At 42.3% G+C, this 144,179-nt stretch overlaps 5 protein-coding genes across 49 annotated transcripts in view; 3 read left to right on the forward strand and 2 right to left on the reverse strand.

The window, feature by feature from the left end:
- Positions 1-27,130: 27,130 nt before the first annotated feature.
- plekha4 (pleckstrin homology domain containing A4) lies at positions 27,131-46,902 on the forward strand. Of its 36 annotated transcripts, none has more exons than XM_036946518.2 (24): positions 27,131-27,483; positions 30,065-30,137; positions 30,295-30,393; positions 30,568-30,640; positions 30,757-30,857; positions 30,988-31,106; positions 31,295-31,492; positions 31,647-31,962; positions 32,207-32,266; positions 33,881-34,030; positions 35,139-35,210; positions 35,543-35,623; positions 35,855-36,007; positions 36,187-36,285; positions 37,591-37,699; positions 37,883-37,968; positions 38,187-38,291; positions 38,422-38,512; positions 38,957-39,003; positions 39,872-40,006; positions 42,472-43,053; positions 43,565-43,677; positions 44,284-44,408; positions 44,673-46,902. In XM_036946518.2, exons 1-24 carry the CDS (start codon positions 27,443-27,445, stop codon positions 45,977-45,979), a joined length of 4,335 nt encoding a protein of 1,444 aa, XP_036802413.2. In that variant the 5' UTR covers positions 27,131-27,442; the 3' UTR covers positions 45,980-46,902. The 36 variants fall into 36 exon arrangements, 35 of the variants coding, with proteins under 35 accessions (XP_036802413.2, XP_036802422.2, XP_036802419.2 ...); XM_036946527.2 differs by having other exon boundaries at positions 44,289-44,408; XM_036946524.2 differs by having other exon boundaries at positions 42,472-42,981.
- A 753-nt stretch (positions 46,903-47,655) lies between these two features.
- LOC110491647 (liprin-alpha-3) lies at positions 47,656-94,320 on the forward strand. Of its 8 annotated transcripts, none has more exons than XM_090202292.1 (31): positions 47,656-48,032; positions 55,162-56,070; positions 58,252-58,353; positions 58,811-58,975; positions 59,142-59,216; positions 59,328-59,387; positions 59,597-59,725; positions 60,371-60,463; positions 61,350-61,402; positions 61,801-61,894; positions 62,197-62,331; positions 62,610-62,693; positions 62,983-63,114; positions 63,257-63,319; positions 66,148-66,251; positions 66,680-66,866; positions 67,381-67,574; positions 70,402-70,648; positions 78,029-78,168; positions 79,413-79,534; positions 83,696-83,874; positions 84,083-84,283; positions 84,462-84,524; positions 85,043-85,069; positions 89,908-90,083; positions 90,455-90,552; positions 91,158-91,333; positions 91,586-91,654; positions 92,139-92,301; positions 92,450-92,517; positions 92,969-94,320. In XM_090202292.1, the coding sequence occupies exons 2-30, from the start codon at positions 55,738-55,740 to the stop codon at positions 92,500-92,502; spliced, it is 3,717 nt and encodes a 1,238-aa protein (XP_090058418.1). In that variant the 5' UTR covers positions 47,656-48,032; positions 55,162-55,737; the 3' UTR covers positions 92,503-92,517; positions 92,969-94,320. The 8 variants fall into 8 exon arrangements, with proteins under 8 accessions (XP_090058418.1, XP_090058419.1, XP_090058421.1 ...); XM_090202293.1 differs by having other exon boundaries at positions 47,816-48,032; positions 93,180-94,320; XM_090202295.1 differs by having other exon boundaries at positions 47,816-48,032; positions 79,416-79,534.
- Positions 94,321-96,143: 1,823 nt separating this feature from the next.
- Positions 96,144-100,697, forward strand: fgf21 (fibroblast growth factor 21). Its single transcript, XM_021565252.3, has 4 exons — positions 96,144-96,429; positions 96,625-96,702; positions 98,414-98,517; positions 98,625-100,697. Exons 1-4 carry the CDS (start codon positions 96,291-96,293, stop codon positions 98,922-98,924), a joined length of 621 nt encoding a protein of 206 aa, XP_021420927.2. The 5' UTR covers positions 96,144-96,290; the 3' UTR covers positions 98,925-100,697.
- Positions 100,698-104,043: 3,346 nt separating this feature from the next.
- LOC110491649 (potassium voltage-gated channel subfamily A member 1) lies at positions 104,044-109,726 on the reverse strand. Its single transcript, XM_021565253.3, has 3 exons — positions 109,395-109,726; positions 108,211-108,975; positions 104,044-105,910 (listed from the first exon to the last, which is right to left on the reverse strand). Exons 2-3 carry the CDS (start codon positions 108,886-108,888, stop codon positions 105,005-105,007), a joined length of 1,584 nt encoding a protein of 527 aa, XP_021420928.2. The 5' UTR covers positions 108,889-108,975; positions 109,395-109,726; the 3' UTR covers positions 104,044-105,004.
- A 13,307-nt stretch (positions 109,727-123,033) lies between these two features.
- kcnc3b (potassium voltage-gated channel subfamily C member 3b) overlaps positions 123,034-144,179 on the reverse strand; it is a 73,552-nt gene continuing 52,406 nt past the window's right edge. Inside the window, exon 5 of one of the 3 annotated variants that reach the window (XM_090202303.1) lies at positions 123,034-124,401. In XM_090202303.1, coding sequence (XP_090058429.1) covers positions 124,388-124,401 — 14 coding nt within the window. In that variant the 3' untranslated portion in view covers positions 123,034-124,387. Of the gene's footprint in view, positions 124,402-131,303; positions 134,126-144,179 lie in introns of those variants that run through there. The other 2 variants (XM_090202302.1, XM_021565255.3) reach the window with 2 other exon arrangements.

A 144,179-nucleotide genomic window follows, 5' to 3' on the forward strand; every position in this document is an offset into this window, starting at 1 on the left:
ACCGCCTATAGGGAGGAGGTCAGAGACCTGGCTGGGTGGTGCCAGAATAACAAACTGTCCCTCAACGTAACCAAGACTAAGGAGATGATTGTGGACTACAGGAAAAGGAGGACCGAGCACGCCCCCATTCTCATCGATGGGGCTGTAGTGGAGCAGGTTGAGAGCTTCAAGTGTCTTGGTGTCCACATCACCAACAAACTAGAATGGTCCAAACACACCAAGACATTCGTAAAGAGGACACGACAAAGCCTATTCCCAAAGCCTTTGGCATGGGTCCTGAGATCCTCAAAAGGCTCAACAGTTGCAACATCGAGAGCATCCTGACTGGTTGCATCACTGCCTGGTACGAGGGTAGTGGGTACGGCCCAGTACATCACTGGGGCTAAGCTGCCTGTCATCCAGGACCTCTACACCAGGCGATGTCAGATGAAGGCCCTAAAAATTGTCAAAGACTCCAGCCACCCCAGTCATAGACTGTTATCTCTACTACCGCATGGCAAGTGGTACCGGAGTGCCAAGTCTAAGACAAAAAGGATTCTCAACCGTTTTTACCCCCAAGCCATAAGACTCCTGAACAGGTAATCAAATGGCTACCCGGACAATTTGCATTGTGTTCCCCCCCAACCCCTCTTGTACGCTGCTGCTACTCTCTGTTTATCATAAATGCATAGTCACTTTAACTATACACGCATGTACATACTACCTCAATTGGCCCGATCAACCAGTGCTCCCGCACGTTGGCTACCTGGCTATCTGCATTATGTCCCTGTTCATCATATAAGCATAGTCACTTTAACCATATCTACATGTACATACTACCTCAATCAGCCTGACTAACCGCTGTCTGTATGTAGCCTCGCTACTTTTATAGCCTCGCTACTATATATACTGTATATAGCCTGTCTTTTTACTGGTGTTTTTATTTCTTTACTGACCTATTGTTCACCTAACACCTTTTTTTGCACTGTTGGTTAGAGCCTGTAAGTAAGCATTTCACTGTAGGGTCTACTACACCTGTTGTATTCGGCGCACGTGACAAATCAACTTTGATTTGATTTGACATCGAAAAAGGTTGAAGGGATAATGAAGGGCATGGGGAGAGCACTATGACGTACCACTGTGCTTACTGCGCTAAATTGTCCGTGTTTCTGACCATGACATAGCTCATTAGCTGCTGCTAAACAACAGGTCCGCAGCTGACCTTGATAATGCACTCTCTTATTTATGAGGCCGTGCATGCACTCTATAGTAGCCAAGTGTGCCCAATGTTATACCCAAGGTTATTCGATCCGCCGTCAAAAATGTATGTTGTCAGTTGACTAAAACTTACACGGGAATGATTCCAGGGCAGCGTTGTAAATTCCGTAGTTCTTACCACGGTTTATTCTGTTTTCCAAGAAGCACTTACTAGCTCATTACAAGGTAACACATGTTAATGGTAGTTACACTGGCACAGGCTTAGCGATGTAAAATGTGCTCTCCTGTTGTGCCTATGGCCCGTTGGGACTAGGTTGGACAATAGCCTAATGTCCACTCACTCTCACCACACCCAGTTCATTTACTCTTCTACATTTTTTTAGCCAGGTAAGTTGACTGACAGCAAATTCTCATTTACAGCAACAACCCGGGGAATAGTTACAGGGGAGAGGAGAGGGGGTGAATGAGCCAATTGGAAGCTGGGGATGATTAGGTGGCCATGATGGTATGACAGCCAGATTGGTAATTTCACCAGGACACCGGGGCTAACAACCCTACTCTTACGATATGTGCCATGAGATCTTTAGTGACCACAGAGAGTCAGGACACCTGTTTAACATCCCACCTGAAAGATGGCACCTTACACAGGGCAATGTTTTTTGGGGGGGACCAAAGGAAAGACTGCCTCCTACAGGCCCTCCAACACCACTTCCAGTAGCATCTGGTCTCTCATCCAGGACCAATCCTGCTTAGCTTCAGAGGCAAGCCAGCTGTGGGATGCAGGGTGGTATGCTGCTGGCATAATATGCACCCCTTTAGCTATGTAAACAGGTAAGTACTAGCTAAGTAAACAGATAAGTACTAGCTATGTAAACAGATAAGTACTAGCTATGTAAACAGATAAGTACTAGCTATGTAAACAGATAAGTACTAGCTATGTAAACAGATAAGTACTAGCTATGTAAACAGATAAGTACTAGCTATGTAAACAGGTAAGTACTAGCTATGTAAACAGGCAAGTACTAGCTATGTAAACAGGCAAGTACTAGCTATGTAAACAGGCTGTCACGCCCTGGTCTTAGTATTTTGTGTTTTCTTTATTATTTTGGTCAGGCCAGGGTGTGACATGGGTTATTTATGTGGTGTGTTTTGTCTTGGGGTTTTGGTAGGTATTGGGATTGTGGTATAGTGGGGTTGTTTAGAAAAGTCTATGGTTGCCTGAAGTGGTTCTCAATCAGAGGCAGGTGTTTATCGTTGTCTCTGATTGGGAACCATATTTAGGCAGCCATATTCTTTGAGTGTTTTGTGGGTGATTGTTCCTGTCTCTGTGTTTGTTTGCACCAGAGAGGCTGTTTAGGTTTTTTCACGGTTATTGGTTTTGTTAGTCTATTCATGTATAGTTTCTTCATTAAAGAACCATGAATAGAAACCACGCTGCATTTTGGTCCGCCTCTCCTTCACCTCAAGAAAACCGTAACACAGGCAAGTACTAGCTATGTAAACAGGCAAGTACTAGCTATGTAAACAGGCAAGTACTAGCTATGTAAACAGGCAAGTACTAGCTAAAAATGTGTACCTACACTGTGTACAAATGCGTACCTACACTGTAATTACTCTACACCTGACTCCCTATCTACTGAGCAAGAGCAATGTTACATAGTTGGTGTTGTATGGACATTGGCTTTCCAATCCTCTGTCAAGACAACAGCCTCATCTACTGTTAAGACGATGTATAACAACTTTGCAGGACAAGGATTATATCATTAGGCTGGGTGCTGGATCGGGTCTTCATATCAGGGGAATGGCTCCTTTTGCTGGTCTATGGTTTTCCGTAAATGGACCCCAGGTTCACCTCCAATCAAAAAGGAACGCATAGCTGAATGTCACATGTGATTCTTCTTCCTCCTCAGCCACTGCTGCTAATCAAAGGGAAATTCAATAAATGGATTTAGTCTTTTACCTTTAAAGTTCTCCCGAGTGGCACAGCGGTCTAAGACATGGCATCTCAATGCTAGAGGCGTCACTACAGACCTGGTTTGATTCCAGGCTGTATCAAAACCGTCCGTGAATGGGAGTCCCATAGGGCGGCGCACAATTGGTCCAGCGTCTTCTGGGTTAGGCCTTGGCCAGGACAGGCCGTCATTGTAAATAAGAATTTGCTCTTAACTGACTTGCCGAGTTAAATAAAGCTTAAATAAAAATGTTTATCTGATATTTTTTAGCATGTATCAAACCCAAAGCTTTTAATCCATAGCAGAGTGCTAAAGCATTTTAAATTGTAAATCTGAACGAATTCTCTAGAATCCATACCCCCGAATGGGTAGAGGTGAGCAATGTAACTTTGGGACATCATTCTTTTGGGCATTGATGTCCAGTATTATGCAAGGTATTCCAAACATACACTACCGTTCAAAAGTTTGGGGTCACTTAGAAATGTCTTTGTTTTTGAAAGAAAAGCACATTTTTAATCTATTAAAATAACATCAAATTGATCAGAAATACAGTGTAGACATTATTCATGTTGTAAATGACTATTGTAGCTGGAAACTGATTATTTTTAATGGAATATCTACGTAGACGTACTGAGGCCCATTATCAGCAACCATCACTCCTGTGTTCCAATGGCACGTTGTGTTAGCTAATCCAAGTTTATCATTTTAAAAGGCTAATTGATCATTAGAAGACCCTTTTGCAATTACCTTAGCACAGCTGAAAACTGTTGTCCTGATGATGGAAGCAATAAAACTGGTCTTCTTTAGACTAGTTGAGTATCTGGAGCATCAGCATTTGTGGGTTCGATTACAGGCTCAAAATGGCCAGAAACAAATAACTTTCTTCTGAAACTCGTCAGTCTATTCTTGTTCTGAGAAATTAAGGTTGTTCAATGCGAGAAATTGCCAAGAAACTGAAGATCTCGTACAACGCTGTGTACTACTCCCTTCACAGAACAGCGTAAACTGTCTCTAACCAGAATAGAAAGAGGAGTGGGAGGCCCTTGTGCACAACTGAGCAAGAGGACAAGTACATTAGTGTCTAGTTTGAGAAACAGACACCTCACAAGTCCTCAACTGGCAGCATCATGAAATAGTACCCGCAAAACACCAGTCTCAACGTCAACAGTGAAGAGGCGACTCGGGGATGCTGGCCTTCTAGGCAGAGTTGCGAAGAAAAAGCCATATCTCAGACTGGCCAATAAAAAGAAAAGATTAAGATGGGCAAAAGAACAGACACTGGACAGAGGAACTCTGCCTAGAAGGCCAGCATCCCAACATTTCTAAGTGACCCCAAACTTTTCAACGGTAGTGCTTGTGTCCTCCCGACTATTTGAAATATTGCAGTTGTTTGTGGTAAGATTTCCTGACATTATCACTACGTGCACGTACAGTAAACATTTGCGAACTATAGGGATTATCACAGAAGTCTACTTTTCCCCTTTCTGCTACAGGCAACTGTTTAGGGACATTACATGGGTAACAGGACACTGACTATAAGTAGTTAAGCAGCTATCCATCAAAGAGACTGATTTGGATGGTGATGTACTGTCTAGTTGTACAATGTTAAAAGGGAAGGATTGCAAATGGCAGGAAGAGGACTGATTGCCTTCCTTTGCTTTGGTCACTATGGATATCTCGGGGCTCTTGAGGGGCACAGTGGTATAAGGCACAGCATCTCAGTACTAGAAGCGTCACTACTGTCATGCCCTGACCTGAGTATTCTTTGTTTTCTTTATATATTTTGGTTAGGTCAGGGTGTGACATGGGTGATGTATGTGTTTGTACTGTCTAGGGGTTTTGTAGGTTTATGGGGTTGTTTACCATCTAGGTGTTTATGTATGTCTATGGTTGCCTAGATTGGTTCTCAATTAGAGGCAGCTGTTTATCGTTGTCTCTGATTAGGAACCAAATTTAGGCAGCCATGTTCTTTGGGTATTTCGTGGGTTATTATCTATGTCTAGTTGCCTGTGTCTGCACATTTAGATGATATAGTGTCACGTTCGTTTGTTGTTTTGTAAGTTTGTTTCAGTGTTCTTTCTTCATTAAATATGGAACATGTATTCATATCACGCTGCGCATTGGTCTCCTCACTACGATGATCGTGACAACTACAGACACTCTGGTTCGATTCCTGGCTGTATTACAACCTTTCATTGATTGAGAGTCCTATAGGGCGGTACACAATTGTAAGTAAGAATTTGTTTTTAATAAATCTTCTTATGGCTGGGGGCAGTATTGAGTAGCTTAGATGAATAAGGTGCCCAGATGAAACTGCCTGCTACTCAGGCCCAGTTGCTAATATATGCATAGTAGATATTAGTAGATTTGGATAGAAAACACTCTGAAGTTTCTAAAACTGTTTGAATGATGTCTGTGAGTATAACAGGCAGGCAAAAACCTGAGAAAAAAATCCAACCAAGAAGTGGGAAATCTGAGGTTTGTAGTTTTTCAACTCTTTGCCTATCGAATATACAGTGTCTATGGGGTCACATTGCACTTCCTAAGGCTTCCACTAGATGTCAACAGTCTTTAAAACCTTGTTTGATGCTTCTACTGTGAAGGAGGGGGGAATGGGAGCTGAATGAGTCAGAGGACTGCCAGAGTGCCATGAGCTGACCACGCGCGTTCACATGAGTTAGATTGCGTTCCATTGCATTTCTGAAGACAAAGGAATTATCCGGTTGGAACATTATTGAAGATTTATGTTTTTTTTTTAAATCCTAAAGATTGATTCTATACATCATGTTTCTACGGACTGTAACGGAACTTTTTGACTTTTCGTCTGGACCTAGTGATCGCGCCTCATGAATTTGGATTATTGGGCTAAACGCGCTAACAAAAAGGAGGTATTTGGACATAAATTATGGACTTTATCAAACAAATCAAACATTGATTGTGGAACTGGGATTCCTGGGAGTGCATTCTGATGAAGATCATCAAAGGTTAGTGATTCATTTTATCTCTATTTCTGCTTTTTGTGACTCCTCTCTTTGGCTGGAAAAATGCCTGTGTTTTTCTGTGACTAGGTACTCGCCTAACATAATCGTTTGGTGTGCTTTTGTCGTAAAGCCTTTTTGAAATCGGAGATCGGTTTATCTTTAAGGAATTTAGGAATTTTAATTCCAGATTTCTGTTGTTTTGAATTTGATGCCCTGCACTTTCACTGACTGTTGTCATATCGATCCCGTTAGCGGGATCTAAGCCATAAGAAGTTTTTAACTGACTTGCCTAGTTAAATAAAGATTCATTAAAAAAAATCTGTAGACATCTGGGGTAATGACTCTGAGGTCAAAGGGCACTAACTGTTGGATGCTAAACAAAGCAGCAGTTTGTATATCAGGATTTTTTGTGTTGCACTGGGCTTGCAAAATTGACCAATCCACACACTATTTATTGCGTTAATAAAGACACCCTCCGGTCTCCTTTTCACCTCATTTAACACCTACTTAACAAAAGGCACATCTCAATAGGCGGTTCTCTATTATTCCATCAGCAAGTGGGAGGCCGATGACATCACATCAGACCTACTCCTTGATTGCCCTAAGCCTTGAATGCCCTACTCCTTGATTGCCCTACTCCTTGAATTCCCCACTCCAAAACTGTGTAAGCCAACTGAGCTAAATCCTGAGCATTTGCTTGGGGAGCTAATGCAAGTCAGGTTACTCATCCTTCGTGTATGGTCCGTTCCCCGAACCACCTCCGTCAGACCAGGCAAGCAGCCAGACACTGTCTGTTCACTAGGAGGAATATTAGATTTGGTAAGTGTTCCTGTTTTTTCTCCTCTTATCGTGGCCTAAAAATACACTCCCTGTTCATGTGTTATTGTATGATAATACCACTGTTCCGGCAGCATCAGTAGTGGTCAGGCTGAAAGGCTCCACTCTTGCTCATTTGACCCTCCCTTCCCTGTCTTGGTCATGATGTCAAGGCTGCAGGTAGCCTAGTGGTTAGAGTGTAGGGCCAGTTACCAAGAGGTTGCTAGATCAAATCCCTGAGCTGAGAAGGTAAACATCTGTCGTTCTACCCCTGAACAAGGCAGCTAACCCACTGTTCCTAGGCTGTCTTTGTAAATAAGAATTTGTTCTTTAACTCACTTTTTTTAAAACCACACACTTTTTCTCACAACTGAAAGCAAAATAATAGTGTCATATTCCCTTGTTTTAACTCTCTTAAACATCAATTTCCCCGGGTGCCCTTTATTACAATGTATTATAATAGAAGGCTCTGGACTCTCCTATGCCTCTCACTAACCTCTCTCTGGAAGGAAATTCTACTTGATAGTATGGGAACCATGAAGTCTAAACTGGATGTTGAGACAGCATTCATTGTATAATGGAACAGTGCAGTAAAACACCAACTCGATACAATGACAGTGATATTACAAGCGTAACAAGGGTCAACCAAGTGCACGGTTAAACTAGAAAGACTCAAAACACCATTGTGTAGTGAAACCATGAAAAGTAGTTCACCTAAGCTGAGATCTGTGGTTTGGAGGGTGTTTGAACATAAACCCAATGTTTACTGAACTAAAATATAAACTCAACGATTTTACTAAGTTACAGTTCATAAAAGGAAATCAGTCAATTAAAATAAATTCATTAGGCCCTAATCTATGGATTTCACATGACTGGGCAGGGGTGCAGCCATGGGTGGGAGGGAATAAATCCATCCACTGGAGGGACAGGCCCACCCGCTGGGGTGTCAGAACCTGCCAGTCAGAGTTTTTCCTCACAAAAGGGCTTTATTACAGACAGAAATACTCCTCAGTTTCATCAGTCCAGGTGGCTGGTCTCAGACGATCCCGCAGGTGAAGAAGCCGAATGTAGTGGTCCTGGACTGGTGTGGTTACACGTGGTCTGCGGTTGTGAGGGCGGTTGGACGTACTGCCAAATTCTCCAAACATGACGGTAGAGAAATTAACATTTTAATTATCTCGCAACACTTCTTGTGGACATTCCTGCAGTCAGCATGCCAATTGCAAGCTCCCTCAACTTGAGACATCTGTGGCATTGTGTTGTGTGAAAACTGCACATTTTAGAGTGGCCTTTGATTGTCCCCAGCACAAGGTTCACCTGTGTAATGATCATGCTGTTTAATCAGCTTCTTGATATGCCACACCTGTCAGGTGGATGGATTATCTTGGCAAATTAGAAATGTTTACTAACAGGGATGAAAACCCATTTGTGAATAACATTTGAGAGAAATAAGCTTTTTGTGCGTATGGAACAATTCGGGGATATTTTATTTCAGCTCATGAAACATGACACCAACATGTTTGCGTTTTATATTTTTGTTCAGTGTACATTAGTGTTAGGATACACAGAATGTACACTGCTCAAAAAAATAAAGGGAACACTTAAACAACACAATGTAACTCCAAGTCAATCACACTTCTGTGAAATCAAACTGTCCACTTAGGAAGCAACACTGATTGACAATACATTTCACATGCTGTTGTACAAATGGAATAGACAACAGGTGGAAATTATAGGCAATTAGCAAGACACCCCCGATAAAGGAATGGTTCTGCAGGTGGTGACCACAGACCACTTCTCAGTTCCTATGCTTCCTGGCTGATGTTTTGGTAACTTTTGAATGCTGGCGGTGCTTTCACTCTAGTGGTAGCATGAGACGGAGTCTACAACCCACACAAGTGGCTCAGGTAGTGCAGCTCATCCGGGATGGCACATCAATGCGAGCTGTGGCAAGAAGGTTTGCTTTGTCTGTCATCGTAGTGTCCAGAGCATGGAGGCGCTACCAGGAGACAGGCCAGTACATCAGGAGACGTGGAGGAGGCCGTAGGAGGGCAACAACTCAGCAGCAGGACCGCTACCTCCGCCTATGTGCAAGGAGGAGCAGGAGGAGCACTGCCAGAGCCCTGCAAAATGACCTCCAGCAGGCCACAAATGTGCATGTGTCTGCTCAAACGGTCAGAAACAGACTCCATGAGGGTGGTATGAGGGCCCGACGTCCACAGGTGGGGGTTGTGCTTACAGCCCAACACCGTGCAGGACGTTTGGCATTTGCCAGAGAACACCAAGATTGGCAAATTCGCCACTGGCGCCCTGTGCTCTTCACAGATGAAAGCAGGTTCACACTGAGCACATGTGACAGAGTCTGGAGACGCCGTGGAGAACGTTCTGCTGCCTGCAACATCCTCCAGCATGACCGGTTTGGCGGTGGGTCAGTCATGGTGTGGGGTGGCATTTCTTTCCATGTGCTCGCCAGAGGTAGCCTGACTGCCATTAGGTCCCGAGATGAGATCCTCAGACCCCTTGTGAGAACATATGCTGGTGCGGTTGGCCCTGGGTTCCTCCTAATGCAAGACAATGCTAGACCTCATGTGGCTGGAGTGTGTCAGCAGTTCCTGCAAGAGGAAGGCATTGATGCTATGGACTGGCCCGCCCGTTCCCCAGACCTGAATCCAATTGAGCACATCTGGGACATCATGTCTCGCTCCATCCACCAACGCCACGTTGCACCACAGACTGTCCAGGAGTTGGCGGATGCTTTAGTCCAGGTCTGGGAGGAGATCCCTCAGGAGACCATCCGCCACCTCATCAGGAGCATGCCCAGGCGTTATAGGGAGGTCATACAGGCGCGTGGAGGCCACACACACTACTGAGCCTCATTTAGACTTGTTTTAAGGACATGACATCAAAGTTGGATCAGCCTGTAGTGTGGTTTTCCACTTTAATTTTGAGTGTGACTCCAAATCCAGACCTCCATGGGTTGATAAATTTGATATCCATTGATAATTTTTGTGTGGTTTTTGTTGTCAGCACATTCAACTATGTAAAGAAAAAAGTATTTAATAAGAATATTTAAATCATTCAGATCTAGGATGTGTTATTTTAGTGTTCCCTTTATTTTTTTTGAGCAGTGTATTTCAAAACACTATGGGAGTACTCTGAAATATCGGAAGAGGTTCTTAATCGTAATACTGGTGTTTTAAAGAGAATCTTGTGAAAACCATTTGTTTCAGTGGATGTATAAGGCAGGATCAAAACATGAAAAACTCATTCAGATATGTCTTAATTTCTTGTTCTTTTTTTTACACTTTTGGATTTTGTGTGTATTGTTATTGTATTGCTGGATATGGCTGCACTGATGGGGCTTGACACATAATCCTGTGTTAACATCTGTACAACTGTGTACACAACCGCTAAACCTTGATTTGATGTTTTGGCAGACTGTGTCTCATACAATCAAATGGTTTTGAAATGCCAATGGTTATAACGTAAATATTGATTTATGATGATTTTTGTACTTTTCCTAGGGTAGACAATGGTATTTATTATAGGCTACAGTTGCCAGGCCCATTGTGAGATGATAAATTATGTTACAATCAAAATGTTTAGGGCTACTGTATATGTATATACATATATGTATATGTAAGTTATAACAGGGGTAACAAGTATAAAAGTTGGCTGGGATGTGTGAAGGTGCGTGCGAACCTGGGTCTCCTGCTTGCCAAAACACTGATTTAGTCCACCTAGCCAATCTTCAGGATGAAATTACTGTGCTGAACAATCCTTGTTGCATTCAGCGCATTAGGCCCGATTCAGACTTGAGATAAGTAGACTTAACATGGGTTCAATAAAACATGGATTTAAATGGGAATGGAAACGCTTTAGCAAGTAAATCTAAGCAAACAGATCTATTCAATCCTAACACTAAACATCTCTATACTTAGTATTTTGATCATCGACAAGGTTTAAGTTGGACTCCCAAGTGGTGCAGCGGTCTAAGGCACTGCATCTCAGTGCTAGAGGCGTCACTACAGACCCTGGTTTGATTCCTGGCTGTATCACAACCGGCTGGTGATTGGGAGTCCCATAGGACGGCGCACAATTGGCCCAGCGTTGTTAGGGTTTGGCCGGGTTAGGCTGTCATTGTAAATGAATTTGTTCTTAACTGACGTGCCTGGTTAAATATATAAAAGAATAATTTGAGCAATTCATTTTGCCATAGTAATGACTGATGCCAGTGCGTCACTGGCAGGAATCATCCAATTGTCTGTGGTATGGAGTTTTCGCGCGGAGAGTGAATCGAAGTAAGTGAGGTTAGGTACTGGACAACGAAGATAGCACCAGGCTGTATGAATTGTCTCCGAAAAAATCCCCTGGTAAGCTACCATCGGCTGCCCAAGGACCCACCACAACTTGTGGCTCCATGTCCTGAAGAGGAAGGATGTGCCAGCTCGAGCTACAGGATGTGCAGACAGCACTTTGCGGAGGCAGACTTCGCGATGAAGGGCACTTTTGATGTGGCAACCGGGAGTTTCCTTATGGAAAAGAGTCATAGGCCTACATTGAAGCCCTCTGCTTGCACATCCATTTTACATTTTGAGGGTTATAGTGTAGGGGTTACCGACCAACCATCATCAACATCGCTGACTTCCGAGTCAAGCAAAACGGATAAAGGCGGCTGATAAATGGCATATATTATTAAAAGTCTACGTTTGACTCTGCCAACTAGCTGTCCAGTGTAGTTACCATTCCTTTCCAATAGATGGAAGCCAAAGCTAATTGAAGTCACTACTCTAGTGACAGGGACACAGGATTAGTGCAGGTTGAAAGTAGTTTTATCTTCAAAGCAAGATTATCTGGTTACACTTGAACCTGTTGTTATAGTGGACAAGCTAACTAATACTATTTTTACATAAGGCGCAGGCATTAGGTCTATGTCTTGAGAAAAAGTACAGCAGGCTAGATTTACTAAATTAACTGGTTTTATTCAAACTCAAACCCTATGAAAAAGCCTTTGCGTCTGGGTGTGCGCGCCTTATGGAAGAAATGACAAACGCAGGGATGAGACGCCACACACCTTGTCCAATTCTCCCTTGTGCCCATAGGGCAAACTGATAAACTGCCAGGCTACAGTATATGCTCTGCAAACAAAATCATAAGAAAAGTTAGTCTGATACCGAAAATAAATCACTATGTATTTATAACGAGCACGCCCCATTATTGGTTAGAATGAGATTTCATGAATCATGACGCTGTCTGCGATTCAAACTCCAGTCGTCTAATCTAAAGGTAATTGTGTTACCATCACGCCAAATAGAGCTGTTGATAAACATCATTAAAGGATACTGATTATGTATATTGAGCTCCTACCCACTACTGATATTAACCTTAAACGATTTATAATCAAGCAAAAGGTCACAAATATTTGAACTGGCATATCGGCTGCTGATTGGTCGAGTAAGCTCCTCTGCCAGGAAGTCCTTCATAAGGATTAGTGACACGTCCAATAAATAAATTGCCATCTAGACAGATTGACAGGAACCTCTGACTGGATGTAATACAGCCACCATCTGCCGGGATTTTGTGCTGTATCACCACCATCTCTCTAAAACACACACTCATACTCTAGCCATTATCTGGCATTACTCCCACACCAATTTGTGTTTGGCTAGGCCGACCCTCTAGCTGATGTGTTTCTGTGTTGTTACTCCTATGAGAATAAAACTCTTTGATCTGGGGAATTGATCGGCTCAAACATGAACGACTTCAGTAGGTTTATTGGCTCCCCAACTCACAGGATTTCATTCTCTGTAATAAACTCATTCTCAGACTCGGAGCTACTCTGTAAATTCAGCAGTTTTTGGGAGTTCAAAAATGTTCTCTCCTGCCAGTGATGCAAATATAGCAATTTACAGTTACAGTTAGCTGCCTAGTGTTTCTATTCCTCTTTAAGGTTACATTTTTAAAAAAAATCCATGTTAAATCATCTCAAATCTCATCTTAATTTTTTTCGGACAGATTAGAAGCAGGAGAAAGTGGGAAATAAAGAAGCAGGAATTAAACCTAGGGCTGTTACGGTGACCATATTACGACACCGCCGGTCACGAGTCATGATGGCAGTCAAATTCCATGTGACCGACTAGTCACGGTAATTAGGCTTCTCCAAGCTCTGATGCTGATGATGGTCATTAGTAGCCTACCAAACTTGCTAACTGCCTGGTACTCTGCACTCTATTGTCCCTCTAATCACTCTGACATCAATGCAAATGTATTCAAAAATCGAATCAAACACTTGAGCTCATGTTGCACAACATTTCTATAGGCTATACAATTGAGTGAGAAAAAAGAGTGATGGCCTTGTCATGACTCTATCTCCTGGGTGAGGATCATGGGTGCCAGATTAGCCCAAACCCCTCTCTCCCATAGGAGAGGGGGAAGTTGGTCCGGTTTTATGACTTAACAACCGGATCGTAAATACCTTGCAGAAACTCTCCCTTTGGCTCTGCAGTATGGAGTAAAACATCCTTTGCGTGTAGAGAGAGACTCTTGCTAAAAACTCCAACATCAAATTATTGGACTTTGGAACATTAGTTTTGAAATCCAAACATTTGGATTTGTCAGGGGGTATTTAAAGAACAATCCTGTCAAACGTTTATTATTTTGTAATATCAATAACTAAATAACTACATGTATCTCTGAATCTCACATTCTAGTTATCAGGTTTGCATCTAATTGTTGTATGAAATAATTTATTAGGTATAAGAATACATTTGAAAATATAACAATGTGATTTTAGCCTTCTGAATGAGAATTGTTTTTCATATAGACTTTTGCTCTGTCAGTAACCACGCCCAAGTGGGCACAGAAATTGAGTCACTGTGATGGAACTGCCCTCCAAGGCGAGTGTTTTTAAAAGGAATCGCTGAAGACTGAACATTAGACCAAAACATGCCGGGTTGCTGCCGGTGTGTAAAGTGTTCCTAGCTGTACCCTGAATAATCAACCATTGAGACCAGTCTACGTGACAAATGGTTTAAAACTACAAGACCAAAAATGGTAAGACCCTCAACTCTCAACGAGTGAAGAAGTTGAAGACAAGACTACACATTCACAGTCTGCAGCTGTATATGTAAAATAATCTAGGAAACTTGACCAGACATTGTGACCTCTGGTGGACAAACCAGAGTCTTACATCCCTCAAACTAATCGACAAAGACAGATGAGTGGTTTCAACAGAGAGACGACAGAGAAAGACATCTAAGTGTAAATGTATGTTGCATTTCTAAATCCGAATGAGCGGTTGTTAGGGTGCTAAATATCCATATTTATGATGAGCGTATTTTCCAAATGAATGTATGATAAGTCCACTCTCTTTGTCTCTCCCGCTCTTTCTTTCCCCCACCCCGTTCATTGTGTAATCAAACTGTCATGTTTTTGTTGTCCACTAGGGACTTCTCATTGCCCTATGTTAGTAATCAATAATCTATACAGTGTGTGTGTGTGTGTTTATTTACTAAGTTAGTAAATAAATAATTAAGCCAATCTGTGTATCTCTGTATTATTACTTAGGCTAGTGTTTCTGCAGATTCACAAAGTCCACAACATGAAGCTGATGAGGTAATAACACATTAATAAGTGACTTATCTATAGATATGAATATATCTAATAAGAGTTTAATTCGGGAGATAGTAACTTGTTAAATAAATTTTCCCGTGGTGCCCCAAGTTACTAATGAGTTAATTGTGACACGATTAATTGAATCATGTGATAATTAAACACAGTTAATTGATTTGATAAAATAACAGTCCTCACATTAATGATAGTCACGTCTAGGCAGCCTCTATTAAAAAAAGGATGATCTCATCAGCTTTCTATAGACTATGCCTACTATTTTTATTTATCAACCTTCCTAATATTAAGTACATTCATTATAGCCTACCTGGCTGGCATGAAAATGAACCACGGGAAAGGCGTCCTCCATTCACAATTTAAGTGCATAGATGACATGTTTTTTCATGCTGCCCGTTCTGAGATGGGTGCATGATAATGGTCCATTCCAAATCAAAACAAATTTCACAAATTTATTATTTAGTATATGTAAAGACAAGATTAAATCATGAATATTGTGATAGTTGACAATATTAGCCTGAATGATATGTTTACGTTTAAGGCAAACAGTGCATGCTTTTTTGGGGGGGGGGACTTTTTCAAATCATAGTTACACAGCTCATGTAACCTACCCCATAGGCCTATATGTTTTGATAAGGTTTGTATCACAACTAAAGTGTCCAAATAACTTCTTAAAATGAAGCACATCCATCCACTTTACAAGGGGTTTAGAGCCCAACTGACAATATATACCCAGCGCTGTTAAGTTCAAGTTTAGGGAAGATCCTTTTCACCATAAAAATGCAGCTTTGTAATAAAAGCATTACATGCATAATCACATTTGTGGTCACTTTTGAGAATGGTGTTTCACTGCTAATGGAACATTTGCGCTTCTAGCCTACTGCCGTGTGCACATTGCTGTGCCTATAATGGGAAGAAATAGCCTACAGTAATAGTTTATCAATATTTTAAGCTAAACATTCTCATCTGTTGTGTCAGGCTCATTGCTTTAAAAAGGTTTATTGATGCCAGTGGTTGTATTAACTTGGGATCTATCGTATCCCACAACTGTCCCAGACTATGTTAGGAATATTTAATTCTCGCACAGAATACGTCAACTTTTGCACTATGGGGGATAGTAAATTGACATAGGCTTGTGCTTTTGGTGTTTATTAGGGCTACTCATCTTGTTGGCTGACGAAAAGTAAACGTGGACAGTTCGAATGGTGTAAAGTACTTAAGTAAAAATACTTAGTTGTTTTTTTAGGGGTTTTGTACTTTATTATTTACACTTTTGACAACTTTTACTTTACTACATTCCTAAAGAAAATAATGTACATTTTACTACATACATTTCCCCTGACACCCAAAAGTAATCGTTACATTTTGAATGCTTAGCAAACAAGAGCATGGTCCAATTCATGCACATATCAAGAGAACATCCCTGGTCATCCCTACTACCTCTGATCTGGCTGACTCACAAAAACACAAATGCTTTGTTTGTAAATTATATCTGCATGTTGTACTGTGACCCTGGCAATCCATAATTTAAAAAACAAGAACATTGTGACATCTGGTTTATTTAATATAAGCTATTTGAAATTATTCATACTTATACTTTTGATACTTAAGTATATTTTTGCAGTTACATTTACTTTTGATACTTAAGTATATTTAAAACTAAATACTTTCACTCAAGCAGTATTTTACTGGGTGACTTTCACTTTTACTTGAGTCATTTCTATTAAGGTATCTTTACTTTTACTCAAGTATGGCAACTGGGTACTTTTTCCACCACTAGACAGTTCTTCCAATATCTTCAGTATGCACCTCGGAATTAGATAAGGACACGTGCAGTTGCGTCCCCCGATGTCTCTGTCTTCACTTGTAGCCTTGAGAAACACTCAATCACGTGACTGAGAGACATGGGAGTGAGAGGCAAGGAGTGGGGAGAAAGGAATTATAATGATAAAATTCAGCCCAAGGGCATTACGGCTACTTGTCGCAAAAGGAATGTTTTTTTTAGAGGGATTATTTGGCCTCATAAAGGATATGCAGCCTGGAAATTCGAGGCATTTTCAAGTGCTTGTCAATAATATAAATTAATGCCATGGAATTCGAAGCAAATCTTGTTTGCTAAATTAACTAGTGTAGCCCACAGCCATCAGGGCCTAACATAAGGATAACTCAGAGTACGCGATTCTGTTCTTCTGAAATAGACTACATTTTCTTCATGTTTTTTAGACCTGTCAAAAACAAATAATGGATTTATTGTGATGGTGTAGAATATTTTACATGGATCTATTAGACTTTTTAAAATAATGTTCCCAAGGTCTGCGTCAGTGGCTTGTAGGCTATGCGTGGTAGACAGGAGACGCTAAATGTGATTATGTAAATTCAGCCGTGAGACTGGCAGTTATTTGCTTGACAATCGCCACCTAACAAAATTTCATGACCACCACAGCCATAATTTAACTCCCAACTTTTGGGGCAGTAAGATGGCAAATTTATTTAGAAATGTACTTACTCAACCACACAGCCATGTGAGGAATTTGGGCCCCATATCAGAAGACAAATATGAGATTAAAGGATAAATGTGACTTTCAAACATTTTGCTGCCATATTGTTCAGAATTCCCCCAGTCTGGGCATGGAGGTGGAAAAAGGGCATTGGTATCAGGTGTGCCCTCTTGCAAACTCTATAGTCAAGAATAAAAACAGGCACGTTTGCGGGCGACTCCCCTGTATTTAGGTCCTTCACCAACTAAGACAGGAAAGAGCTCATCAAACACCCAAGTGAAACTCTAAAGCCAAAAAGTTTGTGTCAATAACAATGTAAATACAAATTGCCATTACATTGAAGAAGGAAACAGAAGAGGAATTTAGTCGACAAGAACGTTTGTTTTGTGTAACATTTTGGCTGATCATGGTCAATGATAATCCAAATCAAACAGCCATTTTGAATAATTGATCAATTTTCTTGATGTTACATGTAGTTGTAAATTGGCACAATGTCAATGTTTGCACCTTTCGTGCACTTGTTTTTTATGCAAATGAAGGCCTGTTTTTCAGTTCATACTGCTGGTTTGTTAGCCTTCTAGTTTTATGAGCTTGATATAGTGTTCAATGATTGCCCCACATACTAGAGTCCATGACCAAAAGTATGTGGACACCCGCTTGTTGAATATCTCATTCCAAAATCATGGGCATTAATATGGAGTTGGTCCCCCCTTTGCGGCTACAACAGCTTCCACTCTTCTGGGAAGGCTTTCCACTAAATGTAGGAACATTGCTGCAGGGACATGCTTCCATTCAGCCACAGTCTGCATTCCAATTCATCCCAAAGGTGTTTGAGGGGGTTGAGGTCAGGGCTCTGTGCAGGCCAGTCAAGTTCTTCCACACCGACCTAGACAAACCATATCTGTATGGACCTCACTTTGTGCACAGGGGTATTATCATGCTGAAACAGGGCCTTACCCAAACTGTTGCCACAAAGTTGGAAGCACAGACTCGTCAAAAAAATTTCATTGCATGCTGTACCGTTAAGATTTCCCTTCACTGGAACTAAGGGGCCTAGCCTGAACCATGAAACGCTACCTGCCCCAATGCACTATGCAGCGTTCTCCTGGCATCCACCAAACCCAGATTCGTCCGTCGGACTGCCAGATGGTGAAGTGTGATTCATCACGCCAGAGAACGTGTTTCCACTGCTCCAGAGTCCAATGGTGGTGAGCTTTACACCACTCCAGCTGACGCTTGGCATTGCACATGGTGATATTAGGCTTGTGTGCAGCTGCTCGGCCATGGAAACTAATTTAATGATGCTGCCGACAAACAGTTCTTGTGCTGACGTTGCTTCCAGAGGCAGTTTGGAACTCGGTAGGGAGTGTTGCAACTGAGGACAGACAATGTTTACACGCTGCGCGTTTCAGCACTCGACGATCCCATTCTGTGAGCTTGTGTTGCCTATCACTTCGCGTCTGAGCCGTTGTTGCTCCTAGACGTTTCCCCTTCACAATAACAGCACTTACAGTTGACCGGGGCAGCTCTAGCAGGGCTTTTTCCACATTTTGTGGATTTAATGGATTCAATGGATTCAATAAAAATGTTTCCTCATCTCCACACAATACCCCATAATGACAAAGCAAAAACAGGTTTTTAGAAACACCTTATTTACATAAGTATTCAGACCCTTTGCTCTGAGACTCGAAATTGAGCTCAGATGCATCCTGTTTCCATTGACCATCCTTGAGATGTTTCTACAACTTGATTGGAGTCCACCTGTGGTAAATTAAATTGATTGGACAGGATTTGGAAAGGCACACACCTGTCTATAGAAGGTCCCACAGTTGACACTGCATGTCAGAGCAAAAACCACGCCATCAGGTCAAAGGAATTGTCCGTAGAGCTCCGACAGAATTGTGACGAGGCACAGATCTGGGGAAGGGTCATTGAAGGTCCCCAAGAACACAGTGGCCTCCATCATACTTAAATGGGAAAATGTTGGAACCACCAAGACTCTTCTTAGTCCTTTGACTCATACAATCACGTATTTGTGATCATTGTTGAGTGGTCCCTGCAGCGTATGATCTCAAATACGTGATTGGAACAGTATCAACAGAACGTACGACACAACAAACGGGTCTAAACACCATCGTTTTCTGAACAGCATCTAAATATTTTTTGTGTACTGATGGAAAATAAAGGTCTTAAACTTTATTCCTCAATTTGACCTTTTATTGTAAAATAAAAGGTCAAAGATAAATGCAAACTTCATCATCCAAGCTTCACACGGAACACATCCACAGCCAAACTCATTCCATAAACCAGTCTAAATAATAGGTTGCGCTGACAACAAACAAAACATAAGTTAGCAATGTAACAGCTAGACTAGTTCACAATGTACCACATCTGGTGAGCACAAGAGACTAATGTAATGCTGTTTAGAAAATAAACGAGTGTCAGCTAAGCTAACAGCAGCTAAATTCTTTATAACGGCAGCCATGGTGGTTTACATTTGACAAGCAAAAACTCCCTAATCCCAGAATGCAATTCACTATAAAAACAGATGACTGCGCTCATTGCCTGAAAAATATTAACTTAATTTAGCCACTTTCCAGCATATTACAAATCATTGATGTACTTGTTACAGTGTATACAAAAACCGGAGCACATGACTTGACAAGTCGTTTACCGTTTTTGACAATCACAAAGCAAATAAAATGTTTTCACCTCACAGATCATCATATCAAATACAAGCCTTCTCTTGTTCTTTTGTATTTTGAATTCATTAAATCATTATGGATACATACCACGCTGCATTTTGGGCCAATCCTTGCTACTCCTTGTCAGAAGAGGAGGACGAAAACCCTTACAGAAACACCCAACACCAAAGGACCAAGCAGGGTGGTAACGGGCACCAGCAGCGATCTCTGGACTCCTGGTCATGGGAGGAGATTCTGGACGGTAAGGGACCCTGGGCACAGGCTGGGGAATATCACCGCCCCTAGGCAGAGCTGGAGGCAGCTAAAGCTGAGAGGCGGTGGTATGAGGAGGCAGCACTGCAGCACGGCTGGAAGCCCGAGAGGCAGCCCCAAAAATGTATTGGAGGAGGCACACGGGGATAGTTGGGAAGTCATGTAGGAGACCTGCGCCAACTCCCCATGCTTACAGTGGAGAGAGAGGGACCGGGCAGGCACAGTGTTATGCCGTGAGGCGCACGGTGTCCCCGGTGCGCGTACATAGCTCGGCCGGGCTAGAGTGGGCATCGAGCCAAGTGCCATGAAGCCGGCTCAGCGCATCTGGTTTCCAGTGCGTCTCCTCGGGCCGGGGTACATGGCACCAGCCTTACGCATGGTGTCCCCGGTTCGCCAGCACAGCCCAGTGCGGGCTATTCCAACTCGCCGCACTGGCCTGGCTACGGGGAGCATTCAACAAGGTAAGGTTGGGCAGGCTCGGTGCTCGCACCAGCCCTCCGGTGGCAGCCCCCCGCACCAGGCTGTCTCTCCGTCTCCTCCCTACAGGTGCTCCCGCCTGTCCAGTGCTGCAAGAGCCTTCCTCCTGCCCAGTGCTGCCGGAGTCTCCCGCCTGTCCGGCGCTGTCGGAGCATCCCGCCTGTCCGGCACTGCGGTAGACGCTGCCGGAGTCTCCCACCTGTCCGGCGCTGCCGGAGTCTCCCGCCACTCTGGCGCTGCCGGAGTCGTCCTTCACTCCACCGCTGCCGGAGTCGTCCTTCACGCCGGCGCTGCCGGAGTCTCCCGCCTTTCCGCTGCTGCCGGAGTCTCCCGCCTGTCTGGCACTGCCGGAATCTCCTGTCCATTCGGGACCCATTGCTAGGGTCCCCAGTCCGAGGTCGGCGGCGAGGGTTGCCGCTCGAAAGAGGCCACGGAGGCGGTTGAGGAGGCAGACAAAGACTATGGTGGAGTGGGGTCCACGTCCAGCGCCAGAGCCGCCACCGCGGACAGACACCCACCCAGACCCTCCCCTATAGGTTCCGGTTTTGCGGCCAGAGTCTGCACCATTGGTGGGGGTACTGTCACGTTCTGACCTTAGTTCCTTTGTTATGTCTTTGTTTTAGTATGGTCAGGGCGTGAGTTGGGTGGGTTGTCTATGTTCCGTTTTCTATGTTGTGTTTTTGCGTTTGGCCTGGTATGGTTCTCAATCAGAGGCAGGTGTCGTTAGTTGTCTCTGATTGAGAATCATACTTAGGTAGCCTTTTCCCACTTGTGTTTCGTGGGTGTTTATTTTTCCGTTTCACCATTCGAGACTGCTTCGGTTTACATTTTTGATTCTCTTGTTCTTTTGTATTTTGTATTCATTAAATCATTAAATCATTATGGATACATACCACGCTGCATTTTGGTCCGATCCTTGCTACTCCTCGTCAGAAGAGGAGGACGAAAACCCTTACAAACGCGATATACAGAAAATAAGCCACTTACTTTGATAGGAACGCACACATGTCCAAAGTCCAATTTGTAAGTCAAACAACCACGAAGGCAATGCGAGCGCCAGCCAGAAAATGTGCTGTCAGAAAACGTTTGTGCAAGGCCTGTTCTGACCAGAGATGCACAATGTCTTCATCCTTGATCTGGGGAAACACTTGGGAAGTGCTTGGGCTCACATTGAAGAGAGAAGTTTGTCCGCTCAGTAAAGCCCCAAACACACAAGAGTGAAATGGGCTACGTCATATGCAAATTAACGAGGAGGTGGAACACACCTCAATCCAAACTGTTGTTAGAAAATAAAACTAGTTAGAAAATAATTAGAAATTGACAGGTTGAAACAGCCTATTGATAATTTGCAGGCAGCGCGCCTTGGTTTGAGGGCTGCGCAGATAACTGTCGTGTTAAGTAACAATCACATTTTGGAACAGTGAGAGCTTTCCGACGTCACGCGCATGAGAAAACTCACGCAGGGGCAATGGTTAGAGATATTTGAAACTCGCACGTGAAAAGGCTAGAGCTGGCCGCCCAGCCAAACTGAGCAATCGGGGGAGAAGGGCCTTGGTCAGCAAGGTGACCAAGAACCCGATGATCACTCTGATAGAGCTCCAGAGTTCCTCTGTGGAGATGGGAGAAACTTCCAGAAGGACAACCATCTCTGTAGCACTCCACAAATCAGGCCTTTATGGTAGAGTGGCCAGACGGAAGCCAATCCTCAGTAAAAGGCACATGACAGCCCGCCTGGAGTGTTCTGATGAAACCAAGATTGAACTCTTTGGCCTGAATGCCAATCGTCACGTCTGGAGGAAACCTGGCATCATCCCTACAGTGAAGCATGGTGGTAGCAGCATCATGCTGTGGGGATGTTTTTCAGAAGCAGGCACTGTGACACTAGTCAGGATCAAGGGAAAGCAGTACGGATCAAAGTACAGAGAGATCCTTTATGAAAATCTGTTTCAGAGTGCTCAGGACCTCAGACTGGGGAGAAGGTTCACCTTCCAACGGGACAACGACCCTAAGAACATAGCCAAGACAACGCAGGAGTGGCTTCGGGACAAGTCTCTGAATGTTGTTGAGTGGCCCAGTCAGAGCACAAACTTTAACCCGATCAAACATCTCTGGAGAGACCTGAAAATAGCTGACAGAGCAAGAGAGGATCTGTAGAGAATAATGGGAGAAACTCTCCAAATACAGGTGTGCCAAGCTTGTAGCGTCATACCCAAGAAGATTCTAGGCTGTAATCGCTGCCAAAGGTGCTTCATCAAAGTACTGAGTAAAGGGTCTGAATACTTCCACGTATGTAAATGTGATTTTTCAGTTGTAAATTTATTTTTGACATCTAAAAAAACTTTTTTTTTGCGTTGTCATTATGGGGTATGGTGTGTAGATTGACGAGGGGAAAAAACAATTTAATCCATTTTAGAATAAGGCTGTAACGTAACAAAATGTGGAAAAAGTCAAGGGGTCTGAATACTTTCTGAATGCACTGTATAGTGTATATGTTACAGCAAATAGCCACTGGCAATTTAGTCTGCTCTAGCCTACCACACCACATGTTATTGAATTGCACTTTTGACATTCATGCATATGCATTTGTCATACTGCTATTGATATATTTAATTATTGTACATATTCATATGGCAATTTATTAATATTAAAGCAGCTCATAACTTAATTATATAATAATAGTCATTTTTGTCTCCCTTCAGAAAAACATAGATGCTAATTAACCCACATGCTGGCCAATCCTAACCAAAGATAATCAAGACAAGGATGACAGACTAATGCCAACTGAACTGTCAACTGTAAATCATATCATTGAACTGTACTGTGATTCAATCAATCATCAGTCAATCAAATGCATTTATTTATAAAGCCCTTTTTACACCAGCCGATGTCACAAAGTGCTGTACAGAAACCCAGCCTAAAACCCCAAACAGCAAGCAATGCGGATGTAGAAGCATGGTGGCTAGGAAAAACTCCCTAGAAAGGTAGGAACCTAGGAAGAAACCTAGAGAGGAACCAGGCTCTGAGGGGTGGCCAGTGTAACCAGGAGGAGAGGCCTCATTTTGGGCTCCTGAGTGGTGCAGCGGTCTAAGGCACTGCATCTCAGTACTAGAGGCATCACTACATACCGTGGTTCAATTCCAGGCTGTATCGCAACAGGCCGTGATTGGCAGTCCCATACGGCGGCGCACAATTGGCCCAGCGTTGTCCGGGTTAGGGTTTGGCCGGTGTAGGCCATCATTGTAAATAAGAATTTATTCTTAACTGACTTGCCTAGTTAAATAAATAAAAGTTTAGAAAAGAAAATGTAAAGCAGTAAATTCATCAGGCTTAAGCCATGTTTCAGTCAGGCCAATCACATCAAGATTATGATCAGTTCATTGACTATAACTGCCTTGGAAGTGAGCGATCTAACATTAAGTAGCCCTATTTTGAGATGTGAGATATCACAATCTCTTTCAATAATGACAGGAATGGAGGAGGTCTTTATTCCAGTGAGATTGCTAAAGCGAGCGCCGCCATGTTTAGTTTTGCCCAACCTAGATCGAGGCACAGACAATGTCTCAATGGGGGATAGCTGAGCTGACTCCACTAAACTGGCAGAACAGCCTGCTGCCTGGCCTGCACCCTATCTCATTGTGGAGCTAGAGGAGTAAGAGCCCTGTCTATGTTCATAGATAAGATGAGAGCACCCCTCCAGCTAGGAATTAGTCCGTCACTCATCAGCAGGCCAGGCTGGGTCCTGTTTGTGGGTGAGTCTCAGAAAGCGGGCCAGTTATCTACAAATTCTATCTTTGGGATGGACAGAAAACAGTTTTCAACCAGCGATTGAGTTGTGAGACTGCTGTATAGCTCATCACTCCCCCTAACTGGGAGGGGGTCAGAGACAATTACTCGATGCCGACACATCTTTGTAGCTGATTTATAAGCTGAAGCTATGTTGCGCTTGGTGACCTCTGACTGTTTCATCCTAACATCGTTGGTGCCGACGTGGATAACAATATCCCTATACTCTCTACACTCGCCAGTTTTAGCCTCAGCCAGCAGCATCTTCAGATTAGCCTTTATGTAGGTAGCCCTGACCCTGGTAAACAGTGTATGATCGCTGGATGATTCGTTTTAAGTCTAATACTGCAGGTAATGGAGTCGCCAATGACTAGGGTTTTCAATTTGCCAGAGCTAATGGTGGAAGGCTTCGGCGCTCAGACCCCGTAATGGGAGTAACGGGAGGAGTAGAGACAAGAGAAGACTTGGCTTCTAACTACGACTTGTTGCTTAATGGGGAGAACCTGTTGAAAGTTTCTATCGGTTGAATGAGCGAGCATTCCTACAGCATTTCCCTCCCGAAGCCATGAGAAAGTTGTCCGGCTGCGGGGACCGTGTGAGGGGATTTATACTACTATCCGTACTTACTGGTGGCACAGACGCTGTTCCATCCTTTCCTACACTTACATTACCCTTGCCTAACGATTGCGTCTGAAGCTGGGCTTGCAGCGCGGCTGTCCTCACCATTAGGCGATAGTCCTGTATATTATGAGTACAGCGACGGCAATTAGAAGGCATCATGTTCATGTTACTACTTAGCTTCGGCTGGTGGAGGTCCTGACGAACCACGTCCAGATAAAGCATCATGTTCATGTTACTACTTAGCTTCGGCTGGTGGAGGTCCTGACGAACAACGTCCAGATAAAGCATCATGTTCATGTTACTACTTAGCTTCGGCTGGTGGAGGTCCTGACGAACCACGTCCAGATAAAGCATCATGTTCATGTTACTACTTAGCTTCGGCTGTTGGAGGTCCTGTAGAACCACGTCCAGATAAAGCATCATGTTCATGTTACTACTTAGCTTCGGCTGGTGGAGGTCCTGTAGAACCACGTCCAGATAAAGCATCATGTTCATGTTACTACTTAGCTTCGGCTGGTGGAGGTCCTGTAGAACCACGTCCAGATAAAGCATCATGTTCATGTTACTACTTAGCTTCGGCTGGTGGAGGTCCTGACGAACAACGTCCAGATAAAGCATCATGTTCATGTTACTACTTAGCTTCGGCTGGTGGAGGTCCTGTAGAACCACGTCCAGATAAAGCATCATGTTCATGTTACTACTTAGCTTCGGCTGGTGGAGGTCCTGACGAACCACGTCCAGATAAAGCATCATGTTCATGTTACTACTTAGCTTCGGCTGGTGGAGGTCCTGACGAACCACGTCCAGATAAAGCGCCAAGGGTGAAAAAGTTGAATGAAAAAAAGTAGAGTGAGGGAAAAACTAAAATATAAAACGACTATTAAAAATGTAAAAGTAAAAAAACGTCAAGTTGGCAAAGTAGCAACAAACCGCACGGAAACAAGTCCGGAAGTTGTGCATCTGAACAACATCTGAACAACATCTGAACAACCTTCCGGGCTGAATGTTTGTACACGTTTTTTAAGAGTGCTACTGCTAACATTAGCAGTCATTGCCTGTATTTTTTCCCCCCAATGAATGTGAAATGTAATGCCATATTAAGGGTGGCAGGTAGCCTAGCAGTTAGGAGCCGGCTAGGTGAAACATCTGTGTATGTGCCCTTGAGCAAGGCACGCAACCCTAATTTCTCCAGGGTCGCTGTCAATAATGGTTGATCCCTGGCCATGAACCCACTCTCCGGGGGTGTCTCAGGGGGAAGTGGGATATGCAACAAAAAAATGTCAAATTCACGCTTGTACAAGTGTGAAATAGGACAAATGTAAGCACCCACCTAATTATTATTATGTGCCTAGATTTTGAATAATATGAATATGATAAATGCCTTACAGATTTTTGAACCGTCTGACTTTATCAATATAAAAATGGGAAAGCCCAGTTACTCTTTTGTTGTCATTTGATCATTTGCAAAGAAAATATAAAGTATTTGAAAAAGTCATGTCTTGAAAAAGTGATTTTGTATTCATTCATTATTATGCTGGACAAAGGTATAATTTGTGTTTTTACAAAACTATATTTTCTCGTATCCTTTGTTTGAACATAATATTGTACATTTGAGCTTCTGTAATGACCAATGAGAAGTTTAACAGCACACAATATAAGAGCTTACAGTATTTACAGTATTTGCTTACAGTATTACTATACTTACAGTATTTACAGTATTTGCTTACAGTATTACTATACTTACAGTATTTACAGTATTTGCTTACAGTATTACAATACTTACAGTATTTGCAAACTCCAGAAGAAGGAGGTAAAAGGTAAAAATCTGTCCTTCTGCCCCTGAACAAGGCTATTAACCCACTGTTCCCTGGTAGGCCATCATTGTAAATAAGAATGTGTTCTTTATTAACTTGCCTAGTTAAAATAAAGGTTAAATCAAATGTTTTAAAAAATAGTGGTGTTACAACACACCATGTCATGTTTCAGAACACCTTGGTGGCAGCTCAGTTGCCACTAGTTTTACTGTTACAAAACACTTCATTGTAACAGTGTGCACATCAGTGTCCCCAGTTCCTTAGCACAAACCTAGATTCTGATCAACTGGGGAATAGCAATAAAATGTCACTGAGGGCAGAGAGGAAGAAAGAGAGAGAACAGCTGTTTAAAAAAAATGCCTAAGTCACAATCCCACACTCAGCGAAAGAGAGAGACTGCCAAGGGCAGGGAGGGAGGGAGGAAAGGAAGGAGGGAGGGAGGAAGAGGGAGCACACAGAGAGCCCACTGTTAGAAGGAAGAAAGGCAGATTGAGTGTCAATGGACAGCGTAGGTAGATTGCCGAACAAATTGTGCAGATAAACCCAGCACAGAAGAACATTTGGGATAGAGATAGAAAGAGAGATTACCACATGAGGATATTGAAGTACAGTAGAGTAGGATAGTGTTGTGACTGAAGGGGCAACAGGCGATTGTGATAGCCAGGACAGAGCAGCCAACCCTGGGAAGATGCTGTGAGGACTCAGGACTAGAGCCAAGTAATGGAGGTTGAGACAGCCAGCAGGCAGACACGATTGGTCAGGTACAGCAATATGGCATCTTTATGATTCATTGAGAAATTAATATGAGATGGTATGTTGAGAACTCTTTTGAGTCTTAATTTGACCAACAATCAAAAAAACCAGACTGGTCATATTTAATTCGGTTCAATTTCAAAAGCAGTTGTACGATGTTTCTTTACTATAAAAAAACAACTAAATTACAAACTTAAAATGTACCCAAATGAACTTTTATTATTATTAATTAACATATTGATATTTTGATCAAAAGCCACAGTGCACAATTCATTGTGGGAAATGAGTAGTTGTGATATCGATAGATAAATGACAAACAGTCGATTTAGACAGATAACACCTGTCCTTATTTATAGTGTTGACGAAACAGGTCCTCGGGATTTTTACCATTTTCTCAGTAAATCAAGGGATTGTTATGTTATGTTATATTCTGGTTGATCTACAATGCCCTTATTGTATTGATATTGTGTTACAATACGTCTCCTACTTGTATTTTCATAAAGTAACTCATACTCTGTATGAATTCCAAGTAAGGTCATCTGCGTTTTGAAATGTTATGTTCTGTTTATGACCCATTGTTTGTGGTTGAAATTTGTGACCATGGTGCCAAACTTATTTTGAGCTAAGCTGAAAAACACTTTATATGTAACAATTGTGTTTAGCCATAAACTAGTTTGTTTGATAGGCTTCAGAGTCATACTACGTTATGCTGCCGTCCAAAGCCATTTGTTCCCCACCCCCCTCTCATTACCGGTAATAAGGTCATTATAAGATCTTCATAAGTCAAGAGGGTCATCACTAGTGTGTTGAGTGTTGAAGGTCACGATTTTCAGACTTTGGTGAACACTGTCAGCATACAAGTGTCTCCGTTAGTGAGATATTGTGTTTAGATGGGAAAGAGATGATTTCCTTGTGTGATTTATTCAACATAATCGTTGTCGGCATTCTCATGATGCTCCCGGCTCCTTGAGCGCAAGGCCCACAAAGCCCACTCTGTGTGGCACACAAACACTCTGTTTGTCTTCGCTAGCGCTCTTTAGCATTTTCCGTTTCTGTTCCCCAAGCTAGCAAGCGACCCCCACCAGGTCAGAAGGAGATTCTCCAAATATTTCACCACACCCACATAAACCCTGGTTGGCAAGGGCCAACATCCCCTGACAATGGCTTCTTGTTGTCTTCTCTCACTCTACGTCTCGCTTATTTTCCAGTTTGTTGATAGTCGCGTAGATGAATAATGTTACCGTTCGGAATAACTGGGGTCTCCCACGACTGCGGCTATGGAACTTTCTAGCTAGGAACAGGATTCAGTAACAGTGACATAACAAAACGTACACAAAACGGACGGATTTCCAATGACTTCCTGCTTCCTTGTCTTCAACATGTTACCCCATCCCCCATGTCCACCCTTTTCTTATATTCCCCTTTCCTGTCCTCCTCAGCAGTGCAGTCTAGTGCTGCCGTCTTGCGCTCCCCCCGCATGTCTCGCATACCATCTTTGCTTTCTGCGCCATATTGATTTTCACACACTACCCAGAACCCCACCTGCTACCATGGCTAAGCAGCTGTCACCTGTCAGTTTCGCCATGGGGCGGCAGGGCCTGTGAGGGCTCAGAATAGAACCCTGTGAGAGAGAGTTGGGGGAAAGGGTTGGGCAAGTACACTACGGTACCCCCCCCATAAGGAACGGATAGCGGATAACAGTTCGGGTATGGATATGTGCTTGTTACATGTCACATTTTGTACTTGGTAGCAAATTACATTGTTTTTTTGATGGGAATTCATTTGTGGGAGTAACACTCTGTTTGGTTTGTATAGTTGTTTAGTTGTATGCAGTAGTGTGTTGGTTGTGTCTGGTGAGGCAAGGCCTGTTGAGTACACTCGTTGTTATTGAGAATCAAGTTTAGGCCTACTTATCGCCATTGACTGTTGCTGTTGATTTGATACTTACCAGTGTTTGTGCTTGCTTGGTGTCTTCTGGTTGGTATTGCCACTGTCAGTTCTTCATAGAAAAGCTGTGTAGTACAAACCATTATGGGCCTCTTCCTGTTATGATCACAGTTTGCCTTTTTTTAGGTAGTGAAGAGAACCACATGTACATGTATTGACTATGTAAAATTAGGCATCAACCGTATCATTCTTTCATGGCAAATCTTTCATACGGACACTGAAGTGCATAAAATTGTTAATCAGTGTTTACCTTCCTAATCTCCTCTCCTGTCCCTCATCTCCTATTCCTTTTTTCTTCTCCTTCTCTCTCTCTCTCTCTCTCTCTCTCTCTCTGTCTCTCTCTCTCTATCTGTCTTTCTCTCTTTGTCTCTCACTCTCTCTCTCTCTCTCTCTCTCTCTCTCTCTGTGTCTCTCTCTGTGTCTCTTTCTCTCTATCTCTCTGTCTCTATCTATCTCTCTGTCTCTATCTGTCTCTGTCTCTCTCATTCTCTGTCTCTGGCTCTCTTTGTCTCTCTGTCTGTCCCTGGCTCTCTCTGTCTCTCTCTCTCTCTCTGTCTCTCTCTCTGTCTCTGTCTCTCTCTCTCTGTGTCTCTCTCTCTCTCTCTCTCTCTGTATCGCTCTCTCTCTGTATCTCTCTCACAGAATGGAGGACCAGGACAGAATGAGCCATGCCTCAAGTGTGGTCACAATCTCCTCTTTTCCTGTCAGAAGCAAGGTTTGTCTCTCCTGTCCTGAACCACCTCTACCTTTGCTTAGTTTTTGTTTCAACAAGCTCAACGCTCATTGACGCCACCGAACGCCACGAAGATCAACATTTACTGAGGTTATTTCGTCAGCACAGTTATCACTGGTTCTCTCTCAAACTCTTACAGGACGGCGATGACAGGGTGCAAACGTTTGGGAAGAGATGTCGGGCGGCGAAGAGAGACCCCAACTGCCCCGTGGTGATAAGAGGTTGGCTCAATAAGAAGGTACTGTTCAGTAAACAGAACATCCATGATCATGTGTTGATCACTGCAAGGTAGCAATTAAACAGGCATTGTATTGAATTGTTAATGTTTAGTCACGCTCACAGCTGCGTCGGAATGTGTTTCTGCTTGTCATTGTAAATCGTATAATTCTTATAAATGTTTTGTCCCATGTAGGACAGCTCTGGGCTGAAACTGTGGAAGAGAAGATGGTTTGTCCTGTCTAACTACTGTTTATTCTACTACAAAGGCAAGCAAAGAATACTGTTGTCGTGTGTGTACCTGACATAAATAGTGCCGTTTTCGTCCAGCTTTTTTCTCCAGCTTCTCTCATCTCTTTTTCTCTCTCAACTCGTTCTCTTCCAGACAGCAGAGAAGAATCTGTTTTGGGTAGCATCCCACTACCCAGCTACAACATTCTCTTCTGCACACCGCGAGAATGCAAGAACAGAAAAAACACTTTCAAAGTAAGTAACCCCGTATACATTCCACTTTCCACTCTGTCGACTGTAGGTTCAGTATCTGTGTGTGCTTATACTGTATACACAGTATATGTGTGTGTGTACACTGTAAAATAATGTATTAATATGACATTAGGTGGTGCACCAGGGAATGCGCTCCTACTTCTTCAGTGCAGACACTCAGGAGGACATGCTGGGCTGGGTCAGAGCACTCAGTCAGTCCGCCTGTATGGAAGCAGACAGCTCCATCAACAGGTACCTGTATAGAGCTCTATTGGACACTTCTTCATCTTTGGATTTCCTTAAATAAAACCTTTATGTAATAATAACACAGGACTCAGTTAGAACTGTATTGTATTTCATTATAAAGAGGATATAATCCGATCATAATTTTTAATTTTTTTAAATAAATGTATTATCCTTCCTTTTCTGCGTTCTCTCAGGCGTTGCTCGAGTTATCAGGACTTCACGCAGATAGGTGGCAGCAGTGAGTCTGTGGATCTCCCTCATTCCCCCTCTCTCAGTGGTCCCCGTAATGCTGCGCACACCAACACATCACAGAGGAATCCAAGTCAGGTCACCAGGGGGAGAATAGGGGCACCCCATTCGGAGCCAAGAGGGAGGCGGAGCGTGCGACGAAGGTAGAACGGGAGGATTTGCAAGCAGCCTCAGTGTCTAGACACCTGTCACCTGCCACTGTCTCTGTCACCAAGCACATTTAGAAAGTCGCACGGTTATTCTGGGGGAATTGTCTGAGGGGGGGGTGGTGACTTCTGTGCTATTTTGTGTACTTAGCCCATCGCCCAGAACACCCAGTCCAACAGAGTTTAGCAGCAGAAGGAGAGACCGGACAGATGAGGATTCCCTCCCCTTCCATTCTGGTCCTAACACACCACCCAAGCCCACAGAATTCATGGGGACAGGTTCTTTGACCCCCAGAGGTCAATTGGGATCGCGACCCCACACACCAGTCGGGCGAGTTGACATTCGACCCCAGGAGGATCCTCCCATGACGCCACAGACCCTGTGTTACACCCCTGCGTCTCCCAAGATGGAGTTTAAATCCGCCCCCCACACTCCAGGGACTGACAGATGGCACACAATCAACAGGGTGAGGAGGACACGATTCGTTGATTTGTGGTGTTATTCTACACCTGAAAAGGTTTAGATGCCGGGCAGAGACTCAAATAATAGAAGGATTCAATGAGCACGTGGCGTGTTATTGTGACAAGGTAAAGCTAAAGCGTAGACAAGACTACATAATTAAAGAAGAAGTTAGTTAAGGTTGGGATTAAGGATGGGTTTTTCATTATTTAATTATCTCATTCTCCATGTTGACTTTTTTTCCCCCCTAGCCCACGCCTGTATATTCCTCCCTCCACCATACTCCAAGTGGACGAAGAGCTTTCAGAAAGGTACAAAACAGTGTGAATATACACAGAGCGTGCACAACAGATCTCCTTATGTACAGTTCACAGTGCATTTGAGAACGTATTCAAACCCCTTGACTTTTCCCACATGTTGTTACGTTACAGCCTTATTCTAAAATGGATTGAATCAAAAAATAAAATCCTCACCAGTCTACACACAATACCCCATAATGGCAAAGCAAAAACAGATTTTTAGAAATGTTTGCAAATGTAATTAAAAATGTAAAACAGAAATACCTACGGAAGTCTTCAGACCCTTTGCTATGAGACTCGACATTGAGCTCAGGTGCATCCTGTTTCCATTGATCATCCTTGAGATGTTTCTACAACTTGATTGAAGTCCACCTGTAGTAAATTCAATTGATTGGACATGATGTGAAAAGGCACACACTTGTCTATATTACGTCCCACAGTTGACTACCATGAGGTTGAAGGAATTGTCTGTAGAGCACCGAGACAGGATTGTGTTGAGGCACAGATCTGGGGAAGTGTACCAAAACATTTCTACACCATTGAAGGTCCCCAAGAACCCAGTGGCCTCAATCATTCTTAAATGGAAGAAGTTTGGAACCACCAAGACTCTTCCTAGAGCGGGCCGCCCAGCAAAAATGAGAAATCAGGGGAGAAGGGCCTTGGTCAGGGAGGTGACCAAGAACCCGATGGTCACTCTGACAGAGCTCCAGAGTTCCACTGTGGAGATGGGATAATCTTTCAGAAGGACAACCATCTCTGCAGCACTCCACCAAGCAGACCTTTGTGGTAGAGTGGCCAGACGGAAGCCAATCCTCAGTAAAAGGCACATGACAGCCCGCTTGGAAACAAGATTCTCTAGTCTGATGAAACCAAGATCGAACTCTTTGGCCTGAATGCCAAGCATCACGTCTGGCACCATCCCTATGGTGAAGCATGGTGGTGGCAGTGTCATGCTGTGGGGATGTTTTTCGGGGGCAGGGACTGGGAGACTAGTCAGGGTCGAGGGAAAGATGAATTGGAACAAAGTACTGAGAGATCCTTAATGAAAACCTGCTCCAGGGCGCTCAGGACCTCATACTGGAGAGAAGGTTCACCTTCCAACAGGACAATGACCCTAAGCACACAGTCAAGACAATGCAGGAGTGACTTCGGGAATACTTATGTAAATGTTGTATTTCAGTTTTTAACATTTTGAATACACTTGCAAAAAATGTCTAAAACATGTTTTTCCTTTGTCATTATGGCGTATTGTGTGTACATTGATGAGAAATCAATTGTATTTAATCCATTTTAGAATAAGGCTGTAACGTAACAAAATTTGGAAAAAGTCAAGGGTTCAGAATACTTTCCCGAATGCGCTGTACATCAACAAAGAATACACACTGTCTGTACACAGAGAGTTAATACATACCTACAGTATGTAATTGTAATAACATTATAATTCATCGTACTGCATTTATAGGTAAATCATTGTATAACTTGATTGTAAAACTTATTTTGTATAACCATCCATATTAGCATGTAGACATTGTATAATAAGCCATGTTATTGTATATTGCCTGTATACCTCTATATTCTTAATTACGTATTGTATTGTATATATTTTTGCCCTGTTTCTCTATTCAGAGCTACTCCACAGGGGGGGAAACAGACTTATTGCCCCCTTTGCCCCCATCTTCAAGAGTTCCCCATGCTCCTCACCCCCCACACCACCACCATCACCACCACCATCACCATCGCAGCCATATGTCTGTCTGTCTGCTACCGCCACCTATGGTACAACCCGTCTGTCTGTGGTCTGTTTGTCTGTGGTCTGTGTTTGACTAGCTTTTTATGTTGTTACTTGTTAATGTTGTGTTTTGTCTGTAACACTTTAGATGACAATATACCATAGACTTGTAATTTAGTACCTGCACTGCTGATAGGTTATACCAATAATGACACTTGGCTTGCACGCATTTAGGGGAACACTTTCATGTTCAGTACTATTCAAGAGATAGTTATATATCCTCCTAGAGTCAGATGAACTAGTGGATACCATTTCTGCGCAGTTGCTAGTTTACGTGAAATGACTGGAGGTCTATGGAACAGCCAGCGTCCTAGAGAGATGTTTGCCGTCTGTCCGCCCTGTCGTTGTCTAGCTACTGGCGAGTGAGTCCAATAACCGTAAAACTGTCTTGTCTAGTGATATCCTTTGTGTTCGGTATTTGTCTTTTTTTTTTCAATCTCTGTTCGTCACATACGTATTATGTGTTTTCTGTTCGTGCCACATGCTAGCTGCAGTTTTGGCAAAACGAGGCTGTCATAGCTTCAGTGTGTTCAGATCAATGTGCTGTTGGTGATTGTGAAATGAATTGCCTACTACACTCTGTTGAGGTCGAAGGTTATGTTTCAACACCATTGCATTTCTGCAAAGGAGAATAATGGCAGTAGCCATACAGCCTGTTTTGTCATGCACTATAAAGCATGTGTCAACGACTGTAGAGTTCATGGGCAAACTCATTTCATAATAATTGAACTTAGAGACATACTATATCTGAACGTATATCTTGTCTCAAAAAATATTTCGATGTTTTGTGTAGCATTACGAGACGATGGCTCTACAAAACACAAAAAGAAAACACTCACTCAAGCAAACTTGATTCAAACCCAAACATGTACACACAAACAAGGATATTCTTTACCCAAGGTTCCCTTTTATTCAAGCTGGGAGTAAGGGCATTTAGGGGTACACTTTCTAATGGTACACACATACATTCCATTATTCACAAGGAAGTCATACGTGATACCTTGTGTGATTTGGGATTTCATTCGAGTTATAGGAGGAAGTGTGTCAATCAGTCTGAAAAACGAATTGGTTAGGTCATGAACTCTCTGCTTACAGTCTTCCAAGTCCGAGCTGTTCAAAGAGAAAGAGACGCCGCCGCCCGTCAGGCCTCTTGAGAGTGAAACAGACGTAAGAATATTTGTATATGTGCCCTTTAATGAAATGGAGTCAATATATCCTTCTTATTGTTTCAATGATTTCTATATTGTAGTTTTTCACTAATTGAACCATGGCCTCAGGGAGTAGAGGTGCTGACAAATCTTTAAACAATTCCTTTTTTTTAAATGGATGTCCGCAAAATGTGTAAACTAGGCCTTTATTACTCCTGTATTAGTGGAGAAAAATACTCGTCAGCACCTCCACCTCCCGTTGTAAAAAAAATATTCCTCAGCACTCCCCCCCTCCATATTGAACTGTGTTTGATTGATGAACTGTTTTTTTTTTTTTTTTGATTGTGTTAGGCTGTGCTGACTAGACTGTGTGGGTGTGACAAGCTTCTCCAGTCTCTCTCTCTAGAGCTGGCCCATCTACAAGTTGACAAGGTCAGTACCTTCAGCTTACAGTTTCCTTTTCATGGCCCACACAATTGTTCTCACTTTCCTACGATATGACAATAGTGCATATTGTTGTTATTCACTCGACACTTCACACACACTTTGTCTTGACTTGACTTTGACTTGACTGTGTAGTCGATGGTTTCATCTAGTGACATTTTCCATTGTAGCGCCTGTTGTCGCACTTTTTCACCCTTCCCATCTCTCCCTCTCTTCTAGGACAGTGTCCAGTGCGCCTTAGAGATGACCAGGCTGCAACTGGACGAGTGGAGGAACCAAGGACTCCGAGGACAGGAAGGAGCACTCACCCAGAAGGCTTTGCTCCAGGAAGAACTGGTCACTATCCGAGCAAGGATGTGCGACGTCTCATTGGTGATGGAACTGATACCTTTAAAAAAAAAAATTAAAAAAGGAATTGTTTATGATTTTTATAATGTACCAGCGTTGAAGAAAAATGTTCATTGATATCCACATCAGCAAGATCATATTATGAACCTAAACTTGATTTCTTAACCCCGAATTGAAGTACATTTGTTTACTTTTTGGTACAGGAAATGGATAGAGTGTGGAGCCAGTATGAGAGGATGGAGAGCGAGCTGTCTGTGTTCCGATCACACCTGCAGCACGTCTGCAATTTCGGGATGCCACAAGTATAGACTCCTCAGTTTTGTCACACTTTACAGATTCTCTCGTTCTCTTATAACATTCATATTATTGCAATGTTCTTGAATTGGATTTACAGTATGTACACTGCAACTCATAAAATGTTTCCCATACCCACAATGGTCGGTTTCACCCACATAAGGTATATATTCCTGACGGGTCCCCGCGACATTCTGAAATTCTATTTTTGTCCCCGTCCAGTTTTATTATTTCACAGTAATACAAAAAGCACCGCCAGCATGCTTTTTAAACCAAACATTTTGGGAAAGATGAAATACACAATGATTGCCTGAGGATCCCCCCCCCCCCCCTTCCCCCCGATGTGTCCTAAAATAGACAATAGTGTGACGGTCCATGTTATCACCATCATAAAAACAAATATGTGCTAATATGGTACTAACATACTACAGAAAATGCGTAGTATTCAGAGGAATGTACTGTACTGCAGCATTGGAAAGATCTGCCACATCTGGCTCTCACCATCCCTTGAAGGTTGTTATCAATCAAAGCCCTAATAAAGGTGCTCGTTGAACCTGATAGACCGACGTCATCACAAAATGCAGGCTAAATCACATGAATCAGCCAAGAACTCCTCCTTCTGAGCACATTATTTGATGATATGCTGAGGGTGTGAAACTAGCCTAAAATGTTGTTCCAGGGATAAGGTGTTTCAATGGGTGTTTTTTATTTATTTGACCTTTATTTAACTAGGCAAGTCGGTTAAGAACAAATTCTTATTTTCAATGACGGCCTAGGAACAGTGGGTGTTTTTGAAGGGACCAAATAAAATGTCATTGTCACTTTTTTGTGGTTGAAACTTCATGTACCCTGAAAGAAAAGGCCAGAAAAGAAGTCTATGGGGCCATCCACCAAAGACTTGGTTTGAAGTTACTTGGAATTGAGTTGGCCTTTGAATTACCTTTGACCTAGTTCGGTCTTTCGTCGATCAACAACATTGTTAATATTATCAAATTTCAATCAACCAAATGTATTTTATTTATGAAGCCCTTTTTACATCAGCCGATGTCACAAAGTGCTGTACAGAAACTCAGCCTAAAACCCCAAACAGAAAGCAATGCAGGTGTAGAAGCACAGTGGCTAGGAAAAACTCCCTAGAAAGGCCAGAACCTCGGAAGAAACCTTAATTATTATAAACATGTTTAATAATTATATCTTACCCAGCTTGATGAATGTGGCCATTTTTGTTTATTTATGTTGTTCTAAAAAGAACTGGTTAGAAGGGCCATGTTACATTTTTTAGAATAACCAAAGTTCCTCTCACCCCTCCTCAGGAGCAGTCCCAGGCCCAGAGAGAGCTGTGGATGATGGATGACATCCTCTCTGGACTCAGGGTCAACAGGGATAACTTCCGGGTCCTGCTGGGCTTCCAGAGGCACACAGGTAACTGTCAGAAACACACCTACTTTGTCTGAACAATTCCTCATATTGCTCATGCTTAGGAACGAATAGGGTATGTACACATTGGAAGAGGGAGCAATCAGATGCAGGTATGTAGAGATACAGTGTACAGTATGGCTCTTGATTCAACTTATTCTCTTCACCTTGTGTGTGTCTTTTTCTCAGTTCCCACAGGAGTATTCCAGAAGTCATCCTCCCACCCGGGGACTCCTGGATCTCCAACAGAGAGGATGCCGAGTGGACTGCCAACGGTACAGTACGACTACCATACCACCCTACCAGTGCCCTAGTAGGTTACTATAGTGCTGTGGAATGATACCAAGTCAGAGTGGGGTCTCTGCACTCTGTCAATATATCCAAAGGAATATTGGATAAGGTATATGATTCAATGTTCTTATAAGGGCGCTGTTGGTGTAATGATACCAAACAATGAGCTTTGATTGGTTAATGATGTTTATGATTTTGTCAGGGGGTGGAATCAGAGCCTCCGGCCCGCCCCCCTTTACCCCAGGAGCTCCAAGACACCAATCAGGGAAGAGACCAGGGGCATGTGTGGGTGAATCCGAACTACGAGGTGAGTATAGAGAGAGACATAGGTTGCATCCTGATTTTCTACCCTTGTCCCAAATTGGGAACTTGCACTCCATTTTGTAGATCTAGCAATAGTGGAAACTCCCTCCGTGATCTCTGTGTATGTACTCCAGGGCATTTACGGTGGCCCAGGAGATCCATTGGACAGAAGAGGAAACAGCCAATCTGATCTCCATGGTGACAGGACACAGAGAGAGACATCAGGTAGCTAGTATGATATGGGGTTTATGACTATGTCTATGACTATCAAGTACTTGAACTACCTATCTACACTCTTAGGGGAAAAACGGGTGCCATCTTGAACCTAAAAAGGGTTCTTCGGCTGCCCCCAATAGGAGAACACCTTTGAAGAACCCTTTTTTGATTCCATGTAGAACCCTTTTCGGTTCTATGTAGAACCATTTCCACAGAGGGGTGCTACCTGGAACCAAAAAGGACTAGCCGAAGAACACTTTTTTTATCGTTATGGTATAACTATGGCAAACAGCAGCATAGACTTAATGGTTATTTAATTGCCTTGGAGACAATCGTCCCTTCTGATGGTGGTACATTGTACTGTACTTTCTTGGTCAGGTTTTCTTCATGTTATCAATGACTATTTCTTATACACTCCTTTTCCCTCACTCCCTCGATCTCTGTCACCCACAGAATCTCAGTCTAGTTCAAGATGGTCCACACCAGACACCACAAATAAAGTAAGATGGTCTAATTAATCTGCACCTTTTTCAAATGCAAATCACTTGATGGAATACGAATACAGTAACTAACAGGTTAAAAAATAGATGTATTCAAAGCCAAATTCAAAAACAAGGTTGACTCTTATTGTCATGAGTTTTGCCCTGGGGGTAGGACTGGGTGGTTTACGCTTGATGGGCCAGCTGCAAAGTCAAAATGGGCTACATCGACAAATTCACGAAAACAAAAATGATCTTTTTAGTCGTAATATAAGGTTAGACATTACGGTTAGCAGTGTGGTTAAGGTTTACATTTACATGTTTAGTCATTTAGCAGACGCTTTTATCCAGAACGACTTACAGTAGCGAGTGCATACATTTTTCATACTATTTCATGCTGGTCCCCTATTGGATTCAAACCCTCAACCCTGGCGTTGCAAGCGCCATGATTTTAAACCTTGTGGTTAGGGTTACGTTTAAACTAGGATTGTATGACTTTGCGGCTGTGCCAGCTAGTGACAACTCTGCAGAGCTTCCTTCAGTACGTGAGTCATCTCAGTAAATGCCAAACTGCATTTTTTTATTGTCTTGATCAGGTTCCTTACAATTAGGGCATGTTGCAATAGCCCTGACAGTCAACAGAGGGAAGCAGAGACACTCTGTGGTTCTCGCTGTAGTTTTCTTCTCTCGCTCTCTCTCTCTCTCTCTCTCTCTCTCTCCCTCTCTCCCTCTCCCTCTCCCTCACACAAACACACAGTCTCACAGATTTTCTATTAGCACTATTACCAATGCATGCTCGGGCATTCTCAGTCGTTCGCGACAACCAGTCATGACTTCTGTGTATTGGAGTCGTACACGTTGTGCTAGAGCCTCCTTTTTTTCCCCTCAGAAGGGAAGGATGAGTGAAGAGGAGCAGATTGAGAGGATGAGGAGACATCAGGAAAGGGTAGCCAGTCGGAGGAAACCGCCTATGTCCGGTCCCACCAGCCAAACCCAGTATCAAAGTTCAGAACCGAAAGAAGAGGTTGGTTCTATGAGGATTAGTGTGTAATGGATTTATGTATGATCCAATATGTATGTGAACCTATGATCCAACATTGTATGGATATATACAGTGCGCTGAGTATACCAAACATTAAGGAACACCTTCCTAATATTGCGTTGTACCCCCCCCCCTTTTGTCCTCAAAACAGCCTCAATTCACTCTACAAGGTGTCGAAAGTGTTCCACAGGGATGCTGGCCCGTGTTGACTCCAATACTTCCCACAGTTGTGTGAAGTTGGCTGGATGTCCTTTGAGTGGCGGACCATTCTTGACACACACAGGAAAACTGTTGAGTGGGGAAAAACCCAGCAGCATTGTAGTTCTTGACACAAACCGGTGTGCCATCCTATCAGACGCCCTTTTCAAAGGCACTACCGTTTTGCCGTGCCCATTCTCCCTCTGAATGGCGCATATACACAGTCCATGTCTTTATTGTCTCAACGCTTAAAATCCTTCTTTAACCTGCCCCCCCCCCCCTTCATTTACACTGACTGAGGTGGATTTAACAAGGGACATCAATAAGGGATCATAGCTTTCACCTGGTCAGTCTGTCATGGAAAGAGTGTTCTTAATGTTTTGTATACTCAGTGTACACACTACTGTATGTTAATATGAAGTTTCATTCCAAGACGCTATATATCCATAGAATTCAAATCAAATGATCAATAATATGAGATCTGTGTGTAAAACATTTACATTTGACATTTTAGTTATTTTGCAAGACTCTCTCTATCCGAAGCGACTCACAGTTAGTGCATTGATTTTGAGATAGCTAGGTGAGACAACCACATACAGTGCCTTCAGAAAGTATTCACACCCCTTGACTTTTTTTTCACATTTTGTCGTGTTACAGCCTGAATTTAAAATGGATTACATGTAGATGTGATGTCACTGGCCTACACTCAATAACCTAGAAGTGGAATTATGCTTTTAGAAATGATTATATTTTTTTTTATAAAAAATGAAAAGCTAAAATGTCTTGAGTCAAGAAGTATTCAACTCCCTTGTTATTTTTTATTTATTTCACCTTTATTTAACCAGGTAGGCTAGTTGAGAACAAGTTCTCATTTACAACTGCGACCTGGCCAAGATAAAGCATAGCAGTGTGAACAGACAACAACACAGAGTTACACATGGAGTAAACAATGTGGCAAGCCTAAATAAATTCAGGAGGAAAAATGTGCTTAAGTAACAATTCACATAAGTTGCATGGACTGCATTGTCCCTCAGTCAAGCAGTGAATTTCAAACATAGCTTCAACCACAAAGACCAGGGATGTTTTCCAATGCCTCGCAAAGAAGGGCACCTATTGGTAGATGGGTAAAAAATTTAAAAAAGCAGACATTTGATATCTCTTTGAGCATGGTGACGTTATTAATTACACTTTGGATGGTGTATCAACACATCCAACACCAGTCACTACAAATATACAGGCGTCCCTAACTCAGTTGCCGGAGAGGACGGAAACCCCTCTACGATTTTACCATGAGGCCAATGGTGACTTTAAAACAGTTACAGAGTTTAATTGCTGTGATAGGAGAACTGAGGATGGATCAACAACAATGTAGTAACTCCACAATACCAACCTAAATGACTGAGTGAAAAGAAGGATGCCTGTACAGAATAATACTACTCCAAAACATGCATTCTGTTTGCAATAAGGCACTAATGGAAAACTGTAAAAAATGTGGCAAAGAAATTAGCTTTATTTCCTGAATATAAAGCGTTATGTTTGGGGCAAATCCAACACAACACATCACTGAGTACCACTCTCCATATTTTCAAGCATGGTGGTGGCTGCATCCTGTTATGGGTATGCTTGTCATCGGCTTGGACTAGGGATTTTTTGGGGGGGATAAAAAAACAAACAGAATGGTCTCCCGAGTGGCGCAGCGGTCTACCAATTTGACAGAGCTTGAACAATATTGTACAATCCTGGTATGCAAAGCTTTTAGAGACTTACCTAAAAAGAGACACAGCTGTAATCGCTGCCAAAGATGATTCTAACACGTATTGACTCAGTGATGTGAATACTTATGTAAATGAGATATTTCATTTTCAATACAATTTAAAACAATTCTAAAAATATGTTTTCCCTTTGTCGTTATGGGGTGTTGTGTATAGATTGGGGAGGGAAAAAATGGATTCAATCAATGTTGAATTCAGGCTGTAACACAACAAAATGTGGAATAAGTCAAGGGGTATGAATACTTTCTGAAGGCACCGTGTCCAATATACAGTATACAAACATTCCATTCCAGCTAAACAATAGATGTGTAGAGTTTTGCAAAAAAAAAAAAATGTTAATCTATGAATAAAACAATCTTAGAACAGTAATATTTTACAAACACATGAAGAAAAACTTGTGAATATTATTTGGAAATAAACTTCATATATGCATATATGCAGGCCTAAACATGTGAATGAGTAATTTTTTTGTTTTAGGCCCCCTTTCCTCTGAGGGTGACTAGAGTCCTCACAGCCGTCTTGCCGTCCTCTCTGGTTGCCCGACGCGTTTCTGTCGAGGACCCCCCTCCCGAGTTGGCCACTCCGCTGCCTGAGCAGATTCCTCCAGGAAGATTGACAGAGCAAAGCAAGCAAATACCCCAGAAAGCTCCTAGAAGGCAGTTATTTGAGATGCCTGATAAAAATTCCAATTGGTCCCAGGCAGAGATGAGAGAGATGAGCCAGGAGCAGCCGCCGGCCAAACGGTTGGCTAGAGCTCTACAGGAGCTAGCTTCAGCGAGGCAAGAGCAGAACTCCTATGGGCTCAATGCAACTAGGGCCCAGCAGAGCCACAATGTCACCACCAGATCCTCCAGAGAGGAACCCTGGAAAGAGGCGTCCAACACAGAGTCTGCTGTGGAGGCCCTGAGGCCCCAGCAGGGTCAAGACTGGGCCGTTGTGGGCAATGGGGGTGTGGCCTCTAATGGAGGCGGGGCATCTGATCCCAGGGTAAGAAAGGAGGATAGGGGTCATGACACTACAAGAGAAGTGTTGGGAGGATGTCAGAGGGAGGAAGAGAAGGTGAGATGAGTACAGTTCATTTCATCTCATCTCTTATTTTGGTTATGAAACACGAGTCACATTCTAATAAAGCCTTTTTACAAACTAATTAGCCAGTGATCGCCAAACAACTGTGACACCACAGGAGGCTGGTGGCACCTTAATTGGAGAGGACGGGCTCGTGGTAATGGCTGGAGCAGAATGGTATCAAATACATCAAACACATGGTTTCCATGGTTTCCAGGTGTTTGATGCCATCCCATTCGCTCCGTTCCGGGTCGTTATTATGAGCCGTCCTCCCCTCAGCAGCCTCCTGTGTGTGACATTAGGTCATCCCTAATGACAGTTTCACCTTTTACTATTGTACAGCTAAGCATGCCACAAAGCTCAAAGTCACAATTTGGAAGATTTCCTTCTGTTCAACTGCAATTTCAAGTAATGATATACACCCATTGATTCCCGAAAGAATAAAACTTATGAATGCCACATGAAATACAGACAAAGACTCAGGATTGTGGCTTTCATGTCACAGGTTGAGGGACACGCCACTCTCCTAACATCTGCCCCGGACCCTGACCTCACCCCTGAGCAGAGAGAGGCCAAACTGAGACGTGTGGAGAGGATCAGGGAGAGAGTCATCCGGAGGTGGGGTTCATTGTGTGTGTGTGTGTGTGTGTGTGTGTGTGTGTGTGTGTGCGTGTGTGTTTATGCTAGGTTATGATGAATCCCTTCTGTGACAGCTCAGTGTGTTTCACTATGTAGAGAGACACTTATAATAGAAGGGATATCAATTACTCTATATATTATACTGTACATAGATAGATTGCAGTGGAGGCTGGTGGGGGGAGCTATGGGAGGACGGGGGTCATTGATGACTGGCTGGAATTGAATAAATGTAACGGTATTAAACACATTAAACACATGGAAGCCGCGTTTGACTCTGTTCCATTTACTCCAATCCAGCCATTACAGTGAGCCGGTCCTCCTATAGCTCCTCCCACCAGCCTCCACCGATAGATTGTGTATACCTGTCTCTGTGTTGCTATACGTTCTTGTCATGTGTTTTCTTTATGAGTTTGCATGCATCTACGAATCTAGCTTTAATCTCAGGGGCTTTCCTTCCACCTCCTATTTTTGTCCCTCCGCCTCCCTGTGCCTCTCTCTCTCTCTTCTCCCCCCCCCCTCTCTCTCTCTCTCTCTCTCTCTCTCTCTCTCTCTCTCCCTCTGAATCTCCTCCCCTCTCTCACTTAGTGCAGTCAGAGAGAGTGCCGTGGTGCCCGGACACCCACTGACCAGGATGGAGAGACAGGAGCTCCACAACACCCCTTCTACACAGAAGACCTATGACAAGGCCAGAAAGAGCCGGGAGATGCCAGGTAAGAGAAAGGGGGATAGGTAGTCAGTTGTACAACTGAATGCATTCAGCTGAAATGTGTCTTCCGTATTTAACCCAACCCCTCTGAATCACTCATAATGCCTAGGTACAAACACTCATGCTGGCTTGATGTGATAAGAGTTATTTTGATAAATGTATGCTGAAAGTTTGGGCTTTCTGCTTCGTTGCTCTCGGTAATTATACAGTCTACACTCTTCTACTGTCAGAGAATCACACCAATTCCAGAAATGTTTGTACTTTTCAGTTTCTGGGCCTGAGGATGTCTGCGGAGGCTGGTGTCATAGTGACGGGAGGGCTCTACGTAGTAACAGGACAGTAGAACCTCCGACCCCTGGAGAGAAACCTCTTTATGAAGATGAGGGGAAGGGGCACATTAAAGGTCATGAGGGTCATATTGGGAACAAAACACTGCACAAAGGTCACGGTGACAGAAAGGGTATCATGAAATGTAAAAAAGAAAAGGAACCATCCACTTCCTCCAATAAGATCTCCTCGATGACTGTATACCAAACTGATGGAGGCCTGCAATTCAAGAGGTGTGAAGACAAAGAACAGGAAGAAGACCAAAAGGAACTCTCATCCTATCACGTTGAAAGCAGTTCTCTGTCCACCAATCTGAAAGCAGAATGGTTCCTCTCAACCAATCAGTGGCGAGAGTTCATACCTTTACGAGACCACGGAATAGAGTCATTGTGCCAAAAGGAAACCTTGAATGTGGACAATGATCCAACATCTCATGATGCAGGAACGGATTCCAATGGTGACACATTTTCTGTAAGTGAAAGTTTAGAGAAAATGTTGGAAAATCATTCACTCTTCTATAAAATCACAAGTGACATCAATCTGTCAGACACGGACATTACAATGACTGATGGACAATCAGTATCCAATCAGGGAGAAGAGATTGAGGGGACAACCAATGACATTTCAACAGCAGATGAAGTGACCTATAGGGTGGCGAGACCAACAGACCAACAAATCGAAGGTTGCCACCATTCAGAATCGTCCACAAGTCATAGTATAGCCACAGACGATAGTGGAGACATCACTACAACCAATGAGCAGCCAGATTTAACATCTGAGGACCGGAACGCACCACTATATGCTAATCAAACATCGTGCGTCTCATCCAAACCAGGACATGACCTATGCATCTATGAAGAGATATCGGACAATGACGCTTTGCCCAAAGCAACAGAGGAACCCGCTCAGGAGAGTCAAGGGAAAATCATGCAAAGTCAGGAATGGAGGAGACCTAATCCCGAATCGTGGAATCATCCTGAATCAGAACAGGACCCCTTTATGTATATGTGTGGAAGGGCAGAAACAGGACAAGAGAATTGTGGAACAGTGGATATGAAGGTAGAACAGGAGGGAACTGGAAAGTTGAAGGTGGCCAATAGCAGTGTAAGTGGAGAGAGAAACCACGCGGTCCAAAATAGACGGAGCCCATCCAAAACCAACTCGCTAGGCCTGTACGAGGAGGAAAGGGCGGATCGAAGTGCCTCCTTTGGAAGAGGCAGAGTAACAGTACTGCGGACAAGTTTATAGAGGGACTACAAAAATGGAGGAAGACAAGGAAGAGACTAGAGACTGGAGTGAGCTAGATGGGGGGGGGGGGGTGAAAGTGATAGAGAGAAATTGTGTATTGAGGAGAAGAGAAGGGAGATATCTGGGAAAGGAGAATGATGATGATGTTTCCCAATGAAAACAGTTCAACATCTAAAGTTATTTTAAAGGTTATGTCCGGGAAAAGTGTGTGATCGGAAAATAAATCGATAATCAGGATATGCTACCAACAGAAAATGGAATTCACCACAAGACCTGCATGTGCGTATATGCTGTGATCATATGCCGTGTGAATACAATGTAGGGTACAGTACTAGCAATAAACGCATGCACAGTACATGTCAAACAGCCGAGGTTACACAATTATTCCACCCGGTTTACATATCTAACACTGAGCAAATACACCCCTATGTATCACAGTTGGATGGTTGTTCATTGTTCACCAATAACACGTATTATTGTTCTCACTATATAACATGAATTGTGCTCGCGTTTTGTATCTCAAATGTCCTAATTAATAAACATATGTCCGGCATTACCATATGTTGCACTAAGGCTGTGTTATTATAACATTACGAATATATATATATGACATATTTCCTCTCGTTTCATCAATAGCGCTTTCTTTCCTCAACACTGGTCCGTTAGACTGCTACTCCTCTGATTAACTCTTCTCTGACCAGGCCTAACGCAGAATGGAACTGGGTTTTCAATAAAGCCTTTGTCACTTTAAATCCTTGCTGTGTCTCAGTCGATGACATCATTGTCTGAGAACACATTACATCACCTCTTGCCGGGCTTCCTCGCTCTTAAAGACAGCCCTACCTTCTGTTTTCCCGACTCAACCCGGCTCATCTGTTTACCTGAGATATGCTATCAATGTCTTCATAAACCTATATATCAAACAATGTCTTGTTTGTTTATTTATTTTACAGGAACATGCAATGAAATTGAACATAGGCTAGTATACTGTATATACATGGTATGTGGTTCTACTCACACGTCAACATATCCATAAAACAACACGGTAACTAAATGTACAAACTGCTCACTTGATGTAATAAACATATAATAGCATTCTTGTCATATTGTATTGTCTGTATTGGTTTTCTTACCATGCTTGGCACGGAATGGATAGTTTCACATACTTTTGTGTCGTGTATGTCTTCAAATAAAAAAAACACTTACTCCTGCATAATATTAGCAACATAAATACGTGTCATCTAAATTTCATTGCTATGCAAAGAACTGGCCAGGTCAGATCAAGGCACAAACAACTATTTAGAAATGTACATTCTGTTATATATTCACTCTTGATTGGTGTCGTGAGTGAAAATACAAATATCATGGCCTATGTTCAAAACTAAAAGTGTTGTTTGTACAAGTAGCGTGTAGCTTTTGATGTTTGCACCGCATCTCCTCATTCCTGCGGCCTAATTCTGATGTGGTTACACCATCACAAAAATGACTTATCTGGTGCAGTCAAATCGCGCACATTTGTGACACCAGAACATAGGTGATATGTGTCTAAGAAGGGCTATAAACTATGTGCCAACTGGCCTAATGCACACCTTGTTCACTTTCATTCGTTCCGTTCGTATCATATTGAGGATGTCACAAGTCTCCATTATGCATGGTGTGGTCCATGTACGATGGTTAAGTTTGTCTGTCTGTCAACATGGCCTAGCTGTCTCTCATAGCCATTTACTGTAGACTATAATTAATCAGGTGTTTGTTTGGCCTGTGTGTGTGTGTGTGTGTACGTGCGTGTGCGCGCGCGCGTAAATCACAGAGAGATGCGGAGAATGCTGAGAGAATGTTTCTTTAAGACCCATTACCTTCCAATCCGACAGAGGGGGATGCTATGGTAAGGTGGTGTAGTGTTGCTCCCCGCTCCCTTATGCCGTTTGTGGAAAGGAGTGAGACGGGGGGAACCATATATCCGGGTTTTTGAAAGAGGCAAAATCAGCGGAGATGGATCCGAAGAATATTTAACGTCAGATTTGAACAATATGGATGTCGCGTGATGAATGTGGTAAGGATGGAACTTCCACCACTCCTCGCAACCCATTTTTTTATGGCATGAATTGAGAAAATATGCACGCGTTATTGTAACGGTCCAAATGAGTCCGTGAAAATGTGTGCGCGTTTGTGTGTAGCCGATAACCAGTTATGTTTATTGTATTGTCGGAAGGGAGGGGGAAAGCGTTTTGGAGGGAGGGAAATAAATCAAATAAATGATTCAATGCTCGGAATGTCAGGCATTGACAGGTGCGTTAGCAACACACACCGCGATTTATTTAGGGCGCGCGCGCTCGCTCCCTTTTGCGTTTGCATACAGTTAGGTGAGGTGATACCTAGAGAGAGAGAGATAAATATAATGTTGTCTACATTTAACAGCATATGTAGCCGTTATATGCATTGCCTAGTTTATTATAAGCCTATAATAAACGAAAAATCGTAGCCTATATGCTACCTTTAGGAAGCAACCAATTCCGAGAATATTCTTATCACCATTCTTGTCTCTTGTTTGTCTCTGGACTAAATTGTATCCAAAATGTGTGACATGCAATTTTCGAACCCGTTCTGTGTATTTCTGTTGTCCATACACCGAGTAGCCTATATCCTATGCCATGATGAGAGTTAACCATCGAGATATCTTAATGCAAACTGCGGATGTTTTTATGAACATAGGCATGTCTCAAAATCATGGACAAATACAGGTAGTGCGTCGAGGCTATTCGTTTATACGAATGTAGTAGTAGTTGTCTGGGGCTGTTTGTGTTTTATCAAATCGTCTTTTTTCTTCCATACATTCAGAAATGGAGGTATATCTATGCCTAGCATGTCCAAACGCGTCATTTTCAGCACTGAAACACCGTCGGGGATGCGATTAAAGGCATGTTTGATTGGTTTCCGTTTCTTTCATTCTGTCTGCCTAGCTGCCAAAAATCAGTTATTGATTCCAATGATGCGTTTCGTGGTATGAGATGGATGGAAAGCGGCTATGTTGTATTCGCTCTTGTGGATAATGTGACACAGGACAAACAACTGCCATATCAGTCATCATTAATGTGTAAAAATGTAAAATATATCATTGTTCTGTGTGTGTGTAATTGCTGTGTATATAGACTAAAATGTATGTTGAACAGATCATGCCCCTCTTTCTTCCATTGTCGGCAATAGTGAAAGCCAGGAGCCACACTCCTCCCCGCCCCAATGTCTGGTGAACAGTGCTGTTTTTGCTGCCTTGCTCTTTCCTTCCTTCCTCATCTCACTCTCTCTCTCGATCATTTTATATTTCCCTTAACCCCCCATTGGTATACAGCTTATATTTTAGTAACCTAATGCGGTTCAAGATTGGGGCCTGCTCCTAATTGGCCATGTAGAGAGCAACCATGAGATAACTCACTATTCTCGACTGGGAACAACCACAACCAGCAACGTGAGAGCTGTGGGTTGTTGACAGAGATTATGAGGATGATGAGGATGATGACAATAATGATGATAAATAGTATACAGAGATAATTTAGTAACTCTTTGATGATATTAGTCCACGTGACATATTAGTCAGTGTGTCAGGCGCATAAAAGACAATGGTGCTAGATGACCAACTAGCTTTCATAAGCCGAGTATGCCTGAAAGCAGTTGGCCCTATTGTCCTTCTCTTGCTATACAAAATGATGGAAATATTATCACAAGCCCAACTGTCTTTGACTCTATATAATAACGTGAGCTGGTTTGTCGCCTTTGTATCCTCGTGTCAGCTATTTGTATTGCCATTAACATGTTTGAATAGCCTACCGCACAAATATAAGGAAAGTACCTCTACATTATTATTGAGATGATGTTTTGCGGAGGAGCCTGGCTTGGGACATGTCTAGTACTGGTCCTGAAGTGCAGAGGCTAAAGGGCAAAGGGCAATATGCCTGGTTGTCCAGTCTGTTTGTGCTTTGAGCTTATGGCAGTGTTCTACATTGCTTATCAATGTGTCACCGTAAATATCCATCTCTATAGTCTGTCTCTCTAGTCCCTTTTACAGGCAGTGCACTGGGCATCACTACGTTCCTCTACCTCAGAGCTGAATCATTGCTGGGCTGGAACAAAAGCCTGCACATCCAGTAGCTCTCCGGGACCAGGGTTGGAGACTACTGCATGACAGAGGGCCTTGGTGGTCCTCCTCAGCACTCCCGGATGAGATGGAAGAGGCTGATATAGCAGCAGCAGTAACTCAGGTGCAATAGGTGCTGGGTGGGTTACAGTCAGACATCACCCTCCTGGCAGGTCATGGAGGGAATGCTGGCTAAAGTGGATACCCAGACTGACTCATGGTTCTGATGGCCTGACTTGCCCTATCTCCAACTGGACAGGTGTGAGAAATAAGCTTGAAGTTGTAGTCTGGGAGTTGTAGTCTTCTCGGACAGCCCATTGTTGTTACTGTACCAGTACTAGTTTCTCTCAAAAAGGCTACAGAACCAGCATGTGCCGGTGTGCTCCCCGGTCTGGAGAGGCGAGGTTCTGGAACTGCCTTTAGATTACGTTACATACAGTGCATGCATGTCAGCCCCCTTGAACTTTTCGACCTTTTGCCACATTTCAGGCTTCAAACATAAAGATATAAAACTGTATGTTTTTGTGAAGAATCAACAACAAGTGGGACACAATCATGAAGTGGAACGACATTTATTGGATATTTCAAACTTTTTTAACAAATCAAAAACTGAAAAATTGGGCGTGCAAAATTATTCAGCCCCCTTAAGTTAATACTTTGTAGCGCCATCTTTTGCTGCGATTACAGCTGTAAGTCGCTTGGGGTATGTCTCTATCAGTTTTGCACATTGAGAGACTGAAATTTTTTCCCATTCCTCCTTGCAAAACAGCTCGAGCTCAGTGAGGTTGGATGGAGAGCATTTGTGAACAGCAGTTTTCAGTTCTTTCCACAGATTCTCGATTGGATTCAGGTCTGGACTTTGATTTGGCCATTTTAACACCTGGATATGTTTATTTTTGAACCATTCCATTGTAGATTTTGCTTTATGTTTTGGATCATTGTCTTGTTGGAAGACAAATCTCCGTCCCAGTCTCAGGCTACATCAGGTTTTCTTCCAGAATGGTCCTGTATTTGGCTCCATCCATCTTCCCATCAATTTTAACCATCTTCCCTGTCCCTGCTGAAGAAAAGCAGGCCCAAACCATGATGCTGCCACCACCATGTTTGACAGTGGGGGTGGTGTGTTCAGAGTGATGAGCTGTGTTGCTTTTACGCCAAACATAACGTTTTGCATTGTTGCCAAAAAGTTCAATTTTGGTTTCATCTGACCAGAGCACCTTCTTCCACATGTTTTGTGTGTCTCCCAGGTGGCTTGTGGCAAACTTTAAACAACACTTTTTATGGATATCTTTAAGAAATGGCTTTCTTCTTGCCACTCTTCCATAAAGGCCAGATTTGTGTGTATATACGACTGATTGTTGTCCTATGGACAGAGTCTCCCACCTCAGCTGTAGAGCTCTGCAGTTCATCCAGAGTGATCATGGGCCTCTTGGCTGCATCTCTGATCAGTCTTCTCCTTGTATGAGCTGAAAGTTTAGAGGGACGGCCAGGTCTTGGTAGATTTGCAGTGGTCTGATACTCCTTCCATTTCAATATTATCGCTTGCACAGTGCTCCTTGGGATGTTTAAAGCTTGGGAAATCTTTTTGTATCCAAATCCGGCTTTAAACAGTATCTCGGACCTGCCTGGTGTGTTCCTTGTTCTTCATGATGCTCTCTGCGCTTTTAACGGACCTCTGAGACTATCACAGTGCAGGTGCATTTATACGGAGACTTGATTACACACAGGTGGATTGTATTTATCATCATTAGTCATTTAGGTCAACATTGGATCATTCAGAGATCCTCACTGAACTTCTGGAGAGAGTTTGCTGCACTGAAAGTAAAGGGGCTGAATAATTTTGCACGCCCAATCTTTCAGTTTTTGATTTGTTAAAAAAGTTTGACATATCCAATAAATGTCGTTCCACTTCATGATTGTGTCCCACTTGTTGTTGATTCTTCACAAAAAAATACAGTTTTATATCTTTATGTTTGAAGCCTGAAATGTGGCAAAAGGTCGCAAAGTTCAAGGGTGCCGAATACTTTCGCAAGGCACTGTAAGTTCGTGTGGTCACAAAAGCCTGAACACTAATTTATTTCATATTTAATGGACTATATTTGATTATTTATTTATTTAACATCTTAATTTAGATCATTTTGGGATAAAAAAAAAACTGGGGATTAACATCAATACAATACCTTACATCACATTTACATTTCATAATACAGAAAGATTGAGAATAAATTTAAGGGAATCAAAAGTCAAGAACGTTCAACGGTTCACCCCCTACCACATTTAGTTTCAATGGCTCTTCTCCCTTTCAGTTCCATTCAAATTTGTTGAAAGACTATCTCGCTGGAAACCAAAATATTTTTCATTGTCATTTGGCACCTGGTTTTCCATACTTGTGTGTTTATTATATATACGATGAAACAGAACAAAAAAACTTTGCAGCTTTCCAGGACCAGGCTTGGTGACTTCCGGTCTTATTTTGGCTATGTTCATCACAGAGAATACACTAATACGTATAACACGCACTTCCTTGAGCCTGAGGTGTTTGGGCCATTCCTGCTTGTTGTCAATAACAGGGCCATGTTCAGTAGGAAGAAAACATTTTGAAATGGGGAGGTGCCACCTGAACTTGTCCAATAAGAACACTGTTTGTTTTGTTTTCCATTGCAAATCATTTAAAACATTTGCCCTTGTCACTTCCTGACCTTAGTTCCTTTTTTATGTCTCTGTTTTAGTTTGGTCAGGGCGTGAGTTGGGGTGGGCATTCTATCTTGTGTTTTCTATGTTTGTATCTCTGTGTTTGGCCAGGTATGGTTCCCAATCAGAGGCAGCTGTCGATCGTTGTCTCTGATTGAGAACCATACTTAGGTAGCCTGTTTTTCCCATTTTGAGTTGTGGGTGATTGTTTTCTGTTTAGTGTATGTCACCTTACAGAACTGTTTAGTTTATTCCATTTCACTTTGTTATTTTGTTTTGTGCGTTCAGTCAAATAAATGATGAGGAACACTTACCACGCTGCATATTGGTCCTATATTTCCTACTCCTCCTCAGACCACGAAGAGATTCGTTACAGAATCACCCACCAAAAAGGACCAAGCAGCGTGGTAACCTGGAGCAGAGGGTTCTGGACTCCTGGATTTGGGAGGAGATTTTGGACGGTAAGGGACCCTGGGCACAGGCTGGGGAATATCGCCGCCCCAGGGAAGAACTGGAGGCAGCTAAAGCCGAGCGGCGGCGATATGAGAAGTTAGCATGGCAGCGCAACAGGCACGAGGGGCACACGGGGAGTGTGGCAGAGTCAGATTGGACACCTGAGCCAACTCCCCGTGCTTACCGTGGCGGGCATCGTACTGGTCAGGCACCGTGTTATGCGGTCAAGCGCACAGTGTCTCCAGTGCGCGTTCTTAGCCCGGTGCGCTACATCCCAGCCCCTCGCAAGTGCCATGCGAGAGTGGGCATCCAGCCAGGGAGTATTGTGCCGGCCCAGCGTGTTTGGTCTCCGGTACGCCGTTTCGGCCCAGGGTATCCTGTGCCGGCGCTGCGTGCTGTGTCCCCGGGGCGCTGGGAGGGTGCAGTGCGCGCTATGCCTGACCTCCGCCCGTGCCGGGCGAATGTGGGCATTGAGCCTAAGGGAGAGGTGCGAGTGGTAAGCACCAGATCTCCAGTGCTCACCCACAGCCCGGTTCAACCTGTGCCTGCACTTTGGAGGGTCCGGGCTAAAGTGGTCATCCAGCCTGGAGGAGTGGTGCCAAGGCTGCGCACCAGATCTCCAGTGCTCCTCCCCAACCCGGTCCATCCGGTGCCTCCTCCACGCACCAGGCCTCCTGTAGGTCTCCCCAGCCTGGTGGGTCCTGTGGCAGCCCCACGCACCAGGCTGTCTCTCCGTCTCCTCCCTCCAGGTTCTCCAGTCTGGCAGGAGCTGCCAGAGCCACCCGTCAGTCAGGAGCTGCCAGAGCCGCCCTTCACTCCGGCGTAGCCGGAGTCGCCCTTCACTCTGGCGCTGCCGGAGTCTCCCACCAGTCCGGCGCTGCCAGAGCCGCCCATCAGTCAGGAGCTGCCAGAGCCGCCCATCAGTCAGGAGCTGCCAGAGCCGCCCTTCACTCCGGAGCTGCCAAAGCCGCCCTTCAGTCCGGCACCGCCAGAGTCGCCCTTCACTCCGGCGCTGCCAAAGCCGCCTTTCAGTCCGGCACCGCCAGAGTCGCCCTTCACCCCGGCGCTGCCGGAGTTTCCCGCCTGTCCGGCGCTGCCGGAGTCTCCCGTCTATTCGGGGCCCGCTGCAAGGGTCCCCCGTCCGAGGTCGGCGGCGAGGGTCGCCGCTCCAAAGGCGCCACTTCAGTGGGCCAAGACTATGGTGGAGTGCGGTCCACGTCCTGCGCCAGAGCCGCCCCCGCGGACGGATGCCCACCAAGACCCTCCCCTATGGGTTTAGGTTTTGCGGCCAGGGTCCGCACCTTTGGGGGGGAGTACTGTCACGTCCTGACCTTAGTTCCTTTTTATGTCTCTGTTTTAGTTTGGTCAGGGCGTGAGTTGGGGTGGGCATTCTATGTTGTGATTTCTATGTTTGTATCTCTGTGTTTGGCCTGGTATGGTTCCCAATCAGAGGCAGCTGTCGATCGTTGTCTCTGATTGAGAACCATACTTAGGTAGCCTGTTTTTCCCATTTTGAGTTGTGGGTGATTGTTTTCTGTTTAGTGTATGTCACCTTACAGAACTGTTTAGTTTCTTCCATTTCACTTTGTTATTTTGTTTTGTGCGTTCAGTCAAATAAATGATGAGGAACACTTACCACGCTGCATATTGGTCCGATATTTCCTACTCCTCCTCAGACCACGAAGAGATTCGTTACAGCCCTGCTGAACACGACCCATGCCCTGTACATTAAATTGCATATTTCGGGTTATTATCTGTCTACACTTACAAAGAGTTGCAGTACAATGTTTCTGTTTGTGCCATTGTCTTACAGTAGTAGTAGTATTGGCCTAACTTCTATGTTGTTGTATACAGTGTGTTAACTAAGGTGGGCCTAGTGTGACACTTCGTTTATCTTAATTTCTTTCAGCTATCGCTCCCGGTGCTGTGAAGACCCAACCAGTGGACCGAGTCGGAAGGTGGGCCTTCCTCTCCTGCGGCCCCTCCCCTTCCTCACCTTCAGCCAATCCTAGATTCAAACCACAGCCCAGTTTCCCATAGATACTTTCTTACTGCTTTGGTCCTTCAAGATCACATAGTTCCATCATGGTAAACAAAACTCAGATTGTTGCATAGTAAGAAAAAGCTGTGAGAGAGAAAAATCCACTAGGCCTATTTGTTGGTGTTGTTTTGGAGAAAATAAGTAAGGCAATAGATAAAATTAGAGAGAGTGAAGAGGAAGCGTTGAACACGACTGGTTGAAAGCTATTTTTGACGAAGAAAAAAAGCAACGATTTCTCTTTTTAACACTGTCATCTCAGTGATGAGATTAACAGGCTCAAACAGAAGCTCGCATGCAAGTGAGGTAACAGATTGACATTCTGTCCACAAATCACACGTACACGCACTTTGACCTACGGAACCCCTGCACACAGGGCTTTTGCGTAAACAAGCACTCCTAACATAGACGTTTTCTCCTGGAGCCCACCACACTCTCTCCAGTCTCATGATGATGTGTGAGGTGATGCCCACCATTTCGGAGGACGGGCGAGGAGGAGGCCCCTCCTCTCCTGGGGTTGGGGCTGGGATTGGAGGCCCTGGTGGGGCCATGGGGGGAGGGGGCTACGGTGGCCGAGGGGAATCCAGGGGCGGGGGTGACGAGGGAGGCAGCACAGGGAACCTGGAATCCCTGATGGTCAACATGCTGACCGAGAGGGAGAGGCTGTTGGAGAGCCTGAGGGAGACCCAAGACAGCCTTGGGACGGCCCAGCTACGCCTCAGAGAGCTGGGCCACGAGAAGGACTCCCTCTCGAGACAGCTGTCCATCGCCCTGCCACAGGTACAGTATAGTGTGTGTGCTTGTGTGTGTGTGGTGCAGTTGTGTTTGGGTGTGTATGGGGTACAGTTGGGCGATATCCAGATTTTCATACCGTCATATCGTTTCTGTACCATGTATTACCGAATTTGCACACAAGGGGCACTTTAAAAAAAATAAAAAATAAAAACATTAGGGATCTTGATCTAGGAGGAGATTGAATGTATCTGCTGTAACCAAGAAGCTTGATCTTGACATCTAGCCACTTAGCTAGCAAGTTAGCAAACCGAATGCATAGCTGGAGGCCTGAGCTGGATATCATTTATTACATCTTCGATTGCTTATAGGTATACTTAACTTATGGTTAGAAGCAGTGGCGTAGCACGCACCCACCAACCCCGTCAGTATTTTGAAATATCCCGGTATACGGTATAAACAGTATATCACCCAGGCCTAGTACAGGGGGTTGTGTATAGTACATCGGTGTATGAGTGTGGGTACTGTCAGTATATGTTCATGTGACAATGTGGGTGTGATGGGCATGTCTAAGTGTGTGTGTGTGTGTGTGTGTGTTCTTATGTGTGTGTGTGTGTGTGCGCTGTGTGTGCGCGTGTGTGTGGTGCGTGCGTGTGTGCGACCGCATGTGTGTGTGAGTGTGTTCGTACGTGCGTGTGTATGTGTCAGTTGCAGAGCCAAGCTGGCTCGAAAGAAGTCCCTGTAGTGACAGATCAGTGTGCTCCATCCACCACGTAGAGAAATAACTATAGGCTGTAGACAGGGACATCAATTCATTCTACTACTGCCTTTTTAGAATAGCCACACTAGTATTGCGCTTTCACATGGAGAGGATTTGTGCTTGTGTTCCCTTTTTGTCTTTTTGCTCCCTTGGTTGTTTCAGCATTTTCTTTTAGCAATTGTTCATCTCAGAGTGAGGGATTTTTTTGTTTTTTGTTTTTAGCACGGTCATAACCATACAGTTATTGGCAATAGCTTAATAGGGAATTAGACAGTAGTACTATATTCATATTTTTCATTAGATTGACCTTCATGGCCACCGTAGGTGGAGGGCTAAATCTTCTTCAGTGGGTAAATGCTCCCTCAAAAAGATCAGATTTAAATCAGGTTCGATGAAACGTATCTTTGTTAAGCCATCCCTTACCTGGGCACACACACAGCTTATTGTGAAAACTAGATTGTGGAACAGTACCCCAACACCGTTCTGTGATTTGAGATTGGAGCTAATACGTTTCATATGTAAGTACACAGCACACATTCCGTACAATAAACAAACAAACGTATGTGAACTGTACAGTATACGTAGCACACGCCAACCTACTTGGACCATGTGATAAAGGGTAAGTTTGTGTGTTTACTCTTTCAATATGAGTGCTAATGAAAGGAGCCCATGGCCTATCCAATGACCATACAGTCAGAGAGCGAGAATAAGAGAGAGATGGAATGAAAAAAGAAATGAGAAGAGATGCCAAGTGAAATTCAGAGCTTTAACCCAAACAAGGACCAATCCCAGAAGGCCGAGCGCCAACGGTCCTACTGTGTCACCATCTGTATACTCCCCCTTCTCTTATCTCCGATTTGCATTTCGAATGCAACTGTTACTGTGGCTTTGCGTTGCAGTCCTCTAGTCTAAAGGTAGTCAAGTGGTTCTTGTGCCTCAACAACAAAGGTTCTAAACCTTGTGCCTACAAAATGAAGCTGAAGTTGTTGGTGTTTTTCTCCCCCTCCAAGTAATTGAGATCAGGTTTTTTTACCGGGAAGGCTTGTGATCATAAGGACTAATTAATCAATGGTTGCATGTTATATTACCTTGTGATGGCAATGCTGTTGTTGACAGTGTGTTTCCAGTTTTGCACTGTAAGTGACACGTCAATGCTGTGAGTGTCTCTCGCCTCTCCATTGCATTTCAGTGCAGTATCATTGTGTAACACAGTGACATAATCCTTGAAGGCCAGTTCACAGAGGAGGTTACGAGCCTGAGACTGATAGTGCGTGTGTGCGCGCGTGTGTGTGCGTGTGTGTGTGTGTGTGTGTGTGTGTGTGTGAGTGAGTGTTAACAGAGTTGGTTGCACACCTTGCAAGTCAAAGTATATTTCCTGTCATTTTGCATCTACTTTGATTGTGTGCATGTGAGCATGTTACAGGTCACCCATATTGTTCATGAATGTTATGTTGCTTGGGGCTGTGCAGGAGTTTGCTGTGCTGACTAAGGAGCTGAATGTTTGCCGGGAGCAGCTACTGGAGAGGGAAGAGGAGATTGCTGAGCTCAAGGCAGAGAGAAACAACACACGTGTAAGATGTTTATCGGCCATTTTACTGACTAGCACTCTCACAGCAGTTGTGTTTGTTCTTTCTCACACATCATAGTTGTGGCATCGACTTCGAAATACTCGTTCTTCTCCTCCCTAGTACTCACCTTCACATTTTCTCCTTCCCTCCTTTTTTCTCCACGTGTTTCTCCCCCTTCTCTTTCTGCTACCTTATGCTCTTCCAATCCTCTCTGCTCCCTCTAAACAATCTTACTCGGTCTTTCTGCCACCTTTCCTTGTCTCTCTCCCTCTCCTCCCCCGCCTCTCTTACCTTCTCTCTCCTCCCTTTTCTTTCTTTTTCCTCTCCTTTCTCTTTCTCCCCTTTTACTTTGCCTCTCTCTCCATCTCCATCCTTGCATCTCTTACTCCTCTGCCTCTCTCTCGCTCTCTTTCTCTCTCTTCTTCTACCTCAATCACTTTATCTCTCTCTCCTCCCGCAGTTGCTACTAGAGCACCTGGAGTGTCTTGTGTCTCGTCACGAGCGCAGTCTGAGGATGACGGTGGTGAAGAGGCAGGCCCAGTCCCCGGCGGGGGTCTCCAGTGAAGTGGAGGTCCTCAAGGCCCTCAAGTCCCTGTTTGAGCACCACAAGGCTTTGGATGAGAAGGTGGGCGACCAGGCTGCCATTTTGGGGTCTCCATCCCAACTCATAAGCAGCTACTGTAGCTTTCTCTCAACAGTCGCTTTTTTTTGTTTGTTGCTTTGATGGAAAAGATCCATACAAACACGTTTCTCAGCGTTTCTCAGTCATTTCTTATTTTTCGGCCCATAAGGTTCGAGAGCGACTCCGTGTGGCCCTTGAGAGAGTGACCCTTTTGGAGGATCAACTACAAGCGTCTGCTCAAGAGGTAAAAGCCATACGGGATACACATGTTTTATTAGAGCTAGTTTAAGCTCCATTTCACGATAATAAGAAAATGCATTCTATATATTTTGCTCACCATTTACCTCTCTTGCAGGTGATCTCTTTAAGAGACCAAATTAAAAGACGACAACAAGGGTTGGACGGCGGGAAAGACGTAAGGGGGGGATTCATGCACGTCGTTTCCAGTGTTTGTGTTTGTTAGTGTCCTAAAGTTAACAGCAGCACGTTAGCAGATAATTGGCGTTATGATGCCGTTTTCTTCTTTAGTCTGTCTCTTTGATCGTCAACCGTCTGATGATGGGTCTAATTCATCTTGTTCCCCATCGCTCTCCTTTCTCGATGCCATCTCCCCGGCGACAACAGCGCCTACCCAATGGACCCTCCTCTGGATTGGACGACGGTGAGATCGACAGACAGAGAGAAACGGAGATAGAGCGGCAGAGAGCCGAGCTCTCCCAGCTGAAAGAAAGATTGGCCCTTATGTGTCGACAGGTTGGTTTGAGAGAGAGAGAGAGAGAGAGAGAGAGAGAGAGAGAGAGAGAGAGAGAGAGAGAGAGAGAGAGAGAGAGAGAGAGAGAGAGAGAGAGAGAGAGAGAGAGAGAGAGAGAGAGAGAGAGAGAGAGAGAGAGAGAGAGAGAGAGAGAGAGAGAGAGAGAGAGAGAGAGAGAGAGAGAGAGAGAGAGAGAGAGAGAGAGAGAGAGAGAGAGAGAGAGAGAGAGAGAGAGAGAGAGAGAGAGTAGCCTGCCCTACATGTATGCATTGCCTAGTTTATAATGAACCATAATCTAGCCTATACCGTTATGAACCATTCCCAAGAATAGTGTGTGTGTGAGAGAGCGTGAGAGAGAGAACAAGGGTGAAAGAGAGAGAAGAGCGATAAAGAAAAATAGATTTGGGTTGGGGGTTGTATGAAGATTGTTAAAACCAGTTCTCCTCTTCCCTCTTGTGGACAGTCATAGCATTGCATCTGTTCTGCAAAAACCACACAGTGCATGACAGTCTTTTTCTATGTAGCTAACATAAACCTGCCTCTGCCCAAACCAGTGCTTCACGTCTTCACTCATGAAGGCCCTCTGTTCTGTTACGGTCCCTTATTGTCCCTTAACCATCGTATTGCTCTTCCTCGTGTCACGTCAGGTTGGGGAAATAGAGGAACAGCTTGCAGCCGCCAGGAGGGAAGTGACGAAGTCGGAGGAGGCCAATCAGAAGCTCCAGAGGGATGTGAAGGAGGTATGTCAGGCCAATCTGTTCTTGGCCAAGGCCTTAGATCAGGGGTGGGCAAACCTTTTGGCTAGAGGGCCACATCGGGATTATGAAATTCTACTAGGGGAGGGGGGGGGTTTCTTTGTCAAAATCGATTTGCAGGCCAGAAATAAGGAAGTTATTTACAAAGTAAATACGCCCATTATCATTTCTACATACTCTCTACTTAGTTTTAGATGTTCAAATGTAGCCTGGAGCATTTATTTCACACAAAATAATAATTTCCCCCGCAAAAAAACAAAATAACAATAATTGGCTGGCGGGCCAGATGCGATCCGCGGGCAGTAGTTTGCCCACACCTGACTTAGATTCTATCAGCTCCCGGGCCTCTCTGTTCCAGCGACTGTTCCATCCCACTATGTTCATCCAAAGCAAATATCTCAAAGCACAGAGCATTGGAATGCCTAGTATGAATTTGGGGAAAAGAGGCATTTATGAGTCATATTCATCATGGCCATTCATTTCAAAGTCCAAACAAATGGCTGTACCAATCCCAGGTTGCTCCTTTAATAGTAAATGGTCTATAATACATAATAAAGGCCTATTTAGCTACTTATATTACACATGCGTGCCTATATTGTGATACCTATACTAAAGTTGTACCTCTTGGATAGAAAACCAAAGAAGAACCGTAAGTGACACGATAGACAAGAGGACCTGTGCACGTATACAATGACGGAACACATGTGATAATGAATAGTCAATCAGTAGTCAATTCTGAATGTGCACATTCCCCTGTTAGATGTTTAGGTTGCCATTTGATGCTGTTCAGAGTGGTACAGTGTGCCCTGTATAATTGATGTGTTTCTTTGGATGTTTTAAACATGCTTCGCTATGTCTCTGCATCATTCAGGCTCTGTGCCAAAGGGAGGATATGGAGGAGAGGATCACTACATTAGAGCGCAGGTAACCCTCTTTCTAACACCATTTCTAACACCCGGGACTATGGTGCCAAACCACCGGGTGTTTTCCTCGTTATCGGAAAAGTTGTCACCAAGGTGTCACCAACACCTGTACCTCGCAGCTTACCTCTTTATCTCGCCGTTTCATCTCACTTGTTTGGGTATTTTCAATTGTCACAGCGCACTGCAAGAGTTGGCTTGTGTCTCTCCATGCTGTGAGGAGTGGAAGTTCATAACTAATGGTCAGGGATGTAGTGGAGCATAAATGCACTTAAACATCATTTAGGCGCCTTTAGATTGGTGAAAAGCGTTTACGTTCCTTTCGTGCCAAATAGCTTTTGCGTTTACAATGCTGCATTACCCCCCCCCCCCCTGCTAACAATGTGTCCATGTCGTTTGCAGGTACCTCAGTGCTCAGAGGGAAGCAACCTCTCTACATGACGTCAAAGACAAGCTGGAGAATGAGCTGGCCAGCAAGGAGTCACTGCACAGACAGGTAATTGGTTAACGAACGACTACGAGCGTGGCTTACATAGATGTACAGTAACCCTGTACAAATGGATAGGTTATATCCAGAGTAACGTCTTTTAATACTTAGAGCCTGATTCGTATGGCCAATTTCCTGGATCTAGATGTATCTTGGACAGGTAAATCATTCTGAAAGGAGAATCTCCATTGAAAGCGTGTGTTAGTCCAGGGCAAGGCTTAATCCGGGTGCCGAAAAACGGCCCTCGGACTCAGACTTGGATTTTAGTACAGCTCCGCTCTCTTCCCTCCTCTCTTCCTGTGTGTTGTCAGAGTGAGGAGAAGAACAGGCAGCTCCAGGAGCGTCTGGATGACGCCAAGCAGAAGCTCCAGCAGACCCTGCAGAGGGCCGAGACACTGCCCGAGATCGAGGCCCAGCTCGCCCAGAGAGTGGCTGCCCTCAACAAGGTACTGTCGTGTGCGTTCGCGGTCTTGATCCTGTTTTCAAGTGTGGATCGGAACTGTCTGTTTGATTTGTCCATCCGTCTCTTTTCCACATTCTACCCGAACGCGTCCGTCTCTGTTTCAGTTTTTGTCGGTCTCCCGTGTTTCTCCCGTGTTTCCGTCTCTCCGTCTGTATGACCTGAGTTGTCCTCTTATTGGCAGCCAATCTATCTTTCAATGTATTAGTCTGAGTTTATGTTTGATCCCATGTACAGACACTTCCTCTCGCTTCTCTTTTATAGGCCGAGGAGCGCCATGGGAACTTTGAGGAGCGACTACGACAGATGGAGGCACAACTTGAAGAGAAAAATCAGGCGTTGCAGAGGGTAATAATGCTCTGTTTGTTTGTCCACTTGCCTTTTACTAAGTCTCATGCGGGATTCTGACAAGTTGCGGCGCAATATGCCGGCTAGAAGTGGTGAAGTGTTACATTGTGTTCCGTACCCTCCGTTTTGGCCAATCAGTTGAAACCAAATCCTGTCTTTGTGAACTGTTTGAACTCTTATTGCTACCCGAAACCAAACAGTTGGTTCTGCTTTTTTTATTATTTTTCTCCTTCACATCTGTTTTCTACCTTGACCCCCCCCCGACTGTGTCCTTTTGTCTACGTTTCAGGCAAGGCAGAGAGAGAAAATGAACGACGAACACAACAAACGCCTCTCGGACACGGTGGACAAGCTACTGTCCGAGTCCAACGAAAGACTGCAGCTTCACCTCAAAGAGAGAATGGCTGCCCTCGAGGAGAAGGTGCTCTAAAGCTTTGTTAACCATTTGCTAAGTTAAGCTAAAATTACCATTAATGCTCAGTAAGTCTTTTTTTTTTTTTAAATCAACGTAATCAACAGCAAACATGAGTCAACTTGGCACAATCACTCCTCCCCTCATTTAGAATTCCCTGTCAGAGGAGCTCGCAAACATGAAGAAAATCCAAGATGATCTGCTAGCGAACAAGGTACATGTCTTCCCCTTATTGTATCCAGTCGGTTTAGGTTTAATTATGTATGTTTTTGCTGTAATTTACATCTGTGTATACATGTGATGAGCACATCAGCTGTACTTTATACCGACTTAAAACTGTCAGGAAGACTTTGGACTGCCTTTTTACGGCTATACACTGACTTTTGCAAACCCTTTTTGGAATAATAGGGTAGGTAGTTTATGCTCACTCTAAAAAGAAAACGGTTCCTGGAGTATCCTTTGGGAGTTGTTCAAATTGAAACTGTGTGGGGGGGGAACCCCTATAAGTTCTTCCTTTTAATGTATCCTCAATGAACCTTTTGAGGAATCTTTTTGGGGTTAATATTTGAACTACCCCCCCCCCCCCCCGTTATTATAAATAATAACAATACGCACAACAATAACACAATGTTTTAGTTCTCAGCGTTTATTTTGATTTTAGTGGCAAAGCGGAATTCAAATATGAAATATGAGGTAAACTCCCAGCAGAGCCCCAAGTCCAATGGGTATTTAATCTGGCGTGTTGATGCTAATGTGTTGATGTTCTCCGTATCCATAGCCAGAATGAATTTGCAGTGCATGTTGATCGAACAGGTTCCCTGTTATATTCATCGGAGGTTTAGGGAGGGTGAAGTCTGTGAATCCAAAAATGTTGTAATTATACAGATTAACAAAACATGCACTCGACAGCGTTCGTACCTTGGTGTTTGTGGTGAATGTGAACGATGAAAACTGTTCTGATAATGGTTTTCATACCCACACCGTGTCCATAATGTAAAGGCCGATGGGATATTCATTGAAGAGGCAAGGGAGAAGGATGGTAAAGGGGATCTGCATGACGTACCAATACCAATTGACATACCTTTGTATGCCGCCTCTTCTACCTGCAGACACAGACACAAAAGTGAGCAGATAGCCACCCAACACAGCTAGCCTTCAACACATTGTTATAGCCTACATATTCATACCTTTTTGCTTGATTGATATCCACTGGATTCTGTCCATTTTAGAAAGATTTGCACAAATATGAAAAGATAAATGGTATCATAAAACAGTATGAATTTAGATCATACAAGGGACAAAACGTACCTTAAATTGAGGCGATCTTTAACATTTTTTTAGTTGAGTGTCTGCACCTGCTGTCTTTCAAATCCAAATGTTTCAGTTGGGCAGTTACAGTGCCTTGCGAAAGTATTCGGCCCCCTTGAACTTTGCGACCTTTTGCCACATTTCAGGCTTCAAACATAAAGATATAAAACTGTATTTTTTTGTGAAGAATCAACAACAAGTGGGACACAATCATGAAGTGGAACGACATTTATTGGATATTTCAAACTTTTTTAACAAATCAAAAACTGAAAAATTGGGCGTGCAAAATTATTCAGCCCCCTTAAGTTAATACTTTGTAGCGCCACCTTTTGCTGCGATTACAGCTGTAAGTCGCTTGGGGTATGTCTCTATCATTTTTGCACATCGAGAGACTGAAATGTTTTCCCATTCCTCCTTGCAAAACAGCTCAAGCTCAGTGAGGTTGGATGGAGAGCATTTGTGAACAGCAGTTTTCAGTTCTTTCCACAGATTCTCGATTGGATTCAGGTCTGGACTTTGACTTGGCCATTCTAACACCTGGATATGTTTATTTTTGAACCATTCCATTGTAGATTTTGCTTTATGTTTTGGATCATTGTCTTGTTGGAAGACAAATCTCTGTCCCAGTCTCAGGTCTTTTGCAGACTCCATCAGGTTTTCTTCCAGAATGGTCCTGTATTTGGCTCCATCCATCTTCCCATCAATTTTAACCATCTTCCCTGTCCCTGCTGAAGAAAAGCAGGCCCAAACCATGATGCTGCCACCACCATGTTTGACAGTGGGGATGATGTGTTCAGGGTGATGAGCTGTGTTGCTTTTACGCCAAACATAATGTTTTGCATTGTTGCCAAAAAGTTCAATTTTGGTTTCATCTGACCAGAGCACCTTCTTCCACATGTTTTGTGTGTCTCCCAGGTGGCTTGTGGCAAACTTTAAACAACACTTTTTATGGATATCTTTAAGAAATGGCTTTCTTCTTGCCACTCTTCCATAAAGGCCAGATTTGTGCAATATACGACTGATTGTTGTCCTATGGACAGAGTCTCCCACCTCAGCTGTAGATCTCTGCAGTTCATCCAGAGTGATCATGGGCCTCTTGGCTGCATCTCTGATCAGTCTTCTCCTTGTATGAGCTGAAAGTTTAGAGGGACGGCCAGGTCTTGGTAGATTTGCAGTGGTCTGATACTGCTTCCATTTCAATATTATCGCTTGCACAGTGCTCCTTGGGATGTTTAAAGCTTGGGAAAGCTTGTAGTTTCCTGCAAGAACCCCCACCAACTAAGGAGGTCCCTTGAGGAACCCCGCCTCCTATGGGGTTCATGGAAGAACCTTTTGGGGGCAATCGTCAGTGCCAAGAACCCTAAGGTTGAGTGGAAATGGAGTAAGAACGTTGAGGATCTTCGAAGAACCCTTGTTGAACCACCTAATTTTTTGGAGTACTCCCTAGTCTCGATATGCAACTTCCTCTTTATCATCGCAAGGGTTTATGTGTTTCGCTGCAAGAACCGGAGACCAGTCACACTGCTCTGCACTGACAACAGTGTTTTGAGACCTAGACTTCTGTGATCAATTAGTTCTGTCTGTTCTTTAGTTATTCTTGCCTGCTTCTGTATCCGGGCTTTGTTGTGTTCTTTTAATAGGGCAATAGATGCATGTAAAAAAAAGTTGAAACTTTTCTTTACTGTGATATTATGTAATCCTGTACTGTACTCTGCTCCTGTCTCTCTCTCCTAGGACCAGCTCATAGCTGAGCTGGAGAGGATTCAGCTGGAGCTGGATCAACTGAGGGGCAGGCCTGGCTCTTCCTATTCCAGGTTAGCCACAATGGAGCTTCAAGGGTATTTATAAATACATTTTTTTTTTAATAAACGCATCTGATTAACACATTTGTTCTATCTTTCGAGGGAAAATTAACACTTTACTCTTCGTAAAATAGACTTTCTAAATGTTTTTTAAAAAATATTTAGCAAAGAGACGAACAGGACAAAGAGTTGATTTTAAGTTTACGTTGTTATTCTCACTTTCTGTCAGTTGATGTAGAATTAGATTTTTTTCTAATGTAGTGAATGTAACGAATAAACCATTGTTGTGATTAAGGATCAAATGTCACAATAACTCAATTTGTTTGAATATTTGAAATATTTTTTCATTCAAAAAGTAAATTTTATTCAGGAAATGGCGGCAATACATTTAAAAAAAAAAAAAGTGCTATAACGAATAAAGCAATTTTATTTTCTCATCTCATAAAATCTCACAAACTCTGTAGGACGAGCAACGTGAGCTCACTTCCCTCCACCCTTTTTCGAAGATCTCTTCCAGGGAGTGCCTCAGAGCTCCGTTACCCCCAGGGTGGTGGCTCCCTCCCAGCCGGCTATGGCAGCTCCTCCAGTGGCGTGGTGGTCCGGAGGGCACACCGCGGCCGATGGGCTCCCCCCAGGGATGACAGCAACAAGGTGAGGATCTCATTGACTACCTACAGGACTGTAGCTCCCTGGTGGCCTGGTTCCATACTGTAAGGGCTATAGCCAACCTGCGAAAATAAAATAAATGGTGCACACTTATGGCTCCAATGCAAAAAATATACGTTTTGACAGCTATGCTGTCTTCATCAGGGTTTCAACTCCTAACTCCTGTCCCACAACGTACAGTATAGAACCAAGCTAGCTCCCTGGGTGGTGCCTAATGTGTTTTCATTATTTGTGATTGACTGAGTGACCTGTCACTCCTACACATGGGGGCCATTTTGTTTGTGCTGTGACTTTATACGCAAGGATTAAAGTAGCTAACAGCATTCCAAGTCATGTTGGACTGCCTGTAGGAAAAACATGACGAGGCAACCTTTCATTTAATCATCTCTACTTTTTCCCCTTTCGCTTAATTCTTTCATACTTCCTTTCTTTCTGTCTCCCTCCTCTCTCCCTCCTCTCTCTCTTGTTTCTCTCTCTCTCCTCCCCGGTCTGTCGACAGTATGGAGAGTGGGACAGTGGCAACATGCTGGGTCCCGGGTTCGAGGGAGGAGTCGAGGGGGGCTGCTCAGATGATGAGGACGACAGGGAGACCCTGTTTGGCTCAGAGCTGCTCTCGCCCAGCGGACAGACGGACGTGCAGACCCTTGCCATCATGCTGCAGGAGCAACTGGAGGCCATCAACAAGGAGATCAAGTAAGTATTCAGCTACACCGCAACAGGAATAATGGGGTTTTGAGGTCTTAACACACCTACAAATGCCTCAGAACTACCAAAGAAGATTTGTGAGGCGGTAAAGAAAGGTAGTGTACGCCACTCCAGGTTCAAACCAGAGCCTGGGGAGCTCTGCCTAACCAGTCAATCACACTACTCTCTCACTTGAGTATCTTAACAAGTTATTTTCTGATGATCTCATTTTGTAGCTTTGGCAAGGATGTGTGTGATTCCCATCCCAGTTCACTCCTCGCCCTGCAGGTTTTTACAGACGTCTCCCCACCCTATTCCTGCAACCCTTCTAGTTTAGTGTACCTGCACGCACAACCCATATGGAATTCTGGGTCGCTGGTAGCGTCTGGAACTGCCGATCTACGGCCAATAAGGCTGAGTTCATCTCGGCCCACGTTGCCCTTCAGTCCCGACACTTTTTGTCCCCGACTGTGACATGGGTTTCCCCAGAGAACACTGCGACTCCAGCTGCTCTCTCGTCGTCAACGTGTTCTCTCATAGTTCGAGGGCATCTGGTCGTCAGGGTGGTGGCACAGGGCTACTCATTTCTCCTAAGTGGAGATTTTCTCTTCCTCTCTCATCTGTCCATCCTCTCATTTGAATTCCATGCTGTCACTGTCACTTGTCCACTCAAGCTTAACATTGTTGTCATCTATCGCCCACCAGGTGCCCTTGGAGAGTTCCTCAATGAGATTGACACCTTGATAAGCTCCTTTCCCGATGATGGCTCACCACTCATTGTAATGGGTGACATTAACCTCCCGACGCCTCACTTCAGTTTATTTCTTTCCACTCCTGTCCTCTTTTGACCTCACCCTTTCCAGCCACCTCTCACTCACAAGGCAGGCAATACGCTTGACCTCATCTTCACTAGAAGCTGTTCTCTTACTGATCTCGCTGCAACCCCCCCCCCCCATATCTCTGATCACGACTTTATTTCCTCCAACCCTACCCACTCAGCCCTTACCCAGATGGTCATCACTGCGTGCTTACAGAACAGGGCTTCGGGCAGCTGAGTGGAAATGGAGTAAAATTAAACTTCCGAAGGACCTATCATCCTCCCAACTCCCTCCTCTCTACCTTCTCTTCCTCTGTATCCGCTGCTAAAGCCACTTTCTAACACTCTACATTTCAAGCATCTGCACCCAACCCTGGGAAACTCTTCTCCACTTTCTCCTCCCTCCTCAATCTTCCACCTCCTTGCCCTCCACTTTCTCCCCACTCCTTCATCTTCCACCTCCTTGCCCACCCTCCTGCCTCTCTGCGAACGACTTTGAAAAATAGGCTGACGACATCCGTTCTCATAAGAACTGCAAGACAGAACTGGCGACAGTTTGACGTCTGAATCACTAAATAACTCTGTCTGTCAGTCTATGTTAAATCATCAGGAACAATAGCGAAGTGAAGGACTAAACCAAATCAAAATAGGGGGTGCCAAAACGACGGGACATAATTACAATAATAACTCAATCTAGAACCCAAACTCGCTCCACTAGTCAAGAACACACAAGCACACACACACCAGTAATTCCACCACCATCTACTAGTAAGCTACCACAGCAATTCCTGGCCTCGTCTTCCTCAATTATGTTCGCCTCCACACTTCAACACACACAATGTTTGGACAAGCTCACCAGATTCCCAGTAGTCGATGGACCCTGTCGAACTCCCAGTGAGCGTGGTACACGTGCCCACCATCTGCTTCTTTCCATCTGCTTCTTTCCGTCTGCCTCTCGTCCGTGCTTGCTTCGTCACTGGTTCTGTTAGACTGGTAGCTAACAGGCTGTGGCTGTTGCGGTAGCGTTTGATGCTGTAACGAGTGCGGGAGGAGAGAGAGAGAAAGGTGTATCCTTCCCTCGTTACAAGGGGATCCAAGCAGGTGCGCCCGTTCAGATAATCAGAGGCAACCTAACATGAGTTAGGTTCACACAGCAAAGGGGCCGGTTAACAGCATGAGATTTAACACGTTGTATAGAAATCACAATAAAAACCCTTTTGCCACATATGAAATATCTTCTGTTCCCATTCAATGGGTGATCCTGAGGTCAATTCCACATACAAAAACACATATCTAAAATTTACCTCTGCCTTTGCTTTGTCCAAACCAGGAGTGAATACCGCAGATACAGAAAGAAAGACTCACACCTCCTGTGCTTTACTCAATCCAGAGGTTTATTCCACAAGCATATTATTAAGGTGTCCACATCACCAACGAACTATCATGGTCCAAACACACCAAGACAGTTGTGAAGAGGGCACGACAAAACTTTACAAATGACCTCAACTAACCTTTCCCCCCGCACATTGACTCGGTACCGGTACTCCCTGTATATAGCCTCGTTATTGTTATGTCATTTTTATTCTGTTACTTTTTGGTTAGATTATTATAATTTTTTTTCACTTTGGTTTATTTAGTAAATATTTTCTTACCTCTATATATTGAACTGCAATGTTGGTTAAGGGCTTGTAAGTAAGCATTTCACAGCAAGGTGTTACACCTGTTGTATTCGGCGCATGTGACAAATACAATTTGATTTGATTTGATTTTGATACCACAAACATTTATTCCTCATCTCATTGCGGCTATCCTCAGTTTAGGAGTAAAATGATAAACGTGAGTTATGTTCACTCTTTTTGTACCCTCTCCTCTCCTTAACTCCTCTCGCTCTGTTGTCTCCCTCTCGCTTCTCCTTTCCTTACTTTTCCACTGACCTCCACTTGCTTCCTCCGTCTCATCTCTCTTCCTTTCCTTTCCTCCCCTTTCTCTTTTACTCTCTCTTTCCCCATCTCCTCTCAGGCTGATCCAGGAGGAGAAGGAGAGCACTGAGCTGAGGGCGGAGGAGATCGAGAGCCGGGTGAGCAGCGTGGCCCTGGACTCCTCTCCTCTCCCCCCCTCCTCACTGGGTGGGGGCAGGGACAGCGTGGGGAGGGGCTACATGACCCCCTCCCTCACCTCCTCCACCCTGGCCTCCCCTTCACCCCCCAGCTCTGGACATTCCACCCCCCGACTGCCACATTCCCCTGCCAGAGAATCAGACAGACAGGTACAGTACCTTACGGCTGTGGCTATCTGTGATTGGAAGCATCTTGCATTTCAATGTATGTCTTCGTGGTTGTGGCAACCCAACGGGTAAGGCTAATTGAAATTACATCATAATGTCAGTTTACAATAAGAACTGGTTGAGATGGTGCTGACGGAGATGGTCGACTTGAGAACAAGATGGATGAGCTTCGTTTTTTGAGTTTCCTACCAATGGGACGTGAATAGTTGCAATATTCTTTTCAGAAATTTGGCTGACGGGTGATATGGACATAAAATTCAAGTGTTTCTCCATGCCTCGTTGCTCCTAGAGAGCAGACTCAGGCAAAACCAAAGGGGGAGGGGTGTTCCTCCTTGTAAACAACAACTGGTGTGCTGCTTCAAGCTTTTGCTCACCTGAACTAGAATACCTTATGGTAAATTGCGTACCTTTTTATCTACCAAGAGAGTTTTCATCTCTAATCATCACTGCTGTCGACATTCCACCACAAAATGAGAATGGCACTAAGCAGGCACTCAACGAGCATACAAGACCCTCCCTTGACCTCCCTTTGGAAAATCAGGCCATGACTCCATCCTCCTGCTTCCTGTTTACAAGCCTGTTTACAAGCAAAAACTCAAACAGGAAGTACCAGTGACATTCTCAGTACAGAAGTGGTTCGACGAATCAGATGCTAAGCTACAAGACGGCTTCAGCACAGACTGGAATATGTTCAGGGATTCATCCGATAGCATTGAGGAGTTTACCACATCAGTCACGGGCTTCATCAATAAGTGCATCAACGACATCGTCCCCACAGCAACCGTACATACGTATCCTAACCAGAATCCATGAATTACAGGCAGTATCCTCGCCGGGCTAAATGCTAGAGCTATACATTTTCAAGGAACAATATACAGACATGAACACTCTCTCTCAAACATGGAAAAAAAATCAATATAGGACTAAGATAGAATCCTACTACACTGGCTAAGATGCTTGTCGGATCTGGAAGGGTTTGCGGACTATTGTGGACAACAAAGGGAAATCCAGCCATGAGTTGCCCAGTGACGCAAACCTCCCATTCGAGCTGAATGCCTTCTATACTCGCTTTGAGGCAAACAACACTGAGCCAAGAATGAGCACCCGTGCTGTACCGGACAACTGTGTGATCTTTCTCTCCTTGGCAGATGTGTGTAAGACTTTTAAACAGATTAACACTCGCAAGGCTGCTGGGCCAGACGGAATACCAGGGCTCATTCTCAGAGCATACACAGACCAGCTGGGAAGTGTCTTCACAGACATTTTTAAAACATATCCTTGTCCCAGTCTGTAATCCCAACATCTTTCAAACAGACCACCATTGTCTCTGTTCCTAAGAACTCAAAGGCAACCCACCTAAATTACTATTGTCCTGTAGCACTCACATCTGTAACCATGAAATGCTTTGAAAGGCTGGTCACATCAACACCATCATCCCAGACACCTCCTGTACTCCCTGTTCACCCACGACTGTGTGGCCACGCATGCCTGCAACACCATCATCAAGTTTTCTGAAGACACAACGGTAGTAGGCCTGATCACCGTCGACGATGAGACAGCCTATAGGAAGAAGGTCAGAGACCTGGCAGTGTGGTGCCAGGACAACAACCTCTCCCTCAACATCGACAAGACAAACGAGCTGATTGTGGACTACAGGAAACAGAGGGGTGAGCACACCCCTTCCAAGTCAACAGGGCTTTAGTGGAGCGGGTCGAGAGCTTCAAGTTCCTCGGTGTCCATATCACTAAGGACTTAACATGGTCCTGTCCCACCAGCACAGTCATGAAAAATGCACAACAGCGCCTTTTGGCAGTCCCCTCAGACCCTCAAAAAGTTTTACAGATGCACCATTGAGAGCATCTTGACTGGCTGCATCACCGCTTGGTATGGAAACGACACCGCCCTTAATCACAAGGCGATACAAAGGTTGCTGCGGACATCTCAGTACATCACTGGGGTAGAGGTCTTCACGGATCCACTGGTAATGGAGTGGGTCCAGATGCAGAATTCAAAATAATGTCACGGGTCTGGATTGGATTTGATATGATTGTTACGGGTCTCGGGTATGTGTAATTTTAATTGACTTGCCTGGAAGGGCCCATACAGATCCAAATGTGACTGCTGCAGTAGAGAGAGAGAGAAATGTTATTATTTATGCTGCTACTCTTGCTTTTCACGAGAATGGAGCATGGCGCGTGTAGCTTGTGGTTGGCCAATCATGAGTCATCAAAGCAGTAATAGGCTACAGTCATAGAGCCTTCCTCCGTGTGTGGTAAAAGTTGGATATCTAATCAATGGAAGCTGGAATTAAAATGAATTCAAATGACGTCTATACAGAATGGATCTGGATGTCCTCGGGTCCATTTGGAACAGGTCGAATTTATGCATATTGGGTTCAAGTGGGAAAGCCCCAGGTCCATTTCGAAATGGTACCCATTGAAACCTCTACACTGGGGTCGAGCTCCCTGCCATCCAGGACCTCTATGCCAGGTGGTTTCAGAGGAAGGCCCCAAAAATGTTCGAAGACCTTAGCCACCCAAGCCATACAATGTTCATTCTGCTACTGCATGGCAAGCGTTAGCGGAACGCCAAGTCTGGGACAAAAAGGCACCTGAACAGCATCTACCCCCAAGCCATAAGACTGCTGAACAGTTAATCAAATGGCTACCCGGACTATTGCGTTGACCGTTTTTTGCAAAATATTACATTTTCATAAGTATTCAGACCCTTTACTCAGTACTTTGTTTAAGTACCTTTGGCAGCAATTACAACCCGTGAGTCTTCTTCTGTATGGCGCTATATGCTTGGCACACCTGTATTTGGGGAGTTTCCATTCTTCTCTGCAGATCCTCTCAAGATCTGCCAGATCTGCACAGATATTTTCAGGTTTCTACAGAGATGTTAGATCGGGTTCAAGTCTGGACTCTGGGTGGGCCACTCAAGGGCATTCAGAGACTTGTCCCAAAGCCATTCCTGTGTTGTTTTGACTGTGTGCTTAGGGTCGTTGTCCTGTTGGAAGGTGAACCTTCGCCCCAGTCTGAGGATCTGAGCACTCTGGAGCAGATTTTCTAGGATCTCTCTTAATTCTGCTCCGTTCAACTTTCCCTTGATCCTGACTAGTCTCCCAGTCCCTGCCGCAGCATGATGCTGCCTTCAAAACCATGCTTCACCATAGGGATGGTGCCAGGTTTCCTCCAAATGTGATGCTTGGCATACAAGCAAAGAGTTCTATCTTGGTTTCATCAGACCAGAGAATCTTGTTTCTCATGGTCTGAGAGTCTTTAAGTGCCTTTTGGCAAAGTCCAAGCGGGCTGTCATGTGCCTTTTACTAAGGAGTTGCTTCCGTCTGGCCATTCTATCACAAAGGCCTGATTGGCGGAGTGCTGCAGAGAAGGATGTCCTTCTGGAAGATTCTCCCATCTCCACAGAGGAACTCTGGAGCTCTGTCAGAAAGACCATCAGGTTCTTGGTCACCTGCCTGACCAAGGCCCTTCTCCATTGCTCAATTTGGCCTGGCGGCCATCCCTAGGAAGAGTGTTGGTGGTTCCAAACTACTTAAATTTAAGAATGATGGAGGCCGCTGTGTTCTTGGGGACATTCAATGTAGCAAAAAAAAAGTGGTACCTTTCTCCAGATCTGTTCCTCGATACAATCCTGTCTCTACGGACAATTCCTTTGACCTCAGGGTTTGTTTTTTTCTCTGACATGCACTTTCAACTGTGGGACCTTATATAGACAAGTGTGTACCCCGGGCCTAGTGCTTGAAGCGTCACTACAGCCCCGGGTTCAATCCCAGGCTGATTCACAGCCGGGCATGACCGGGAAACCCATGAGGTGGCACACAATTGGCTCATCGTCGTCCAGGTTAGGGGAGGGTTTGTCCTAACACGCTCTAGCAACTCCTTGTGGTGGTCCGGGCGCCTGCAAGCTGACTTCGGTCGCCAGTTGGATGATGTTTCCTCCGACACATTGGTGCGGCTGGCTTCCGGGTTAAGCGAGCAGTGTGTCAAGAAGCAGTGCAGCTTGGTAGGGTCGTGTTTCAGAGAATGCATTGCTCTCGACATTCGCCTACCCTGAGTCAGTACGGGAGTTGCAGCGATGGGACAAGTGTTACGCGGAGCAGCACAGGGGAACCCAAGAGCAGACTCAGACCAGGAAACAAGAATGAATGAACCAAGATATTTACTGCAACACAGGGAGAGAGGAGTGCAGGTCAGACGAAGCTTGGGTGGGTTGTAGGAAAGCAGATGTGGAGGCTGAGGTTGGAGTGAGCTGGGTTGAGACAGGGTTAACAGGTCCGAAGTGAAATCCAAGGAAGTGATGGTGAGCTGAATCCAAAACAGGGTAGAAGGGTGGTGAGAGGAGACGGGTACCAGAGTCAGAGCGGCAAAACTGCAGTGAGAGGATAACAGCGTCCGGCAGGGAAACAGGCACAGCAGGGAAACTGGAGCTTGAATAATCATAAAAGGCTAGAAGCATAATACTGACTGAGCAGAGATTATGATCTAGCAGAGTGGAAGTGGCAGGACTGAGTATTTGTGGAGGTCTTGATTATGGAACGGGTTGCAGCTGGTGGGGAACTGCTCTGACTCCAGCACACCTGTCTCCAACCACACACACAGAGAGAAAGGGAGAGGGAGATGGAACTGGGGGGAATGGCAGCAGGTCAATGAGACACTGGATGTCCACTAGGGGGTGTGGCAGGAGCAGATGTGACAACAAGACTTTCACTACCAATTGTATATCATGAAAAAGGGGTAAAAAATACCAAATAATAATAATAACAATATATATACTGTGCCTTGCAAAAGTATTCATCCCCTTGGTGTTTTTCCTATTTTGTTGAATTACAACCTATAATTTAAATAGATTTTTATTTGGATTTCATGTAATGGACATACACATAATAGTCCAAATTGGTGAAATCAAATGAAAAAATAACTTGTTTAAATAAATTCTAAAAAATGAAAAACGGAAAAGTGGTGTGTGCATATATATTCATCCCTTTGCTATGAAGCCCCTAAATAAGATCTGGTGCAACCAATTACTTTCAGAAGTCACATCATTTGTTAAATAAAGTCCACCTGTGTGCAATCTAAGTGTCACATGATCTGTCACATGATCTCAGTATATCTACACCTGTTCTGAAAGGTCCCAGGGTCTGCAATATAAGGGTTGGGTTATAAAAAATATCTGAAACTTTGAACATCCCATGGACCACCATTAAATCCATTATAAAAAAAATGGAAAGAATATGGCACCAGAACAAACCTGCCAAGAGAGGGCCGCCCACCAAAACTCACTGACCAGGCAAGGAGGGCATTAATCAGAGAGACACTCGACCACTGCTACTCTAACTTCCACGATGCAACCATTGTTCCTGTTCCCAAGAAAGCTAAGGTAACTGAACTAAATGACTAAATGACTAAACGACGAGACAGCCTACAGGGAGGAAGTGAGGGCCCTCGGAGTGTGATAAAAAATAACCTCTCACTCAATGTCAGCAAAACAAAAAAGATGATCGTGGGCTTCAGGAAACAGCAAAGGGAGCACCCCCCTATCCACATCGACAGGACAGCAGTGAAGAAGGTGGAAAGTTTTAAGATCCTCGGTGTACATATCACCGACAAACTGAAATGGTCCACGCACACAGACAGTGTGGTGAAGATGGCGAAAAAATGTTGCTTGTCACCGAAAACCCTCACTAACTTTTACAGGTGCACAATTGAGAGCATCCTGTTGGGCTGTATCACCGCCTGGTACGGCAATGGCACCGCCCACAACCACAGTGCTCTCCATAGGGTGGTGCGGTCTGCACAACACATCACCGGGGGCAAACTACCTGCCCTCCAGGACACCTATAACACCTGATGTCACGCGCTCCAGCAGGTATATCTCTCTGGTCACCCCCAAAACCAATTCTTCCTTTGGCCGCCTCTCCTTCCAGTTCTCTGCTGCCAATGACTGGAATGAACTACAAAAATCTCTGTAACTGGAAACCCTTATCTCCCTCACTAGCTTTAAGCACCAGCTATCAGAGCAGCTCACAGATTACTGCACCTGTACATAGCCCATCTATAATTTAGGCCAAACAACTACCTCTTCCCCTACTGTATTTATTTATTTATTTATTTTGCTCCTTTGCACCCCATTATTTTTATTTCTTCTTTGCACATTATTCCACTGCAAATCTACCATTCCAGTGTTTTACTTGCTATATTGTATTTACTTGCTATATTGTATTTACTTTGCCACCATGGCTTTTTTTTGCCTTTACCTCCCTTATCTCACCTCATTTGCTCATGTAACGGATGTGAAACGGCTAGCTTAGTTAGCGGTGCGCGCTAAATAGCGTTTCAATCGGTGACGTCACTTGCTCTGAGACCTTGAAGTAGTAGTTCCCCTTGCTCTGCAAGGGCCGCGGCTTTTGTGGAGCGATGGGTAACGATGCTTCGTGGGTGACTTTTGTTGATGTGTGCAGAGGGTCCCTGGTTTGCGCCCGGGTATGGGCGAGGGGACGGTCTAAAGTTATACTGTTACACTCACATCGTATATATACTTATTTTTCTACTGTATTATTGACTGTATGTTTGTTTTACTCCACGTGTAACTCTGTGTTGTTGTATGTGTCAAACTACTTTGCTTTATCTTGGCCAGGTCGCAATTGTAAATGAGAACTTGTTCTCAACTTGCCTACCTGGTGAAAAAAAACATTTAAAAAAATGTTACAGGATGGCAAAAAAAGATAATTAAGGACAACAACCACCCGAGCCACTACCTGTTCTCCTCGCTTCCATCCAGAAGGCGAGATCAGTACAGGTGCATCAAAGCTGGGACAGAGAGATTGAAAAACAGCTTCTATCTCAATGCCATCATATTGTTAAACAGCCAGCACTTGCACAGAAAGGCAGCTGCCTACCTACAGACTTGATATCATAAGCCACTTTAATAGGTGGAACACTAGTCACTTTAATTATGCCACTTTAAGAATGTGATATGTATATACTGTATACTGTATCCTTCAATATCTATTATTTACTATCTATTGCATCTTAGCCACTCTCTCACTGCTCAACCATATATTTTATACTTATATATTCTCATCCCATTCCTTTACTAGATTGTGTGTATTAGGTTTTGTGGAATTTGTTAGATATTAGGTTTTGTTGTGGAATTGTTAGATATTACCTGTTAGATACTGCTGCACTGTCAGATCTAGAAGCATAAGCATTTCGCCACACTCGCAATAACATCTGCCAGCCATGTGTATGTCACCAAGACTATTTTAATTTATTTTATTTGGGATTTGATTAAAATAGTTGTCTACAGTGACTCACTTGAGCTGATTGTCTGTCAATACAGAACAGCAAAGAGGGCGACGACTGCCGGGCGCTAGCCTTGATTGACTCCACCCCTCCTCCGGTTCCTCGTGCTCTGCGATTGGATAGAATGACTCACACACACCCAGGGGCTGGGCTGGATGATCACCGCGAATTCCGCAGGTACAGTTGTTACTTTAGTCAACATTGAGACAATGTGTGTTTGCTGGGAAGCTAGGTAATGGAAAGTATATCACTCCGTATTGAAATCAAGGTTGAATAAAATAAAAAATAAAATATATTAATGCCAATAGAATGGATATAAAGTAGGCTGGATAACCAACTATTTCAGTGACCATCATGTATAATGATCAAAAATATAAACTCAACATGTAAAGTATTAGTAAGTGTTGGTGAGCATTTCTCCTTTGACAAGATACTCCATCCACCTGACAGGTGTCACATATCAAGAAGCTGATTAAAGAGCGTGATCATTACACAGATACACCTTGTGCTAGGGACAATAAAAGTCCACTCTAAAATGTGCAGTTTTGTCACACAATGCCACTGATGTGTCACATTTTGATGAAGTGTGCAATTGGCATGCTGACTGCAGGAATGTCCACCAGAGCTATTGCCAGATAATTTAATGTTAATTTCTCTACCATAAGCCGCCTCCAACGTCGTTTTAGAGAATTTGCCAGTACGTCCAACTGGCCTCACAACTGCAGACCACGTTTATGCGTCGTGTGGGCGAGCGGTTTGCTGATGTCAACGTTGTCAACAGAGTGCCCAAACGTGGCGTTGGGGTTATGGTATGGGTAGGCATAAGTTACGGACAACCAACACAATTGCCTTTTATAGATGGCAATTTGAATGCACAGAGATACCCTGATGAGATCCTGTGGCCCATTGTCGTGCCATTCATCCGCCCCCCTCACCTCACGTTTCAACATAATAATTTACAGCCCCAAGCCGCAAGGATCTGTACACATTTCCTGGAAGCTGAAAATGTCCCAGTTCTTCCATGGCCTGCATACTCACCAGAAATGTCACCAATTGAGCTCTTTGGTATACTCCGGATTGACGTGTACGACAGAGTGTTCTAGTTCCCGCCAAGCAACTGCGTGCAGCCATTGAAGAGGAGTGGGACAACAGTCCACAGGCCACAATCAACAGCCTGATCAACTCAATGCGAAGGAGATGTGTTGCACTGCAAATGGTGGTCACACCAGATACTGACTGGTTTTTCTGATCCACGCCGATACCTTTTTTTAAAGGTATCTGTGACCAACAGATGCATATCTCTATTCCCTGTTGTGAAATCCATAGATTAGTGCCTAATGAATTTATTTCAATTGTCTTATTTGAAATGGTTGCGTTTTTTGTTCACCAGTGATGTTCTGTGATTAATTTGTAACCACCAGTAGTCAGGACTCTCTCCACAAAGCCAGCAAGAAGAAGAGCATCAAGTCCTCCATTGGACGCCTGTTTGGGAAGAAGGAGAAGGGGAGGATCGGAGGACCTGGGAGTCAGTCTGCCTCTCTGGGTAAGTCAATATAGAGAGTTGACCGCAGTGGTGGAAAAAATACTAAATTGTCATACTTGAGTAAAAGTAAAGATACCTTAACAGAAAATGACTCAAGTAAAACTAAAAGTCACTCAGTAAAATACTACTTGAGTAAAAGTCTAAAAGTATTTGTTTAAAAAAAAAACTTAAGTATCAAAAGTAAATGGAATTTCTAAAATGTACTTAAGTATCAAATCATTTCAAATACCTTATATTAAGCAAACCAGACAGCACCATTTAAAAAATATTTTTTTAACACATAATTTCCAAATGAAGCATTTGTGTTTTGTGAGTCTGCCAGATCAGATGCAGTAGGGATGACCCGCGATGTTCTCTTGATAAGTGTGTGAATTGGACAATTTTCCTGTCAAAATGTATCTAGTACTTTTGGGTGTCAGGGAAAATGTATGGAGTAAAAAATACAAATTGTTCTTTTGAAATGTTGTGAAGTAAAAGTAAAAGTTTCCAAAAATGTTAATAGTTAAGTAAAGTACAGATACCCCCCAAAAATACATAAGTAGTACTTTAAAGTATTTTTCCTTAAGTACTTTTCACCACCGGTTGACCGTGTGTGGGGTGTGAGGGTTAGAAACAATGTAAGGTCGCCTGTATTTTGCACACAAACTGTTTACTTATAAAGTATACACTAATATACACTAAGTATACAAAACATTAAGGACACCTGATCTTTCCATGACATATACTGACCATATCACGTTTTAGGGAAGACCCAGATGCAGACAGTGTCGAAGTAACAAAAGAACAGGGGGTAGGCAAAACGACAGGTCAAGGGCAGGCAGAGGTCGGTAATCCAGATCAGAGTCCAAAAGGTACAGAATGGCAGGCAATCTCAGGATCAGGAAACAGGTGACAAAGGGCTGTGAGACATGGGTTTGATTCTAGACACATGAAAAGTGTGATGTATATGGAGGGTACAGGGCAATAGAAGATGAACAGCAGAGGGGCTAATGACCTTGGAGATGGGGAAAGGGCCGATATACCGGGGGGAAAGTTTGCGGGACTCACCGGGACACACGGTGGGGCAGATCCCGGGTGGACAGCCATACCTTCTGCCCATGACAATGCCAGGGTCCGGTGGCGGTCCGCTTGTCGTCGATATGTGTAGGTGGTCTTGAAAAGGGCCGACCGGGCTCTCTTCCAGGTACGACAACAGCGGCAGACAAACATCTGAGCTGAATATATGCCGACCTCTTGCTCAGGGAAGACCAGAGTCTGATAACCCAGGAAACGTTCAAAGGGCGAGAGACCCGTGGCAGAGCAAGGAAGGGTGTTGCAGGGGTATTTGACCCACACTAGTTGCTGGCTCCAGGTGGTGGGGTTGGCGGAGACCAGGCAGCGAAGAGTCATCTCCAGGTCTTGGTTGGCTCGCTCCGACTGGCCATTGGACTGGGGATGGAACCTGGAGGACAGGCTGACCGACGACCCAATGAGTGTGCAGAACGCCTTCCAGAACCGGGACAAGAACTGAGGACCCCAATCGGAGACCATGTCCACTGGGAGTCCATAGATCCAGAAGACGTGCTTCACCATGAGCTGGGCCGTCTCTTTGGCAGAGGGTAGCTTGGGGAGAGGAATGAATTGGCCGGCTTTGGAAAACCGGTCCACTACTGTCGGGATGTTGGGATTTCCTTCAAACGGAGGGAGACCCGTGACAAAGTCCAGGGATGTGTGAGACCAAGGACGGTGAGGGACAGGCAGAGGTTGAAGGAGACCAGCCGGTGCTTGCCGAGGAGTCTTGTTCGGTGCACAGATAGTACATGTGTCAACAAACATGGAGATGTCAGGGATTATGATGGGCGTCGCACAAAAGCGTTGTCGCACAAAGGCCAGGGTACGATGGGAACCTGAGGGGCAGGCAAGCCTGGAGGAGTGGACCGCGTCAGGAAAAAGATCCATTTATCCCGCAGTCATAGGGTCGGTGCGCTCGGTGGCCCGGGCCTTACTGAACACCTCCCGGAGGTCCTGGTGGAGAGGTCCGGGGCAACTTCCGAGCCCCCAGGAAGATGTCCTGGGTCAGGCTGCGCGGACTTCAGGAAATGAGCGTGGCAAAACAGGCTCCAGCCCATGATGGCTCGAGCCAAGAGAATCCTAATACCACGGGAACCTGATAAGACTTAATGAGCAGGAATTGGATCGTCTTGCTGTGGTGCCCTGATACACGTAGGTTGATGGGGGTGGTATTGTGGATGACCCGGCCTATAGAGTGCCCGTCCAAATCAAATCAAATGTATTTATAAAGCCCTTCTTACATCAGCTGACATCTCAAAGTGCTGTACAGAAACACAGCCTAAAACCCCAAACAGCAAGCAATGCAGGTGTAGAAGCACGGTGGCTAGTAAAAACTCCCTAGAAAGGCCAGAACCTAGGAATAAACTTAGAGAGGAACCAGGCTATGAGGGGTGGCCAGTCCTCTTCTGGCTGTGCCGTGTGGAGATTATAACAGAACATGGCCAAGATGTTCAAATGTTCATAGATGACCAGCAGGGTGGGGATACCCAGCTCGGACACCAGGGTAGCTTCCATAAAGCTCTCATTGGCCCCAGAGTCGATGAGTACCTGATGAGATTTCGACTGGCATGAAAAGGGGTGTGAGTCAGGGCAGAACAAATGTTCTCCATATGGCACACCAGAGTTCTCGCTCCTACTGGTGAGCCTGGTCTTTTAGTGGATAGGTGGAGGCAAAATTACCAGTCTTCCCACAATACAGACAACTCTTAGTGTGAAGCCTGTATAGCCATTCAGCTGGAGACAGCCTAGTTCTGCCTAGTTGCTTTAGCTCGGGAAGAGGTGAATCGGACCTTCGTAGACTCTCGGAGGAACTCGGGTAGCCACGGGTTCTCTCGGTAACGGAGCCATTGGGGTCGTCAGGGATGCCTCGGAGGCGAGGTGGAATCCTTGGGCGGGCGAGTGAAATGGAATCTCCTCTCCTTCCTTCGTTCCCGTAGTTGCCCATCGATCTGAATGGTCAAGGCGATGAGCGAGTCGAGGTCCATCAGTAAGCTCGTCTTTTACTTCCTCCGATACTCTGTGCAGGGACATGTCAAAAAGTGTTTCCGGGTTCCAGGCACTCTCAGCTGCCAACGTGCGGAAATCCACCGCATAGTCTGCCACACTTGCCGAACAGTCTTGCCGAAGCTGGAGTAACTTCTGGGCAGCCTCTCTCCCGGACAATGGAGCATCAAAAACTTCCTTTACCTACGCCACGAACTCCTCCAGACTGAAGCATATGGCCAACTGTTGTTCCCATACTGCCGTAGCCCAGAGGTCAATAATCCAGTGTGGTGTGACAGGTACAGAATGGCAGGCAGGCTCAGGGTCAGGGCAGGCAGAATGGTCAAAACTGGAAAACTAGAAACAAACAGGAGCAAGGGGAAACAGAGACATACCCGAAGAGACTTGCAGCTGTAATTGCTGCAAAAGGTGGCTCTGCAAAATATGGACTTTGGGGGTGGGGTGAATAGTTATGCAGGCTCAAGTTTTCATTTTGTTGTTTGTTTCACAATAAAAAATATTTTGCATCTTCAAAGTGGTAGGCATGTTGTGTAAATCAAATGATACAAACCCCCCAAAAATCTATTTTAATTCCAGGTTGAAAGACAACAGAATAGGAAAAAATCCAGGGGGGTGAATACTTTCGCAAGCCACTGTATGTGTGCCATTCAGAGGGTGAATGGGCAAAACAAAAGATTTAAGTGCCTTTGAATGGGGTATGGTAGTCGGTGCCAAGTGCACCGGTTTGTGTCAGGAACTGCAATGCTGCTGGGTTTTTCACACTCAACAGTTTCCTGTGTGTATCAAGAATGGTTCACTACCCAAAGGACATCCAGCCAACTTGACACAACTGTGGGAAGCATTGGAGTCAACATAGGCCAGCATCCCTGTGGAACGCTTTCAACACCTTGTAGAGCATGCCCCGACTAATTGAGGTTCAACTCAATATTAGGAATGTGTTCCTAATGTTTGGTATACTCAGTGTACACAGTTATACTCAATATTCTTTTAAATAATCAACCAGGGTAGCATTTTTCTGTGTTTTTAGAAGAAAAACAAATGATTTATGGCAAGAGAGATTGTCCAGTAATCATGGGGAGTAGTTTCTCACATGACCTTTGACCTCAGCCTCCACACCTTCTGATGACCTGGGCTCAGCTGACCCCCTGGGCCTGGCCAAGATGGGAACTGGCACCGTGGAGAAAGATCGCCGCAGCAAGAAGAAGCACGACCTGCTAGAAGAAGCTTGTCGCCAGGGTCTTCCCTTCGCTTCATGGGATGGCCCCACGGTGGTTACATGGCTTGAGGTATGAAGTCTCACTGGTTAACTATCTGGGAGGAAATCATGTGCATTGTTTTACCTGAAGGTGCTCCATCTTACTATGAATGAATCTGAATAATGTACTGTACATGATGAACATATTAAATGCATCCTTATTGGCAGGGAATATTTTTGTAAATATTCCCAAAGCAGATACATCTTCTCCCTCCTCTTCCTTTTCCTCTTCCTCTTAGTTGTGGGTGGGCATGCCCGCCTGGTATGTGGCAGCATGTCGTGCCAATGTGAAGAGCGGTGCCATCATGGCCAACCTGTCGGACACAGAGATCCAGCGGGAGATTGGCATCAGTAACCCCCTGCACCGCCTGAAACTGCGCCTGGCCATCCAGGAGATGGTGTCCCTCACCAGCCCCTCGGCACCGGCCAGCACACGCTCCGTAAGTGTTAAAGCATATACACTCACAAACACGCACACAAACATTAGCATATGTTCAGTAACATACTTGCTGCACATATAGAAGTTTGAATAAGTCTGAGTGAAAATGTATGCAAACTGTAAACATATCCTTATTATTTTTCCATCTGAATCTCAAATTGTCCTCGATGACATCACAGTCGACTAGTGATATATGGATGACTCATGCCGAAATGGAGTCACTGACCGCTGCCATAAAACCAGTAAGTTGTTTTGCCTATCTCTCTCTTTTTATATTTGCTTTTAGTTCTCCTACACACTATCTCATTTCAAAAGTGATTTAATCTATGTTTGACGAATTAAGACATCCCAAGACTTTCGTGCAACTCAATTATCTAACAATATTCTATTAATTCCTAACTGTATAAGAATTGATGGTACACATGCAACTTGCTTGAAATCAACAAGCAACTTGAGACTATGCTGAATGAAAGTCCATTTACAATTTGTTTTCCTTGTCTTTGTCTCTGATTAGGCATGTGTCGCTGCACCTTTTCCCCACTACTCCCCCAAATTCTCTTTGAGTGTAGTGTTTCTCCAACTCATTTTCATTCACTAACAAACTATTCCTCCTTCTGCCCTTCCTTCCTTACATCTTTTCTTCTCCATAACGCCTCCTGTCATTTACCGTAAAAACACGTCCTGGCAATCGTTCCTTTCCCTCTCCCTCCACACCTCTATCCCTTTCTCTCTCTATCCCTTTCCTTTGCCTCCACTGAAGGAAGTGAAGGAGTTCAGCTGGGACCAGGTGAGATATTATTGTAGTTTTTGTCATGAAAACTATTGTCATGAACAGGAAATTAAATCAATGATATCACATTGTAAACAGGCCATACATCTGATACAGCAATTTGGGCATTTTCCTTAGATTTTGATCAATACTTTTTTACAGACTTTTTGTCCGCTTCAAAATAAAGTATAGACTATACTCAGGACTAGAATTGAAGTTAACTCTATCTATCTACAGTACCAGTCAAAAGTTTGGACACACCTACTCATTCAAGGGTTTTTCTTTATTTTTACTATTTTCTACATTGTAGAATATCACAACTATGAAATAACACATATGGAATCATGTAGTAACCAAAAAAGTGTTAAACAAATCAAAATATATGTTATATTTTAGATTCTTCAAAGTAGCCACCATTTGCCTTGATGACAGCTTTGCACACTCTTGGCATTCTCTCAACCAGCTTCACGAGGAATGCTTTTCCAACAGTCTTGAAGGAGCTCCCACATATGCTGAGCACTTGTTGGCTGCTTTTCTTTCACACAGCAGTCCAACTCATCCCAAACCATCTCAATTGGGTTGAGGTTGGGTGATTGTGGAGGCCAGGTCATCGGATGCAGCACTCCATCACTCTCCTTCTTGGTCAAATAGTGTTTTGGGTCATTGTCCTGTTGAAAAACAAATGATAGTCCCACTAAGCGCAAACCAAATGGGATGGCGTATTGCTGCAGATTGTTGTGGTAGCCATGCTGGTTAAGTGTGCCTTGAATTCTAAATAAATCACTGACAGTGTCACCAGCAAAGCACCATCATACCTCGTCCTCCATGCTTCACGGTAGGAACAACACATGTGGATATCATTCGTTCACCTACTCTGCGTCTCACAAAGACACGACGGCTGGAACCAAAGATCTTAAATTTGGACTCCTTGGAATAAAGGACAGATTTCCGGTCTAATGTCCATTGCTTGTGTTTTTGGGCCCAAGCAAGTCTCTTCTTCTTATTGGTGTCCTTTAGTAGTGGTTTCTTTGCAGCAATTTGACCACGAAGGTCTGATTCACGCAGTCTCCTCTGAACAGTTGATGTTGAGATGTACAGTTGAAGTCGGAAGTTTACATACACTTAGGTTGGAGTCATTAAAACTTCTTATGGCTTAGATCCCACTACCGGGATCGGTATGACAACAGCCAGTGAAAGTGCAGGGCGCCAAATTCAAACAACAGAAATCTCATAATTAAAATAACTCAAACATACAAGTATTTTACACCATTTTAAAGATAAACCAATTTCAAAAAGGCTTTACGACGGAAGCATGCTAAACGATTATGTTATGTGAGTCACAAAAAGCAGAAATAGAGATAAATGAATCACTAACCTTTGATCTTCATCAGATGACACTCATAGGACTTCATGTTACACAATACATGTATGTTTTGTTCGATAAAGTTCATATTTATATCCAAAAATCGCAGTTTACATTGGCGCGTTATGTTCAGTAGTTCCAAAACATCCGGTGATTTTTGCAGAGCCACATCAATTTCCAAAAATACTCATAATAAACATTAATAAAAGATACAAGTGTTATAGATCCAATTCTCCTTAATGCAACCGCTGTGTCAGATTTTTTTTTAACTTTACGAAAAAAGAACACCATGAAATAATCTGAGTACAGCGCTCAGACACAAAACAAGCCATACAGATATCCGCCATGTTGTGGAGTCAACAGAAGTCAGAAATAGCATTATAAATATTAACTTACCTTTGATGATCTTCATCAGAATGCACTCCCAGGAATCCCATTTCCACAATAAATGTTTGTTTTGTTTGATAAAGTCCATAATTTATGTCCAAATACCTCTTTGTTGTTCGCTCATTTTGTTCACAAATCCAAATTCATGAGGCGCGATCACTAGGTCCAGACGAAAAGTAAAAAAGTTCCGTTACAGTCCATAGAAACATGTCAAACGATGTATAGAATCAATCTTTAGGATGTTTTTAACATAAATCTTCAATAATGTTCCAACCCGGAGAATTCCTTTGTCTTTAGAAATGAAAAGGAACGCAGCAACCTCTCACGGGAGCGCGCGTGATCAGCTCATGGCAGACACCTGATTGAAAGAGCTCTCATTCCCTCCTCCTTCACAGTAGAACCCTGAAACAAGGTTCTAAAGACTGTTGACATCTAGTGGAAGCCTTAGGAAGTGCAATATGACCCCATAGACACTGTATATTCAATAGGCAATGAGTTGAAAAACTACAAACCTCACATTTCCCACTTCCTGGTTGGATTTTTTTCTCAGGTTTATGCCTGCCATATGAGTTCTGTTATACTCACAGACATCATTAAAGCAGTTTTAGAAACTTCAGAGTGTTTTCTATCCAGATCTACTAATAATATGCATATCTTAGCTTCTGCGCCTGAGTAGAGGGCAGTTTACTCTGGGCACCTTATTCATCCAAGCTACTCAATACATCCCCCCCAGCCATAAGAAGTTATAAAAACTTGTTTTTCAAACACTCCAAAATTTTCTTTTTTACAAACTACAATTTTGGCAAGTCAGTTAGGACATCTACTTTTTGCATGACACATGTAATTTTTCCAACAATTGTTTACAGACAGATTATTTCACATATAATTCACTCTATCACAATTCCAGTGGGTCAGAAGTTTACATACACTAATTCGACTGTGCCTTTAAAGAGCTTGGAAAATTCCCCCAAATTATGTAATGGCTTTAGAAGCTTCTGATAGGCTAAATTGACATCATTTGAGTAAATTGGAGGTGTACCTGTGGATGTATTTCAAGGCCTACCTTCAAACTCAGTGCCTCTTTGCTTGACATCATGGGAAAATTAAAAGAAATCATCCAAGACCTCAGAAAAACTATTGTAGACCTCCACAAGTCTGTTTCATCCTTGGGACCGATTTCCAAAACCCTGAAGGTACCCCTTTCATCTGTACAAACAATAGTATGCAAGTATAAACACCATGGGACCACGCAGCCGTTATACCGCTCAGGATGGAGACGCATTCTGTCTCCTAGAGATGAACGTACTTTGGTGCGAAAAGTGCAAATCAATCCCAGAACAACAGCAAAGGACCTTGTGAAGATGCTGGAGGAAACAGGTATTAAAGTATCTATATCCACAGTAAAACGAGTCCTATATCAACATAACCTGAAAGGCCGCTCAGCAAGGAAAAAGACACTGCACCAAAACCAACATAAAAAAAAGCCAGACTACGGTATGCAACTGCACATGGGGACGAAGATCGTACTTTTTGGAGAAATGTCCTCTGGTCTGATGAAACAAAAATAGAACTGTTTGGCCATAATGACCATTGTTATGCTTGGAGGAAAAATGCGGAGGCTTGCAAGCCAAAGAACACCATCCCAACCGTGAAGAAAGGGGGTTGGCAGCATCATGTTGTGAGGGTGCTTTGCTGCAGGAGGGACTGGTGCACTTCCCAAAATAGATGGCATAATGAGGGAGGAAACTTATGTGGATATATTGAAGCAACATCTCAAGACATCAGTCAGGAAGTTAAAGCTTGGTCGCAAATGGGTCTTCCAAATGGACAATGACCCCAAGCATACTTCCAAGGTTGTGGCAAAATGGCCTAAGAACAACGAAGTCAAGGTATTGGAGTGGCCCTTACAAAGCCCCGACCTCAATCGTATAGAAAATTTGTGGGCAGAACTGAAAAAGCATGTGCGAGCAAGGAGGCTACAAACCTGACTCAGTTACACCAGCTCTGTCAGGAGGAGTGGGACAAAATTCCCCCAACTTATTGTGGGAAGCTTGTGGAAGGCTACCCAAAACATTTGATCTAAGTTAAACAATTTAAAGCCAATGCTACCAAATGCAAATTGAGTGTATGTAAACTTCTGACCCACTGGGAATGTGATGAAAGAAATTAAAGCTGAAATAAATCATTCTCTCTACTATTATTCTGACATTTCACATTCTTAAAATAAAATGGTGATCCTAACTGACCTAAGACAGGGAATTTTTACTAGGATTAAATGTCAGGAATTGTGAAAAACTGAGTTTAAATGTACAGTATTTGGCTAAGGTGTATGTAAACTTCCGACTTCAACTGTATCTGTTAATTGAACTATGTGAAGCATTTATTTGGGCTGCATTCTAAGGTGCAGTTACAGTAACTCTAATGAATGTATCCTCTGCTGCAGAGGTAACTCTGGGTCTTCCTTTCCTGTGGCGGTCCTAATGAGAGACAGTTTCATCATAGTGCTTGATGGTTTTTGCGACTGCAATTAAAGAAACTTTCAAAGTTCTTGAAATTTTCCAGATTGACTGACCTTCATGTCTTAAAGTAATGATGGACGGTCGTTTTATAATTTTTTTTTTTTGCTGTTTTTGCCATTATATGGACTTGGTCTTTTACCTTGTCACAACACAACTGATTACCTCATACGCATTAAGGAGGAAAGAAATTGCACAAATGAACTTGTAACAAGGCACACCTGTTAATTAAAATGCATTCCAGGTGACTACCTCACGAAGCTGGTTGAGAGAATGCCAAGAGTGTGCAAGGCTGTCTTCAAGGCAAAGGATGGCTACTTTGAAGAATCTCAAATGTATAATATATTTGATTTGTTTAACACCTTTTTTGCTTACTACACGATTATGTATGTGTTATTTCATAGTTTTGATGTCTTCACTATAATTCTATAATGAAAATAGTAAAAGTAAAGAAAAACCCTTGAATGAGTAGGTATGTCCAAACTTTTGACTGGTACTGTATCTCACATGAGATTTTGGAAGGATATTTTAAATATATTGTTTCTCAGTGGACATTGATTCTCTCTCTCTCTCTCTCTTCCCCTATTTAGATCCTTGCCTATGGGGACATGAACCATGAGTGGGTAGGGAATGAGTGGCTTCCCAGCCTGGGTCTGCCCCAGTACCGCTCCTACTTCATGGAGTCCCTGGTGGACGCTCGCATGCTGGACCACCTCACCAAGAAGGAGCTGAGGGGACAGCTCAAAATGGTGGACAGCTTCCACAGGTTGGATTCAAATAATTTCAATCCATGTATAGTGTCATTGAAAGGCAATCTGTGTATGGAAGCAGATTCATGCCAAAAATGTTGGTATGGATTTGGCACAAATCTGTTTCCTTAATTTGTGTGCCGCATGAAAACACCAAAGCTAATACCGGATCGTCTAGTGTCCTCTGCTTAGTTACACATTTCTACCGATGGTTTTTCCAACATTTCTTTCATTCCTCTTCTCTGTTTCAGAGTAATTTTTTCTAATTTCTTCTCCACCTTAGTTTGTCTGCATCAGGATTTTACAGTGGTTGTGTCTTTGGTTGTGAGGACATTGGCAGTAACACTATCTCTTTCTCTCTCTTTCTCACCCTCTTTCTCTCTCTCAGGGTAAGTCTGCATTATGGCATCATGTGCTTGAAGCGTTTGAACTACGACAGGAAGGAGCTTGAAAGGAGGAGGGATGAGAGCCAACATCAGAACCAAGGTGAGAATACTGCACACAGGTAACTTGAGCCGTAATATATTTCGGGGCTCGTCTGGGATTTGGATTTTGACATTGCAAAATAATGTTGTATGGCAAAATATTATATTATTTCTGTCTCTCAAATGCTCTTTTTCACTGTATTAGCTGTTTCGCTGTATTAGCTGTTTCGCTGTATTAGCTGTTTCGCTGTATTAGCTGTTTCGCTGTATTAGCTGTTTCGCTGTATTAGCTGTTTCGCTGTATTAGCTGTTTCGCTGTATTAGCTGTTTCGCTGTAGTAGCTGTTTCACTGTATTAGCTGTTTCGCTGTATTAGCTGTTTCACAGTAATAGCTGTTTCACTGTATTAGCTGTTTCGCTGTATTAGCTGTTTCGCTGTATTAGCTGTTTCGCTGTATTAGCTGTTTCGCTGTATTAGCTGTTTCGCTGTATTAGCTGTTTCACTGTATTAGCTGTTTCGCTGTATTAGCTGTTTCACTGTATTAGCTGTTTCGCTGTATTAGCTGTTTCGCTGTATTAGCTGTTTCGCTGTATTAGCTGTTTCGCTGTATTAGCTGTTTCAGTGTATTAGCTGTTTCACTGTATTAGCTTTCTTCCCCCTCCGTAGATGTGATGGTATGGTCCAATGAGCGAGTGATGTGTTGGGTCCAGGCCATTGGGCTAAAGGAGTTTGCAGATAACCTCACAGAGAGTGGGGTACATGGGGCCCTCCTAGCCCTGGACGACACGTTTGACTACACTGACCTTGCCCTGCTCCTCCAGATACCCAATCAGAACACACAGGTACCTGAACTTAGAAGTCCGGTCAGAACATGCGGGGTACTCACCACTATGCTAGAAAGTCAGAGCACATGCGCTCAATTCTACTATTGTAGTCTAATCACAATAACCCTCATTCACCACAATCACCAACCTACTTAATTTCCCTTACCTGCAACTGTTTGGTCATTACATTTTAATCAAGATAATCTTAATCATGAAATCCACTTGATAATCTTAATTATAATCTTAAAACACTCATTATTTCTCTCCCAGGCGAGGCAGATGCTGGAGAAGGAGTACAATGCCCTCATCTCCATGGGAACTGAGAGAAGACCAGATGAGGTAAAACGCATTTTAAAAATGTAGTTGGTTACTTAAGACTATTGCTCATAAAGATAGGCAATTTTTTCAAGATAGGCAGTTTGCTTCAACCAACATTAACTGTTTGGGGGGAGGTGCTTATATTTGTCCTGTCACACGCAAGATGTGTAATGGAAATGTTTTTTTTTGCATATCCCAACTCCCCCTGAGAAACCTGCAGGGAGTGGGTTCAAGGCCAGGGTCGCCATTGTACAGCGACCCTGGAGTAATTAGGGTTAAGTGCCTTGCTCAAGGGTACTGCAATTTTTTTTTTTTTTTTTTTTTTTTTTTTTTTTACCTTGTCAGCTCCAGTATTCAAACCAGCAACCTCAAGGCTACCTGCCCATGTGCATGTATTTTTTTTCCACATGCTGTTCTTTAGTATACCTAACTAGCACTTGGGAAATCTAATGAATTGCATGGTACAATATTTTTTGTGTGTCAATCCTCTGCGTCTTGTTGACAGGACGGCACTAAGACGTTCACACGCTCGCCCTCGTGGAGGAAAATGTTCAGAGAGAAGGACCTCCGGGGCGTGACCTCTGACTCCTCAGAAACATTACCCGCCAACTTCCGTGCCTCCGCCATCTCCACGCCCTCCGTCACCCTGAGGAAAGTCCAGAGTGAAGGTGAGGGGGTCCTCTTCTTCATGTCTTTCCCACTGGAAACCTGCTCTATTAGTCATTGGTTCCATGCTGACCACTCATTTCAGTGTTATTGACTGGTGGTCTAGTGTCATTGACAGGTGTTTGAAAACCGTAATGCTGTCTGTTTCAGTGAACTCTGGGCCCAGGGGTGAGTCGGGGTCAGTGAGAACATATTCCTGCTAGAAATAAGCACATCAGGTGAGAAAAATACTTGATTGCCAAATAATATCATTAACGTTTTCAAGTTTGCAAAGTAGTCCGAAATAATTCCTTAGGGTCTTGGCTCGACAAAGCATCAACTTCTAAAAAATCGGAATGGTTTCTTGTCACCTTCTGTAAGATTGTCTGAATTTCAGTCACTCAAGCATGTCATCCAAGTACATTTCAATTATTTCAGTAATCTCATGCATCCAAACAAACTGTATTTCAGTCATTCATATCAGTTATTGAAACTCATTTAGCTCATTTCAGTGTTCTCAGTCATCCCAAAAACAATTCAGTCATTTCAGTAACCTTTCATCCAAACACATCTCAGTCCTTTCAGTAATCTCAGTTTTCCAAACACATTTCAGACAAGAACCGACCCATACTGAAATTGAGTTTTACTTTATGGTTGCATCATTATTTATCTATCCTGTCTTTGTTTTAGAGAGTCCCCCCCCCCCCAAAAAAAAAAAAGTTTTTGAAGAAAAAAAGATGAAGATCATCAACAAAATGGAGAATAGAACACAAACAAAAAATAATTCCACTGGAACCCTTGAAGAAACAAGGGCAATGTGAGAGAATGAAAATATACTAAAATAGAGTGAATGTCTGTCTGTCCATTTCTCTCTCTCTCTCTCTCTCACCCTCCATCTTAGTCCACAGTTGTGGCATGAAGCTGTTCGATGCTGTAAAAAATGACTCCATCGCCCAGTGTGAAGTTCTTCTTCCATGTGTGAAATGGGAAAATTGACACAATGACTCTTGTTTTTTTCATTGGGATGTAAAACTGCATTTCCATTTGGATCAACAGAATGATGACCCTGATAGACGTTTCTTTGATTGGAATTGTCGATAGAACATGCATACCCTATCTCAGTAACTGGTATTAGGATTTTGTTTCTCAACCTTTTTCTACCGTGGACAGGCGAGCTAAGGTATTTCCTTTACTCAGGACCCACAAGCTATGGTCCTTCTCTTTTGGGGAAGCACTTACATTAAAACTAGCATTTGAGTACTCACTAGGGTCAGGTACAGCTAAACATCTGAGGGATCGGTGAGAATCACCACAGGGACTGCTGTCGGTCCAGGGACCAGAGGTTGAGAAACAATGTACTGTATGAGGACAGAGTCATAAGGATTAAAAAGGTGTTATGAAGGGAGAGTATGCGAGGGAATGAGGGAATGGATTCGTATGTTCTTAAGCCATAACAGACACCATGAGATGAGAAGGACCATGGACAATTGGTGAAGTGCATTATGACAAAATCCTGTTAAACAAAGAGAAAAGAATTGAACGTTTGTGTTAATATGCATGCCAAAACAAAAACATAGAGTGAGAGTAATGAAATCAATCATCTAATGACGTGAAAACTTGGGTAAGGAATTTGTAAAATGGGTGTATTTTATTTTTTATCATTTTTTAAAATGATAACCTCTATTGTATGTAGGTAGGTAAGTGTGTGTGTGTGTGTGTGTGTGTGTGTGTGTGTGTGTGTGTGTGTGTGTGTGTGTGTGTGTGGTATGTATGTGTGTGTACAGTATGTATGTATTGGACTGTATTTTAATTTCATACTTAGTTAAGATTGACTGTAATTTCATTTTAGGTTGAAAAGTAAATACGTTTCAAATGATGGACATTAAGATATACTACTTGTATGTGTACATTTTGAAAACAAATTGTGTTATGATTTAAACTAATATCAATAATGAAGAGTAGTGAGGATAATTAAATATAATATGATAACAATAATGATAATGATTGTAAAAGCTGTAATTAAAAAAGACCTGTAAAATGGATGGGAACTGAGTGTTTGTTCATTTTGTTCAGCTTTATAGTTTCTATTCCAAATAAAGTCACGGGAGGTCAACAGGAAATTACAGGTTACTTGACGATTTCCTGATTTTCATCATTCTTCCCTCTTATGGTTGTGTGGATGTTTACACTGTATCGTGATGATATTTACACGTTTTCTCCCAAGTCCTCAGTTTGACTCACATTTCTAACATCGACTTGTTTTCTCTCAATTAAAGGCGCTCGATGTGACAATTCCACCTGAAAATAGCCCTTCGTGTCAATGACATACAGTATCCGTTGTTTGAAGCTATAGAGTAAGTTGTTTACTGGCAGGTGGCCACGTTCGTTGCATCAAAACAGCAGCTTCTTCCCGTTTCTGAGGCTGAAGACAATAACACTACTTTGTGTTCGTGTGTTACATGGGCTTTCTCTGGAAACTAGAGGCTGGGAAATTCCCCCTTATTCCTCCTCAGGCTCTGTACATGCCGAACTGTGAGGAAAACAAAATGATCTGTAAATTGTTTCATGGAGCACATTTAAATCAACATTTTATACAGCTTTTAACCGAATGTTTCATAGTTTAACCAAGAGAATCTAAACAAAACGGACAGTTCTCTAACCCCAATAAACTTGTCTTAGGGCATCAGTGTGGAAAACATCCTTACGTAGGTACACTTTCTCTGGGTGAATCTGCACTGACTATAGGACTTTGTTGGTGGGACTCCATCCTTCATTCGTCATCATGAAGACACGTCGATAGAGATTTCTTCAACTGCTCGGCGTCAATTAGTCTAGCCTACAGTAATGTGTAATACTTCTTCAAGGAAGCAATGTCACTTTGAGCGAGTTCAGAACAGTGAAGTGTGCCTGTATCGGAAAATGTCAAAGGGCAAATTCACCCGTCATTCTACAATGACGTACATTCCATGACACTCGTATCGGAGAACATCAGATTCAGTCAAAGTTCACGCCTAGTTATTACGAGAATGGTGGAAGGTGTCATCCACGCTAACTGGATCCCCGTCCAACAAGATGACTGCGTGTGCACGTTCATTCAGGAGAATACAGCGCAGTGGTCATGTCCTACATTGTTCAGAAGTGTGCTAATGCATGTGTGACTGTTGCAGGCTGACTGTCCTGGACCCTGTTAAAGTGTCTTACTGCAGCTGGAGTTCAGTAAACACATGCTCAACGACGGTTGTAAATCCCACAGCATACCCCCTTATACACACTCAAAATAATACAAACATTGTCATCAGTACCTGACATTTCCCCGTTTTCAACTAACACAGCCGTCATGACGTTGAGCAATCGGTATGGAAGAAAAACAACGAGGATGTGTTTATTTGAAGACTCGTGAAAATGATAAATGATTGAATCCAACCGAAACACTTTAAAAGAAGTGTTTAGCTGTTTCACAATGGAACACTTGTTTTTTAACACTTGAAAAGAGCATTAAACATATAGGAAAGTTGGAAACCATAAGCTCTAATTTGTTACCAATTTTGCTGTTTGACACTGCCCACAGTTTTCTAGTAAACACCAAGATGCTTACCATGAGCATAACATGCTGAAAAGAAATGTCACTGTAGTAAAAAGTAATTATATTCATCTTAGAAGGGGCCGACAAGGAGGAAGCCCTTATATAGCCACTGTGCATTTCCTACCATGGGCTTTTCACATTCTCCAGGTCCTGACAATTTTATGTTATTATAAACTCCTTAGAATCGACCTGACTCATCCTTATACCGTCAATCCCTGTGACCTCCCCCTGACGTTCTCCATTACCTCCTTTATAAGGATGCACACACTGTGCTACATTTTAGAATTTGGGGTGAAGACAGCTTTGTAGTTATTTCTCTATTTATTTGTTATTTATTTAATTTATTCTGTTGATATATCCAGAAACATTGCAGAACCAGATTTATTTTTATTTTTTTGCAAGAGCTCTCTCGTCAATTTCATCTCGCAAATGTCCTTGTGTGCACACATCTCCCTGTTCTCCTGCTCCCTTCTGGGCCTCCTATCTCTCTCTATATCATCATATATTCCTGACTCCAACCCACTCCTGCTCTTCAATGATCAAGTCAGAGAAAGACATCTCTACACAGGTATTAAGCTCACTTCTCTTCTGTCTTATGTTCATTCACTTAAAAAAAACAACTTATTTCAGGTGTGTACTTATCGATCCTTCGGTTTATGCTCGTGGTATGTAGGCCATCTTTTTTTCCTAGTAGTAATAGTTTTTGTCGTTGTTGTTGTTGTTGTTGTCATGTTTACATGTAATGTCTCCCCCCCCCCCCCAGATAATCAAAGAAAAGAACTGTTTCTGGAGATGACCCCAGATGGAAAAGTGACAGGAAGCCCTGCTCAGACCTCTCACAGTAAGTCAGTTGCGGTCGGTGCCGTTTAAGATTAGGGAGGACTTTTTTTTATGATCATGGGCTTATTTCTATTACAAGGTAGGTGCACAGGTCGGGAGAAAATATGTATTAATCAAGTTAACAGACAATGACACATTCAATATCGCCTTGCACACTCTTGCCTGCATCTAGCTAATCTAGGGTGTAATCATTACTCCAAACAGTTGCAAACAAGAGTTTCTATTGGACAAATTCAGGCACGTTTATCCCTGTTTTGTTCCATTTGCTTCCGTTTAAGAAACAGTGGAATTAAAACACCTCTGATAACCCGCACACACAGTTCACTTTCATAGCAGCCACATACAAACAGCATGATCACTTTGCTGGTTGTATAACTATTTTTCGCATCTCCACGCTGTCCTCCTTTCACCTTTTCCCTTCGCTTGTGGACTTCAGTGCACAACAAAACAGCTGTCTGTGACCAGGCAGAAAAACCTTTCCAAGCCAAACCTTCATACCATAACCGCTAACAGCTACACACAGCCTACATCATTGTCACCATATTAGCTAACGTCATAGTCAAAATAGCTACTACAACTTACGCGTTAGTAAACTACAATCATGCAGTACTGTGTACAGCAAGCAGCTTAATAGTTACACTGGCGGGCCCCAATGGCAATAAATTAATAAAACGAAAAGATTACCTTGGCTTGGAAGAGTTCCAGTGTTGGATAGCCTAGCCAGCTAGCTAACACAGCATAGCTCTCTGTTTGAGCCAGGTGTTTGAGTAGGCTAAATTAGATAGCTGCATTTTCTAGCTAAGTAAGTGAATGTGAAAAAATACTATGAAATATAGCTAGCCCTCTCTCTTTCTCTCTCTTGCTTTTCCTTTATTTAGGAAGAAATTAATTTGTTCAAAACTGTTCAACTATTGTCTTTCTCTCTCTTTGAGCCAACTACTCATCACATTTTATGCATTGCAGTGCTAGGTAGCTGTAGCGTATGCTTTTGGTACTAGATTCATTCTCTGATCCTTTGATTGGGTGGACAACATGTCAGTTTATGCTGCAAGAGCTCTGATAGGTTGGAGGACGTCCTCCTGAAGTCGTCATATTTACTGTGTAAGTCTACGGAATGGGGTAAAAATGATGAGCCTTCTAGGTTTTGTATTGAAGGGGACGGAAACTAGCTGTGCTCCGGCTATACTATTTATTTTATTGAACTAGGCAAGTCAGTTAAGAACAAATTGTTATTTACAATGACGGCCTACCCCGGCCAAACTCTAACCTGGATGACACTGGGCCAATTGTGCGCCGCCCTATGGGACTCCCAATCATGGCCGGTTGTGATACAGCCTAGAATTGAACCAGTGTCTGTAGTGATGCCTTTAGCACTGAGATGCAGTGCCTTAGACCGCTGCGTCACTCGGGAGCCCACCAGAAAGTGCTGATGAGGCTACTCCAGACCTTTATTGCAAAACAGTGTGTTTTAATAAAGTATTAATTGACATGAATATATTTAGTATAGTTGAATCTAAAAGGGATGACTTTTTTATGTTTCACTATTTATTTTTCTGAAATTCACCGAGGAGCCTCCACTGCAGTGAGTGTTTGACAGACAGATAGACCTTACAGCATTTAGTATAATGAAGTTTATACTTGTATAAGTCATCTCCCAAACATCTGAATAATAGATGACATTTGTATTGGATGTGTTTACTGTGTGTTCTCAGGTGTGTTGGAGATGAGGTCAGTTCGAGAAGGTGAGACAGTTATCAAGGGTGTGTCCTCATCCCTTTTCCTCTGTGTGGACAGCATTGGCCAGTTGAGGGGACAGGTGGGCAGTGGACAAATATCATCTACTATAGCATGAAATATGGCACAGCTAAAGGCCTTGCTTCACTGCATCTAACACATTTCTTTCGATGTTATCCATTTCCTCAGAGCCAGTACACAGAGGCTGACTGCACCTTCAGAGAGCTGCTGCTAGCTGATGGATACTCTCGTTTCTTCTCTTCACATCACAAACTTTATGTGTCCCTCACCTCAAAAGGCTCCACACCGCAACATGGGCTCCCGTTCCATCGGTTCCTACCCCTGAGAAACATTTTGGTATCTAGAAGTATGACGAATACAGCTGAAAATCAACAACAGAATCAGCAACAGCTTGACCTGGACTCAGATAACCCTTTCGGCAGGGGTCTCACTGGTGTTGTCAGTCCACAGTTCTCCAGGGATAAGTGAAGTTGAAAATTGAGTTTGTTGATGGAAGTATACAAGGAACCAAGTATATTTATTTAAAGGTATACTGGATTGTATAACCATGTTAATTCCTAAAGTGATTTTTTTTCACTTGTGGTAGAAACACTGTTACTTTTATTGGCCCGTGGCAAATGTTTTGGTTCGAAGAGTTCAGTAAGTAGATGGTGAACTTTAGTTCCATAACTCTATGATGGGACTGACTGGTGTGTATATGGTCTCACTTTGAATGTCATGTTGAATATGTTATATGCAGTATATTTTTCTCTTGTGTTTTGAATTCAAGTTTGAATCATTGTACTGTAGCTATAATTTATTTGCGTTATTTATATTTTTAAACCTTTTGAAGCCTAAATGCAACCTAGTCTCAGATGATTTTGCATTAATCTGTATGTATATCCAAGACACACTTTTTATTATGAGATGTTACATTTCGTATGAATGTAGTACTTTGTGGAGGTCCAGCATCCATTTCGTATTATATGTTACAAATTTCAATTTGTATGATATGATACTAATTTGAAAACGTACAATATGTAACGCTTTTGCAAAAATGTATGATATGTTATCAATTCCAATTGTTTGGTTGCCAACGTTAGCTAGGTGGCTAAGTGGCTAACGCTAACATTAGCTAGCTGGCTAATGTTAGCTAGGCTAGGGATTAGGGTTAAGGATAGGGTTAAGGTTAGGAGTTAGGTTAATGGGTAGGGTTAAGGTTATGAGTTAGATTAAAGGTTTAAGGATAGGGGAAGGGTTAGCTAACAGTCTTAGTAGTTGCAAAGCAACTAAAAAGTAGTACGTAGCTGAAAAGTTGCTAATTAGCTCAAATTATAAAATTGTCCGTTATGAAATTTGAAGACGCAACCTTTGGGTTGCTACACATTCGCGTTATATGTCAACCCATCCACCCATCCCTTCTTACATGATTGCTTTAAGTAACCTTCTGTCTTATGTAACCATAGCACCATATCATACTAATTTGAGTTTCCCGGATTTAATTTTACTATGTTACGTCTAGTCTATGAGACCAGGTTGCTAAATTATGTATGAACAATAGTTCTATCTGGCTTTTGACACCATGTCTAGGAGCTTATTGATATTAGAGTCCAAGAGAGTATTGCTAAATAAATAAAGAGTAATTTTGTAACACTTAGCTTTATATATGCTCATGTTTTCTAGTGAAGTATGACTAGGCTGTCTGCAGATATCCAGTGAAAATACCAGCTAGATCATGTTATTAATTTAATTCTAAAACACTGAATAGCAATACAATGAAAATACCAAAAGCAGCAAGGATGCTCAAGTAGAGATACTAAAATGGAGGAATAGGCCAGACAAACCAGGGCAGTTCTTCTGGAGAAATGCTTAAACACATCACACCATAAATAGCTAATAAGTGCTGAGTGTTTGGAAGGTTGTAGCCAACATAATGAACCCTTTGATTAATTAGGATCCCCATTAGCCTGACGCCAATGGCGACAGCTAGTCTTACTGGGGTCCCGATATATAACGAACAATACATTACAAAAGACTTTACAATTTACATACACTTAAAAACATAAACATGTAGTGTGTGTGTGTGTGTGTGAATCTATCAGTTATGCATGGAGTACTAGGGGGTAACTACCCCCCCCCCCCCCCTAAGAACAATGTGTAATTGTTGACACAAAAAAGCAACATTTGGAAGAAAGAAACGGTATGTGGATGAAGATCATGCTTAGACAAATAAACTGTAAAGGGAAATAAATGGCTACAGTTTACACTGGGTGTTTTTTTTAAGTACCCAGGTACCTTGACATTCAGGAGCAAAAGGTATTTAATCATTTTTAATTCATAAAAAAAAACATTAATTGGAATATAATATTGGAATGGAATATAACTAACAACAGTAAATAACATTGGAATGTAACATTTAGTAACAATAACTGAACTAATTAACTCAGTGTAACATTGATGTGGCAACTTTCATGCTCTGCTATTGCACTATTATAATTTGTACATACAGTTGAAGTCTGAAGTTAACATACACCTTAGCCAAATAAATTTAAACTCTGTTTTTCACAATTCCTGATATTTAATCCTAGTAAAAAGTACCTGTCTTAGGTCAGTTAGGATCACCACTTTATTTTAAGAATGTGAAATGTCAGAATAATAATCGAGAGATTTATTTCAGCTTTTGTTTCTTTCATCAAATTCCCAGTGAGCCAGAAGTTTACATACACTCAATTAGTATTTGGTAGCATTGTTTTTAAATTGTTAAATTTGAGTCAAACGTTTAGGGTGGCCTTCCACAAGCTTCTCACAATAAATTAGATGAATTTTGGCCCATTCCTCCTGACAGAGCTGGTGTAACTGAGTCAGGTTTGTAGGTCTCCTTGCTCGCACACGCTTTTTCAGTTCCGCCCACAAATTTCCTATAGGTTTGAGGTCAGGGCTTTGTGATGGCCACTCCAATACCTTGACTTCGTTGTCCTTAAGCCGTTTTGCCACAACTTTGGAAGAATGCTTGGGGTCATTGTCCATTTGGAAGACCCATTTGCGACCAAGCTTTAACTTCCTGACTGATGTCTTGAGATGTTGCTTCAATATATCCACATAATTTTCCCTACCTCATGATGCCATCTATTTTCTGAGGTGCACCAGTCCCTCCTGCAGCAAAGCACCTCCACAACATGATGCTGCCACCCCCATGCTTCACGTTGGGATGGTGTTCTTCAGCTTTTTTTACCCCACCAAACATAACGATGGTCATTATGGCCAAACAGTTATATTTTTTGTGTCATCAGACCAGAGGACATTTCTCAAAAAAGTATGATTTTTGTCCCCATGTGCAGTTGCAAACCGTAGTCTGGCTTTTTTATGGCGGTTTGGAGCAGTGGCGTCTTCCTTGCTGAGTGGCCTTTCAGGTTATGTCGATATAGGACTTGTTTTACTGTGGATATAGATACTTTTGTACCTGTTTCCTCCAGCATCTTCACAAGGTCCTTTGCTGTTGTTCTGAGATTGATTTGCACTTTTCGCACCAAAGTACATTCATCTCTAGGAGACAGAACGCATCTCCTTCCTGAGCGGTATGACGGCTGCGTGGTCCCATGGTGTTTATACTTGTATACTATTGTTTGTACAGATGAAAGTGATACCTTCAGGCGTTTGGAAATTGCTCCCAAGGATGAACCAGGCTTGTGAAGGTCTACAATAGTTTTTCTGAGGTCTTGGCTGATTTCTTTTGATATTCCCATGATGTTAAGCAAAGAGGCACTGAGTTTGAAGGTAGGCCTTGAAATACATCCACAGGTACACCTCCAATTGACTCAAATGATGTCAATTAGCCTAGCTTCTAAAGCCGTGACGTCATTTTGGGGAATTTTCCAAGTATTTTAAAGCACAATTAACTTAGCATATGTAAACTTCTGACCCTCTGGAATTGTGATACAGTGAATTATAAGTGAAATAATCTGTCTGTAAACAATCGTTGGAAAAATTACTTGTGTCATGCACAAAGTAGATGTACTAACCAACTTGCCAAAACTATAGGGCGAGTTGTCCCCAACACACTCAGCCAATATATTACTACTACTCATATTAAGGCTTTCCTACTTGTATATTTAAATATTATAAATATTTTTAAAAAAAAAACAATTATAGATCTAACTTCATTGGAATATATATATATATATATATATATATATATATATATATATATATATATATATATACGTATATATGACTTTTATAACATTTCCAGAAAATGTATAAATTTACCACAAAGTGGTTTTGTTGAAATATGTCCAAAAATTGTGATGACACAGGAATTATTTGTCTTTGAGCAAGAGCAGTGGCAGCCAGGGAAAGTGTTGGGGAAATCATTTGGTGACATCTTGTGGTCTCAATGTGGTACAACATGTAGGTCACATGGAGAGGCATTGTGCCATGGTGTTGCTTTGTTTGTTTTTTGAAACCAGGTTTGCTGTTCACTTGCGCTATATGAGATGGAATGGAGTTCCATGCACTCATGGCTCTGCATAAGACTGTAGTTTCCTTGAATTTGTTCTGGACCTGGGTACTGTGAAAATAATGGTTGGGTAAGTGTGTGTGTCAGTTGACTATGCAAACCGTTTGTAATTTCCAACACATTCATGTTTCTTATAAAAACAAGAAGTGGCACAGTCAATCTTTCCACAACCAACTCCTAGCCAAGAGAGACTGGCAGCATAGTATTAATATTAGCCCTCTGATTACAATGAAGAGCAAGACGTGCCGCTCTGTTCTGGGCCAGCTGCAGCTTAACTTGGTCTTTCTTCGCAGCACTTAAGCATATGACAGAGCAATAATCAAGATATGATAAAACTAGAGCCTGCATAACTTGCTTTGTGGAGTGTGGTGTCAAAAATGTCTTTGTTACAGACTTTAGAGCACTCCCTCATGGTGGATGTACGATTGATGTTGGTTTGGACTGCCCTCTAGTGGACATAAAAACACACCATTCACCAAGACAGTGTGTTACTTCTAGAAAAGGCCCTGGGATTTTTATTTTTAATTTAACCTTGATTTAACTAGGCAAGTCACTTAAGAACAAATTCTTATTTACAGTGACGGCCTACCCCGGTCAAACACCGGACGACGCTGGGCCAATTGTGCGCCGCCCTGTGGGACTCCCAATCATCGGCCGGATGTGATACAGGCTGGATTCGAACCTGAGATCCAGTGCCTTAGACCGCTGTGCCACTCGGATGCTCAGAGAGAGATGCTGTACAGCAATTCAGCTCGACTCCGAGGGTAGATTGTGGGGGCTCAACCTGGATCTGAGATTTTACAGAAATGTCTCAGAAATAAAAAAATGGAAACACATAACTATCAAAAAAAAAATACAAATTGCATGTGTAATTGTCCTCTACCATCTGTTCAACAGTCTCTTTTCCCAAAGCTTCAACTGAAGAGCTGTCCAAAGAATAAAATGAATTATCCAGAAAATAAACATTTCATTAATGTCTGTAGCTCTAGCTAGAGTTTCACCTGTTCTCTGAAGAAGGGAACGCGGCGAGAATTCCATTAAATGTAGCATTTCTGATTATCAACAGCAATGGACGGCACACGGCATCTTAAGAAAATTTACAAAATATAATCTTTATTAAAAACAACACATACACAAATATAGGCCTTTCGCACCAAGTTACCCTGAGAATAAACGACCTCCACGCTCCTTCCCTCTAAATTGGTAACAATACGTTCGGTGATCTGATCAGAGATCAGATGATACAGTAATAGGAACCAGAATGTTGCTACATGTATGTAGCTCCAGCCATCAGGAAATATTGGCTCTGAAGTTTAAACTTGAGAAGAAGTCACACATCATCATAAGCATGCTGTAGCTGTAGTCCGATTGAGAATGTTAAAGTGGCATGTAAAACCTGTTATCTATAAGCATTAGCACATGCGTCACTGGGATGGCGAAGCTGTGACTGAGTAACATTGTGCACTATGTCTATCTCATAGTTGCTCCTTGTCTGTGTTGACCAACATTTGCTTATTCACTCTGAAAGCGCTCTTTCATAGTACATCTGAATAAATAAATAAATAAAAATACATTTTACAAACTGTATAATCTAGATCAGATTAAAGAGGAGAAGACGCCATGGTTTTATATTGACGGCACTAAAACGACAAGGAAGATTCAACTCTTTAAAAGAACACACAAGCTCATACTACAATGAATAGTTTTTACAACTCATAGTTTAAATAATAAATAGCATGACCATGGAAAGCGATAAGCATGTCACTCAATCTCCTTTATTTTTTCTGGCAAGCAATTTACGGTAGTGTAGTTCTATGTTCCTACACCAGTCAATGTTTAATGCCTCCCCTGGTGAGTGTAGTGTTAAACAGGCATGTATGTTTTTCTGCTACACGTATTGCTGCTTTCACACTTTAGGCCAGTGACAGTTTGCCATTCAGCTGTCTTAAACATTTGTAGTCCCTGTTTTTCAATCCCTACTTTTTTCACTTGTTTCTCTCTCTTTTTGTGACAGGATCACAACTGAGGGTCATCCTGTTATCACATCCTGTTGTCACACCTGAGTTACCAGGGGTTCCCTGAGGTACATCTTTGCCCCACTCGACTCCCTGCTCTGCCCAGTGCACAGCCCCCCCAACAGAGTCCTATTCAGAGGGTTGCAGATGCCCTCTATGGCATTGTAATCTCCTTCTCCGTCCCCTTCTTCCTCCCCTTCCTCGCCCTTCTCGTGCTCCTCGTCCTCCCACAGCGAGGTCCTGACGTGTGTGTACTGGGTTTGGTCCTCGCACTCCGTCTCGCGGTGGTAGAAGTAGCTGAAGTTGGACACGATGACGGGCACGGGCAGCGAGATGGTAAGCACGCCGGCAATGGCGCACATGGAGCCAACCAGCTTGCCCCACACCGTCTCTGGGTACATGTCACCGTAGCCCACGGTGGTCATGGTAACCACGGCCCACCAGAAGGCGCCGGGGATGCTGACAAACGCGGTGTCCTTGTGGTCGGCCTCTGCGAAGAAGACGGCGCTGGCGAAGATGATGACGCCAATGAAGAGGAAAAAGATGAGTAGGCCTAGCTCACGCATGCTGGCCCTCAGCGTCTGGCCCAGGATCTGCAGGCCCTTGGAGTGGCGGGACAGCTTGAAGATCCTGAACACTCTGACTAACCGGATTACACGGATGATGGCCAATGACATTCCCGGTGCGTTCTCCGTGTCCTTGGAGAGCTCGGTGATCAGTGTCACGAAGAAGGGCAGGATGGCGGTGAAGTCGATGACGTTCATCACGTCCTTGAAAAAGTGCATCTTGCTGGGCGAGCAGATGAAACGCATGAACAGCTCAAAAGAGAACCAGCAGATACATATAGTCTCCACCAGGAAGAAGGGATCCTGGAAGACACTGGCAGGGGGAAGCATGTGCATGGAGATGTTCTTGTGGTGGGCGTGGTACTTGTAGAAGTACTCCTGGTCAAGGGAGAGGAGAAGACAGGGAGGCAGGGAGGAAGAGGGGAAAATGAGTAAGAAAAAAATGCAAATTTAACTTCTAATCTGTCAGAGGATGAAGATGAGACGTTATGGGCCTACTGTGATTTGTAGAGCATTTTTCTGTGTTATGTATTGCAACATTTTCGGTATATTTGGGTTTGGTATCTTGGAGCGAAAACTGAGCAGATAATGTGACTTGAAATAAACTTTCCTTTCGATTTACAGATTTCACTTCCTAAAAACAGAATTATACTTACCCCTCTGCTTATTATTGGTTTATGCCTTACTAATCATCTAGTACTTATTGCCAATGAAAAATACTGTTTTTTGGTCCAGCCTGATCACACAATGTTCTTGTCAGTTAGTTATAAACAATTTATATTTTTATGATGATGAAGTAACAAAATGTACTACAAGCAAATACAAAATGTTGCGCCATTTCTTGGGGGTTCATTTGTTCCCTTACGGAAAAAGCACGTCAAATTTGCAGATCCACATTTTCACATGTGAAATAGCTGTTTTCACACTTTGAGCTCAAATTATTTCTGGCTTTGAGTTTCAATCTGTCCGGTGACAGTCTATCAGACTGTCCAACTGTCTGTCTATTTTCCCCTGTCAGAGTGCCAGACTGTCCACCGATTATTTATTTCAGCCTCTCATATTTAATGTCGAGTGATCAAAACGTCTCGAGGGGAAAAAGTCACCACAACAACCAGGAGTGCAATGTGTGAAATATTACTGTGTGTCTGGAGATACAATACAAATCAAACGTATAATCTAGTGGGACCTATTCACGATTTCTCTCTGGTAGGAGGTCGCAGTCGAAGTGTTTATTAATAAAGTCAGATATCTACGTGTTGATGTACTCTTAGGAGTGTCCCGGCACTATATATAGCCCCCTGAGATCGCCAAGGAGAAACATGAGTGTTCACGCTACTCCCCATCCATCTCCACTGTCCACTATATCCCGTCTTCCTCCCAGCATAGCCAACACGCTTCAAGTCAGCCAGCCGTTCCTCACTGGGGTTACTGCGTTTCTTGGCTGTCGGCCCTCGCGCAAAAAGGCAGCCGCCATCAGCCTAGCACAGCTCTCCTGAAGCAATGTGTTAACATGACACAACATATGTCGCTTTATCTCCCAAAGTCTTCCCATCTCATCTTCGTGACTGAAGTATATTGTAGAGGTCTTGGGCCACCAGCTGACTAAAATAATCACACGTCAGCCTTACTCTTATCGCTCCTTGATTTGTCTCCCTGTCAATATTTCTCCACATAATTCACTGTAGTCAGCTATGTACACCGGTAGTGTGTTTACCTAAACACCTGCTGGTTAGTGGTATCCGGTTGCCGTTTGACACATGTGACAACACACATCCCATTCAAGACACACAGACCATGTGAGGTAGGTTTTTGCTTGATGAGTTGACTGTACGACACAAAACACGTGTCACCCTACTCATTCAATACAATATCTGAAGTAAATATCCAATATCCGATTTGAACGGTTCCAATTATTATTATGATTTAAAAAATGACACATGGCTCTCATTTATCTTTCCCTCCATCCATCTTGTTCTCGTGACGCGTTTCAAAATTCTATTAAATATTCAAAAGCAGATAAGTGGGAGCTAGACCAAAATGTAGTATTTCATTTGATTGTTTCAATGACGTTGTTTTTATGACATAATTGTTTTATTGACGTCATTACCTCGCTTCTTATATGCTTGTTATGCATCTTTCACAAAATATAATATTTACCCTCTCCCTTTCCAATACATGTCCAGTATGTCACAATGTTCTGTAACACTTTCCTTCTACTGAATGTTCACTCCAAAAGCCTTTGCCCACTCAATCTCCTTCTATAGCATCAGTGCTTGATTTGGGCAGGAGCTCACCAGAGCTGAGTACCGGCACCTCACATTTTCTACTGCTTGAGCTCCAGTTCGTTCCTCTTATAGAATATTAGCGTATTGCTCCTGCACCTAACTATAAACAATACCGGCACCCAAAATGAGTACCAGCACTTATTTCAGTCCAAGTTGAACACTGAATTTGAAGAATCAAACAAGAATAAGTAAGTCCTCCAGTTGGCCACTAACATATTCTATCTGACTTCCAGTTATACAGAGCTCTCAGATTAGTGCCGATGAAGATGAGGAAACAAGTGGAGGATGCCAGTTTGGACTATTGAAAAATTCCCCCACACACACAAAACACCAACTTGTTCCATTGTCCTATTTATCCCACCTCACTCCTCCCTTGCCCTCTTGCTGCCTTACCTCACGAAGCTCCTTCTCGCTCCTGAAGTCAGGCAGCGTCTCTAGGCAGAAGATGAGGATGGACACCACGATCACCATGACGCTGACGATGGCGATGATGCGCGCGCCCGATGACGACTCCGGGTGCTCGAAAAGCATCCACAGACTCCGCTGGACCTCGTTGACGGGCAGCGATGGGGCTTCCTCCTTGGGGAAACCCTCATCCTCCTTGAAGCGTGCCATGATCTCCTCGCCCAGCTCATAGAAATACAGCTCGTCAATGAAAATGTCCAGGGGCACGTTGGCGGGCCGCCGGAGCCGCCCGCCCGACTGGTAGAAGTAGAGGATGGCGTCAAAACAGGCCCGGTTGCGGTCCAAGAAGAGCTCCTTGCGCAATGGGTCGAAGTAGCGAAGCCGCCGCCTGGGGTCGCCCAGCATAGAGTCTGGGAACTGGGCCAAGGTGCGGAGCTGGGTCTCGTAGCGCATCCCTGAGACGTTGATCGCAAGACGTTCACTCGGCGTCCAGCCGCTCCTCCACAGTGATCCGGACCGCCGGCTCTCCTTCTCACCGCCCACTTGGTTCTCTGTCTCGCCCTTCTCCTCGCTGTTGAGTTGGTTCTTCAGCCGTTTGTCTTTCTCTCCTTCTTCTATGTCTCTCCTTCCTCCTTCTCCACCTCCTTCTGGGTCGTTGTTTTCCATCCCTGCCTTTATTGGCCTAGTCCACAATCCGGGCCCTTTCTCCTTTGTGTGTAGTAAGGACAGTTTGGACTTAAAGAGGATGTGGGTCTGAAACCAGAGTGGAATTGGATCAGTGTGGGAATAGAGGCATTATCACTACACATATGATATAGTCATTATTAGTTGCAGGATGTAAGCTGTAAATATGCAAGAGGAAGCAGTCATGTCGAACGTCTTTGTTACTGTTGAGTTCTCTGTGAGACATGTAAATGTACAAAGGCCTGTACTGTACAAAATTATCTTCAAACTATGTGTAATTATGTCTAAGGTACGCTATGTCCACATAATCCAAATATGTTTGTACGGTATACTCTTCATTTATTTCACACATTTCATTGGTAAGGGTTATGCAACACCTTTCATCCATAAAATAATTGTTTGAGACAGAACAGTAACGACAATGCACTATAAACGTGAGGTATAATGACTAACGAGCAATTGATAGCCAGATGTAGCGAGTCACTCACTGAGTGACTGGCAGCCGCTAACGGAGACTAATTGCGGGATGGAAAGTCACATTGTTTTTCTCCCATGAATCTTTCGGTCTGTCACCATGTCCGCCTGTCCGTCCAACACGTGGTCTTCTACGGTTGTCCCCAACCCTGAGACACTCCTTGATGGACACTCCTCCAGTACTCGTCCACTCTTGTCTCTCACCTCCCTGACCTGTTCACGAATGATCGTTTCTACCTGTTTGCTGTTCAATACTCACAATTCTGTCCTTCCCTCTTCTCTCTCTTATGTTGTCTGTCTTAATTTTTTTTGGGAATGCTGTCCTGTTGAAATTCAATCTGCGCCTGGCCCCTCCCGTCCTTTCGCTCCCTTTTGCTCCAGGGCCGGGAACAACCTTCACCCTCCCTCTCAAATGTCACCGCCTCTGCACTGGTACTTGGTGTGTTACAGTAAGCTCCCTAACTGAAATGGGGCCCGCTCCATGAGACGGACAACTGAGATGGCTGACTGTCATTTGTTGGACCGACTGCCCTTTGAATGCCATGATTGACTTCAGTGATGGACTGTATAGAGTTCTAATGTATAATGATAAACATCATGTCAGTCCACAAATCTAAATGATCAGTGATGTGCTGCTTAGGTAGATGTGATGTTCATCAGGTTCTCAATTTATGATGATCTGAATATTCCAAAACTAGCAGGTTAGAAAATGTATTGGCAATGAAATACAGAAATATCTTATTTACATAAGTATTCACACCCCTGAGTCAATACTATCTAGAAGAACCTTTGGCAGCGATGACATCTGTGAGTCTTTCTGGGTAAGTCTCTAAGAGATATCCATTCCTGGATTGTGCAACATTCGCCCATTATTCTTTTCAAAATTCTTCAAGCTCTGTCAAATTGGTGGTTGATCATTGATAAACAACCATTTTCAGGTCTTGCCGTAGACTTTCAAGTAGATTTAAGTCAAAACCTTAACCCGGCCTCTCAGGAACATTCACTGTCTTCTCGGTAAGAAACTACAGTGTAGATTTGGCCTTGTGTTTTAGGTTCATGTTCTGCTGAAAGGAGAATTCATCTCCCAGTGTCTGGAGGAAAGTAGACTGAATTTGCGATTTCCAACCTGTTGTGTAATGTTTTTGTCCAATGGCTGATGAGCACCGATACATTTTATCTTTGATTTCTTTTCATTATCTATTTTCATATGACAAATGTTAAAAAGGATTTGCCAGTAGATTGTCGACTTGATTAATGACGATGACTGCTAGCTTAGATTTTGAAAGTATGATGTTGACATGATCAGTCCAATAAAAGCTACTGTAGATTTAACGTGATTTGACGTCATTTTATCTATGGCCAATAACCTTGAGCCTTCTTGGATGGACACTTCTAATGTAACTCTATGGCAGCACCCAAGGGGCTTGAATTTTCGAGCTCTCCCCTTAGATTTGGCGGTGACGTAGTGTCCTCACGAGTGACAGAACACTGAGCCAATCACAGTGCAACAAGAGAACATTACCAACCCCTACGCTCCATATTTTCCACTGGTTGCCCCACCACCACAGAAAGCACTGAGCTAGGCTGAAACACCTGCATTTTGGAGCTGCCTTACTCAAGAATACAAAATGTTTGTATGGGGCTTTATGACCTCAATTATATAGAGTGGGGCAAAAAAGTATTTAGTCAGCCACCAATTGTGCAAGTTCTCCCACTTAAAAAGATGAGAGAGGCCTTGCAATTTTCATCATAGGTACACTTCAACTATTACAGACAAAATGAGAAGGAAATAAATCCAGATAATCACATTGTAGGATTTTTAATGAATTTATTTGCAAATTATGGTGGAAAATAAGTATTTGGTCACCTACAAACAAGCAAGATTTCTGGCTCTCACAGACCTGTAACTTCTTCTTTAAGAGGCTCCTCTGGCCATGTATCGTGAGATTTTGAGTGAAAACCTCCTTCCATCAGCAAGGGCATTGAAGATGAAACGTGGCAGGGTCTTTCAGCATGACAATGATCCCAAACACACCGCCCGGACAATGAAGGAGTGGCTTTGTAAGAAGCATTTCAAGGTCCTGGAGTGGCCTAGCCAGTCTCCAGATCTCAACCCCATAGAAAATCTTTGGAGGGAGTTGCCCAGCAACAGCCTAAAACATCGCTGCTCTAGAGGAGATCTGCATGGAGGAATTGGCCAAAATACCAGCAACAGTGTGTGAAAACCTTGTGAAGACTTACAGAAAACGTTTGACCTCTGTCATTGCCAACAAAGGGTATATAACAAAGTATTTAGATAAACTTTTGTTATTGACCAAATACTTATTTTTATAATTTGCAAATAATTCATTAAAAATCCTACAATGTGATTTTCTGGATTTTTTCTTCTCATTTTGTCTGTCATAGTTGAAGTGTACCTATGATTAAAATTACAGGCCTCTCTCATCTTTTTAAGTGGGAGAACTTGCACAATTGGTGGCTGACTAAATACTTTTTTGCCCCACTGTATATCTTTTTTACATGGTTTGCAAACTGATATGTGACATGTATTAATGCCAAAATAACATGCAAAACAGGCAACCCCCCCCCCCCCCCCAAAAAAAAAAAACAAACAACATATTTAACACCAATATAACACAAGTTTTATTTGTATTTTTATTTTGTTGGGCTCAAAATGTTGCCACTGGATGCAGCCACCACTATGCTTGAAATTGTGAAGCTTGGTACTCAGTAATGTGTTGTATTGGATTTGCCCCAAACATAACACTTTGTATTCAGGACAAAAAGTGAATTACTGTCAGCGATTATAGCTGTGAGTCTTTCTGGGTAAGTCTCTTAGAGCTTTGCACACCTGGACTGTACAATACTTGACCATTATTATTTTAAAAACTCTTCCAGCACGGTCAAGTTGGTTGTTTTTAGACAGTCGTTTTCAAGTCTTGCCATAGATTTTGAAGCTGAACTGTAACTAGGCCACTCAGGAACATTCAATGTCATCTTGGTAACTCAGGAACATTCAATATCATCTTGGTAAGCAATTCCATTGTATATTAGGCCTTCTTCGAAGAAGGCACAGTGATGCCGAAACGTGATTTACCCAATAAATCACTGGGAGTTTATACATAGAGTGTGCAATTCTCTTTATGATTTTAAATACATTCAAGTGATTGGACATGATTTGGAAAGGCACACACCTGTCTAAGGTCCCACAGTTGACAGTGCATGTCAGAGCAAAAACCAAGCCATGAGGTTGAAGGAATTGTCCATAGAGATCTGAGACAAGATTGTGTCGAGGCACAGATCTGGGGAAGGGTACTTAAACATGTCTGCAGTTTTGAATGTCCCCAAGAACACGGTGGTCTCCATCATTCTTAAATGGAAGAAGCTTGGAACCACCAAGACTCTTCCAAGAGCTGGCCGCCCGGCGAAACCGAGCAATCGGAGGGGAAGGGCCTTGGTCAGGCAGGTGACCAAGAACCCGATGGTCACTCTGACAGAGCTCCAGAGTTCCTCTGTGGAGATGGGAGAACCTTCCAGAAGGACAACCATCTCTGCAGCACTCCACCAATCAGGCCTTTATGGTAGAGTTGCCAGACGGAAGCCACTCCTCAGTAAAAGGCACATGACAGCCCGCTTGGAGTTTGCCAAAAGACACCGAAAGGACTCAGACCATGAGAAATAAGATTCTCTGGTCTGATGAAACCAAGATTGAACTATTTGGCCTGAATGCCAAGTGTCACATCTGGAGGAAACCTGGCATCATCCCTACGGTGAAGCATGGTGGTGGCAGCATCATGCTGTGGGGATGTTTTTCAGGAGCAGGGACTGGGAGACTAATCAGGATCAAGGGAAAGATGAACAAAGTAAAGTACAGAGAGATCCTTGATGAAAACCTGCTCCAGAGCGCTCAGGACCTCAGACTGGGCTGAAGGTTCACCTTCCAACAGGACAAGAACCCTAAGCACACAGCCAAGACAACGCAGAGCTCAGACTTGAATCTGATCTAACATCTCTGGAGAGATCTGAAAATAGCAACGACGCTCCCCATCCAGTCTGACAAAGCTTAAGAGGATCTGTAGAGAATAATAGGAGAAACTCCCCAAATATAAGTGTGCCAAGCTTGTAGAGTCATACCCAAGAAGACTCGAGGCTGTAATCGCTGCCAAAGGTGCTTCAACAAAGTACTGAGTAAAGTGTCTGAATACTTATGTAAATGTAATATTTCCGTTTTTTATTCTTAATAAAGTTGCAAAAATTTCTAAAACCCTGTTTTTGCTTTGTCATGTTGGGGTATTGTGTGTAGATTGAATCCATTTTAGAATAAGGCTGTAAAGTAAATTATTTTGGGGAAAAGTGAAGGGGTATGAATACTTCTCAAATGCACTGTAATAGTAAAAGTCAAACATTGCCTCAACTGAACTGAAACCCAATGGATAAACGCGGAACTACATGTGGTCATCTTGTTTTGAGAGAAAGGTTGTGAGGAAACTCCCAGGGAGGGGTGTCCCAGGCTTGTGCCAGGGGTGTGTCCTGAAGGTCAACTGGTGTCACGATGAAAGGGTTTCATTTCTTGTAGTGCTTTGGTACTGTACTAAATGTTTTCCATCTCCATTACTAGTCAGACTTCACGGCCAAAACTAAATCTCACCACCTGAGGGGGGTGGTGTATTGGCACATTGCATTAAAAGCTGAAAAAGGCCCCTGCTGACATTTGCTCAGGCGGCCTGCACACACAAACACACACCGACTGCTTTTTAGTCCTTAACGTTATCTAGTAATATTGAACAAGCACTCAATTTATCCCACTTAATGTGTGCAATTTATTGTATTGGCACACTAAAAGGATGAATCATGAGAGCCATCAAGAGCATCCTGACCAGTTGCATCAACACCTGGCATGGCAACTGCTCGGCATCTGACCGTAAGACGCGACTGAGGGTAGTGCGAACGGCCCAGTACATCACTGGGGCCAAGCTTCCTCCCATCCAGGATCTATATAATAGCTGGTGTCAGAGGAATGCCCATAAAATTGTCACAGACTCCAGTCACCCAAGTTATAGACTGTTTTCTCTTCTACCGCACGGCAAGCGGTACCGGAGGGCCAAGTCTAGGACCAAAAGGCTCCTCAACAGCTTCTACCCCCTCCCTCTTGTACACTGCTGGTACTCGCTGTTTGTTTATTATCTATGCATAGTCACTTTGCCCCCACCTACATGTACAGATTACCTCAACTAGCCTGTACCCTCGCACACTGACTCAGTACTGGTGCCCCCTGTATATAGCCTCGTTATTGTTATTCTTATTGTGTTATTTGTTATTACTACTTTTTATTTTCGCCTACTTGGTAAATATTTTCTTCTTCTTGAACTGCACTGTTGGTTAAGGGCTTGTAAGTAAGCATTTCACGGTAAAGTCCGCACTTGTTGTATTCGGCGCGTGTGGCAAAGTTTGATTTGATTGGACGATTCTCTCATGGAATGGACATCCTATGTGTTGTTTTTGTCCTTGATTGGTCATTCATCTTTCTGTGGATTGTCAATTGCGGTAACACACATAGGCATAATGTTACAAAACCATTTTATATGGCTTCAGTGTACTATATGTCTATTTGCAATGACACATTAGTCCATGTGATGTCAGCTGCAGCCATTTGATAGTGAGTATTCTGCCACACCAGAGTTATATATAGAGATACATGGCTCTGAGCCACACTATGATGAAATGTCATGTGACATTATACAGTAAACACTGGTGTATAGATTTTGGATTGTGATTTTAGAACGTGTCCATTTTGTGTTATTTGGCAAAGGCCTACCTACATATTCACTTGACACAATGTCACAAAAAAAACATTTATCTGGTGTATGAAGAATATAATGGCCTGAAATATCTACTTTAAGCACCTTCTCTTATATCTTATGAGTGCCCAAAATTTCAATTGATATTACAGATTTAGTGTATTTTCATGAATAAGGTCAAAGTCATGCTATTTTTTTTGCAAACTAAATTGTGCATCATCAAACATCTCCAGCCCCATGTCTTCAACATTAAAACGAAGTCAACATAAAACTCATTTATGTTTTGAAATGTTTCTGTTTCTCATGGAATGGGCAACACACAAGTTTAAATGAAACAGACACTGATCATACAGTGCCTTCAGAAAGTATTCATACCCCTTGACTTATTCCACATTTTGGATGTTTTACAGCCTGAATTAAAAATGGGTTGAATTAAAAGAAAATCTCACCCAATACCCCATAATGACGAAGTGAAAATGTGTTTTTAGAAATCTTTGCAAATGTATTGAAAATTAAACACAGAAATATGTCATTCGGAAAGTATTCAGACCCCTTGACTTTTTCCACATTTTGTGGACCCTTTGGGACTCGAAATTTAGTTCAGGTGCATACTGTTTCCATTGATCATCGTTGAAATGTTTCTACAACTGGATTGGAGTCCATCTGTGGTACATTCAATTGATTGTACATGATTTGGAAAGACACACACATCTATAGAAGGTCCCACAGGTGAAAGTGCATGTCAGAGCAAAAACCAAGCCATGCGGTCAAAGGAATTTTTCGTGGAGCTCCGAGACAGGATTGGGTCAAGGAATAGGTCTGGGGAAGGGTACCAAACATTTCTGCAGCATTGAAGGTCCCCAAGAACACAGTGGCCTCCATCATTCTTAAATTGAAGAAATCTGGAACCACCTAGACTCTTCCTAGAGCTGACCGCCTGGCCAAACTGAGAAATCTGGGGAGGTAAGCAAGCTTTGGTCAGGGAGGTGACCAAGAACCCGATGGTCACTCTGACAGAGCACCATAGTTCCTCTGTGGAGATGGGATAACTTTTCAGAAGGACAACCATGTCTGCAGCACTCCACCAATCAGGCCTTTATGGCAAAGTGGCCAGACGGAAGCCACTAGTCAGGATCAAGGGAAAAATGAACGGAGCAAAGTACAGAGAGATCCTTGATTTTTTTTTAACTGCTCCAGAGAGCTCAGGACCTCAGACTGGGGTGGAGGTTCACTTTCCAACAGGACAACGACTCTAAGTACACAGCCAAGACAACGCAGGAGTGACTTCGGGACAAGTCTCTGAATGTCCTTGAGTGGCCCAGCCAGAGGCCGGACTTGAACCCGATGGAACATCTCTTGAGATACCTGAAATTAGCCGTGCAGCGACACTGCCCATCCAACCTGACAGAGCTTGAAAGGATTTGTAGAGAAGAATGGGAGAAACTCCTCAAATATTGGTATGCCAAGCTTGTAGCGTCATACCGAAGAAGACTCGAGACTGTAATCGCTGCCAAAGGTGATTCAACAAAGTACTGAGTAAAGGATCTGAATACTTATGTAAATGTAATATTTCAGTTTTTTATCTTTAATAAATTTGCAAACATTTCTAAAAACCTGTTTTTTCTTTGTCATTGTGTGCAGGTTGATGAGGGGGGAAAAAACATGTGATCCATTTTAGAATAACAAATGTAACAAAATGTGTAAAAAGTCAAGAGGTCTGAATACTTTCAGAATGCACTGTAAGCATTCACACCCCTGAGTCAATGCTTCTTCAAGCTGGTTGTTGGTCAAATTGATTGTTGGTCATTACTAAACAACCATTTTCAGGTCTTGTCATAGATTTTCAAGTACAATAGATTTAAGTCAAAACTGTACCTCCGCCATTCCGGGACATTCCGTGTATTTTTGGTAAGCGACTCCGGTGTAGAAGGTGAATTCATCTCCCAGTGTCTGGTGAAGACTGAACCAGGATTTTTCCTGTGCTGAGCTTCATTCCAGTTATTTTTTTATCCTGAAAAACTCCCCAGTGCTTAATGATACCCATGATACCCATAGCATACCCATAACATGATGCAGCCACCACTATGCTTGAAAATATGGAAAGTGTCATTCTGTGTTGTATTGGATTTGCCACAAACATAACACAGTATTACTTTAGTGCCTTGTTTCAAACAGGACACATGTTTTGTAATATCTGTAATCTGTACAGGCTTCCTTCTTTTCACTCTGTCATTTAGGTTAGTATTGTGGAGTAACTAATATGTTGTTGCTCCATCCTCAGTGTTCTCCTATCACGCCCATTAAACTCTGTAACTGATTTAAAGTCACCATTGGCCTCGTGATGAAATCCCTGAGCAGTTTCCTTTCTCTTCAGCAACTGAGTTAGGAAGGACGCCTGTGTCTTTGTTGTGACTGGGTGTATTGATACATCATCCAAAGTTTAATTAACAACTTCACCAATCTCAAAGGGATATTCAATGTCTACTTTTTTTTTACCCATATACCAATAGCTGCCCTTTGCAAAGCATTGGAAAACCTTACTGGTCTTTGTGGTTGAATCGGTGTTTTGAAATTCACTGCTCGACTGAGGGACCTTACAGATAATTGTATGTGAGGGACACAAAGATGAGGTAGTTCAAAAATCATATTTAACACTATTATTGGTCACAGAGTTATCTGACTTGTTAAGCACATTTTTATTTAGACTTGCCATAACTAAAGGGTTGAATACTTATTGACTCAAGACATTTCAGATTTTCATTTTTAATTCATTTGTAAACATCTTGAAAAACAATTCCACTTTGACATGATGGAGTATTGTGTGTAGGCCAGTGACAAACAAATCTCAATTTAATTCATTTTAAATTCAGGCTGTAAAAGAAGAAAATGCTGTAGTTATGATGATCGATACAATATTAAAGTGTTGACGCAGACATAATGCAAACAACACTCTTGATTTGAAATGTTTTTCATTTATTTGAAGTTCATTTCAATGATTTGAAGCAATTGAGTGTCTTTGAAAAAGCAGTTCATGACTTTAATCATTTATTCGTTCAAGCTGCTAAGGAGATTTCCGTTCACATTAGATCGCATTGACATTCATACATTTTAAGTCTCAATAGTCGAAACGATGTGCAATTATGATACTTTATTGATATGTTTCTGTTTTTTTCTTCAAAATATAAAAAGATAGATCATGAACATTCCATCGAAATAAATATACTTTATACAGTTTCTTGATGAATAATACTTTTGTGTTTCCAACATTTCAAAAATAAAATACAGCATTAGTCTCGACCATGTGTTTCAGTGACCACTTCTTTTCTCCTATTCGTTCTCCTACCATGGCAGCAAACAATAACACCTAAGTCTGTTTTTACAAAGTGTTGTGAAAAAAATGAGATACATTTTGTCTTTGGAATGCTGATGACTAGGTTTACATGTGTCTGTCGATATTTCAACTCAAGGCCATGCGTGAACTGAGGGTCCACAGGTAATAATATGTCTTTAATGAGTTTGTGGTGACCCTTAATAACAACTTTCAAGTATACGCATTCAACTATGTAAGAAGTATACATACTATTAATAAACACGTTTTTTTAATTATTTTTGATTTGCAAGCATTTCAGTAACATGTATCATCATTTCTAATGGCTTGTTCATGAGTTATTATAATGTGTTACTGTATTTGCCTTTAAGTTGTGTCTGTATATATCCATATGGTTATGATACAATAGGTTCAATAGGTATATCTATGTTTCTCTGTCTGTCATTATACTATGTGTTGAGGTAATACAACTGCATTAGGGTAAGAGTTAGTTGTTTGTTTTCTTAGGGACAACTTGCAACTCTAAACTAGCTTGGCAATGTATTTATCCTTACCCATAGTATACCCATACAAGTAGTTAAACCGCATAGTTGTCTCTGGTTTCTATCACACAAAAAAAATGTTGATAGTACATAAATAGTACCAGTGGTATTTACAGTGAACCTTCAATTCAAAATGAGAACAAACGGAAATCAGAGAATGCATTGACTGTAGATAGATCATCCAGGTATACAAAAAGGGTCGGTGAGGATAAATAAGGACTTCATAATACCATGAGTGGATATGTTAAAGTCACTTAACTGCAGGGTGTGGGTGAATCTCACATAATGTGTCATCTACAGTAGCTGTTGTTGAGGATTGGTTGTGAAGTCCATATCTACGTATATCCCTTGGTTGTAAAAAAAAAAAAGGCATTTTGTAAATGGAACATAAAACAGACTTAGCACTCTTAACACTGTAACCCATTGTGTTCAACATTGTTAAATCAAATAGCAGTATTGTGCAATAGAAAACGAGAAAAAAAAAGACATCTTGTTTTTAGCCTGAAGTGGGCAGTCACATGTATTTTTTATATATATAATAATAATAATAATAATAAAGGAAGGTAATACTCATCAGTCAATAACAGAGAAAGTATTAACAATACTGTGCTATATTAAAACATAACCACCCCAAAAATATCTCAAATTCTTGGGAATTTGCGAGTGTGTTCAGTTCACGAACCGTGGTTACTGGAAGTTTACCCCTGGAATATTTATCAACACTACAGTTCGCGACCCCCAGAGCCTAAGTGGCTTAATGCCTTCTAAAAAAAAAATCCTGAAATCATAGTTTGAAAGGAAAAGGTGAACAAAACACATTGAGGAAGAAGAAAAATATCATGGACCAATTTTCGCGGGAAAGTGGACAACTTTGTAGACCCTGTAGAAACCAACATAGATTGAACTAAATACGTGAGTAGACTCTGTAGTTCATTCATTTAAGTCTAGTGGTCATAGTCCAATTAGATTGCATGATTAGGGATGGACAGAGGTACTTTTTTTTTTTTTTTTTTTTACAGCTGCCTGGGCTGATCCTGGACCTGCCAGGGCTTACACCCTTAAGAGAAAGCCACTGTTATTAAAGATAGTGTCTGGAAAACCAACATTCACCCAACCTGTTCAACAGTGGGGAACTCTAGTGAAATACACATTTCTACACCTACCCAACTTGCACAGTAGTGGCCACTGGTTCTTTCAATCTCACCCCTCCATTTTAAAGTACTTCAATGACATCAGTTTGGAAGCTCTGGGTCTTTGTATGAAGTGTGATATAACATGTTATAACGTGTATGAAGCGTGTTATAACATTACGTATGCTACCGTGAGCTGCTGCCCGTCGACGACTATCAGCTGGATGGTTCTCGAATGGATGACGAACGAATGCAAGACCTGACCACCTAACAACAAGGACAAGCTACCTCTACACACCCATGCTGACACTGAGAGTGTGTGTAGTGTTCAGTTGTCTCTCCGAGGAAGACGTTGCTGCTCTACGACACGGCACAGTGTTCATAACATCAGGACTGGTTTCATGACACACAACAAAGGAGCTTGGGATATGGCGAGACCGCGTTCCCTCAGGAGATCGACAATCAAGTCACAATGCATGCGTTTCACGTCACTGTAAGGTGTTCACATTATTTTATCTATATACTAGAATTCATTATATACGGAAAATAGCAAACCACCTAAATCCACACAAACCACCGACACACCTGAGTCTCTTTTAAAACAGACACAACTTTGGAATGGCAGTTTGTTTCATGCAAACCTGAAATCTCTCGACTAGTAACAAATCTCTCTTGACCTCTCTCTCTCTCTCTCTCTCTCTCTCATGAACAGATATTGCACTTTATTGGATAACTAACGAAGGCCCTGGATTCAATCCAGCACAGCAATTGACTTCAAAAGACACGGATAATGTTCGCTGCAAAAGCCACAGATGTCGACTCAAACAGTTTAAATCGCCTTTAAAAATCAATCGCAGTGCACAGGTCATTCATCTGCATTCGTTTGAACCCCGGGCCCAAGTCTGTGATTCAATCCAATCGCACGTTGTCAGCTATGCACCTTTTAAAGGCCACGTTCCCACGTTCGCGGAGACCGCGTTCACGGCTCAATTGGAAATTACCTTTAACTCTCAAGCAGACTATAACACGGATCTACCGCTGATCAGATTAAATCCCGGCCTAACCCCCTTTTCACCGTCTCTCCCCTGAGGACTGATGGAAGAAGACTGCCTTCCCCAGAACATAACCACCCAGCCACTTCCAATAACAACCTGTTACAAACTTCTCCAAACGGGCATTGGTATCAATTTGCCCTGCTACAATCATTTGACAAATTGTCTATTATTCTCAACAACAACTAAAAGCAAACATTTAATATTTGTAATGTATACACCCTTCAAACATACAGTATGGAGCGCTATCGATTTAAAATGGCTGCTACAGTGGTGGTGAAAATGATTCAAGGAAGGGAAACGTTGAGTTTTTGAATCGATGAAAAGGGCTAAGATCACTTCTCAAAAATGAAGAGTGAAATTAACCCTTAAATGCTCATTTTAGATAGAATTATAACTGGCTAGAATGAAAAACAAAAATGAAACAAGAAGCAACAAACACTTAAGTACGGCTTAATAAAAGCAGACCGTACTGCAGAGGTCAATAAAATGGAATGAATGAATGTGGGGCAGTAGTAGCAGAGAGATGTCATCTAACAAAACATTGTTCAGTGTGTATTTTGCAAACATACATGTTTCAATTTTCACATTTTTTACTTTTTCAAAACAAAATATAGCTCTTCTCTTTCATTATAATCTTTTTTTCATATATATTAATTGCATATAACATTTTTTTAATAATTCCTTTTATATATGTGTTTTTTTTGTTGTATCTCTAGCAGCCTTGTCTTCAACAAAGGGCTTGCAGAAAAGACAGTCATGCAGGGTAGTCATGCTGGTAAACAAAGTCACAAAAATGCATTTTCTTTTTTTTCCTTCTTCATTGTTTAGTACAGCGTCCACCTACTCCGGGCCCCACCCACTTCGGGCCATCCCTACTCCGGGCCCCACCCACTCCGGGCCGTCCCCACTCCGGGCCCCACCCACTCCGGGCCGTCCCCACTCCGGGCCCCACCCACTCCGGGCCGTCCCCATAGCTTTCTCTCACTCATGTGACTCTCTCCATTATTCTCTTTATTGTTGTAACACAGTCGCTCATGTCAAACCACCACACCAACCTTCCAAAAACGTCATTCTCATATGTTATTATTCCTCTACTTTTCTCTTTCTTTTTTTGCCAAACCAGTTCCGATATAGGTTTTCATGATATTCACAGACGTTTGCAACTGCTTTTCCCAATGGCATTTTTGACCCTGTTTTCAGTTGGTGCTCCTTCTCCGTCTGAAGCCATGGATAGCTGATTTGTTTATCAAAATATAGATTTGTTCTCTTTGTACACGTCCCCCCCTTTTTACTTCCTTGGTCCATTTCTCCTCCGTTTTACTTTATTAATGGTCTCATTTGGAGGGCATCGCTATCTTGTTGGAGGCTTGACTTAACCCTGAAGCAGTCATTGGTCATTGCTTGGCAGCAAGGGAAACAAGAGAGAGATGAGGGAAGTATATGCGTCTGGGGAGGGGGGGGGGGCAGTATAAGCATAAGGGTACGTATTTTCCTCATTGGCAGTATATATGCATCTGATATAATAATAATAGTATTATGTGCATGTTTGTAAAAACCACAGCAGAGAACTTTTTCCCCCACCGAATACACTTTGATGTGACTTCAAGGTATCCTTATTATGGAGGCCTCCTCTGTGCTGTATTTAAGTTAGAACCTTGTTCCTCCTGTTGGCAGGTCTGTGCATGGGACTTGACCTTTAGTCAGTCTGTGCTCTACTCATGATTGATTTGAGCAGCAGGTAAGTTAGTCAATTTATAGTAAACCGATACCAGTGTCTGTCATACTCATACGTTCATGAAGTCTTTTTTTTTTTTGTTCAAGAGGAATGTAATTGTAATAAATATAATTCAATTAAATATGTTTTAAAATATACTCAGGAATTACCTCTGTTATATACACACACACGAGTGGCATTTCCAGTTTGCACGTTTGTACCAAAGCGAGGCGATAATGAAGGTGTCAAGGGCAGTTCAAAGCTTTGCACTAGATATATGGAATGTTCATCCCATAGCAGCCCGTACTGTTGTTACTTTATAGGCAAGTCATACAGCAAGTGCATGCATAGGACCTTTGGTACAGTATGCCACGTGGATTTCAAAGTCAGTACGTGAGAGACAGAGAGAGTCTTGTTCACCAATAATTATTTTGCAGGGGGGGGGGGAATATAGTACTAATTGGTCCTCTGTTGATGCTACATCCATTTTGGTATGGTCATCTATGTACTTCTATCATATGTACGTAGTACTTCTATCATATGTACGTAGTACTTATATCATATGTACGTAGTACTTATATCATATGTACGTAGTACACTATGTTGAGGGCCTGGCATCGTCTTTCCAGATTGGATGGAAATTAATGGGGGACGTAAAGGCTTAACTTCTACAAGTCATGAACTCCTCCATGAGGTGGGAGAACAGATATATTATCAAACGTCCAAATTCAGTTCTCAGATTCATTTAACCTGCAACTGGTTCAGTTGCTGTCACACATTTTTTTTTTTTTTTTTAAAGAATAGTTCGAGGGCAACTTGTCTTTGTCTCTCATGTACAATAGTTTCTTGTAAAAGGAAATAACACAAGAGGAAAACGGCGTGTAAAGTTTTCATTTAGTGCGTCTTTCCGCATCACTCTGTTCAAAACTGTCAATGGATAAGGTCATGACGTTATTTTCCCAGCTAACAAATGCTACAGTGTTAGCAGAGATGCTACATAGTTAGTTAGACCTGGTCGCTCGTTTATAGGTGAGTGATAAATAATTGACTCTCTAAGTTTCTCAGTAGATCAGCACTGCAGTCGGTTATTGGTCACTGTACTGTGAGATGGTTGAGCGTCACAATATAATGTCTTCTGGAATGTTGCAGTAGGAGTCCTTTTCTCTCTGAGTGTGTCAGTGCAATGCTCAGTCAGTCGTCATTGTGATCTGTCAGACAGTCTTCAAAAGTGTGGCCGGAGTTTCCAAGAGGCTGCTTTGGTAACAACGTAAAGATCCAACCTCATGTTTATCTTGATCTCCCTCTGGTCTCTCTCTCTCTCTCTCGTCACGCCAAAGATATGCCTTTTAACTGTCCATCCGTGTCACACGTCTTGGTTAAAGTGGCTCCCTCCGCTCATTTCTGATTAACTGACTCAGTATGTCTTCATCAGAGAAATTGCTAGAAACTTAACACTGCAAAGACAAGAATAAACAGCTGTTAATTTTGTACACTTTAAGATTGAATAGGATTACAATGAAGAAAGGTTTTACATTTGGCAGTCGTAGCATTAGAAATTAGCATGCTACCAATACAGTAGTTTATCAATGTATTTCTGAGTATAAAAGGACAAATAAGGCCCCCCAACTGTTACTCATTTACCTAAATGTATATCAACATAGTATTACATATATTCCTAGGTCATATTAAATGTAACTTATACATAATTGACAATATGAAATGATGTGGGATCTGCTTTACCTGGATGCTGCAGGTTTACTGTGCATGTGAGAGTAAAATGGACATATTTTGAACTTGTACTATAAATTACAATTCTATAGACATCATTTTACATGCATTTGGGGGCATTTCTCTACATTAACGATGTACCTTCACCTGAAACTACAGGTGACAGATTTATTTGCAGTCACACGTTACATCCAATGACACCATCGCCCAACCAACCAACCAATCCACTCTCCAGTCAAACTATTGTACACACATTCAATCTTCACTTTGCATTATAATACCTTTTTTTTTGTTGCAAAAAAAATACTTGACCAACATGACATCTTGTGTGTGTTAGTGTGTGTGTGTGAGGGGTATTGTAGAATTGTATGTGTTTGTTTGAACTGTATGTGTGTGTGTGTGTGTTTGTGTGAGACACAAATGGCACAACACTTTCAAGACAGACACAGACAAGACAGACAGACATACACATATCATATTAATGAAGAAAACAACACTAACACAATCGTATGTCAACAGGACAGGCACTGTACATCAGAGTAGACTCAACACTACATTAGAACTTCATATCATCTTTATAAGCCCTGCATAATACCTTGGGAATCTAATAAATTAACATGAATAAAGTAAGTATAAATACATGTGTGGTAGCAACTGGTAATGTTGTGGCATTACCTGTTATTGCAAATATGTTTGTGTTTCTCATAAGAGCATAATGCATTGCATATGGATGTGTTAAGAAATTCTTATGTAGTCTCACCACAAATTGCACAACATTCTCTCACTCTTAGAATGTCTCTTCTCAAACTGATCTTCATTCCATCTCTCTTCATCTGTCAATGTCCACTGAAAAATAGCTGGTTAAAGTTTTCTCCATGAAAACGTGCAAGTATCCACATAAATATCCTGCTATTCATTGATGTTATTTTTGTTTAGTTTATATTCATAAAACTGAATGATGTCATCCTTTTTACTAATTCAACACGCTGCTACATTCACAATGTATGATTATTCTATTGGGTCTGTTGGCTCCTGCATTTTTTATGAACTACTAGCAGGTTTCAAACATAACAGCACAGTTTGAGGAGGCATGTCAACTCATAAATCATCTACTGTAAGTGTTTATATATCCTGAAATTCATAAGCGAAAAGCTGATTGGAATTTTAGTGAGCGAAGAAATGAGCCCAAAACTAAAAGAGATAATCATTAAGTATATAATCAAGTCAATAAATTATATATTTTTTGAAAATAGTACATCATCTAGAGGTGTAAGACAAGGATGCCCTTTATCACCATATCTATTTTTATAGGGATTGAAAAACTTGCTGGGTCATTCTTGAATTGCGGTGGCAATTAAGTCTCTTGCTATTTCAAACATGAAAAACACTTTCAAATTACAAATAGGAACACATCATACATGTTTTTGTTCAAATTGAACTGATTATCAATGATAAAACATAATGCGAGTCCTTCATACTGTTATGTTTATGCATTGTTAAAGTACTTGTGTCAAGAAAAATGGCTTATCCAAGCAGTGGATTGTAGTAACATGTTTAAAGTTGTAAAGTTGTAGTAACATGTTTTTGTGATTCAGCGATATCTATCTATTGTTTTGAATGCTAGAAAGCAAACAAAAGTATTTAAGATATTGTATAGATAGAAAATCAAAGCCTATTAAATCCCTATTTTGTGTGTGTTTCCAAAAATGCTATGGAATTAGTGTTACTGCCCTTGAAAATCTGTAATTTTAAAGATATACAAGGACCTTGAGCATTTCCTCCAGTGGCAAACTGTTATTGCAGGAGGGTCTCTGTCGAAGAAAATGACTAGCTAATCACAGTGTGATTTAGTGTCATATATTTTAGGATTCCATTGATAATTTGGTGTAAAAAGTGTAATTTGTGTTACTCAATTAAAATAAAGGGAAATTACATTGTGAACAAAATTATTGATCAAATCACTTCAGTTAAAAAAATGTAAAGGGTTACTGACCTTATATTTTAGCATATGTGGCTTTCATTTAAGAACATCCTAAATTATCTAAAATGTGTAATTGGTGTTAATCAATCAATCAATCAATCAACATCATTGGTTTTACTACTCCTGTTGCTGGCACAATGTATTCATAATGGTAAAAATAGTTGTGGTCATTAAGCTGCCATAGTAGTTGATTTAGAATGGGAAATACCCAAATACATTTAAAAAAAATAATAATAATCCAAAATGCCATGCCCAAATGCCACCGCAATTCAAGAACTACCCTGCTATAAAGGTAACATGTTACCATCAAAGGGGAGCTCCCTCAAAAAACATGGGAACTTTATATACTGAACAAAACATATAAATACAACATGCAACAATTTAAAAGATTTTGCTGGGATACAGTTCATTTAAGGAAATCAGTCAACTTAAATAAATTCATTAGGCCCTAATATATGGGTTTTACATGACTGGGCAGGGGCGCAGCCATGGGTGGGCTTGGGAGGACATAGGCCAACCCACTTGGGAGCCAGGCACACCCACTTGGGAGTCAGGCCCAGCCAATCAGAATTAGTTTTTTCCCACAAAAGGGCTTTATTACAGACAGAAATACTACTCAGCACCCTGTCCCCTCTGAGGATCTTGCAGGTGAAGAAGCTGGATGTGGAGGTCTGGCATGGTTACACGTGGTCTGCGGTTGTGAGGCCGGTTGGAAATAATTTTCTAAAACGATGTTGGAGGCAGCTTATGGCAGAGAATTAACATTAAATTCTCTGGAAACAGCTTTGGTGGACATTCATGCCAATTGCATGCTCCCTCAAAACTCGAAACATCTGTGGCATTGTATTGCCTGACAAAACTGCACATTTTAGAGTGGCCTTTTATTGTCCCCTGCTCAAGGTGCACCTGTGTAATGATCATGCTATTTAATCAGCTGGCAGGATTATCTTGACAAAGGATCAAATGCTCACTAACAGGAATGGAAACAAATTTGTGCACAACATCTGAGAGAAATAAGCTTTTTGTGCATATGGAACATTTCAGGGATCTTTTATTTCAGCTCATGAAACATGGGACCAACACTTTACATGTTGCGTTTATATTTTTGTTCAGTGTATTATTTACCTTTACCGTACATGTCTTTCACCACTGACCATACCTTATGTCAAAGTGTGTATAGTTCTCAAATATTACATTCCTATGTACAGTTGAAGTCTGAAGTTTACTTACACCTTAGCCAAATATATTTAAACTCAGTTTTTCACAATTCCTGACATTTTAATCCTAGTAACAATTCCCTGTCTTAGGTCAGTTAGGATCACCACTCTATTTTAAGAATGTGAAATGTCAGAATAATAGTAGAGAGAATGATTTCTTTCATCTTTTATTTCTATCATCACATTCCCAGTGGGTCAGAAGTTTACATACACTCAATTAGTATTTGGTAGCATTGTCTTTACATTTTTTAACTTGGGTCAAACGTTTTGGGTAGCCTTCCACAAGCTTCACACTATAAGTTGGGTGAATTTTGGCCCATTCCTCCTTACAGAGCTGGTGTAACAGAATCAGCTTTGTAGGCCTCCTTGCTCGCACAAGCTTTTTCAGTTCTGCCCACATTTTTCTATAGATTGAGGTCAGGGCTTTGTGATGGCCACTCCAATACCTTGACTTTGTTGTGCTTAAGCTATTTTGCCACAACTTTGGAAGTATGCTTGGGAGTCATTGACCATTTGGAAGACCCATTTGCGACCAAGCTTTAACTTCCTGACTGATGTCTTCAGATGTTGCTTCAATATATCCACGTAATTTTCCTTCCTCATTATCTATTTTGTGAAGTGCACCAGTCCCTCCTGCAGCAAATCACTACCACAACATGATGCTGCCACTCCCACAACATGATTCTGCCACCCCCACAACATGATTCTGCCACCCCTGTGCTTCACGGTTGGGATGGTGTTCTTCGGGCTTGCAAGTCCCCCCCTTTTTCCTCCAAACATAACAATGGTCATTATGGCCACACAGTTCTATTTTTGTTTCATCAGGCCAGAGGATATTGCTCCAAAAGTACAATCTTTGTCCCCATGTGCAGTTGCAAACCGTAGTCTGGCTTTTTTATGGAGGTTTTGGAGCAGTGGTTTCTTCCTTGCTGAGCAGCCTTTCAGGTTATGTCACTATAGGACTCGTTTTACTGTGGATATAGATACTTTAATACCTGTTTCCTCCAGCATCTTCACAAGGTCCTTCTCTGTTGTTCTGGGATTGATTTGCACTTTTCGCACCAAAGTACGTTCATCTCTAGGAAACAGAACGAGTCTCCTTCCTGAGCGGTATGATGGCAGCATGGTCCCATGGTGTTTGTACTTGCGTAGTATTGTTTGTAGAGATGAACGTGGTACCTTCAGGCGTTTGAAAATTGCTCCAAATGATGAACCAGACTTGTGGAGGTCTACAATTTTTTTCCCGAGGTCTTGGCTGATTTCTTTTGATTTTCCCATGATGTCAAACAATTCAAGCACTGAGTTTGAAGGTCAGCCTTGAAATACATCCACAGGTACACCTCCAATTGACTCAAATGATGTCAATTAGCCTACCAGAAGCTTCTAAAGCCATAACATCATTTTCCAAGCTATTTAAAGGCACAGTCAACTTAGTGTATGTAAACTTCTGACCCACTGGAATTGTGATACAGTGAATTATAAGTGAAATAATCTGTCTGTAAACAATTGTTGGAAAAATTACTTGTGTCATGCACAAAGTAGATGTCCTAACCGACTTGCCAAAACTATAGTTTGTTAACAAGAAATTTGTTGAGTGGTTGAAAAACAGGTTTTAAGGACTCCAACCTAAGTGTATGTAAACTTCAGACTTCAACTGTACATAAAGAAGCAGATATGACCATGTATAGCATACATCCAGCATAAGTAAACTATTTTACTGAATGTTTAAGATCATTTCAGCTGAGTTGCATATGTTGCTTTTTTTTTACACATGAATTCAAATAGCCCACATAAACATGACATAAACATGACAGTTTAAATACGACATAATGATGAACAGTTATGGAAATGAAACTGAGAATGTTGTACAATTCCCCTCTTTGCATATTCACAGACACACGGTGTTTGTAGCATTAGTAATAAACTATTAAAATAACCATCTGGATCAGGCTAAATCCAATTTGGCAATCACATCCAAGCTTTCCTCTTCCCCACAGACAAAGTCATCGAAAAATGAATTTCAGGTGACTTTAATATATATTCACATGTGTAGATACAGTTATGTGCTTATTCAATATTCACCATTTAATTGACAAGCATTGCTTTGCAGGTGTAGCTAGGTAAATCTAGCTAGCTTGTATGTGTTCCTAGATTGACATTGCAGCCTATAGAAAGAAGCCTCATAGAGGCCCTTTCAACATTTTGTCGGTCTGTTCTAAGTGTGTTGTATTGAGCACAGCAATATGATACCAGCCTTCATTCTCTACAGAGACAAAGTTTATACATTCTTATATTTCAGGTACAATTATGAACAGGTGGTATGTTTACAAATGGAGAATGCAAATTGGAGTAAATCGAACTATGTGACTATGCAAATGACAACAAAAAAAAAGTTTGTAAACTATAGACAATCAGTCATCGTAGAACGAAAACATTCCAATGAAGAGAAATGGGTGGGCATTTTCTTTAATTGCTTCATTTACATAACAGCTGTGTTTCCTTCAAATTAGCACAGCAATTGCATTCAACTGTTATTTGAATAGCACCTGCTGTAGTAATGATACATATTCTACATGTTTTCCTCTAAAGACAATGTGCAGGTGTGCAGAAATATGGACACATCCTAACCTAAGATGTGCATGTGCAATGCAAACGTTAACTTACATCAATCACTGACATCGATGGAGGCTTTGCTTAAAAAAAGGCACATGCATATCTCAAATTGGGATATGGCCTTACATCAGGATTCCGGAAACTCATATGTAGGGAAGCTCTTGGATTTCCCTGAAAAAACAAATGCTTTTCAGAGTCATACAATAAGCTGCTAGACAAAGAGTAGTGAGGGCAGACTACGACAACTTTGACTGTCGGTCAATAATATATGTAGGTCCGTAATACAGTAAGTACTGGTAGGCAGGATGTACTGATAGGCAGAATATGGCTCAGTCAAGATTCAAATCTTGATTGAATCCCATAGGGCCAATTCCAAACATGCGATCTGCGTGCACAACTTGCGCTATCACGTAAACCATGCGTTGATAGCAAATAGGAAATTAGTGTGAGAACTCGAGTGACATGCGCAGATCTCAAGTTGGGATTCGGCTTTTTCGTTTTTTTTTTTTCTCTTTCTGCTTTTCACAAATTTGTCTGTCATATTTCCTTTGTGTTATGTTATGGAATGTAGGTACTTACGATGATATGGATCTGAAGGTAGTGGTGAGACCTTTTGAGGACAAATATTTGTTTAAATATGGACGGGTACAGAAAAGCAATTTCTTACAACCAATACAAGAAATACAAAATGATCTCAGCGTAAAAAATAAAAAAAGAACATCTACAACAACATCAAAATCTAGAAGACCATCAAGACAAGACCAACTTGAACAAGACAAATGGCTCATGTCATTCTTATACAGTAAGTACATTTAGATTGTGAACAGTTTTTTATTTAACCAGGCAAGTCAGTTAAGAACAAATGATTATTTACAATGACGGCCTAGGAACAGTGGGTTAACTGCCTTGTTCAGGGGCAGAACGACAGAGTTTTTTTTACCTTGTCAGCTCGGGGATTCGATCTAGCAACCTTTCAGTAAATGGCCCGACGCTCTAACGACTAGGCTACCTGCCGCCCCAATTAGATAGGTAGATGGCCTATTGTGCACTCTTTGAAGATTAAAAATAGATTTGCATAATTACGTGTATGTGCACAGTATGTTTCCCGCATTAATGTTATATTGCATGTACTATTGCATATATGAGCATGAGTGATTCTCTTTTCATATGACATGTTCATATCTATTCATTATTATATACGAAGATGGCAATCCAAGAGGGAAGACTGGTTGTGGAAATTGAAGACAATCTGTTGTACTTAATAAAGATCATAAAAAATATATATTGACTGTATTCTAGCTAGATTGTTCTTCTTCACTGCATCCCATTTGAGGACCAGTCTCATCCCCTCTATTTAATGACTTTTGAGAGGTGGAATAAATTGTTTCATAGAATTTTTCTATTCCTTTTCTTTTCTTTCTTTTTTAGATTTTCAAGAAGCAAGACGAAATGATAGTGAAAAAGTACAAAATGATTATCAAAAGTAAAAGGTGAAACAGATATTTATAAAAAACTAAACATCCTACTGTTAGAAATATTGATCCTGATGGTTGAGCCTTCAGTGGGTTGGAATAAATGTCAAATAGTTATGTCCCTGTTATGCTTTTTACGATAATATATATCTTTCATGTATTGTAAAGTGGTGTGTGTTTATGTATAATCTGCACATGCAACTTGTAAAGTAATAATACACGTTGGTAAAGTGTTTCCATTAGTGATACCTAATACATACAGTATACTAGTCAATACGGCTTATTTTATACATCATTTTGTATAATTCACAGTATTTTGACAAATATTTGAATATTCTAGTACTATATATTTACTTATTTCCATTCTCTCCATTCACCCGCCCTTCCTATCACTCACTAACATGGATGCATCTTCTTATTCTAACTACTTATATCAACTATTTTACTCAACACTACAGTAGAAGCAACATTACAGTAGAAGCAAAACTACAGTAGAAGCAACGACCTTTACACAACAGTTCATGACAGTGTATAACAAACACCAGTGTCTTAACCATCGAGTGTGATGTTCAAATATTAATTCAACATTTCGTCTTAGCCGTGACAATTGTCGATAGTTATTGTCATAATCTTTCGTGACCTGCTAGGACAGGACTTAAGTTGCAGTTGGATCGTTTCGCTATGAGAGTGTTATTTTGACGTCGCTCAAAGGGTTACTCTAAGTCTTTGGGATTTTGGCAATGATGCCCTTTATCTAATTCCCCCATAGTCAGCTGAACTCCAGTCATTGCGCTAACGCTACTTAGCATTGGCTCGAATAACTACCTCTGACGTCCTTCATTATTGGACACCAGAGGAGCTTGGTGGGAGGAGCTATAGGGAGGATGGGCTCATTGTAATGGCTGAAATGGAATGAATGGAACAGAGAGTCAAACATGTGGTTTCCGTAAGGTTGATGTGTTTGATACAATTTGATGTATTCCATTCCAGCCATTACAATGAGCCCTTCCTCCTGTAGCTCCTCCCACCAAGCTCCTCTGGAAACATAAAAATGGTGTCCAGGAGTTCATCTAACTCTGGGGAAGTAGATAAAGGGCCTCATTGCCAACGTCCTGAAGTATCCCTTTAAATGTGTTAGAAACTATTAACTGAAAGTGCCTTGTGATTATTAAATGTATAGTTCTTTATTTTGAGCCTATATTTATATATATATATATATTTTTTTAAGGAGCATGTGATGAATACCAAAAAAAGGTGTCTATACATACGTATATTGATATTTACATGTGACAAATTAAGTAGAAATCTACTTAAGATTGACCATATCTACAAAAAAAAAAAATTGCCCTTTGGCTACATGAATTGTAGACGTTTAATTTCTTCACTTTTTTTCTGGACAGAATTAGCTTCGGTTGTTTGGTCAAGAAAGCACAAAAATGGCAGTATGTTAATCTACACACATATTCTGCAATTGAATATGTAACTGTAGTTTGAGAAACAGACGCCTCACAAGTCCTCAACTGGCAGCTTCGTTAAATAGTACCCGCAAAACACCAGCCTCAACATCAACAATGAAGAGGGGACGGGATGCTGGCCTTCTAGACAGAATTCCTCTTTCCAGTGTCTTTTGCCCATCTAAATCTTTTCTTTTTATTGGCCAGTCTGAGATATGGCTTTTTCTTTGCAACTCTGCCAACATCCCGGAGTCGCCTCTTCACTGAAAATAACCTTTGCTGCCACATAGTTTCTTAGTTAACTTAATACCATGTAAATACCAGGTAAATACCAGCTTAAACTGGGCTGTAAAAATAAAACATTACCACTAAATCTTAACCTGACGCATGCATCTTAAACCATGTTTTGACGAGACAAGTGGTCAGAATCTTTCTACGTTCAAAATCATTATCGTTATTGCTATTTGTTTTGCATTGTACACAACCCTAGTGGCAGCATGAATGCATTCTGTCCTTATAGCCAATCCATCATTTTGTTTGTCCTGAATCTCCTTTCTGCTACAAAATGGAGGGGATGGGGGAACGGCAGCGGCGCAATGGTCCTGGGGCCTCATAGATTTCAAAGGGCGGGCTAGTAATTGGAGTGAGACGCAAGGTTGACCCAGCCATTCCTGATATGCTGTTCAGGCTGTGAGATTTCTCATAGCCAGTTGCTTTAGAGGAGAACATTGAATGAAAGGAAATAGTTTACAATAATTATTTTGTTTAGTTGTTGGATTTGTTATTTAGGATTAAATTAAACGCAAGTTTAAAAAAAAAATTAAAAAGTTTAAATGTTTATACATGTGATGACAAGGTGGACATGGGAAACATACATAGTGATGGTTATTTGGGTGTAGAATGAAGGATGCATATAATTGAAAAATATATTGAGAGTGTTAGCATATAGAGGTAAAATAGAGGTTAGTAACAGTACACGATAGAAAGTAATCAAATGAGAATAAATCAAATTGTGAGTAAATCATATCAAAACGTTAGGAGACATACATAAGACAGACGAGGACAGACATAGAGACAAGACAGGACGGGACAGAACAAGAAAATGCGAGTTATGATTTATGTCAATTCATTATTCTTTTCAATAGAGAAAAGAAAAAAAGTTCTGATTAAATAGGTATTTAGGATTAGAACATTCAAACCTTCAGACCAGTTGAATAAAGCACCCAACATAGCCTAATAAGACAACAGCTCCGACCAGGTTCCTATGTTCAGGTGTTTTAGACAACCATTTGGTCAAAGGCAAAGCAGTTATTTTCAGACCAAGACACAGCAGCAAATACAGCAAATACACAAAGCTCAGGTTTCACTGACCAAAACGGTCGACCAAATGAAGTTGTCAGGGACGTAAAATAGTATTTTTTTTTTAAAATTGTTCCCACAAAATGGTGTCTCATCCTGAGTCATACATGTATCAATTTACCCGACTAACGTGAGAGTGATACGAGCCAAGACTCATGGACACGTGGTTACAAACAGGCCATTTCTCAAGACTCCCTTTGGAGTCCTGACAACTTCACATGGCCAACATCAGAACACATTTCCCCCCACATTCAAACTCACTTCCTCTTTCCTGGGAACCACATCCTGCAACAGAGAATTGTTTATAGGGGGAAAAGCAACATTTGGTAAATCAGTGCTCTACTCCTGTATGTTAAAACACAGAGCGCTGCTAAATTGAAACCAAGCCAAATCTATTGTACTACAATGGCCGCTGGTATTCTCACTGAATTTCTGCTTTTATATCAAACTCTGCGTGAAGGTTTCTGTGTAAAGCACCACAAAACATATAGCTTTTCCCTCTGTACTTTCAGTCGATATCACTGGGCAAGGCATGCAGACATTGAGCGCCCCCCGTAGAGAGCAGAAAGAGAGTAGACACTACACAGTGGTGTGCTAAAGAGTGCTGTTGAGTCAGGTGACATATAAAACCCCATTGGTAGTGGTGTTAACACTACTCTAACAATATGCCTAACTGATCCATAGCGGGTGAAGCTGTGTGGTCTGCAGGTGTCAATCTGTGATTTGAACCATTAGAGCACCACTGGGTGATCAAGCTATTATTTTTACAGTATGTGGCAGTCCAGCCAATTGTGTAAAAGCTAGCTAATCTCCTCTAATGGCGGCATCGGGCATAGTCTCATTAGAGAGTCATTGTCTGTACAAGTGTAGAACTCCAACAATCATGGGTCTTCACTCCAAAGATAGACAACAAAGAATACCCCTTGGCATGAGGCTCTTTCTGCCTCCTTGCTGCATTGGGAAAAAAAACACTTCACTATGGCAACGTCACAGTCCACAGTGACCAACTAGACCACTCTACATTAAACATCACTAGTCCATAAATAAAAACATTCCTTTTTTAAAAATTCTAGCTGGCTGAGGCACATTAGTGGGAAGGCAACTCAGTGAAATATTGATGAGGACATTATCACTGGGCTTCTCCAGTGCTACACACACAACCATGTCTTGAACAGTGGCAGGGTGCTGTAAAGGGGACTGTTGTTGCTCCATCCATAGCTGACCTTTTTTTAATGTCCCGCTCACACTCCAAAGCTCAGATGGACGATCAACTTATCCGAACTGTGTAGATTGTGTAGCGCGTTGAACTTTGACCTTCCCTTATGTTCCGACATGTGCATGTGTTGGCTGCGAGTGTGTTCCCGAAACCATTATATCCCACACTGAACTGTTATATCACATTCTAAAAGTACAAATGAATAACTTATGTAAAGAACCTCACAATGGCAAAGGTTCAAATGGGTCTACAGCCAGTCGATAGCTTACAACATTCCAGTCTAAACATTTTCTCATGTGATGAATTTGAATCGATACAGTCCTGGACTGGATTAATTGCAACCAATATTGTTTGCCAACATCGAGTTCCTTTAAATGCTGAAATGATTGGCCATTTAATTTTTTTACCAGTGTACGTATACTAATGATGACAAATATACTGTAGGTGCACGCATTAGACGGTGATATTCTATGTTTGCTACTGTGGAAGTGTAGGGCTGGAGAGAGAGTTATTATAGCGAGACACACCAGTAGCATGTATGCTGGGGATTGTCTCCTAGTGCTATTCCTGGAAATCAACATGCAGCATGCCATACTTGGAGACGGAGAGAGACAACCAAAAAAAAGAAAAAAGAGAGAGAGGCTCACACAAACGGTTCATGTGATCCAAAACTAAACTGATCAAAGCTACATGAAAACACTAATTTAATCCACATCTTATCAACGAATCTTCTGAGGAAACAGATCAAGCCCCATTAAGCAAAACCTTTGCTTTTTTTAAAAAAAATAACTGAACGTCCACAGTAGCTTTCTTTACATTGAATCTGGTAACACTAGCAGTATGAAAGATGGAGACTCACATGGACAACACAAGGAACACACATCTTTCCTTGACAGTTTGACTCGAGTTAGAAGTTTGGTAAACGGACGTGGAAAGACGTACCTAATGTCAGGCATTGTATGGTGATTTAAATGGACCCAGGATGCACCCAAAAGCTAAAAGCATAAAACGTCTTTGCTACGATAAAAACGTTTATACCTACTTACAGCCAGACTTACAGTACACTTAAGGGAGTTACTGTCATGAGATTAGCTACACTATAAAACAATAAATGTACAGTACATGTAAATAAACCATATCAGGGGACTTAATCTACTTTGTTTCACTTTGACTTTAATACGGACCTAAAGCCAAACTTAATTGGCACTACATGAAAGGGGAAGTACCTACCTACAGTCAGACTTTAGTTACACTTGCACTGCACTGGCGGCCTGGGAATGGGATGGAGAATGAATGTTAATCACAGAGGGAGAGGTCGATGGAGGGAACATGAAGAACAGAGAAACAGTACAAATATTCAGACCAGAGTTTTACCCCAAAATAAGGTTTTCCTTGGCAAGTCTATACTACGTTGTGCTTCTCGTATTGTATATTATACTTACATGAGATAATACAGTGCGTTCGAAAATTATTCAGACCCCTTGACTTTATCCATATTTTGTTAAGTTACAGCCATATTCTAAAAGTGATAAAACTGTTTTTTCCCCTCATCAATCTACACTCAATACCCCATAACGATAAAATAAAAATGTTCAAATGTATAACACATATAACACCCCCCCCCCCCCAAAAAAAAAATCAAATTTACATAAGTATTCAGACCCTTTACTCAGTACTTTGTTGAAGCACCTTTGGCAGCAATTACAGCCTCGAGTCTTCTTGGGTATGATGCTACAAGCTTGGCACACCTGTATTTGGGGAGTTTCTCCCATTCTTCTCTGCAGATCCTCTCAAGCTCTGTCAAGTCAGATTGGGAATGTCACTGCACAGCTATTTTCAGATCTCTCCAGAGATGTTTGATGGGGTTCAATACCGCATTCTGGCTGGGCCACTCAAGGACATTCAGAGGGACTCTGGAGCTCTGTCAGAGTGACCATCGGATTCTTGGCCAAGGCCCTTCTCCCCCGATTGCTCAGTTTGGCCTAGGCGGCAAGCTCTTGGAAGAGTCCTGGTGATTCCAAACTTCTTCCATTTAAGAATGATGGAGGCCACTGTGTTCTTGGGGACCTTCAATGCTGCAGAAAGTTTTTGGTACCCTTCCCCAAATCTGTGTCTCGACACAATCATGTCTCAGAGCTCTACGGACGATTTGGTTTTTGCTCTGACATGCACTGTCAACTGTGGGACCTTCTATAGACAGGTGTGTGCCTTTCCAAATCATGTCCAATCAGTTGAATTTTCCACAGATGGACTCCAATCAAGTTGTAGAAACATCTCAAGGATGATCAATGGAAACGATGCACCTGGGCTCAATTTCGAGTCTCATAGCAAAGAGTCTGAATACTTATGTAAATAAGGTATTTCAGTTTTTTTTTTATATATATATATATATATATATATATATATATATACATTTGCAAAAATGTCTACAAACCTGTTTACGCTTTGTCATTATAGGGTATTGTGTGCAGATTGATGAGGAACATGTTTTATGTAATCCATTTTAGAATAAGACTGTAACATAACAAAATGTGGAAAAAGGAAAGGGGTCTGAATACTTCCCGAAGGTACTGGAGGTTGTTAAAGAAGGTGTGGGTTTGTATTACCCATACTTAAATATATTGGTCTGTTCTTGCACCATAACACAAGCCACAATGTGCTCAGCACTTGCCTCGGATGTGTTTTGGGAAAACACACCATATATTATGCTGGCAGTGACTTGTTAACCATACTGTATCTAGGTCATACTGTATGTGCGTCAGCTACCCTCTTCCTACTCTCCAAGGAGATATATATATTTACAATTTATACAGGTCATATATGTCTAATATTAGATTGGGTAAAAAGCTGTCATGGGTGAAAATATTAGCAGTGTTGTTATGGAGAGATGTGAGTAACAGTGACATTTGACATAGAGAATTAGATGCATTTATGAAATGCAACAACAAGCAATTCATTTTTCATACATTCACATTTGAAAAATATTTTGAGAGAACAATGAATTAGGACGGGATGAAATTGACATCTAACAGATAAAAACATTTTTTTTTTTAAAGATCTGCCTATTAGAAGTGGCTTCAAATTGAGGATATCCTTGTTAAGTGTTCCATCCAAAACATACACTACCGGTCAAAAGGTTTAGAACCCCCTACTCATTCAAGAGTTTTTCTTTATTTTTACGATTTTATACATTTTAGAATCCTAGTGAAGACATCAAAACTATGAAATAACACATATGGAATCATGTATTAACCAAAGAAGTGTTAAACAAATAGCCACACTTGATGGCAACTTTGCACACTCTTGACAGTCTCTCAACCAGCTTCACCTGGAATAATTTTCCAACATTCTTGAAGGAGTTCCCACATATGTGACCCGATTTAGGAAACTAGGCGTATGTCGCAAGTCATGAATTCACAGGAGAGCCTTTTGAATGTAATTTTTTTTATCAAAATGCTTTTTTTGGGCAGAAATGCCGTTGTGAACTTAATATCAAACTACTATGTAATCTGTAAATACAAATAAAATGGTTAAATTATGAGCCTAGTTGGTTTAGCCACAGAGAAAGACAGCAACCTTCCCGCTAGCCATGATTGGCAGAGATAATGAGTGGGCTGGACATGCCGAGAGATGAGTTTGGATTGGTCTGCGGTGTTGCATCTTGTAAAATGAGCTGCTCATAATGCGTAAATAATCCTTTCTACTGCAGTTTTTTTTGAAAGATAGAACGTTAGCCATGGAGAACTGCAAATATGTTGCTACTACTCTCAATAGCATTGCTGCCCTGAATTTATCAGGCGCTATCAACAAAAGTCAGTGGGAAAAAGTTGTGATTTCTGGCTGACGATCGTGCCATGCAATGCTGACTCTCTCTCACTCTGAAAATAACACGTTTTGAAATCAGTGGAACACAACGGGCCAAATAAGCTGTGCAAACTAAACGGAAACAACACAGGATGTCTTATAGAAAGGGATTGCAGTCTGCCGTGAAGCGTTCATCCATGTATACAGGTAAGAATCTAGCTACAGATTCAGATATTATAAAGTTGTTAGAAAGTTGTTTTCATTGCCAGCTAATGGTTGCTGTTAGCTAGCTAACTAGCTAACATTGAACTTATTGGTTAACTAAAGCTAACTATGACAATCGGTTTGTATTGCTAGTTAAAGCTTGCTGTAAGTTAGCCAGCAGACGGCAGATGGCTAGCTACAGTAGCTAACATTACCTGTATGAACTGTGTGTAGTGATGTTCTCAGAATGCCACTTCGCATCTATTGTATAATAATTCTAAAATATTTGTATCTGGAATTTGTCTTTCAGCATCAATCAGTAGAAAACGCCTGACTCTAATCCACCAGTCATACAGTCATCAAAAAGAAAGCTGGCCCAAGCAAGCAAAGGCAGCAGCGCAGTTATCAACTACATGCACCATTTCTTCACCAACTACGGAGTTGGGAAAACACATGTGGACCTGAATTGTGATAACTGCAGAGGCCAAAACAAGAACAAGTTTGTGTTCTGGTATTGTACCTGGTGTCACCATGCACAAGCTCCACCAAAATCTGGACCTTCACTTCCTGATCACAAGCCACACCAAGTTTGCCCCTGACTGGTGCTTCGGCCTCATCAAGCAGCGCTTCAGAAAGACCAGAGTGAACACTGTCTGAGATTGCTGATGTTGTGAAGGACAGCACTGTGACAGGGGTCAACATCCCACAGCTGGTTTGACTGGAGGATGGTACGGTGCTGGTGGAAAGCTATGGCTGGCAACAACACTTGACTCCGTACTTCAGGCCGCTGCCACAGATCAAGCATTGCCAGAATTTCAGGTAAAAAATCATTTTCATTGTATGAGGTTTTTCTTATCTAAACTTGGAAGGTGAAGTGATGTTGTAATGTCTCCTGATTTTGTTGTTGTTGTTATTCCCTGCTTTACAGCTTCGATGCTCTGGAGCCTGGTGTTATCGCCAAGGAGCGTCCGGACTGTCGGGACAAGGTTTTCAGCTGCTGCGCAACGCTGACATCCTACCTCCCATAGATGGTCGTCTCTTAGACATAGATGGTCGTCTCTTAAACAAGATCAGGGAGTTTTGCGACGAAGAGGCTATCACATGCCCTGCACCAAAGTCAAGGGCAGGACAGAAACAGGCACTCCGAATATAGATTCCCTTGTTCATGCATGGTTTGGACAGACCAGTCATCACAACTATCTGCAGTGCCTCTATTCACATGACTCTCTACTAACACACGTTGCTGCTACTAATTTTTTTTTATCCTGTTGCTCAGCCACTTTACCCCTGATTGTATGTATATAACGACCTCATCTATCACTGATATCGTTATTGATATTGTTCTTGTACATAGTGTCAATATAAATAAAATATACAGTATCTATTTCTGATATTGCAACTATGCAAGTAACCAATTGGCTGTACAGTTTACACCTTATGCACCATCCACTTAGCAAGATTTAGCAAAATATTGATTTATAAAATTAATATTGATATGTGTGGTCATGACATGATTTTGTGACATACCACAACTATATCATGTGACCGTATCAAGTGTCCATCACATACATATATGGCACATGCATCTGTTTATGTACTGTACATTTGCACCTCACTCAGGTTTCAACTCAGGTTGCATGGCCTTAACCTATGTATGGAATACTGTGTGATAAGTGCATGTGTAACAGTATAAAAAAGTATGCTAATATACTGGTGTGAAGGCATTTGGGCAGTGGTGTAAAGTACTTCAGTAAAAATACTTTAAAGAACTAAATAAGTATTTTTTTTTAAGTATCTGTACATTACTTTACTATTTATATTTTTGGCAACTTTTACTTGACCACAGTCATACATTACTCCATACATTTTCCTTGACACCCAAAAGTACTCGTTACATTTTGACAGGAAAATTGTCCAATTCACACACTTATCAAGAGAACATCCCTGGTCATCCCTACTGCCTCTGATCTGGCAGTCACTAAACACAAATGCTTCGTTTGTAAAACATGTCTGAGCGTTGGAGTGTGCCCCTGGCTATCCGTCAATAAAATCTGGTTTGCTTAATATTAAGGAATTTGAAACGGTTTATATTTTTACTTTTACTTTTGATACTTAAGTACATTGTGCCCCTAGCTATAAGTCAATAAAACATTTCAAAAATAATAATAATAATTGTGCCATCTGGTGTAATATAAGGAATTTGAAATGATTTATACTTTTACTCAAGTATGACAATTTTGTACTTTTTCCACCACTGGATGTGGCTGGGGGTAATAGCATTTCTTCACAGGACCCATCAATTTAGACAAGTGTGTCTAATATTTATAACATATTTTTATCTGGACACTTTCTGTTTACCTGGAATTGTTCCTTATTGTAGGCTACCACCACTTCTAGTCATAATCTTTACTACACTACTCACTGTTTAGCACATGACCTCACATGTGAATCCTTAAAGAGATGGGTGGAGCTAAGGCTTAAGAGGGTGTGAGCAATGCTGAATGGGTGTAGACTAAAGAGAGCTCTCCAGCAGGTACCAAAACTTTCAAAGGCCCTTTTCTCAAAAGTGAGTTTACAAGTTTATCAACGTTCAAAACAAAATTACTTTCCCATTGTTACTCAAAAATGCAGTGTATGATATACCATTTTGTAGCTCTGAGTCTCTACTTTTATCCAACGTTTAAAAAAAAAAAACTATTTCAAAAGTTGCTATAGAAGACCGATTTGAGCTGGTCAGTCACATATGTTGAGCACTTGTTGGCTGCTTTTCCTTCACTCTGTGGTCCGACTCATTCCAAACCATCTCATTTGGGTTTAGGTCGGGGGATTGTGGAGGGCAGGTCATCTGATGCAGCACTCCATCACTCTCCTTCTTTGTAAAAATAGCCCTTACACAGCCTGGAGGTGTGTTGGGTCATTGTCCTGTTGAAAAACAAATGATAGTCCCACTAATCCCAAACCAGATGGGATGGCGTATCGCTGCAGAATGCTGTGGTAGCCATGCTGGTTAAGTGTACCTTCAATTCTAAATAAATCACAGACAGTGTCACCAACAAAGCACCATCATACCTCCTCCTCCATGCTTCACGGTGGGAACCACACATGCGGAGATCATCCTTTCACCCACACCGCGTCTCACAAAGACACGGCGGTTAGAACCAAAATCTCACATTTGGACTCCAGACCAAAGGACAGATTTCCACCGGTCTAATGTCCATTGCTCGTGTTTCTTAGCCCAAGCAAGTCTCTTCTTATTATTGGTGTTCTTTAGTAGTGGTTTCTTTGCAGCAATTCGACCAATTTAGGCTTGATTCACGCAGTCTCCTCTGAACAGCTGATGTTGAGATGTGTCTGTTACTTGAACTCTGTGAAGCATTTATTGGGCTGCAATGTCTGAAGCTGGTAACTCTAATGAACTTATCCTCTGCAGCAGAGGTAACTCTGGGTCTTCCTTTCCTGTGGCGGTCCTCATGAGAGCCAGTTTCATCATAGCGCTTGAAGGTTTTTGCGACTGCACTTGAAGAAACTTTCTAAGTTCTTGAAATGTTCCGTATTGACTGACCTTCATGTCTTAAAGTAATGATGGACGGTTGTTTATCTTTGCTTATTTGAGCTGTTCTTGCCATAATATGGACTCAGCCAATTTGGTAAAATACCATCTTCTGTATAACCTCCCCCCACCCCACCCACCCACCTTGTCACAACACAACTGATTGGCTCAAACACATTAAGGAAAGAAATTCCACAAATTAACTTTTAAGAAGGCACACCTGTTAAACGAAATGCATTCCAGGTGACTGCCTCATGAAGTTGGTTGAGAGAATGCTAAGAGTGTGCAAAGCTGTCATCAAGGCAAAGGGTGGCTATTTGAAGAATCGCAAATATAAAATATATTTTGATTTGTTTAACACTTTTTTGGTTACTACATGATTTCATGTGTTATTTCATAGTTTTGATGTCTTCACTATTATTCTACAATGTATATAATAGTAAAAAAAAAACGATCCTTAGTTAGAATATGCAGAATCTTTCACCAGCTCAAAGTTTCAACTATTATCAAAATGTTCCACTACACTGCAACATACTGTATCAATCAACAATCTATTCTCTCCAAAACAGGCATCCAAGAGAAGAGAAAAAAAGAGAGTAAAAAGAGAAAAAGAGAGAAAATCCCTGTTTATACC

Source organism: Oncorhynchus mykiss, chromosome 16, assembly GCF_057628025.1.
Source record: "Oncorhynchus mykiss isolate SJ-2025 chromosome 16, ASM5762802v1, whole genome shotgun sequence".
NCBI classification, from domain to species: Eukaryota; Metazoa; Chordata; class Actinopteri; order Salmoniformes; family Salmonidae; genus Oncorhynchus; species Oncorhynchus mykiss.

Bases quoted from the DNA above. Each gene is read 5' to 3' on its own strand.
- plekha4 (XM_036946518.2), top strand. From the start codon at position 27,443: ATGGAGGTTGAGACAGCCAGCAGGCAGACACGATTGGTCAG. The intron at 35,211-35,542 runs GTAAGAATATTT...TGATTGTGTTAG, and splicing joins CTCTTGAGAGTGAAACAGAC to GCTGTGCTGACTAGACTGTG. The intron at 40,007-42,471 runs GTTGGTTCTATG...TTTTTGTTTTAG, and splicing joins GTTCAGAACCGAAAGAAGAG to GCCCCCTTTCCTCTGAGGGT.
- fgf21 (XM_021565252.3), top strand. From the start codon at position 96,291: ATGTCCTTGTGTGCACACATCTCCCTGTTCTCCTGCTCCCTTCTGGGC. The intron at 96,430-96,624 runs GTATTAAGCTCA...CCCCCCCCCCAG, and splicing joins AGAAAGACATCTCTACACAG to ATAATCAAAGAAAAGAACTG. The intron at 96,703-98,413 runs GTAAGTCAGTTG...GTGTGTTCTCAG, and splicing joins CCCTGCTCAGACCTCTCACA to GTGTGTTGGAGATGAGGTCA.
- LOC110491649 (XM_021565253.3), bottom strand. From the start codon at position 108,888: ATGGAAAACAACGACCCAGAAGGAGGTGGAGAAGGAGGAAGGAGAGAC. The intron at 105,911-108,210 runs GTAAGGCAGCAA...TCCCTTGACCAG, and splicing joins GCGAGAAGGAGCTTCGTGAG to GAGTACTTCTACAAGTACCA.
- LOC110491647 (XM_090202292.1), top strand. From the start codon at position 55,738: ATGATGATGTGTGAGGTGATGCCCACCATTTCGGAGGACGGGCGAGGA. The intron at 67,575-70,401 runs GTAAGTATTCAG...ATCTCCTCTCAG, and splicing joins GCCATCAACAAGGAGATCAA to GCTGATCCAGGAGGAGAAGG. The intron at 90,553-91,157 runs GTGAGAATACTG...CCCCCTCCGTAG, and splicing joins GAGCCAACATCAGAACCAAG to ATGTGATGGTATGGTCCAAT.